This window comes from Salminus brasiliensis, chromosome 16 (genome assembly GCF_030463535.1).
Source record: "Salminus brasiliensis chromosome 16, fSalBra1.hap2, whole genome shotgun sequence".
Taxonomy (NCBI): Eukaryota; Metazoa; Chordata; class Actinopteri; order Characiformes; family Bryconidae; genus Salminus; species Salminus brasiliensis.
The window spans coordinates 19,775,692-19,919,870 of NC_132893.1; the positions used below are offsets into that span (position 1 = coordinate 19,775,692).

Genomic DNA, 144,179 nt, shown 5'->3' on the forward strand with positions numbered 1-144,179 from the left:
GTGTCCCAATACTTTTGTCAATGTAGTGCATCTATTGAAAAGTCCTTTAAGCAAGCAAATGTAGTTCTCCAATTGCATCGCTCCAAAGATCCTGTTGGACACTTTTTGTTTCAAAGGTGTAACCATACCAGCAAGGTGGACCTACGAGGTAGGGGGTTTCTAATAAAGTAGCCAGGGTAAATATGCAGTTGACCCAAAACGAGACTCATTAATGGATTCTTAAAGTGCAAGTCCTCACGTCGGACTGAACGTCATGAATCAAGGGTTATACAAGTTTCAAAAAGCATTTAGAGCTTACCAAGTCAGTTGGGGTCCTGAGGGTAATAATACGCGCCCACCTTTTGCTTGCCCACACTTTGCATCTTTAATTAGACCTACCACTGTAGCGCTCAGAGGCGTGTTTATACTGCAGCCAATACCAACAGTGTTCTTCCAAAGAATATGTCAGGGTACCAGAGACGACAGAGCTTCGGCTTGTCCGGGCTGAATCTCGGCCAGGCTGTAATGGTGCATAAGAAAGTAAATTATAGTATATATCCCTATGCTCACGTCTCTAGGACCAAAATCAGTCTGGAACAAAAAACCTTTGTCATGGCATCCACATGACTCTGCATCAGAAAGCTCTTAATGATACACCGGGGGACAAACTCTTTCTGGAACGGTAGAGGGTTTTGAATGGAGAAATGAACATCAGTGTTACCTTTCCATGTAAAATAGCAGGGGAGAGACCACATTAGACTGCACAAAGGCAGCCAGCAAAACACTTCAGTTTCCATAAATCAGCATGGTTTGGATTATCAAATGCAGTGTTGTACCTCAGCAGTCCAGTGAGACCAGAATTACTCCACTGTTCCAATATAATACAGCTAGGCTGAACAGATGTGCATTTTTAGACATACAGATTGTTGGTCTTAGACACATGCGGTAGGGCCCTTGTTTATCTCTCAAATAAGAACTCCACTGCCTTTTAAAAAGTAGTGCAGAATTCAGTCAGTCAGTCACAGGGATTTGATGTGAATAGGTTTACAGTAGAGAAGCTGTCTGAGTTTGTCAGTGGTGGTGATAGGAACCAGGATTCACGCTGCCTACAACACAAATCTAGTGAAGTATATGTTTGTATTAAGCAGTGGACAGCACTGTGGCTGTTCTCGGCTACAGTGAACTGACATAACACCATAAACATGTTGTGACAGATGTCATCTGCGGTCAGGAGTTGTCCTAACAGATGTCCATTAATTTAACAGTTCATTAGCCACCAACTACTGAACAGTGAACTCTACGGGACATATTTTAGCAATCATTAGGCGAGCCGCCAACCACATGGTGCACCGCCCAACGTGATTTCGTGTTGAGACAGTGTGTCTTTGCTATCGTAACGATGGGAAAGGTACATTTAGTGTGGCATGTACTAAGTCTCTTACTTATTCATCAGCGTGTCACTTGTCATTCCCTTTAGGAGCCAAGTGCGGCCTGACTTTGGTGGATTGCTGTTTCAGTGGCACATTGAGCACGGTCTGGGAAGGCTTGCTGAAGCAATGGATCGCCTCGCCTTTACAATAATGTTATTATATTTTGTATTCTGTTCATTGCCAACTGTGCCAACTAGCCACACTATGGGTTCGTTCACTGCTGCGTGTCCATGTGTGCGTAACAAGCAGGGGTGTCTGCCTAGGTTGTTTTCGGTCAGTGGCGCACCTTTTGTTTTCCATTGCCAAGATAGCAATATGTCAGAAATTGACCTGAACACACCTCATTTCAAGACCACCACGGCCATCAGCGTAGATATATTTGCAAGCACCGTTGCTGCTGAAAATGATGCAGGCGGAAGGCGTAAAAATAGATGTATTGGCAGGGTGTTAGCTAGGGCCCTATATGTCCCTAAACGTTCATGGACACCCCCTCTGATGAATGCTTTCGGCTACTTTTAGTTGCACCTATTGCTGACACAGATGTGCGATATCCTTCTGTGATGTAGCTTTTAGAGGCAGGTTTCACTCTGGGCTGCACTCTGGGCTTCACTCTGGGCTGCACTCGCTATATTTGCTAATGGGTCACATTCCACATTAATAGACAGATTAATTTTCTGGATTAGTGTATCTGGCTGAACACTCATGTGATCTCATGGTCTGATGCCTCACTGATCAGCCCCATTCTCATCAATGACTCATCACTCTGTTTATTAGGTTAATATTTTAAATGACTGAAGTCTGTAGATTCCATTATTTCTTAACGACAGTGAAAAAGGAAGTCTAGTTTATTTTGAGGTGGGAAAGCTAATCTGTTGGGGCAGTGGTGACTCAGCGGTTAGAGTGCCGGGTTATTGATAACAGAGTTGTGGGTTCGATTCCCGGGCTTGGCAAGCTGCAACTGTTGGGCCCTTGAGCAAGGCCCTTTACCCTCTCTGCTCCCCGGGCACTGGAGTTGGCTGCCCACCACTCTGGGTGTGTGTGTGTGTGTACTCACTGCCCCTAGCTCACTAGTGTGTGAGTGTGTGTTCATTACCACAGATGGGTTAAATGTGGAGGACCCATTTCGCTGTACAGTGTACACGTGCACCTTTACCTTTTAATCTGATTATCTTTCTTCTTTTCCTCAAAGTTGTGTGTGTGTGTGTGTGTGTGTGTGTGTGTGTGTGTGTGTGTGCTTCAAATGGTAAAAGGTATTCTGAAATATTCAAGTACACCTCAGCCCCCAGGTATTTTTGTTGATTGGATTACATTTGAATTTCACTTGTCCGCATAAAAAACCCAGGTGTAAACACTCACAAGACTGCGGTCGGATCACTCAAATCATGTTCAGAGATGGCCAGAGACGGATCTCCTCCACCTTGAATACCAGTGTTTATGAAATGTGTTTTTTATAATCGTATTCCGTCAAGCAGGCAGATAAATCGGGAAAAAATATGTATATATATTTTTAAAATCATCATCAGGAATAATTACTGTGGATCTTAGCTTCTAATGATTTCTATTTCTGAAAGAAAATACATGCAGAGCACTGTTAGCACTATTCATATTCAGTGTAAGATTCTATGGAAATGAGAGGGGGAAAATGATTGTCATAACCAGCATCGCTTCTTAATTATGAAACTTCTCTAAGCTCTTGGGTAATGTTCCTCATCAATCAACCGCAGGAGAACACAAGACTGAGAGAGAGATGAAAACATCTGCTTCATCTGCTTTGTGTTACATTGTCGACCCTCATCCACGCGGAGAACGTGCAGGAGTTCTTCTGATGAAATCGTGAAAATCCCTCGAACCAGGTCTGAGCAAAATCATTCAACAGTTCCATTAAAAGCTGATTGTGGGCATTCGTGAGAACTTTTGATAATCTCAGGAATAGTATACAGACTTGAAGATTCATTGACTGATTGTCATGCTATTCATGTCACCCACCATGGCTGTCCTTTCACTGGACTGCATTTCCCATGATCCTCATATGACACATCATCCAATAGCGAAATGTTCCCACGCTTTGAGTCACAACTTCTCACACCTGTTATACTGTTGTGTGTTTGTTTTGCACTCTTTGCGGCCATTTGGTCATTTCCTGTTTTGAGCTCTTTTTTGTTTGCCCTTCTTTATGGATTTCCCCTTTTGGATTTCTTACTGGTTTTGACCCACACCTGTTTCTCAGCTTTGCTTCTCTTCACTCTTTCATATTTTTGACCTGTTTTGAACTCTCATGGTTTTTGATTCTCTCTGTTTTGACCTGGATAGTTTTAGTGTCTACTCTTCTGGATTGTCCTTCCACATTTAAACATACAGCAGTTCCTTATTTCACTTCTGCATCTGCTCTGGTACTTCACCATTAAACTAAAGATGTTTTTTTAAGTGATGCCATACTGGTTTAAAAAAATGTTCATTTTTGTGAAAGAGATATGAGGGTGAATTACCTTTAAATTGGTTTGAAGAACTTGATGTAAAGGTTCTTTAGGAATGTAAAGGTTATTCATACACAGTTCTTTTACACTATCCAACAAACTTTCAATGCCAATCCTTAGATTCTGGTTCTTTATGGAAGTAAAAATGGTTCTTCTATGGTATCACCCGAAGAAGCATTTTTAGCAGCTATATTTTTAAGAGCATTATGAGCAGCGGGTGTGTTATTCACCGCAGATCAAGTTCAACACTTTCACACCTGCACTGAGTCTGTAACTATCCCAAATGACACAATTAAGACTTTTTGGACATGTGGACATGGACGGTGGCCACTGGTGACTCCCCAGTGAAGTGTTTGGGCTAGTTCATGGCTTAATCTGTGTCTGGGAAATGAGTCAAAAAGAAATGTGCCTGCAATTAAACACAACAAGTTCTTGATTAGGCTTCAGCCTGAATGTCCATCTGAAACTGCCTGGATGTGGAAATGTGGTGGTGGTGGTGGTGCTGGTGCTGCTGGCTGAATAGAAGGATCAAATTTCCATTTTCGGCACAAATGAAATTACTTAAAACAGAACTGGATGATTAAACACTTTCACCGGTTCATCTCATGTTTCATTCTGTGCACTGAGACGCAGAACACAAACTTTATATATTCCTGAACTCCAAAAACAGATTACAGCAGGCTGTTCAGATCACATGAATCACATAAGCAGGGAGGGATAGACATGAGTGAACCAAGAGCCGTCTGCGGTATTTAGAAAAGCTGATTGCTTTTCAGTGCATTTTAACTGCTAATTAAAAGGATGTTAGATAACCCCACAAGAACGTTTGCTTTTGGAGCAAAAGAACTTGTTGAAAGAGAATGAAACCCAAAGCCAAACTGTTGCACTTGGATGACTGTGATGGATTATGAGAACTCTTTCTTTGAGTCATCACAGAACGCTAAACAAACATCATTTGATGTCTTTTTATATTAAGTTAATGCATCTTTGAAGTAAACTACATTACATCTCTCGTTATCATAGAGTAAGGCATCGTCCTCTGGGCTCTGCAGTCACCGTGCAGAGGCATTCCCGCCATCAAATAGAAAGTTAGCAATTAATGATGTTCTATGCTTTGTTTAGTTGTTTGTTTGTGTGTTCTCCTGAGAACTGTTACATACCTATTACATACCACATCATTGTTCTAAATATCCTGAAGTCAAGGAGACTGTCAGAAAAAGGGTACCATACTGTCACTGTGGTGGCATCTTGCTTGGGATGCAGCCCTCAAAAGTACATCCTCAGCACCTTCAGATTGAGGATATTATTGTCATTTGTCTTGTATTAGCAGTTTTTTTTTATGTGGAGTTATGACATAACTGATTTTTGGGAGAAGGACCACACCCTGAACTCCTCCTCCTGGCCCTCAAGCCCCTTGTATAATCCTGCTTCTCAGTCCAAATCCGTGTCCAACAAACGTCACACCCACCTCCACCCCGTCTTCTCCCTTTCTTCCATCGCTCACCACACATATGGAGGGGAACCACAGGAAAGCCCACCCCCCATTCTTTCTCAGATTGTGGTCTGTACTAGCAAAATTTACATTTATCCAGAGCGGCCAATATAGTGTTAGAAGTCTTGTACCAATGACTCATATTGGTGTAGAGCAGCATAGTCACCCAGACCAGAAATCAAACCCCAGTCTCAAACAAGCTATGGTAGCTCACTGGCAGGTAGTCATGTTATCCGTTGCACTACACCAACTACCGCAAAGTCTTTGTGTTTATGCTGGTATTTGTCTGGTCCTGTGCTGGTTTAGCTGGTCAGCCTGACTGGTTAAATTGGCTGACAAGTATGCCAGTGGTAAATCATAACATATATAGTGGTTTTGCTGGTGACTGGCTAAGCTAGTGTATGCTGTTTCTTCTAGCAGGGATTGCCTAAGTGAGTGGCTGCTTTCAGTTGTTCACTGGGTTTAATCTCGAGTCTTTGGGGTCTATGTCTTAAGGAGTCGTATATTGAGTAGAGATTTAGTTGTGTAGTCTAAAAACCTGTCAGGTTCAACTCCACGCCAAAGAACGAGCTTTTCCCTAAAGAAAAGGTTTTGATCTGAATGATTGAAGATCAAAAGATGAAGTCTAAGCAGGGTCTGTTTGTCTGTAGTTTGTGTAGCAAATATGCTCACTAGCTAGCAAAGTAGCCAATCCATCTAAAGTTACACTATATGTCCAAATGTTTGTGGACACCCCTTCTAATGAATGTATTCAGCACTTTTTCACAGATGTGCAAAAGTCACACACACACTCACAGCCTAACATGCCTAACATTAGAGGGGTATAAAGACCCCCAGCACTGATCTGCAGAGCAGGGGAACTGTGTTCTCTGGAATGATGGTGCTCCATCAAGTATGTTTGGAATGAGTTGGGGAGTTTGGGGATGAACTGGGGTGGTGATCATTCAACATCCTGACTTCACTAATGCTCTTGTCGTTGAATGCAAGCAAATTGTCACAGCAATGCTCCAACATCTAGTAGAAAACCTACCCTGGACAGTAGAGACAGTTACTCCAACAAAAGCAGCATACAGGATATTTTTAAATACCCTGCATTCCAGAAGAAACAATGAATAAGTGAGTGTCCCAATACTTTTGTCCATGTAGTGTAACTTTAGCCACATTAACCATCAGTTACATTTTTGTTTGTAATCATTCTACCATAAAACGTAGTTATAGATCCAACATATTCCAACATATTCTGTAGTAGTTAACACTTAAATCACCAGCAAAGTTTTTTTCTATTATAAATCAAATGCCACTTTTTGCATTGTTTTGCATATTTATTTATTTATTTATTTATTTATTTATATGCATATATATATGGACAAAAGTATTGAGACATCATCATCACCATCATTCCAGAGAACACAGTTCCACTGCTCCACAGCTCAATGCTGGGGTGCTTTATACCCCTCTAGCTCACACCTGACATTAGGCATGGTGCCATCTGATGGCATCTGCTCCAGAGAGTCCTAATGTATTGGCAATACTTCTCTACAGGGACTAGACAAGCTGTGTCTGTGCATTTGCACAACAGCAATGAGTGCAACCTGACGTAGCTGAATGCATTTATTAGAAGGGGTGTCCATAAACATTTGGCATGAGGCAAAATCACCAATAATCAAAATATACCTATATATCAGTTCCATATATCCCATTTGCCCTGGCGGCCCGATGTCCCACCTGAGTCAACTGAGTCGCTGCTGGGTTATGTGCCAAAAGCAAGCCAGGCCTGAGCCAACAACAAGACATTTACCTTGCCTAAATCACTGCATAGCATTCTGGACCTTGAAAGGGTCTGGCTGCCTGTGTGATAGTGTAATGGAAGATAATGGTTACAATCTGGCTTTATGGATGAAGCAAAGTGTAAATTGGCAGACTCTAAGCAATGTGGTTCAGTGTCTAGACAAAATATACAGTATATCAATTCCAGACAGGTAAACACTATTCAGACTGTAGCATTTAAAAGCACTCTTGATTTAAAAAGAATATGTGACAGCAATACAATAAAGAATCCTAGGAATGAAAGAAAATTATCCTTAAAACATCTGTGGCTCTGAGGTTGGGTCTCCTTGCTTGAAATATCATTATTAAGGGAAGTGGTGCAAATACATACTGTGGCATTAATGTGCTCGTAGTGATAGCATGACGTTTCAACATCGCCACTGCAGAATTAGCAACGTCTTGGTCACTGGTCTTGTCCAGCATCGCTACCGTGGTATTTGCACGTCAGCCTCGCCCCACATCACTACCACGATGTGCCATTATCATCTCTATCATGGCATTAACATTGTTATTTTGCTGTTAGCTCTAGCATGGCATTAGCATTGCTCGCTCAGCATAGCTACCGTGATGTTAGCATTCTGATCGTGCCATTAGCATTGGTATCATTCCATTAAGATCATAACCGCCGGCCTCGCCCAGCATGGCTACTGTGGCATTAGCATCGCTATCACAGTGTTAGCGTTGCTACTGCAGTGATAGCATCATAATTGTGGCGTTACCATCTTTATCAGGCCTTTAGCATCGCCCAGCATTAATTAGGTCATTTAATGCCACAGCACCTTCTTCAGAATAAAGGGCAGATATTTAGGTCCCGTACTACCGATTGGCGACAATTCTGCGCAGCCAATGGCAATCTGGCAAAACTAGGCTGTTTTTTATGCTTATTTTTGACAAAGTATCCTTAATTGAGGAGGTTCAAATTCAATGTTTGTGCAATCCTAAGAACACAGATCTTTTTAAGGAAAATTTACTTCAACTACAGCAATTATATTACTCAAACTGGCTGCGTGATTGCAAGGCCTTAAAGGCTTAGACGCCTGCAGTGTGTTTCGGAACTCATGGCTCTCTTTCTGCAGCTTGCAGTGTCTTGGAGAAGGTATCTGCCTGAATTACATGGCATTTTAGATTGATTGCTGTGGCAGTAAGTCAAATCAGATCCCCTTCTGCTCTTGAGGATTAGGCTTTGGCACATTGCTTGAATAAATGTATCTGTAAGTGGAGCCTAAGTAAGCTAAGGTGTCCGGTACATACGGAAAAGAATAATAAATCATAAACAGTCCTGCTTAGAAAAGGTAGCCTAGGGAGAAAGGAGAATTATGAGTGACCGAGTAATTGTGTGATTTGCTGGAATTTTAGTTTTCTGAGACTGTGGCTGTGAAGTTGGGAAGGTGCACAGCTGTGTGTGTGTGTGTGTGTGTGTGTGTGTGTGTGTGTGTGTGTGTGTGTGTGTGTGTGTGTGTGTGTGTGTGTGTGTGTGTGTGTGTGTGTGTCTCTTGAATGAATGCATGAACTCCTGGGGGGTGTGTGCGTGTGAAGAGTCATACCTCAACAGAATAATTCGGAATAATTCCGTTTTCATTTCCTTTATCATGTTTGGTTTGTTCTTTTCCAGTGATTAAAAGCGGGCGTATAAGCCCTTTTATCACTTCCTCAGCATTTCGCTGCAGATTTATCAAAACAAAGTTACAGCGTGCAAATGTTTTTCCAAGAGGAAACAGGGCAAACACAACAAAGCTCATGTCTTTGTTTTAGCACGTTCTAATAATAAACTCCCCCTTTTTTTGTCGAAATGGAAAAATCACGCACATAATGACCACAGTAACACTGAAATGTAGACAAAAGAGAGGTTCAGCCAAGCCATGTGCTCGGCAGTAGGAGAGTTGCGCGCTTGGCTGGCCATGCTGTCCATTGCACACACTGCTGAGGCAGTAGGTCATCACACTCACAAGGATCAGGCCTGTGCATTTATCCAAGTGGTGACTGCATCTATGGAAATGGCTCTGTAGATGCCTTTAGGCTTTCATTTCAGGGTCCATGTCATTAAGTGCCACTGGGCAGGATTAGCCACGCTTTTCCTCAGCCTTCAGCAGATCAACTTGGCATTTTCATCCAATCAACTCTCATAATCTCAAAGATTAGATATTCATTTATGTTATATCCACCTTTTTTATCCATGCATGCTGGTAGTTTTTGCATAGTGTTCAGTAGCGCATCACTGTTGCACTGCTGATTTGTTAGGTTTTAACGTCTACATTGTTACACTTCTTTGCTGGGGCGTTAATATATCACTTAATTGCCATATTGTATTGTTTTAAGTGCTACATTGTTACATCAATCTATTGCCTTATTGTTACACCCCTGTACCGCTATATTGTTACATCACTTTACTGCTGTTACATTGTTATATTACTGCTACTTTAATACATCACTCTACTGATATAATGTTACATCACTTTTTTGCTACATTGTAATATTGTTTTACTGCTGTTACATTCATGTCACATTTTTATATCACTCTGCTGTTATAGTGTTACATTACTGGTACATTATTATGTTGTTTTACTGCTGTTACACTGTTACCTTACTCTACTGCTACATTGTTACCTCATTCTACTGCTATATAGTTACATCACTTTACTGCTGTTACATTACTGCTACATTGTTTCCTCACTCTATTGCTATATTGTTACTTCACTCTACTGCTGTATTGTTACCTCACTTTGTTTGCTACATAGTTTACTGCTGTTACATTGTTACATACCTGTTACATTGTTATATCATTCTACTGCTATATTGTTACATGACAACTACATTATTACATCACTCTACTGCTATATTGTTACTTTGCTTTTCTGCTTCATTGTTATATTGTTTTACTGCTACATTGTTACATCACTGTTACATTATTATATCACTCTACTGCTATATTGTTACTTTGCTTTTCTGCTTCATTGTTTTATTGTTTTTCTGCTGCATTGTTACATCACTATTACATTATTATGTCACTCTACTGCTCTATTGTTATATTGATTTTCTGCTTCATTGTTCTATTATTTTACTGAAATATTACTATCAAATTGTCACATCACTCTAACACTATCTTGTTACTTCACTTTACAGATTTTTTCTTGATTGTTATGTGGCACCACTGTTACTGTTACACTGTTACAATTGCATCTCCACACATGTTATGTTGAAACATTTGTCATTTTTGCAAATTATCAGTTTTATCAAGCTGTTATTAATGTCAGGCAACATAATATATCATAATTATACACAGTTAAAAAATAAGTGTAAAAAAATATTTTCTGGCAGCAGGAGTGACAGGTGTAACTGTCACTGTTGTGTTAATGTTTCTTACATATATTCTCTGTCTGTCAAAAAACAGAAAAGCACTGTTAGATTAAAAGATTACATAAAAAATCATTAGTCTAACACAAGTATTATTTATTCAAATACATTAATAATCTGTCAAAATAACATCACTTACTTTCTTTACATGTAGGTTAATTGTACATTTACAGTGTGTCACTGTACTTTTAAAAACTATAAACAGCAAAAAACAAATAATCCATTTTAAAGTACTGTAGGTTAAGATTTGTATGCATAATACTGTATTACTGCATTCTGCATTCCACCACAAAGAGTTATAACAGCAAAGGTATTAACAACACAGCTCTTTTAGAAAAAAGAACAGAATATCCACATGTCATCATAACAAAAGTACATTTGTGTAAAATTACAGAAAATCTGTATAATGATAATTTCATTCCATTTGTACAGAATTTTCTGATATGATTTTTCATATCAAGTATTTTGTTGTACATTTAAATGTTGTATAAATAATTCCTAAATTAATGTATAAAAGTTAATTGAGACATAAGTAGTACAAGGTCATTGAATAAACCTAAAACTAATACCAAGATGTTAAGATGTTGTTGACACAATTACCAACTCTCACCTCAATCTACCCTAAACAATTTTCTGAAATCAGAGAATCCCTGAAAGTTCTAAATAGACCATGAAGAAACTGAAAGAAATGGCAAACATAATGTGATAATATGTTCTTGTTTGCAATATTGACTCAACAGAGATAGAATAGAGAGCACTTAAAATATAATCCTTAACACAAATAAAAAAAGGTTTCTTTTTAACATTCAGAAAGCACATACATATAAGCTGCTGTAATGATGTTCCGAACCTATAGAGTAGGCAAGCCTATTATTGGGGCTGATCTTTTTAGTGAATAACTGGATGACAGAGCAACTGCAAACAGGCCATTGTTTGAGATGTTGCTCATGTAAAGATAATGCGCTGGCTTTTGTACTCTGTTCAGACAGCTTTATTGTACTTGCTGAATCATCCTCTCTCCTGGATAATTTTGCCATCATTGGGGAGTTGAAGAGCATAGAAAAACTGTGGAAAAAGGACCAATTACAGTAATTTCAGAAATTACAGAATGCTTGGTTCTTTGAAAAAAACGTTGGCTTTTAACCTACAAATGCTAAGCAGTGTTAGAGTCATATGATAAAAATATTCCAGTTCCTTCGTCCTTGCCCAGGATTCCACTGACCTCCACCAGCTGTTCTTCTTCTCATCCCCTCAGGAGTCCTGCATAAAATTATCTGCTATAACTCAAACTGTCGGAATTCTTAAAGCCTAGATGAAGTACAGTCTTGCAATGCATGTGGCCATAAATGTAACTGCTCAGGACAAGTAGCTATATGTGGGCCTCTCAAATACTTACTCATCTTATGGTCAGGTTGACATACTAACAATGATTGATTAGTCTGAGATGGTAATAGTAAGTAGGGAAGGGTAAAAAAATTAAAGTAAGAATGAAAACAACAATACCTGTAAATCTTTTAGTAAATCATTTATGAAAATGATTTAGTAAATCATTAGTCCAGTAGTCTGAGAAGTCAGCAAAAGAGTGCATGCTTGGCATTTTTAACAGTTTAAAAAAGCTCTCTCTTAGCCAGATTAATTTTAAATGATTATTTATCACATTTACATATTTTTTATGACAATAAAACTGTTCTAATGGAACTTTAATAATACAATAATGGTATAACGACAGTTGCTAATGTTATATGCTGTGTTTAGAATATGTTTATGTTGTGGTGTGTGATGCTGCTGCGTCTGTTACACTGTTATTGCTACATTTCATCACTTTATTGCTGGAATATTACATTACTGCTACACTGTTATATTACTGCTAGATTGTTACTTAACTTTTCTACGGTTACTGCTTCATAGTTACATCACTTTTCTGCTACACTGTTACATTACTGCTACTTCGTTACATCACTTTACCGCTACACTGTAACATTACTGCTACACTGTTACATTACTGCTACTTCATTGCATCACTTTTCTGCTACACTGTTACATTACTGCTACTTCGTTACATCACTTTACTGCTACACTGTTACATTACTGCTTCTTTGTTACATCACTTCCTTTCTACACTGTTACATTACAGCTACTTCGTTACATCACTTTACTGCTTCACTGTTACATTACTGCTACTTCGTTACATCACTTTACTGCTACACTGTTACATTACCGCTACTTCGTTAAATCACTTTCCTGCTACACTGTTACATTACTGCAACTTATTTAATGTAAACTACTTGGTTTTAAAAATATTTGCAGTTTACCTAAATAAAGTTTTGCTTAGCCCCCTAAAAAATAGCTAAGACCGGCACTGATCCAAATTTAAACAGTTCTGAACATCTTTCTGAATATTATGTAAATAATTGTTTCTCATGCTAGCTGGATGGATCATGGTATAAAATAATTGATCAGTTCTTGTCCTGAAGCAGTTTTTTCAACATTGTGAATTATTCTTAACGATAATCTGATATTTGCATGGAGTCAAAACAGCTGTAACTTATTTACTGAATTAAATCACACTAATTAATGAAGCAAATGGAGCAGACCTGGAGCCACAGATATGCAACTATGTTAACCGCATGGTTTCACTGATGGAAATGTCTGTCTTTTCAAACATTATGTCACCACAGTGGATTTCCTCTGACTTGTTCAGGCAGTTTCTAAGGATGAGAAGTGAGACGAGATCTTTCAAAAAGTCTTTCTTTCGTGGACTACGTGCCTGGACTTGGCTTGAGTTATGGTATATGCACTTAAAAGATCAAGCCATACTTCTGTCAGTGTTTCCACTGAAAACACACAGGTCAATGGAGATAACATTGTCAGGGAACCTGGTAGCCTTTTGGAAATGTTTGCTCAACTCATTCTGACATTTTGAAGGCTTGTTTATTTTAAGATTCCATATGGCATATTTGTGTCTCATTACAAAGGTTGCTTTCATACTTATTTAGTTTGGCATGAACTTATCATAAATGTTCATCAATGTTAACAGGTGAGAATACTCCACCTTTACTTGGCTGCTCACAATAAAAAAGGCTGAGGTCTGTCATTTTGCTTTGGAGCCCCTCTGGTGGCACGCCAATAAAAATAATGTGTGGCCATAACTTAATAAGACATGGGACTACTAGTGTGTGGCCACACATCATTAGACTGACATGGTACAGTAATAATATTTGATTGTACACTAAAAAACTCATGCGGTTTTTGTGAGCACTATCTTGCTTGCTTCTTCAAACGTACGTACTGCAGTTAGCATCATGTCGAGCCTGGAGTAGCAATGACAGCTATGGTATTTTCCCTATTACAGTCAGTGGAGCATCACAATATTTGTTATTAAGAGCTGTTATTTTATGATAAAAAAAATGCTACATAATGTTGCTTTAATTATCTCGTTCCCACATCTACTAAGTCGTGTTCATGCATTATTTTCATTCAAACAGGATGTCAGCAGGGCTCAGCAGGGCTCGGGAGTTTGCTGCTGGTGGAAACATGTATTTCCATATCCTGTCTGTTCAGGTTTTCATATTTTACAGACATTCACATGGCTCCTGCTGCTGCTAATGGTATGTGAGCACATGGATGTATTGTCAAATGTATTGTTGATAGGCTGGGTGACCTAACTAATTAAATTATTATTTTTTTATTTAATTCAGTAATTAAACCAACTGATCCTTACTCTGCTTGTGGAGTATACTCTGCATGTAGAAGATTCGTTTTCATTAAAAAACATAGGTAGATATTTTATCAATAATATACTGTATGTAAGGGATTAGTATTTAAATCAGTATTTTCTACTATGATGTATGATGTATGATTGTTGCAGTTCTCTTCGGGAATGATTAGTTACAGTAGAGAGGCGCTTCTGGAGCCTTTCTGATTTTTCCACGCTGTACTGCATTCTTTAGCTTTCTTTGCTTAGTGTTATTCTTTTACTTAGCTTTACATTAGTGTACTTAGTGTGTGTGTGTGTATGTATGTGTATGTGTGTGTATGTATGTATGTATATATATATATATATATATATATATATATATATATATATATATATATTTTCTTTTTTATGGATATTTATAAGATTATGTCAGTAAATGGAGGAACTGCAAAGTAAAAATAATAATAATTTTACAGTGTAACTGCTTGTATTAAACTCTTAAATCTAACCAAATGAATAAGCGAGTCACAAAATTTCAAACTGTGGTGTGGTATTACTAAATACTAAATAAACTAAAGCCATAGGCTATACGTCTTGCGGTCTACTTCTTGAGATGACGTTCTCCCAAATCAGGTTACCCAGCATATACAAACAGACCACTGTTCTCCTGTTTTGTGCATGTACAGGTGGAGTATTCACACCTGTCAAAACAAACGGAATTATAGCTGCTTGACTGGTCTGCACCAAACAAAGCAGGTGTGAATGTAACCCATGATTGACTGCTCTGTAAATATTGAGAGGCACCTTCTTGCAGTTGGGATTTTTTTGTTGGGCGGGGAGGATTTTATGTCTTTATATCGTTGCTGTTTTTAAAAAAATAGTTTCTCCAGTTTTACCAGTGTTTCACCTTTTGACATAATTTGAATGGATATTTAATCTTTACATTGTGTCAAAATTTAATGACCAATATATATCAATAGAAATGCTCCAAAATGAATCAATTAATTTAAATATTTGTGAAGTCCACTGATTTTTCCCTTTGAATGTAAAGTAAAGCACGGGTGGACAGCTCTAGCCCACAGTCTAACTTACTAAGATAAGTGGAGGAAGTGCAAGTTAATCTCCCAAAAGAGCTGGGCTCTGGCTTTTTTTAGGACAGTATCTGCAACCTCCTCTTCAAGAGACTAAACTTGCTGGAGGGCAATACATAGAAAAGCTGCATGGTCTGCTTCTTACAAGTTTTGAAGCTACACAACACTACTGATGAAAAGTGATCCGATCCAGTGCAACTGACTTCAAACACAGCACATATCCATTACACAGCCAGTTTTAAAGGAAACCACAATTTTATAATCATGATGCATGATCCTTTTGTACTCTTGTGTGTTTCCTGAGTGAAATATGGTATTAGGGAGGGTCTCTGAGGAATCATGGCATTTTCACTCAATGATAACTAGGAGTAGTGGGAGTTAAACAAGATTTTACTGGTAATCTTTCATCAGGGGAGGAAATCAGAAGACGTTTTAGAGGTTTTAGTGGTGAGCAAAGTTATTACACTTTGAAAGGACAGGATGGGAAAGCAACATTTGTGTGTTTTACATAGAGTTATAGCCTGAATCAGGCTTAATATGACCAGGGACATGAAGGAACAAGGGGGCAAAAAGGTATGTATTGGATTCAGGCTGACTTTAACTATAAATACAAAAGGAAGAGAGCAAATATCAATGCATTTTTGTGTTAATAATACTCTAATAATCTAATACTTAAAAAAATCAAACCTATTTACTTCTACCACAAATGACAACTCTCCTGTGCTTACAACCGAGGATGACGATTGCTCGATTCAGGGATATTTAATTACACAAATCCCACCCTTGACTGAAAGCAGAGATACGTGTTGTATCTCTACTAAAAGCAAAGGCCTAATTTTTACGGACCAAAAAGAATGCACATCAAGTTTTGAAAATGAACAGATGTATATTAATTATGTCTTTCACTTTCATAGAGCATTCATTTTTCAATGTTCTATCCTCTGTATGCTTTAAAATCAGGCTGACCAATCATGCCACATATGGATGCTCACCAGGATCCCACCAGGTCAGTGTTAGGGACCAGTGTTAAACTGCACATGGGACCTAGATGGGAGCCATATGAGATTAGGAAGGGTTGTAATGATGGGGCCCATTTAGGAAGCCCAACTGGGACCCTGTAACATATGTACAAAGCCTATGATCCGTCCATGTGAGCCCCACATGAGAATGTTGGCTGGGTAATAAGACATCATGCCAATATAAAAATAAGAATAATAAATCAAATCAGCTTGACCAATGGCTGCATGTATATGCAAGTACAGGATGAAGGTTGTGGTGGGTGAGAAGCCAGGCGCCGGGAGCCTCCCCCCCAAACTGATGACACAACACTGCATAAATTAAGTACAAAATAATTCCACATTATTGCAGATAGTAGTGAAGTTAAAAGTAGGATATTTAAGCTGAAGCTTTACAGCAAAAATAATAAAAAAACTTTTTAATAAAGTACACATTTTTGAAAATAGTGCTAAGATACAGTGCCAAAGTGCATGCATTACCTTGCTGTCCACCACTGGCAGAACATGTATGACTAACTTGAATTTCAGTAGAATTCATCTTTCTCACAAAAAACAATGAACAACATCTTCCCTTCCAAGCCCCCTAGGCCCTATTTGGAAACATCTGTGATGCTAACTCACTGTAACGTAGCCAAAGGGCCACTGGTGCTTCTCCCATTAGTAGTAGCCAAGAACGTCCGAAATCACCTGAACTGTGGAAATGTTGGCTCACCACAGAACGAAGGAGCAGAAGTTGTTATGAAACACTGTAACAGAAAGCTTTACAGCATTCAGAGGTTCTGTTCTCTTATGAGTGGAGAAAAGGCTAAGCTAATACCACAATTCCCCTCCACAAACAGTGCTGGATGACTGATCTAACTGTGGGCTGTGAAGACCGGTGTGTGCTTGCCAGAGTAAAGACTCCACAGCAGAAATCTTCTATCACCACCACTTCGTAAAAGCCAATGTGACCATTCACAGCACAGCGAGGGCCGAAATAAACAGCTTTCTCTGACTGTATACCAAGTGAAATAACTCTGATGAACATACAGTTTGACAAATGGTATTCACTAGTGGGAGTCTGATAAGACAAAGTCTCAGTTGAGACAGCCTGCTGTTCTTGGTAGGAGGGACTGAAAAGAGAGAGAAACCTATTCTCTTTCAGGCTACTCAGTGAGAATGTTGGTTGAACAGTATGTGTCTGAGGTCTATTAAACCACAATGCAGATAAGGTTTATTAAACCACATCTTCCACAGTTTCCATGTTTCATGCTGGTGTAATCCAAGCCTTGACAGGTTTAAAAATATATAGAAGCGGTGCTTTGGTTCCATCAGTCATTGTGTTAGAGCCTCGTTATCATAAATGGAAAGTGACGGACATGGAAACTCCGGTAATGCCCTTAAATGATGTCAAGGACAGGGCAGCATATTAGTTAATGTTGACATATAAATGTGCCTGTTTCTAAATGTTCTGGGTGAAATTCAGTGTGAGAAAACGACATCATTTTAATGGCTTTTTTTTCTCAGTACCAAAGAAATTTTCTTGAAGGCTGGGAATCTGAACAAAAACAGATGCTAACTTGACATGACAATGCAAGCGAACAACATTGCTAGACAAAGGGTGCTTTCCAAAATGGCCTAATAGTTTATTTCATAGTCAAATAAATGTGTCATTCAAGAAGCATGGAAAACCATGTGTGTGTATATATATATATATATATATATATATATATATATATATATATACACACACACACATGGTTTTCCATGCTTCTTGAATGACGCATTGTGTGCCTTGATATGCAACAGGTAGGAATTTTGTGATAGGTAGTACATTTTAATTCTTATTGGTTATTTGTTTTTTTCTAATAATTAATTGCCTAATGATAGTTTTATGATGTAATAATTAAAAAAATAATTACGTAAAATGGTTGTTCAGTGTTTCACTGGCAGTGCATTTTCAGCACATATGCGGCAGCGGAGTCAACAATGAGCTACTTCAAACACTTTTTGAAGCCGTTTTGCATTTTGAATGGTTTTAAATCTCACTTTAAATTTTTTAATTTAAATAATGGAACAAGGAGGGGAGCCAAATTAAACAAGGAAAGTAAATGAAGCCTAAGAGAATGAGGTGAACTACTATTTACTGAACAACGCAATGAAAACATACTATGGTAATCTAAATAGTGCTAATCTGGTAAACATTTAGACAAGAGCAGAGGCAACATAGCCCAGATTAACACAGGAGACAAAGTAAGTAGGAGGTTAAATGTTCAATCCAGGCAGCACATTACTCAGGAAGTGTCTAGCCAAGCTTTGGAAAGGTGGCGTGGGTTGAGCTGCAGTTCTAGCAGGGCTACAGTTCCACAGCTGGAGCTACACTGGCTGAACAGTGAGTGCTATCTGCCAGTCTTTTCAGTGATGACATCAGTTCCACCAGATGGCCCAACTGTTAGTGGCCAAGGCAGAACACAATGTGGAAACCGCTCCTGACTTTGACTCTTTAGAAAAGCATCAGAGCAGTGTGTGATTTATACCATATACTCGAACTTCACAAGCAATTAACAATGTGCCTCATTTATTTTTTACACTTGGTTGTGCATCTCTTGTATTATCACGATTAAATTTAATCATACCCATGACTTAATTATCTTGTTCCCACACCTTACTAAATCATTCCCATGGCTTATTTACCATGACTTAATTATCTTGTTCCCACACCTTACTAAATCACACACATGACTTAATTATATGACATCTTATTTCTACACCTTACTGTCATATCTTTGACTTAATTACATTGACTTAATTATCACATTTCACTTTAACAAGACATCATAATCACTTTGTCATATTCACCACTGCCCCAACTTATTTACCTTGATTTAATGATCTCGTTCCATCACCTTACTAAACGTATACCCATTACTTAATAATGACTCAGTTATCTTATTTCTACGTCTTATTAATCCATATCCTTGTCTTAATTAGCTTGACTTAATTATCTCATTCCCACACCTTACTGTGTCATACCCATGACTTAATTACCACATCTTCTTATTCCTACACTTTACTAAGTCTTACCCATGATTTAATTACCTTGACTTAATTATCTTATTCCCACATTTTACAAAGTCATAACCACAACGTAACTATCTTGTTTCCAGACCTTACTCAGTTGTGGTCATGAAGTATTATTATTAGCATTTAGCATCACTTTTATCTGTAGAGAAATACTGTATGTTTACACATAATTATTTTGTCTGACAAGCTTATGTTCTTAGAGCAATGCCAGCACTGACTTAAGGAAGAATTTACCACCGGGATAAGGTTCACAGGGAAGTTTAGAACTACATCTGCTCTTTGTTTTAAACCTGACTGGATGTCCAAACAGCCCCTGTGTTTTGAATTAGCATACTGTTTTGAATCTGCATAATGCTGCCAGAAATGCTGATTATTTTATAAGTTGACATGATGTTGCATGATCTTGAGATTAGGCACGTCACTCTGCCTATCCTCCTTTACACACCTCCTAGCTTTAGAAAAATAGTCCCAATAATCCCATAAACCCACTTACTCTCCTCCTCAAACCTTATTCACATTAGATTTCACAAGATTTGTTACCACTGAACACAGGGCCATAAGTGGGGTGATATATTAGGTTGTGTGGGGGAATTTGATGATCATGTACATTCATTCTTGCCTGGACGTATGATTCCAGTTTTTTGTCCAACTGAGAATGTGCTTCTATTCATAGATCAACATCTGGTGAGAAGAGAAAACCATTTATATTCAGTTTACCCTGGAACGTGGCTAAAGTGTTTCATTTTTTAAAGGATGTGATCATACATTTTGTTTAGTAAGTGGATAGTGATAGATAATGAGTTGCAAATGTAAAAAATCAAATCAAGCTAAGATAAACTCTTATAGTTTTGACATAACTCAACATTGTGTCTACATTTCATTATTACCAACCCCACTGACCATATAGGTGCACTTTGTAGTTCTATAAATCCAGACTGTAGTTCTGTATCTGTTTCTCTGCATAGTTTGTTGGTCTCCTTGCACCCTGTTCTTCAATGCTCAGGACCCCACAGGACCACCGTGACATGTTGGTGTGTACGGGTCACTGAAGTGCTGAGAATGACCCACCACCCGAATATAATAGCTGCTCTGAGGTGGTCCTGAGGGGTCCTGACCACTGAAGAACAGGATGTAAGGAGGCTAACAAAGTATACAAGAAGTCTGTAATTATAGAACTACAAAGTGCTCTTATATGGTCAGTGGAGCAATGAGTGTAGACAATTCTACAACATTACACACACACACATATACATATATACACATACTATATATGTGTAGATAATACTTCACTCATGTTCATACACAATTATTGTTTATTTTTTGAATTTGTTGAAAATTCTGATCATAGTCTGACCATCATTCACCCCACTTTACAGTTCAGGAGTTCTTATCCGCAATACCTAACCAGCAATAAAGACAACACAGTGAAAATATGGCCTAAGGCCTTGCTCCGGGACTGCTTTGAATGAGTGCTTTGAATCTGTGCTTTTCTACATCAACAGTTGTGTGGAAAATGTCAGAGTGGACAAGAAAATGAAGATGATTTAGAACCAGAAACCATGGGTCAATAAAATGTTTAAAGGTTATTTAAAAGCTTGTGATATTGCCCTTAAATCTGGTCAAACTTGAATAAAACATAAAAAGGGCCACAAACACCCACAGACATGTCTAAAGGATCACTTCAGACAGCACTGACACCAAGAGTATATGGTTACAAGAGGAAGCCGGCCTGCCCCCACAGCTATGCCACACTGCCCAACAAACTCAACACCTTCTTCGCTTGCTTGGAAATTGTGATGGACGCAAGAATCCCGACCATAGTGGATGGACAGGTTCTCACTCTGAGCAGTCATGGTGTGAAGGGTCAATCCACAATAAGCATCAGGCTCTAACAAAGTTTCAGGACGCTGAACAGCTTGCAGAGGTGTTTTCAGGAGTCGAACCAGTGAATCTCTATCTCATGCTTGGGATTTTGTGACTGAGGTCTTTTAATCTAAACAAGCCTAAAATGCTGAACATATATGGTCTGTCTATAGCAATGCCATAAAATACACACTTTTTTAATAGAGATGTGTGAGTGTGAAGAACCTTGAAATCAGGTGAAGGTTCCTTTACAAAAATGGTTCTTCTAAGCTATCGCTCAAAGAACCTTGTAGAAGCTTTATTTTTAACAGTGCAGTCCCTTAGATATTCATGCCTGCCCATTTCTCCAGCATCCAGCATGCTGAGAGGAAAAACCATCTTCTTCCTTCTAATTTAGTTGCTGTTACAAGATAATCAGTATGATTCACTTCATCTTCATAAGCGAGTGGTCATAATGTTTTGGCTCATTGGTGTAGTGGTAAAGATGTGTGGAGGCTGTTCTTTATCCTGGCCAACTCATTACTGTGAGTGGCTTCAGAACAGCATTGCGACCACCATGAGGGAGATAACACAGTTGTGAATTCCGTGACTTACACACACAACTCAGTGGTGAGAAAGGTTACTTTTAGGGTCTGTTGTGCGTAGAAATAAATAGAGAGACTCTGAAATCCTGGGCCGCCGCCCACAGACCCATATAAGGACTTCCTGGTTGTTTGTGTTGATTCTTGTTCATTTGTGTTCATTCTTTGTTTATGAGTTGCACCTGGGACTGGGAGCATTTAAAGGAGCTCCAAGACGACCACTCCTGGTCATTAATTGAATCTCATTGTATCCCTGGATCTCCAAGGATCTTCTTTTTTTTACTCCCCGCGCGTTGGTGGCGTGTTCAGGTTGGCAAGTGATCCGTTCTTAATCAAGCGATACCACAGTCTGGTTTGAGTGTTTTGTTATTAGTCAAGAGATATAGTCTGGTTCAAGAGGCAAGCGTGTTACGTTCGCTTCCTGCTCATGCTCCTAGGCGACCCCGGCTTGAGGCAGTCACTACATTCTCAGGTCAGGTTTTCTGGTCATGCAGCTGGCTCCCCAGCAACCCGTATGTTTACAGAGTGCGGCTCTGAATATAGGGTATCATTATTCCTGTTGCCCAAGCTGCAGGCTGCTGGCTCTCCAGCTACCCATGTATGTTCACAGAGCGCGGCCCTGGATCTTAGAGCCTTAGTTCGTTATTGCTCACGTTGCCCATGCAAGGCTTGCTGCTTTCAGTTTAGTCCCCTCTGTAGTTCACCCCCCTCGTTATTCTCTCATTCATTTGTTAATAAATCTCTGCAAGTGTTCATCCCTCCTTGTCTGGCCGTACACGCCATGACACCCTTTTGGATGTTTTGCCCTTTTATTGTCTTTATAAATTAAATCATGTTCAATATAATTTGGCTTTTTTGACAATATACAAGAAAAATGCTTTAATGTCAGAATAAAAACATTTCTACAAAGTAACATCAGTTAAATAAAAAATATACTGTGAATGAAGTGACTGCATACACACGGAACCCCTTTAAAGTGACTGACCTAATTCAGCAGAGGTCCAGACAGGTGGTGCTGGTAGTTTAATTAGAGAAATAGAGATGGAGTGAATGTATAAATACACCCGTCTGGAAGGTCCAGTAACTGGTTAATCAGTATTCCTGGCTACAAATACAGCATGAAGATAAAATAACAGTCCACGCAATTCCGAGAAAAGCTAATTGAAGAGGTTAAGTCGGAGGGTGGATGCAAAAACAATGTCCAATTCATCTGGCCATCCGTTAAATCCATCAGTTCAGCTCAAAGGGAAGGAGTATGGCACATGTGTAACTCTAGAGCAGGCCGCCCTCACAAACTGCGTGACAATGCAAGAAGAAGACTAGTGAGGGAGTCCACCAAGACACCTATGACTAGATGCTTACTTTGATTTCACTTTGACATTAAAGAGTTTCTTTGAGCACATTATTATTATTATTGACCACAATTCCATTTATGAAAGCAGAAGTGTGGATATTTTTATTGGCACTGTAACTGTGGGGATGTTAACCCCTCAACTCTTATTAAGGCTTATAACACACTAAGGTGTATTGTTTTGTAACTACTTCTGTACAAACTTGTGGCGCTATTCTTTGGTAATAGAAGATTGTAATAACACTTTCGGGCCGCCAGCGGACTATAGGCTTTTTAAGGGGTTAAAGGCTAAACAGGGCTCTCACTTTCAGGGCAGCGAAGGGTGTTATTAATCCTCACACACTATGAATGCCAATTACAATGATAAAATGATTAAACGATAGGTTCCAGATGTTTTTAAAGAGGTTTTCTCGTGTATTCCTATTTTTATCTGAAGAAAAAGCAGTGAAAAAAAAAAGTGAAGGGACTAAATTGACTGATTTTAGAGTATGTCCATATGTGCTATAATCCCTATATCTTCAGAAGTTACACTCTACTGTCAATATTGGCAGTGAATAACAGGCTGAAATACACTGCAAGACTTCACACTATGTCTTTGATCTATGATTATTTAATGCCAGAAGCCAAAACCTCAAGTGCTTGTAGGTGTGTGTGTGTGTGTGTGGTGGGGGGAGGGTTGTAGTAGATTAGACAAATCTTTTAACAACCCACAACCCTAACATTAGATTAGAACCTACAAGTAGGAAGACTGAGAATGGCTTTAGTCAGTGGGAAAGGCAAATGGTTATTGCTAGACGTACTGCTATATTTGATTAGGTGTGAACTTGTAGCAGGGGCAAAAATATAACATCATGATACTTAGAGGCCTCTTTAGAGTACATGGTGTTGATGGAAGCATTCCAGGCGTGATGGAAGTTACATCACAATAATATTACAATAATGTAAACCCCCTGGCCTTTTTAAACCCATTGTTCTAAAACCACAAAAGAAAGAAATCTGGAAAGAGGAAATGGCTCCATGTGAGTAGGGAAAGTCTCTTTTAAAAACAAATTAAAAACAAACCTACACATGTGAAAAGTATATATATTTAAAAAGACTGCATGCATAGTTTTAATGAAATCATGCTAATAATCACCCTATTGTTAGAATCAATCAGGTCAACTACGCTCTCTCTTGGTTCTTTACATACTGAAGGAATTCCTGAAGTGTATGCTCTAAAACTGGATTCAGTGGTAACTAAAAGAACTGGTTTAACCTCAGGAAACCCTAAAAAGAGCTGAAAAAACACTGTTTAACCGATGTCTCTTCAAAATTGAGTAAAGTGTGACTCAAAGCCCCCAATTCCAGCTTTGTAACTTCTGATGACACTTTTCCAAGCAGGATGATTGGCTAATGCATCATTTCCTCAAAAACAGTTTATTTCATGGGAAAATTGTGGTGTGCGACAGTAATGCCACACACACCACATAATGATACAAGCCCACTTCTGTTTGACTGAAGCGGTGAGCTTGTAACAATAAAGCTGAGATAAACAGTTCAGGGCGATTTCCTGGCCAGCTTCACACAAGAGCTGACAGTTATAAAGCAGAGTCCCTCTAGATCACACATAGAGAATTTTCGGTCTCTGTTTTATTGCATAAAGAGACGGAGACATGCAAATGTGTTGATTTTCTTTCCAACAGAGTTCATTTCAGAAAATTTTCTTCTGCAAACTATGAAATGTCAAAAGCCTTTGCTTGTTTGACCAGCTGTAAAACCCATAATCTTTTATTCAGAGGATTCAGAGGATTGTTCCTGGGCTTTAAATGAAATTATGCGCATTATAAAACAATGTATTAAGGGTATCTCCTTGCTATGTGATAGAAGTTGAAGTATCAACTTAAGCTTTTTACTGTGTAAAAAGTGTAAAAGTACTGGTTTCAGAACTACCTAAAGTAGAAAAGTAAAAGTAATGTAAGGAAAACAAATGCCAAAAGCTTAGGCCGCTCCACAGGGGCCTATAGTGCACTACCCCACCTCCCCAAATAAACATTTTTCTAAAAGTCATAAAGAGGATAATGATATTAAAATATTAATGTTGAAAAATGTTGAGATGCACTAGGCTACATGTTTCAGCTACATATCTGCCAATTAAAATAAATACATTTTAGTAATATCATATATATTTAAGAAGCATCTATGTGCACTACTGAGCATTAACATGTGTTTCATGGAGCAGAAAATATGAGTTTTGCATATACGTATTGTAATGGTGCAAAAAGTCAAACTTCAGAGGCATGTGATCAATAAGCTTTATTTGAGTGTAAATGTGGGGCTTAGTTGGGACATTTCACTCAAGTTCTTTGTTTGACGCCAATAGGGAGTCAGAATGGTATATGTTTATACTTCTCATCCAACCACATTTAAATTCACACTTTCCGGAAGGCACGATTTATCTAGATAGGGTTTTTTTTTTTAGCAATGACAAGCCGGAATGAAAACAAACTGAATTAAATAGGAGTAACAAAGCTATTTTTTAAAATGTAAGGAGCAGAATGTTCAGATAATTGTGTGAAAATGTGAGGAGTAGAAGTAATTAGTCGGCTATAATTACTTCAGTAAAGTAGAGAGAACCAAAATTTCTACTTAAATAAGATAACAAAGTATTTGTACTTCGTTACTTGACACCTTATTTGACCAACAGTGTATAAAAGTAGTAGTACATTACTAGCACATTCATTGCAGTCATACAGTCATTACAGTACATAAACGTTATAAATGAGGTCACTGGTTGAAATATGAATGCTCAATCTGCCGTCAAAACGCTCAATATGGCATCTGTTTTCGAATCCAAAGTCCCACCCTTCAGCAATAAGAGCCAGTCAGCTTTCTGTTTATGCCACGAGCGAAGCAGCGTAGATGATTCGCTGGTGCTACTGGGGAAAGCCCCCCTCCATGTGGAGAATGTTACAAACTATTCATTCTTCTTTTTTGTCAGATCTTAGCAGCGATTTAAAATATGATTTTTGACCCTCAGGTTCCAGTATTTTGGTCATTCCCCATTCATAGATATCGGAGCCTGGTCTTGTGTTACTGCAAATAACTGCTCGCCAGCATTGCTAATGGCTGCTGAGTGACCAGACTTGCCTATGAGGACTTTGTGTATATTCATATGTGGTTTAGGATACTTCCTGTCACAAAGCATGCTTAAAGCACTTCGAAAAAATGTGAAAGTGCTTTAGAGATTGATATGCTTAGTGTGAAAATAATGCAGATATTTGATAAAGCTGTGAGCCCTAGAAATTGCCCTGAGACCTGATTAACCCTTTTGAAGTATTTAATAATTGCCAGAAATTGTAATATTGGAGTGTTTATTTAACTTTTTGACCAATTATTTACAGAAAAGAAAAGACACATTGCATATATGATAAATTAAAACACTGAACACCAAATGTTGCCATATAGTTGCCTATGGTTCTGAAAGATGGGACTCTAATGAGAATTGGGAATTTAAAAAGTGTGTGGTGTTTAACTCTAGGCAAATCTTGCAGTATAGGGGCTGTAATGACTGAAGGACACGGCTAAGGACTAAATCAGACTGTGTCCTTATGTGTGGGGTGTCTCACGGTTTCAGCTTCCGTCCTGTGGTGTGGGCCAGGCATTAGGCTGTTGTCGAGGTATGAGTGGAGGAAAAGGGTTTGGAGGGGTAAGATGACGGAAGGGGGAGTTAATGTGGTGCAAAATAAAACAATTCTTGTGCTGGCTATCCTTTCAAAGAGTGTGGTTCAAAGTTGCCAAGAGTCAGACCAAACAGGAAGGCCCAAATGGAATTGTGTGACATTGTAGGGCTCAGTTTTCCTGCACTATTGGGCATGTTTGATTTGCAGTAGATAGTCTAGCAGTACCGGTTTATAGAGCAGTTCAGGAGTTCTGGGTTGCAGCTAGGGGGGCCTTTGACTGGTTGTCATCTTCTGGGCTGGTTATCTGAAACAGACTTGGCAAAGAGGCAAGCAGAATGGTCAGCAGGTGCCAGTGAGTTTCCACGTCTTTTCAACCGTTTTGCTGGCTTTGGTCAACCATATACACTCAACATAAGTTTTGGGTTCTTGACTTCTTTTCTTCTACCTTAGCATTTAGTAAGCATCAATGTTGACAGTGGTATACTTTTACCTCATTTTTAATTGGCCCACCAAATTAGTTGTTACGGAAGTTAATAAAGACAGCTATTACATCGGCCATGATGTTGCATTATATTTGTGAAGCTCTGGTGAGAATGACTGATGCGACTTACATACTATGTTAATATAACTATAGAATTATAATCATTTGTAAAGTGAGGGGAGGGTGGGGATTGGCTCCAGTCCCTCTCCCTTACCTTGTTCCTGATTTCTCTCTCTCTCACTCTTTATATCTCACTTTTTCTTATTTGTTTATTTTTTTATAACAGGTAGTGTCATTTATGATGTATTTTTCATGCATAGAAGTTGCCTCTTATCTGGGTCATACCCTTAATTATTATCCTAATGTATCATGTAACTCAAGTTCTTGTTTACCATTAATAAAGCCACCTGTGTGAACTTAAACCAACATGAAGTTTAGCCTGTTTGGCCCACTGTTCGTTATTCTAACCTGTAGTTAAGAGCATAATGCTAGACTAACTTGGATATCCATTTTTAAACATAGCTCAGTCATTATTCATTTAATTTAATCTTTATGGAGTCAGATTAAATTAGTAATTTTATTCAAGCGTTCACCACACACCGGCACCGGCAAACAATGTTGGGTTGGGACTCTGGAGCAGGAAAATACAGGTATAAAAATCCTACAAAAGTTATTAAAAAGTATTTTAGTAATTTACTAATTACATTTTGATTAATGGATAACTGCATTATTACTATGTAGCATAAACATTATATACACAGACACCTTTGGCACATTTATGCAAAAATCTGGACACTGTATTTCTTAATTTAAAACACGTAGGTCTGGAGTGTAAAGCATTAGTAAGGGTCACTTCCAATTAGGCTTCTAATAAACATAGAGAAACAATAAACTACATTTATGTTTATATGTTTTATATTTCTTCAGGAGTGTGCTGAATATGAGGCTTGGATATAACCTTCACTAGGTGATACTGACAATGCTGGTAATGCTGTACCCTATTCATTCATTTTTCACTTTTCTTTTACAGCAAGCTCTGCAACACACGTATCTGATGAATGCTACTGTCGTCAACACAATCACTGCTGCTATACTGAGCAGAAACAGCATCACATCCAGAGAATGGTAGGAGTACCACGGCATCCTGTAGGCCTTTGTCCGCAGGTGAGAGGCTCCTTTATGCCTCATAACATACTCAATCCAGAAGACAGCAGTGTCTAGAGGTTTCATAGGCTGGTCCCTGTGTAGCCTGGAGAGTCTCTGCATGTTCGTCCTGTAGGAGGCATCATTGAGGACCTCCAGTAGCATCTGTTTAAAAGTCTGGCTGTTCAGCTGAGCCAGCTCCAGAATTTTAGCTGCTCCTCTTGCTTGGATCCTCATGAGGTTATCAAACTGATCAAAGAACAGAGGGATGCCGAGGACGGGCACTCCATGGTAGATTGCTTCCTGGACTCCATTGGTTCCTCCATGGGCCACAAAAGCTTTGATCTTCGAGTGTCCCAGCAGGTCGTTCTGTGGCATCCAGTCCACCAGCAGGGTGTTGTTTCCCAAGGTGGAAGGTTTAGGTCCTAGATGCCTCCAGATCACTTTCTGTGGAAGTTTCGCAAACACGGCTGCAATTTCCTCTGCTATAGCACCTGGAAGACTGTCTACCGCTGTTCCCAAAGACATGATGATGAAGCCATGTTCTCCTGAACTCTGCACAGAAGCCTCCAAGTCCTCAGGGAGGGGCTTTGAGGGCTTGCACTGGAACCCACCCATGTAAACAACATTGGGCATGGTGGGTCTGGGGAAATCAAATACAAAGTCCAGTCTCATGAGCCAAATATCGGCCTCTTGGAGAAGGCTGACAATGTCACAGTCATTGTCAAAGTACTTGTTGCATAGAGCTTTGTAATGAGGTCCCACCACAAATTTGTCCTGGAAAAGAATAATTGCATAGAAAAGGAAGTTCCTAACTCTTTGACTGAAAGTCATTTTGTCTGTGAGGCCTGTACCTGGTACTGGTATGTAGGACAGTGGTGAAGGTGCAATGGCGAAATGGCCCTCACCACTGGTGATCCAGCGAGCATTCAGAACAAGTGGTAAGTTCAAGTAAGGGGCCAATAAAACTCCAGCAGTGATAGCTGGATCAGTTAAAAGTAGATCGTATTGTTCATCTTGTAGTCTCTTCACCAGCTTCTTATCCTCAATAATCTTGCTCACTGTATCACATGCAAGAAAATGTAAGTGGGAGATAAGGTAGAAAAAATCCACCTGAAGTTTCATGAAAGCCATGACTGAAGCCTCACCTCTCCGGATTTGTATCAACTTACTTAAATACCCCTCATAAAACTCCCTCATATCATCAACACCATCATCGACTGTTATAGTTAAGAATAGAGAAGAGTTTTCTTTGAGGTAAAAGCTGGAACTGGGTCGGATCACAGTGATTTCATGACCCCTGGAGTGTAGCGCCTCAATCAGCACCTTCATGTTCACCCAATGACTGCCGTCCAAAGTATAAACCAGAACCTTGCTGCTTTCACAGGTCAAAATGAGGACAGAAATACACAGAAAAACTCCAGTGAAGGAATAGAGCCTATTATGCTTCATCGGTTCCATCGTACCTTAAAAATATGAGGAAAAGACACTACAGGTTAAAACTCATGAACTACGAACGTGTCTATTCATATGAGACATAAGGATGTTCTTTTACTGTAGTTTTGTGATTAACACATAATCGGACACCCGGGGATTTATGGATGTAACTAATACTTCTGTTCTAGCTCACATGAATTTACATTTTGACGTATAGAGATATATCAAATTACAATATATTAAAAATATGTAAAAATTACCTTAGTTTACCTACGAGTGGCATGGAGAGAGCACAAAACTGAGCTGAGTTCAATTTCCAGTATGCGTCATTGTTTTATGAAGGCTATCAGAGCTGGAATTAATAATTAACTAAAGCAAATGTCAAGTATGGAAAATAATTATCATGCTTAGAAATGGTTTATTTAGTCTATTCATATCGGTCCATTAAATTTTTTACATTTTTATTAACTTTTTTACACAATTTTTCATTTTTTTCTCAAGTACTTTTAGTCAATTACCTGTTCAAATAACAGTACTTAGTTAGATTTACATTTTCTAACGTCTTCACCCCTTAGAATTAGGGCTGTACCTCGCCTAAATTAACACCCCGCCCACCTCAGCTTCAGCTTGCCTGAACTGTGAACCACCAGCGCATGTTGTCACATGTATTTTTTTTCATTTATGACCAGATAGCTCTGATAGAAGAGGATTTCTATTATTTCATAATCCTTGTGCATTTTTGTCTGCTTTACAAAAAAAAGCCTTGATGGCTCCAATCTTAGAATCTCAGTGGACTTGTGGGGTTTCTGACTGATGACTCGATTGCAGCCGTACCTTGATCAAACTTTCTGGTGGATCAAGGGCCAAAAAGACAGCCCTCCAATTATATACAAGTAAAAAGTACCTACTTTCTTAATTTATTGATTCAATCAAGAACAGTATAGCTATTACCTGTCTTTGGACCTTGTGGTCCACAATGGGGTGGGGAGTACCATGCCAACTTTTGTATGAACCAATCATGAGTTGATCACAAGTGATTTATCTCAATTCCATCCCTTATATCATCATCTACTTAACCCAGCTCAGGGTTGCGGCCCAGGTATCCACTGTCCCCAGAAAGATCCCCAAGCATTCCCAGGCCAGCATATAATGCCTCCAGTGGGTCCTGGGTCTTCCTTGTGGTCTCCTTCCAGGTGGTTTTGCCTGGTACACGTCCAACAGGATGGCCTCCTCGTCAGATGCCTGAACCACCTCAGCTGGCTCCTTCCAATGCAAAGGAGCAGTGACTCTTCTTTGAGCCAGTTCTAGATAACTGAGCTTCTCATTCTATCTCAAAGAGTGAGCCCAGCAAACCCACAGAGAAAATCATGTGGGCTACTGATCATGTCTGTAATTGCATTCTTTCAGTCAGTACCCCAACTTCCTGACCATAGATGAGAATGGGGACGAAGATCGACTGGTAAACTAAAGCTTTGCTTAATGGCTCAGCTCTGCATTACTGCTCTTTCCATAATTTGTGAACAAGGCCCCCTACCCGGAAGGAGCATACCATCCTGTCCTGGGATATGACTATGACCTTAGACTTGGAGATGCTGATTGCCCTCCTGCCCTTGGATACGTCTTGCTATCCTGTTCATTAATCTCACAAACAAGAGCGGAGACAAGGCATAGCCTATGACGGAGTCCAATGCAAACACTGAACAAGCCTGACATGCAAAAACACACGATGACTGGAGTGCTGACACCATCAACCAGTCCACAGCCAGGACGGAATCCGCATTGCTCCTCCTGCATCTGAGGTTCAACCATTGGACGGATTGTCCTTTCCAGTACCCTGTCATAAACTTTACTGGGAAGGCAATTTGCATACACTCACCAGTCCCCTTTCTTGAAAATGGGGAACACCCACCCTGGTGTGCTAGTCCAGAGGCACTGCTCTTTGCAGAGGCAGCCCCCCAATGTTCAGAGCTTAAAGCAACAAATGGAAAGCTGTGGAGTTTTCTAACTACCTTAGTGATTTTGGCCAGGCAGACCAATTCTGACTCCTTGGTAACCACCAGGCCTACATTCTGTACAGTGTTCCTCAAAGACTTCTGAACAGACAGCTGAAACAGAGTGAAACAGAGAGATGAACTTGCATATCTAGAAGTTCCACATATTCACGCCAATAAAACAGCATTCTTTCGTATCAGAAGTCAGATACTCAGCATATGCAGCAATCTCTAAATTGGCTGATTGTGATAAACATAGATTGTGCTCTGAATTCATGCCTGAATTACTGCAATGGGCTTTTTCTGGCCTACCAAAAAGCTCTATTTGCAGCCTACAGATGGTGCCAAAAGCTGTGCTGAGAATTCTGACACACACAGAGACATTGTTTTCTTTATATTTTATAAGTTTATTTATATTTATTCATGTTTGCATATTTAAACAGCTGATGACTAGGTGTGTTCCTCTAGAAGCCCTTAGATAAAGCAACTGGAATAAAATAGCTGTACCTGATGCCCGGAAAACCTGGTTTACCCCCACACAAGGCCTTAAGCCATTTTTCCCCCCCAAATGTCAAAGTAAAAATGGATTTCTACAAAGTAAACACATAATATAATATATAAGGCAGAATTAGCCAGTGTGTAAATATTCACCCTCTTTAAAGTGACTGACCTAATTCAACAGAGGTGATTGTAATTGGAGGTCAAAGTAGGTAAGGTGGAGCTACAGAAATGTACAGGAATGTATATTTGTTTTAAAAAAAAATATCTAAATTAAATTTTGAATATTTATTTAAAACTCAGCATTTTTGGATAATTATGATTTTATTTACTGTAAATTTAAATTATTGAATGAATGAATTCATTTAACCAGTGACACTTTAAGTCTACAAGCTGAGGCAGGTATGGGTGTTTGAGGGAGGGGGTCTGCTGCCATCAACATCTGGCAGTATGAAAGGGCAGTCAGCCTATATTATTGCGCAGATTGAAAAGCAATATTTCCACTTGACAACACAAAACAAATCACACAATTTCACCAGTCATCTCTTTTAATTAACCTTGGATGCTAAACAAACACTTGTGCTCGTCGGTCGGTCATGGCTACTAAATCAAGACTACTAAATGATTTCCCCACTCCTCCCCAGCCAACCAATGGAAATGTTTTTTTTAAGCTACGTAATAACATAAACAGACTGCTCGGGCCCTAAGCCTTCAGCCTCCCTTAGCCCATATGTTAATCTAGTCCTGCTGCCCAGTTTAAAAGTGGAAAGGCAGCCTTTTGACATGTTTGATGTGTTTAGGTCTGCTACCCTCCTCTGAGAAGGCTAGTATTTCAGTAAATCAGGGAGCTGTCGGTGGAACTGGTCAAATCCATTGCTGGAGGTCACAGAGAAGTCAGCCAGCAAACCTGTGCTTATCCGACTGTATTCTTCTAACCTTCATATCGAGAACACGCTTCTCCCTTTTAACTGAATTCTAATGTTATAGCTGCCCAAGAGTAAGTCCAAATGTTTGTGGACACCCCTAATAAATGTATTCAACTATTTTAAGTTGCACCCATTGCTGACACAGATGTCCAAATCACACACACACACAGCGTGTCTAGTCTCTGTCGAGAAGTAGGACTCTCTAGAGCAGATACCCAGAAACCTATTGGCCTCAGTCCTAACGCCAGGTGTGGGCTAGAGGGGTATAAAGCCCCTCAGCATTGAGCTGCAGAGCAGTGGAACTGTGTTCTCTGGAATGATGGTTGGTGCTCCATCCAATACTTTTGGCATAAATTGGGGAGTTAAGGATGAGGTGGGGGGTGGGGGATCATCCAACATCCTGACCTCACTAACACTGAATGTAATCATCTTCTCCCAACAATGCTCCAAAGTCTAGTAGAAAGTCTTCCTTGGACAGTAGAGACAGTTACTCCAACAAAAGCAGCATACAACAAATAAGCAGATGTCCCAATACTTTTGTCCACATAGCACATGTCTATCATCAGTGATTCTACATGTATGAGCAGTGTGTCTCAGCTAGTTGACAGCCAAACACTGCAGAGGTTCACCAGGCTGCACCAGGCTACACCACATTATACAGCCCAAGTATCTGAGGTGGAGGAACTCCACTGACCACATGCAGATTCTAACATGGAGACCAATTTTTTCGGTAATAGCTTATATATTATAATAATTACTACCTCCTGCTCAGTTGCACAATATTAGGTTATGGCACTTTTTAATCGTGTTGCACGTTTGTTTTTGTATTTGGTGTAAATTAAATGTATATATTGCTTTTTTTTTCAATTTGTTGTTATTTTTGCATATTTTAGCATTAATGTAGGTTCTTTTATTTGACAAATCTTATTTTATATATAAAATAATTATAATATACAGCATAATAAAAGAATACAATCCTCCGGACAGGTATCTAGGCATTTGGCAGTGAGCAGGTTGTGGCTAACTCTCTACTGCACAGCTCTACACACTCCCTCTGTCAGAGCTGTAATATAATAACAATGCTAACCCAGTAAACGTGTTCAGTCTTAGTTTTAGCCCTGTAGGTTCACAAGCTCTGGCTGTGCTAGCTAACCATTCTGGAGAACATACGCTCCTCTTTTAGTGAGGCAGGACTTCATAAAAGTACGTTTACCGCAGTAACGAGCTGGAGAAGTTCTCTCGCTGGATCAGAACTGACACAGTTAGTTTCACTCTTCGGGAAACGTCCCCGCCCTTCCTGCAACAAGGACTCTGATTGGTTCTGCTGTGGAGTTTGACTTTGTTGTCCCACCCTCCGCTGAAATAGAGATTCTGATTGGTTCTGCTGTGGAGTTTGACTTTGTTGTCCCACCCTCAGCTGAAATAGAGATTCTGATTGGTTCTGCTGTGGAGTTTGACTTTGTTGTCACCCCGGGTTGAAATAGAGATTCTGATTGGTTCTGCTATGGAGTTTGACTTTGTTGTCCCACCCCGGGTTGAAATAGAGATTCTGATTGGTTCTGCTGTGGAGTTTGACTTTGTTGTCCCACCCTCAGCTGAAATAGAGATTCTGATTGGTTCTGCTGTGGAGTTTGACTTTGTTGTCCCACCCCGGGGCTGAAATAGAGATTCTGATTCGTTCTGCTGTGGAGTTTGACTTTGTTGTCCCACCGGGCTGAAATAGAGATTCTGATTGGTTCTGCTGTGGAGTTTGACTTTGATGTCCCACCCTGGGCTGAAATAGAGATTCTGATTGGTTCTGCTATGGAGTTTGACTTTGTTGTCCCATCCTCAGCTGAAATAGAGATTCTGGTTGGTTCTGCTGTGGAGTTTGACTTTGTTGTCCCACCCTCAGCTGAAATAGAGATTCTGATTGGTTCTGCTGTGGAGTTTGACTTTGTTGTCCCACCCTCCGCTGAAATAGAGATTCTGATTGGTTCTGCTGTGGAGTTTGACTTTGTTGTCCCACCCTCAGCTGAAATAGAGATTCTGATTGGTTCTGCTGTGGAGTTTGACTTTGTTGTCCCACCCTCCGCTGAAATAGAGATTCTGATTGGTTCTGCTGTGGAGTTTGACTTTGTTGTCCCACCCTCAGCTGAAATAGAGATTCTGGTTGGTTCTGCTGTGGAGTTTGACTTTGTTGTCCCACCCTCAGCTGAAATAGAGATTCTGATTGGTTCTGCTGTGGAGTTTGACTTTGTTGTCACCCCGGGTTGAAATAGAGATTCTGATTGGTTCTGCTATGGAGTTTGACTTTGTTGTCCCACCCCGGGTTGAAATAGAGATTCTGATTGGTTCTGCTGTGGAGTTTGACTTTGTTGTCCCACCCTCAGCTGAAATAGAGATTCTTTTTGGTTCTGCTGTGGAGTTTGACTTTGTTGTCCCACCCCGGGGCTGAAATAGAGATTCTGATTCGTTCTGCTGTGGAGTTTGACTTTGTTGTCCCACCGGGCTGAAATAGAGATTCTGATTGGTTCTGCTGTGGAGTTTGACTTTGATGTCCCACCCTGGGCTGAAATAGAGATTCTGATTGGTTCTGCTATGGAGTTTGACTTTGTTGTCCCATCCTCAGCTGAAATAGAGATTCTGGTTGGTTCTGCTGTGGAGTTTGACTTTGTTGTCCCACCCTCAGCTGAAATAGAGATTCTGATTGGTTCTGCTGTGGAGTTTGACTTTGTTGTCCCACCCTCCGCTGAAATAGAGATTCTGATTGGTTCTGCTGTGGAGTTTGACTTTGTTGTCCCACCCTCAGCTGAAATAGAGATTCTGATTGGTTCTGCTGTGGAGTTTGACTTTGTTGTCCCACCCTCAGCTGACATAGACATTCTGATTGGTTCTGCTGTGGAGTTTGACTTTGTTGTCCCCCCCTCAGCTGAAATAGAGATTCTGATTGGTTCTGCTGTGGAGTTTGACTTTGTTGTCCCACCCTCAGCTGAAATAGAGATTCTGATTGGTTCTGCTATGGAGTTTGACTTTGTTGTCCCACCCTCAGCTGAAATAGAGATTCTGATTGGTTCTGCTGTGGAGTTTGACTTTGTTGTCACCCCGGGTTGAAATAGAGATTCTGATTGGTTCTGCTATGGAGTTTGACTTTGTTGTCCCACCCCGGGTTGAAATAGAGATTCTGATTGGTTCTGCTGTGGAGTTTGACTTTGTTGTCCCACCCTCAGCTGAAATAGAGATTCTTTTTGGTTCTGCTGTGGAGTTTGACTTTGTTGTCCCACCCCGGGGCTGAAATAGAGATTCTGATTCGTTCTGCTGTGGAGTTTGACTTTGTTGTCCCACCGGGCTGAAATAGAGATTCTGATTGGTTCTGCTGTGGAGTTTGACTTTGATGTCCCATCCTGGGCTGAAATAGAGATTCTGATTGGTTCTGCTATGGAGTTTGACTTTGTTGTCCCATCCTCAGCTGAAATAGAGATTCTGGTTGGTTCTGCTGTGGAGTTTGACTTTGTTGTCCCACCCTCAGCTGAAATAGAGATTCTGATTGGTTCTGCTGTGGAGTTTGACTTTGTTGTCCCACCCTCCGCTGAAATAGAGATTCTGATTGGTTCTGCTGTGGAGTTTGACTTTGTTGTCCCACCCTCAGCTGAAATAGAGATTCTGATTGGTTCTGCTGTGGAGTTTGACTTTGTTGTCCCACCCTCAGCTGACATAGACATTCTGATTGGTTCTGCTGTGGAGTTTGACTTTGTTGTCCCCCCCTCAGCTGAAATAGAGATTCTGATTGGTTCTGCTGTGGAGTTTGACTTTGTTGTCCCACCCTCAGCTGAAATAGAGATTCTGATTGGTTCTGCTGTGGAGTTTGACTTTGTTGTCCCACCCTCAGCTGAAATAGAGATTCTGATTGGTTCTGCTGTGGAGTTTGACTTTGTTGTCCCACCCTCAGCTGAAATAGAGATTCTGATTGGTTCTGCTGTGGAGTTTGACTTTGTTGTCCCACCGGGCTGAAATAGAGATTCTGATTCGTTCTGCTGTGGAGTTTGACTTTGTTGTCCCACCGGGCTGAAATAGAGATTCTGATTGGTTCTGCTGTGGAGTTTGACTTTGATGTCCCACCCTCAGCTGAAATAGAGATTCTGATTGGTTCTGCTGTGGAGTTTGACTTTGTTGTCCCACCCTCAGCTGAAATAGAGATTCTGATTGGTTCTGCTGTGGAGTTTGACTTTGTTGTCCCACCCTCAGCTGAAATAGAGATTCTGGTTGGTTCTGCTGTGGAGTTTGACTTTGTTGTCCCACCCTCAGCTGAAATAGAGATTCTGATTGGTTCTGCTGTGGAGTTTGACTTTGTTGTCCCACCCTCAGCTGAAATAGAGATTCTGATTGGTTCTGCTGTGGAGTTTGACTTTGTTGTCCCACCCTCAGCTGAAATAGAGATTCTGATTGGTTCTGCTGTGGAGTTTGACTTTGTTGTCACCCCGGGTTGAAATAGAGATTCTGATTGGTTCTGCTATGGAGTTTGACTTTGTTGTCCCACCCCGGGTTGAAATAGAGATTCTGATTGGTTCTGCTGTGGAGTTTGACTTTGTTGTCCCACCCTCAGCTGAAATAGAGATTCTGATTGGTTCTGCTTTGGAGTTTGACTTTGTTGTCCCACCCCGGGGCTGAAATAGAGATTCTGATTCGTTCTGCTGTGGAGTTTGACTTTGTTGTCCCACCGGGCTGAAATAGAGATTCTGATTGGTTCTGCTGTGGAGTTTGACTTTGATGTCCCACCCTCAGCTGAAATAGAGATTCTGGTTGGTTCTGCTGTGGAGTTTGACTTTGTTGTCCCACCCTCAGCTGAAATAGAGATTCTGATTGGTTCTGCTGTGGAGTTTGACTTTGTTGTCCCACCCTCAGCTGAAATAGAGATTCTGATTGGTTCTGCTGTGGAGTTTGACTTTGTTGTCCCACCCTCAGCTGAAATAGAGATTCTGATTGGTTCTGCTGTGGAGTTTGACTTTGTTGTCCCACCCTCAGCTGAAATAGACATTCTGATTGGTTCTGCTGTGGAGTTTGACTTTGTTGTCCCCCCCTCAGCTGAAATAGAGATTCTGATTGGTTCTGCTGTGGAGTTTGACTTTGTTGTCCCACCCTCAGCTGAAATAGAGATTCTGATTGGTTCTGCTGTGGAGTTTGACTTTGTTGTCCCACCCTCAGCTGAAATAGAGATTCTGATTGGTTCTGCTGTGGAGTTTGACTTTGTTGTCCCACCCTCAGCTGAAATAGAGATTCTGATTGGTTCTGCTGTGGAGTTTGACTTTGTTGTCCCACCCCGGGGCTGAAATAGAGATTCTGATTCGTTCTGCTGTGGAGTTTGACTTTGTTGTCCCACCGGGCTGAAATAGAGATTCTGATTGGTTCTGCTGTGGAGTTTGACTTTGATGTCCCACCCTCAGCTGAAATAGAGATTCTGATTGGTTCTGCTGTGGAGTTTGACTTTGTTGTCCCACCCTCCGCTGAAATAGAGATTCTGATTGGTTCTGCTGTGGAGTTTGACTTTGTTGTCCCACCCTCAGCTGAAATAGAGATTCTGGTTGGTTCTGCTGTGGAGTTTGACTTTGTTGTCCCACCCTCAGCTGAAATAGAGATTCTGATTGGTTCTGCTGTGGAGTTTGACTTTGTTGTCCCACCCTCAGCTGAAATAGAGATTCTGATTGGTTTTGCTGTGGAGTTTGACTTTGTTGTCCCACCCTCAGCTGAAATAGAGATTCTGGTTGGTTCTGCTGTGGAGTTTGACTTTGTTGTCCCACCCCGGGGCTGAAATAGAGATTCTGATTCGTTCTGCTGTGGAGTTTGACTTTGTTGTCCCACCGGGCTGAAATAGAGATTCTGGTTGGTTCTGCTGTGGAGTTTGACTTTGTTGTCCCACCCTCAGCTGAAATAGAGATTCTGATTGGTTCTGCTATGGAGTTTGACTTTGTTGTCCCACCCTCAGCTGAAATAGAGATTTTGATTGGTTCTGCTGTGGAGTTTGACTTTGTTGTCCCACCCTCTGCTGAAATAGAGATTCTGATTGGTTCTGCTGTGGAGTTTGACTTTGTTGTCCCACCCCGGGGCTAAAATAGAGATTCTGATTGGTTCTGCTGTGGAGTTTGACTTTGTTGTCCCACCCTCCGCTGAAATAGAGATTCTGATTGGTTCTGCTGTGGAGTTTGACTTTGTTGTCCCACCCTCCGCTGAAACAGACATTCTGATTGGTTCTGCTGTGGAGTTTGACTTTGTTGTCCCACCCTCCGCTGAAATAGAGATTCTGGTTGGTTCTGCTGTGGAGTTTGACTTTGTTGTCCCACCCTCAGCTGAAATAGAGATTCTGATTGGTTCTGCTATGGAGTTTGACTCCATGTTGTCCCACTCCGGGCTGAAACAGACATTCTGATTGGTTCTGCTGTGGAGTTTGACTTTGTTGTCCCACCCTGGGCTGAAATAGAGATTCTGATTGGTTCTGCTATGGAGTTTGACTTTGTTGTCCCACCCTCAGCTGAAATAGAGATTCTTTTTGGTTCTGCTGTGGAGTTTGACTTTGTTGTCCCACCCTCAGCTGAAATAGAGATTCTGATTGGTTCTGCTGTGGAGTTTGACTTTGTTGTCCCACCCTCCGCTGAAATAGAGATTCTGATTGGTTCTGCTGTGGAGTTTGACTTTGTTGTCCCACCCTCAGCTGAAATAGAGATTCTGATTGGTTCTGCTGTGGAGTTTGACTTTGTTGTCCCACCCTCAGCTGAAATAGAGATTCTGGTTGGTTCTGCTGTGGAGTTTGACTTTGTTGTCCCACCCTCAGCTGAAATAGAGATTCTGGTTGGTTCTGCTGTGGAGTTTGACTTTGTTGTCCCACCCTCAGCTGAAATAGAGATTCTGATTGGTTCTGCTATGGAGTTTGACTCCATGTTGTCCCACTCCGGGCTGAAACAGACATTCTGATTGGTTCTGCTGTGGAGTTTGACTTTGTTGTCCCACCCTCAGCTGAAATAGAGATTCTGGTTGGTTCTGCTGTGGAGTTTGACTTTGTTGTCCCACCCTCAGCTGAAATAGAGATTCTGGTTGGTTCTGCTGTGGAGTTTGACTTTGTTGTCCCACCCTCAGCTGAAATAGAGATTCTGATTGGTTCTGCTATGGAGTTTGACTCCATGTTGTCCCACTCTGGGCTGAAACAGACATTCTGATTGGTTCTGCTGTGGAGTTTGACTTTGTTGTCCCACCCTGGGCTGAAATAGAGATTCTGATTGGTTCTGCTATGGAGTTTGACTTTGTTGTCCCACCCTCAGCTGAAATAGAGATTCTTATTGGTTCTGCTGTGGAGTTTGACTTTGTTGTCCCACCCTCCGCTGAAATAGACATACTGATTGGTTCTGCTGTGGAGTTTGACTTTGTTGTCCCACCCTCAGCTGAAATAGAGATTCTGATTGGTTCTGCTGTGGAGTTTGACTTTGTTGTCCCACCCTCAGCTGAAATAGAGATTCTGATTGGTTCTGCTGTGGAGTTTGACTTTGTTGTCCCACCCTCAGCTGAAATAGAGATTCTGATTGGTTCTGCTATGGAGTTTGACTTTGTTGTCCCACCCTCCGCTGAAATAGAGATTCTGATTGGTTCTGCTGTGGAGTTTGACTTTGTTGTCCCACCCTCAGCTGAAATAGAGATTCTGATTGGTTCTGCTGTGGAGTTTGACTTTGTTGTCCCACCCTCAGCTGAAATAGAGATTCTGATTGGTTCTGCTATGGAGTTTGACTTTGTTGTCCCACCCCGGGCTCAAATGGAGATTCTGATTGGTTTTGACTATGAGTTTGACTCCATGTTGTCCCACTCCAGGCTGAAACAGACATTCTGATTGGTTCTGCTGTGGAGTTTGACTGTCTCCCTGTTCGTGACTAATCTTGCGTCCCAATTGTGACCTACACAATAATACCATAAGGTAAATACTAAATACTAATCTTAACAGTGGGGGTAATCCTTACATACTAGCCCGTTTTTGAACTAACAGGAAGTGGAGAAGCATTGCTATTAGATGGACCTCTACCTGTCCCAGACCTCTGCAGTTGTCATGGAGTAGGAAACTGTATTAATGACACTCTGGCTTAATTTGTAATTGCTTTACAAGCCCTACACATAGTTATAATGGTCTATCCGTACTTCTTTTTTAAATGTCTTAAAAGTCAATATATTCTGCTTTAAATGGATGTCAGTTATGAAAAGTACATGTGTTTAAGTACATAAATAAATAATGCTGAAATACTGAAAGTTATAAATGCATTCTGGTGATGCCCTGCCTTTAAAAACAAGGCTCTAATGTTTTAGGGTGAGATTTCAGCAAAAAAAAATCCAGTATAATTTTACCATAATTAAAATGTAAAAATTGATTTTTATTGCAAGGAATTAGTTTCATTGTTTTACAGCCCTAGTCCTAGGTAACACAGGATGGAGGGGCTGCAAATTAAACTTAATTTAGGTAACTATGAGTCCATAATACCAGGGCATAAAGAATTTATTCATTTTTCAGTTTTCTTTTACAGCAAGCTCTACAGCACACATATCTGATGAATGCTACTGTCGTCAACACAATCACTGCTGCTATACTGAGCAGACACAGCATCACATCCAGAGAATGGTAGGAGTACCACGGCATCCTGTAGGCCTTTGTCCGCAGGTGAGAGGCTCCTTTATGCCTCATAACATACTCAATCCAGAAGACAGCAGTGTCTAGAGGTTTCATAGGCTGGTCCCTGTGTAGCCTGGAGAGTCTCTGCATGTTCGTCCTGTAGGAGGCGTCATTGAGGACCTCCAGTAGCATCTGTTCAAAATTGTGGCCGTTCAGCTGAGCCAGCTCCAGAATTTTAGCTGCTCCTTTTGCTTGGATCCTCATGAGGTTATCAAACTGATCAAAGAACAGAGGGATGCCGAGGACGGGCACTCCATGGTAGATGGCTTCCTGGACTCCATTGGTTCCTCCATGGGCCACAAAAGCTGTGATCTTCGAGTGTCCCAGGAGGTCGTTCTGTGGCATCCAGTCCACCAGCAGGGTGTTGTTTCCCAAGGTGGAAGGTTTAGGTCCTAGATGCCTCCAGATCACTTTCTGTGGAAGTTTCGCAAACACGGCAGCAATTTCCTCTGCTGTGTCAGCTGGAAGACCATCTACCAGTGTTCCCAAAGACATGATGATGAAGCCATGTTCTCCTGAACTCTGCACAAAAGCCTCCAAGTCCTCAGGGAGGGGCTTTGAGGGCTTGCACTGGAACCCACCCATGTAAACAACATTGGGCATGGTGGGTCTGGGGAAATCAAATACAAAGTCCAGTCTCATGAGCCAAATATCGGCCTCTTGGAGAAGGCTGACAATGTCACAGTCATTGTCAAAGTACTTGTTGCATAGAGCTTTGTAATGAGGTCCCACCACAAATTTGTCCTGAAAAAGGATAATTGCATAGAAAAGGAAGTTCTTTACTCTTTGACTGAAAGTCATTTTGTCTGAGAGACCAGAACCTGGTACCGGTATGTAGGACAGTGGTGAAGGTGCAATGGCGAAATGGCCCTCACCACTGGTGATCCAGCGAGCATTCAGAACAAGTGGTAAGTTCAAGTAACGAGCCAAAACAGCACCAACACTGAGGGCTGGATCAGTAAGAAGAAGGTCATATTGTTCATCTTGTAGTCTCTTTATCAGCTCCTTATCCTCAATAATCTTGCTCATTGTATTGCACGCCAAAAAATGTGCATGGGAGATCATGGAGAAAAAATCCACCTGCATTTTCAAGAAAGTCAGGACAGAAGCCTCACCTCTCTGGATTTTCATCATGGTGTTTAAATACTCCTCAAAAAACTCCCCTACATTGTCAATGCCATCATCGACCTGTATAGACGTGAATAATGAGGGGTTTTCTTTGAGGTAAAAGCTGGAACTGGGTCGGATCACAGTGATTTTATGACCCCTGGAGTGTAGCGCCTTAATCAGCACCTGCATGTTCACCCAATGACTGCCGTCCACTGGATAAACCAGAATTTTGCTGCTCTCACAGCTCAGAATGAGGACAGAAATAAATAGAAAAATTCCAGTAAAGGAGTACTGCCTATTATGCATCACCGGTTCCATCGTACCTTCAAAAATACACAGGTTAAAACAGGTTAGAACTGTAGGAATTAATGAATGTGCCTACAGTAATCACATAAAACCCAAGGATGATTATTTCCTATACCGTGTTGTAATTAACACAGAGGGCTCTAGAGAAAAAGCACACACTCTAAAATACCACAGACATTTCTCCTCATTCTACTCCAAACCCTATTACATACTGTTGAAGCTCACAGGCAGTTTACAAGGCTATTGTTAAGACCAACAAAATGACAACACAAAAAAGAAATATGTTCAAATTACCTTAGGAGAAACCAGCGGCATGAAGAGAGCGCAAACTGGAACTCGAGTTCAAATTCCAGCATGCGTCATACTTTCATGAAGGCGATCAGAGCTGAAATTAATAATTAACTAAAGCAAATGCCAGGCATGAAAAATGAATTTCATGCCTAGAAGTGATGTATTTGTATGGGGGGGAAATGAGATTAATATTTATTCATTTATCTATCCACTTCTTTAAAACTATCAGCATCAGTAATTGACCAAGATTGTCTTGGGTCAACTTTACAAATCGAGATTGCTTTTCATTTGTTGTAATTTAATTAAAATAAGAGTGATACATTTTGTATTCTAGTAAAGGTCACTTGAGGGAAGGGTGCAGGCAAGGCAGAGTCAAGGCCAAGACTTTGTAGTAGCTAAATTATACAATGGAGGGGTCAGCTTCTTTTGCGCCAGTGACTGTATAGTATTCCAACTGCTTAATATAAGAGTAATATAAGAGTAATCCCAAGAATACAGTAAATATAAGAATATAAGAGTAATATAGTGCATTTTACATTTTGTGCTATCTGCATAATAACATGAGTTAATACGTGCTGCTTTACACATCATATTTTTGTGCAAAAGAGTAGATTACATCTGCTTAAGATTTGTCTGAACATAAACTTTAATGGAAAAGCCAGAAAAAAAAACCCAGCCTGACCAGCTGGTTGACCAAGCATGACCAAGCTAGACCACCAGCATGACCATCATGACCATGTTGGTTGACCAGCTGGTAGACTAGCATGACCACATTGCTCGACCAACATGACCACACTAGCCAACCAGTTTGGTCGAGTTGGTCATGCTAATAGACCATCTAGTCCATCAAACTCCAGCTAGTCAGTGAAACATACACGTTAACCAGCTGGCTTACCAGTATAGGGTATGTTTACCAGCTTAGACCATCTCTTTGGACAAATGTCTTAATGTGCTTAATGTCACAAATTTGTCTTTTGACTTTAAATATTTGCCTTGAAAAAATAGCCTTGGATATTTGTATAAATGCATTTTACATTCCTCAAAAGATTTCCAGTATGCTCTCAAACATTTGGACCCCATTGTATATGATAATCTAATTATATTACATTATATTACATAACTACATTTTCATGCTTATTTAGAATAATTAGTCCAGAACATACAGTACTGTGCAAAGGCTTTAGGCCATCTGTGAAAGTCCGATGTAAAGCTACCATATTTATCTTTATTTGTATGATCGCATATGTGTGAACATGTTAAACATTTCCACACCTTTATTCACAGTAAATGTCCAACATCTACTCTCTAAAAAAGGGGTTCTTCAAGAGTTCTTTAACAAAGGCAATAGTTTGGATGTTTCATAGATGTTCTATATACCACCAGAAGGGTCCACTATTGTAAGCCAAACAAACCCCTTCTCAGTGTTCTATAGAACCCTGAACTGAATCCATACAGTAGCTGGAGAGCACAGAGCTATATTAGTGTTGAGTTGTTTTAATTCTGTGCTATATAGAAACAACAGGATGTGGTAAAAGTTTTAAAGAAGTATGCAGTGGCAGTTATATTCATTTAAATATGAATAATGATATATGAAATAAATATAATAAATATGAAATGAAAACGCAGAGTAATAGACTGAGTGGTATTAAATGGTATGTAAATTAAGTAGCTAGCTCGCTAACATTATCTTACAGTTCCCCTACTAGAGTCCCTCTTCGTGCTTTTCCCTCAGGCTTAGGCTAGATATATAAATAAAAATGCATTCTCACAATTAAGAAATAAGGAGAACAGGGCCTTCCATCCAATTTCTGTCTGATTTCAATCAAACAAATTTTTTATTTATTTATTTAATTTTTTTACCCCTACTTCCTTCAATGTTGTTCCCAACACTAGGAGAGTAAAGACTTAACACGTCTCCTGCTATACATGCAAACTGTGGCAAAAGCAGTATCACTGGGCAGCCAACACGCTCAGAGGAAAGCACCAGGTCACCAGCTAACAGGCACCTGTTGCTGGCCAACATCGCACCTACAGTGATGAGGGGCGAGAGCACCATCTACCCACCTGGAGACAGCACAGCCAGTTGTGCTCTCTTAGACTCTCTTAGGCCGCTGATGGCAAGGCGACATGGCTCTGGATTTGAACTTGTGACTCCCTGGCCATAGTGGCAGTGGAATAGACCACTGAGACACTCAAAGCCCCCTTGAACTTTTTAATTGTAAATCAATGCCTATTAGTCAAATAAGTTTAATGTGGGTTATCATGGTTATCACATGGAGTTTCAGGGAGTACATTTACATTTATGGCATTTAACAGACAGTCTTATCTACAGTGTGTGCAGAATTATTAGGCAAGTTGTATTTGAGAGGATTCTTTTTATTATTGAACAACAACTATACAACTACTCATAATTATCAAAGCTTAATATTTTTGGAAGTTGGAGTGGGTTTTTTTTAGATTTGGCTATCTTAGGAGGATATCTGATACCTGTGCAGGTAACTATTACTGTGCAGAATTATTAGGCAACTTAATAAAAAACAAATATATACCCATCTCACTTGTTTATTTTCACCAGGTAAACCAATATAACACCACAACATTTAGAAATAAACATTTCTGACATTCAAAAACAAAACCAAAAACAAATCAGTGACCAATAGAGCCACCTTTCTTTACCATGACACTCAAAAGCCTTCGATCCATAGATTCTGTCAGTTGCTTGATCTGTTTATGATCAACATTGCGTGCAGCAGACACCACAGCCTCCCAGACACTGTTCAGAGAGGTGTACTGTTTTCCCTCCCTGTAGATCTCACATTTTATGAGGAACCACAGGTTCTCTATGGGGTTCAGATCAGGTGAACAAGGGGGCCATGTCATAATTTTTTCTTCTTTTAGACCCTTACTGGCCAGCCACGCTGTGAAGTATTTGGATGCATGTGATGGAGCATTGTCCTGCATGAAAATCATGTTTTTCTTGAATGATACCGACTTCTTTCTGTACCACTGCTTGAAGAAGGTGTCTTCCAGAAACTGGCAGTAGGTCTGGGAGTTGAGCTTCACTCTATCCTCAACCCGAAAAGGTCCCACAAGTTCATCTTTGATGATACCAGCCCATACCAGTACCCTACCTCCACCTTGCTGGCGTCTGAGTTGGAGTGGAGCTCTCTGCTCTTTACTGATCCAGCATTGGGCCCATCCATCTGGCCCATCAGGAGTCACTCGCATTTCATCAGTCCATAAAACTTTCTTGACCCAGTCTTGACGTTTTATCTTATGTTTCTTGTTCAAAGGTGGTCATTTTTCAGCCTTCCTTACCTTGGCCATGTCCCCGAGTATCGCACACCTTGTGCTTTTTGATACTCCAGTAACATTGCAGCTCTGAAATATGGCAAAACTGGTGGCAAATGGCATCTTGGCAGCTTCACGCTTGATTTTCCTCAATTCATGGGCAGTTATTTTGCGCCTTTCTTTTTTCAACACGTTTCTTGCGACCCTGTTGGCTATTTGCCATGAAACGTTTGATTGTTCGGTGATCACGCTTCAAAAGTTTGGCAATTTCAAGACTGCTGCATCCCTCTGCAAGACATCTCACAATTTTTGTCTTTTCAGAGTCTGTCAAATCTCTCTTCTGACCCATTCCGCCAAAGGAAAGGAAGTTGCCTAATAATTAAGCACACCTTATATAGGGTGTTGATGTCATTAGACCACACCCCTTCTCATTACAGAGACGCACATCACCTGACTTACTTGATTGGTAGTTGGCTTTCAAGCCTATAGAGCTTGGAGTAGGACAACATGTATAAAAAGGATGATGTGATCAAAATACTCATTTGCCTAATAATTCTGCACACAGTGTAGAGTGACTCTTAACAATTTACAGATTTTAAATGATGAGGTCAAACTTTCAATTAGCACACTAAATGAATGGCTTAAATGGCTTGATGGATTGTGTATTTGGTTAGGGGGGAATGCAGATTTTGGCACAGTGGACCTGAGCCTAAGGCTGGAAATCATTGTTTTACTGTAAACAGTACACTTCATTACATTCACAGTGCTATGCTAACACAATGCTTCATTAAAATCCACTCCTTGAAATCCACTTCACATACGAAAAGCCTGGCATCACTAATTCAGATGTTTCTTTCCTCCGTAGGAACATGCAGCAGCATTTGACTCAACCTTAGGTTTGTGACAGCAGTGTCAAACTTAAGGTTCAAGCAGAAAGTTAGCAAACCTCAACCTGATTGTAACCTGGATGAGAAGATTATGTGGAATAAACACTATGAAATCTTCCTTTACCTGAACTTACCTGCACTGTGGAATTTCTTGAAATTCCAGCACAATTAAATGACTTTCTTTCAGAATAAGGCAGTTTGTTTATCTGCCATAATTTACTGCAATTGGTAATATTTGGTAAAACTGCTTTCAAATTTCCAATTCAATTAACTTAACTTATTTCACTTATGTTGGTCCAACTTTTTTTTTGTGTGTGTGTCTACGCTAGAGTTAATCTACTCCTGACAGTCTTGGCAAATACTTACAGTGAAAGTGACCAGATGGCAGGCGATTCTGGCCCAAATACAGCCCTGTTAAGACACTCACGGGTTGGTTGTGGCAATAGTAAATGTATTCTGGGCCAAAAGCAACCCAGCTGTGGCAGCCACATTTAAGAATCGTCATGGCATTTGAACTTGGGGCCACATGTGGCCCACATGCAGCCGACCATGTAAAATGTTTGTGCTATTTTGGCCCAATTCTGGCCCAACTGGAGCCAGCTGTGACTGTGTTCCTGCGCCCTTATTCATCCAAAATTACCATCGCCACTCCATGACGGTCTGTGAGCCGAATGAAAGTGTAAGTGTGGGCCAGAACTGGGCCCTGACCTGTTTGATATCTGGGTGGTCACTGTAATGACCAGCCAGCAAAGAACCACATTCAGCTACCTTGAACATGGTAACTTTCTCTAACCCCCAATGACAACAAGGCTGGGCAATTAACTTAGCCATAGAAGATGACTGTACATCCAAGGGGAAAGACAAGACACTGGTGATGAGTAAAACAAGGGTGAATGACATGACCTATATATTAATTAATAGAAAATATGAGCTTCATACTCAGTGTGGAACCCATGTAAATATTTTTAAAAAAATATTTAACATACTTAATTTTCTTTATTTTATAATTCTTTAAGAACATTTAGAAGAATGTCAAGTCAATTGATCTCAACTTGGCTTGTTTTCTTATAATTAACCAGTTCTAACCACAACCCGTCCTATGCTTTTTTAAGTTAACTTGCATAACTGTACTTCTGAGTTCTTGTGTATTTGAATTCATTGCTGATGCATTTTTACAAATATTCAACCAAATGAATGTAAAATCCCTGCAGGTATTCTAAATCTTTGTGTAAGGCCTATTACTGTCAAATAGTTGCTGCACCACATACCACTGCATCATCCATCACCAAACCATATAAATGTTAAAAAAATTGTTAAATACGGACACTTTGTGTTTTCACTCCAGTATGTCTTGGGTAACTAACTAAACTGCGGACACCGTACTCAAACATTCACTTAAAGGACCCATATGCTAAATTTTTTTATATTGTTTCAGTCTGTGCTTTCATATGTTCTCTTTTTGTGGATTTTGCTGATCATACACTTGCTTCTGCTACGTTCTTTTGCTTTTGAATTTTGACACATTTTACAAGTGGGTGGGTCTATCACAAAAAGCAAGTCCAGCTACCTAGACGTGAAAACTCTTTCAGTGAGTGCTCATCGGTGAGAGTGGAAACTTAGATTGTCTGCAGCTACTGCACCTAACCACTGATCAAGTGTGAACTGTTATTAATCAGAATGCAGAAACTACTATAAATGATTTGGTATCAGTTAAGTATATATTTTGGAGTCCCACAGGGTTCTATTTTAAGGTCTATGAAACTGACAGTAATTCGGAAAGAACTGCAGTTTTGGGGGTGAAGAACTGAAGTGTGGGCCTATGTCCAGGGTTCAAGGAGTTAGGTAAAGATGTTTACTACTGTCTACTCCCCCTCTGGTTCAACAACGCCAAGAACAAGCCAAGAAACCACATGGGGCAGTGTTTATAGAGTCCAGAGTTCACATACTCTCCTTCAGATCCATCAGCGTCTTTTCATTATTCATTCCCACAATCCTGGACCGCAGTCACTGTTTTGAATAGGGTATCACCTCATGGCACCAATAATATTGCATAATCCTAGAAGATTTTTTTACATTGGAAATTTGGTCTCAAACAATGACTTCATGCAATGACTTCGCCTTACACTGCTATTGTTTTCTCTTCTACTTGAACAATTAAAATACTTACTGGAGTCCCATATGGTGTAGGATAGGATGATTCTAAGGGCCTGTGACAGACAGGGCCCTAAAAATTTATTAATTGAGTATTTTGGTAGAATTGTTAGAGTTGTGTGTAATTTCTTTTCACGGTGCGCCTTACTTATCACCTGTAGCTGTCTTTTCTGTTTTCCACCCTTGCACCTTCCTCCTTTTTGTGAAACGCTGGTGCCCTCTGTAGGCCAGAGCATGAAGCGTAGGACTTCTAGACTGATCATATCATGTAAGTGTTTATAGTAGGCCAAATAAAGTACACATAAGTAGTGACCCTGCATGCCTTACTTTCTTTTTCCATTGACTGATATACATTTATCTTCTTATCTGCTTGTCCTGGTCAAGGCTGTGGTAGAGCCAGAGCCTACCTGGAATCATTGAAAGCAAAAAAAGAATACCTTCATTTAACTACCCAGTCTGTTGTAGGGTACCACACACACACACACACACTTTTTTACTCAAACCTATAGGGGTCATTACCCAGGGGCAATTTAATTTGTATGTCTGTGGTAATATTAATAAACAATTCATTAAATACAACTGAAGAAATGTCTTTGGTCTTTTTGACAGCAAGGGTTTATGCTGTTCATTGACATCAACTGTATCAAGATTGACCTGGAGGTGCCATGATGGCATTTTAGGATTGTTGGAGAATTGTTATGTATTTTTTGGTCTGCTTTTGGCTGAACTTGCCAGGACAGTCTAAGCTGGCCATGTTCGCAGTTGTTATATTCATTCCTGAGTCATATTCATATACAAGGCCTTACCAAGCTCTTTGAATATGGTCGTGATGATAACTCTCACTTGAGCAAGTCCTTCAAAATCAAAAGGATCAAACCATTTTACCTATTAAAGGAGCCTACCCAAAAGGTAAATGCTCTGAGTTAACTACACAACAGTCCTGACCATGGAACACCTCCTGTGCGGAAGGGATTAGTGTTACATATGGAGTCCATGGGGTAATGTATTTATTACCTGGGTTTCTCAGTTAGTTCACGCTCGCAATTCCTGTTGTTTCTGTTAATAAATAACCATGAATCTGCACGTATTTGTCACTGTACGGCAAAATGTGTCCACCGCATTTAACCCATCTGTGGTAGTGAACACACACACAAACTAGGGTCAGTGAGTACACACACCCAGAGTGGTGGGCAGCCAACTCCAGCACCCAGGGAGCAGAGAGGGTAAAGGGCCTTACTCAAGGGCCCAACAGTGGCAGCTTGCCGAGCCCAGGAATCGAACCCACAACCCTGTTATCAATAGGCCGACGCGCTAACTGCTGAGCCACCACTGCCCAAATTTTTGCAAGTTACCTTTAATATTAGTTCTGTTTCGTTTAACAAACTGAAGACTGTTAGTGCAGCACCCAGGTTTTTTAGCCGTTGGTCAGTCAAGATAAATATTTTTTTTAGAGCTTTTTACAGACGTAAAACATTTTTACATTGTTGGGACTCTGGAGTACAAAGCTTAATGCGCATTACATTTATTTATTGAAGTGTAGATGTATCCAAAAATGCATTTTATTGTAGCTTCTTTAGGGGGAATTTTGTGGGGGAAGTACCAGTTTGTATTTTGTGCTGGGTGTGTGTGCTGGCTTTAGTATGTGCGAGTTGGTGTGCTGGGTGCTTTAAGGTGCTCCATATGGTGTGCTGAATGGTATGCTGGCTGCTTTACAATGTACAGGACAGAGGGTTTGCAGTTTTAACATGTACTGTATGGTGTGCCAGCTGCTTTAAGATGTGCTGGAGGTGTGTCGACTGATTTAGGCCGTGCCAGTTGGTGTGCAGATTTCTTTAATATGAGCTGGATGTGTGCTGGCTGCTTTAGGATGTGCCATATGGTGTGTCAAATTCTTTAAGATGTGCTACTGGGCATGTCGTGGGTGGTTTTTAAGGTGTGCTGGTTGCTTTATGATGTGCTGGTTGCTAAGCTGACATTGCAGTCTTACCTGCCCAGTCAACCACTTTGTCCTATTTTCTTTGTCCCCTCATCTCTGTGTCCCTGAGTCATTCCATGTTCCTAAACCTGTTAAAGTACCAGCTTTCTAGGCTCCTCTAGTGCCTTTTGTTTTTTACGTCTGTGATCTGGCTCTGTCCTTGGTCCTGCTCTCCCTCCAAGCCGAGCTCTCAGCCAGCAACCAGTTTCCTGCCATCTGTGTCTAGTCTGTGACTGTCCATGTCTGTTCCTTTTGCAGTTTGTGTTCACTCCTCAATTCTGGCCCAATTCCACATTGTTTCTGAACTTTCCCCCAGTATGTTTCATCCCAACTAACTCTTCTGTTTATTATAGCTTTTGGGTAAAAATATCAGAAATTAACTTACAACTTTGTAGTATGCATGTGTTAAGTTTTCCAGGACATGATGACAAAAATTCTGCACATAGGACCAGACCCATTCCCATCAGCTCCCGTAGGCTCAAAAGTAAGCTCTGGTGCCTCAGACCCAACAACCATCTTCATAACCATACAACACCAATATCGTCCCTGGTGATTTGTTCTCACACTATTTCAACAACCAGCTCATTCAACCACAAACTGCCCTTGAGCAAGGCCCTTTACCCTCTCTGCTCCCCGGGCGCTGGAGTTGGCTGCCCACCGCTCTGGGTGTGTGTGTGTACTCACTGCCCCTAACACATGTGTGTGTGTGAGTGTGTGTTCACTACCAGATGGGTTAAATGCGGAGGACACATTTCGCTGTACAGTGCACACTGTACAGTGACAAATACATGCACCTTTACCTTTACCTTTTTACCCTTCCCCAGCCAACCTGAGTCCCTGCTATCCACATCCATTGACCTTTCAGCTACTAGGTTATTAATATCTACATTTTAGGTTGTTCCTTTATTTTTTTCATTTTTTGAGAGTGTTTGCCCTTTGATGTATATTTATCAATCCCTCCCATTTTTTATGACCTCTGTCATTTTTATTAAAGTAATTAAAAGCAAAATGATTAAGCTGCTATTATTTAAGTGAGAAGAATGCGCATTATCTTTGAGAAGATAATGAAACAAACATTTAAAAAAAAATTTAAACAGTGACCGCACCGACCCAGAGAACCCCTTTAACATGTACCGGATGATGTGCCAGGATGCAACTTTCAGATGTGCTTTTTGTTGTACCGGCTTGTGCCAGATGGTTTGCAAGCTGCTTTAACATATGCCGGATGGTGTGCCGGCAGAATATTGAATGTGCCAGGTAGTGTGCAAGCTGCATTAACATGTGCCGACTGTTGTGCCGGACGGTGTGCCGGCTGCTTTTGAATGTGCCTGATGGTGTGCCGGCAGAATATTGAATGTGCCAGGTAGTGTGCAAGCTGCATTAACATGTGCCGACTGTTGTGCCGGACGGTGTGCCGGCTGCTTTTGAATGTGCCTGATGGTGTGCCGGTGGAATATTGGATGTGCCAGGTGGTGTGCAAGCTGCATTAACATGTGCCGACAGTTGTGCTGGACAGTGTGCCGGCTGCTGTTGAATGTGCCTGATGGTGTGCTGGCTTGTGACAGATGGTTTGCAAGCTGCTTTAACATATGCCGGATGGTGTGCCGGCAGAATATTGAATGTGCCAGGTAGTGTGCAAGCTGCATTAACATGTGCCGACTGTTGTGCCGGACAGTGTGCCGACTGTTCTGCAGGATGGTGTGCCGGACGGTGTGCCAGCTGCTTTTGAATGTGCCGGATGGTGTGCTAGCGGGATATTGGATGTGCCAGGTGGTGTGCAAGCTGCATTAACATGTGCCGACTGTTGTGCCGGACAGTGTGCCGGCTGCTTTTGAATGTGCCTGATGGTGTGCCGGTGGAATATTGGATGTGCCAGGTGGTGTACAAGCTGCATTAACATGTGCCGACTGTTGTGCCGGACAGTGTGCCAGCTGCTTTTGAATGTGCCTGATGGTGTGCCGGTGGAATATTGGATGTGCCAGGTGGTGTGCAAGCTGCATTAAAATGTACCGACTGTTGTGCCGGACGGTGTGCCGGCTACTTTTGAATGTGCCAGGTGGTGTGCAAGCTGCATTAACATGTGCTGACTGTTGTGCCGACTGGTGTGCTGGACGTAATGTTTTTTATTATTAACATAATTTTCCTGTTATTGTTATTGTTAAATTACATTTTATTAATAAATGAGATTATTAAGATCAGTGATGCGTGGTTATAAGTGGAGCGGTGCGTTTTCTGACTACTTTCTCAATGTCAAACGCACAAGACGCGTAAAAGCGCACCCAATGCGTAACTACGCACGAGACGCGTAAAAGCGCACCAAATGCGTAAAAACGCACTTGATGTGAAAAGTTCAGCTCTACTGATGAGCACTCTTAATCACTCTTACTCTTAACTTAATGCAGCAGGCACATAATGCGGCACTTTCTGAGGCAGCTGGCACACCATCACATTCAATATTCTGTCTGCACATCATCCAGTACATTGAAAAACAGCAGCTACGTCATGCAGCACATGAAAATGCAGCTGGCACACAATCCGGTAAACCACAATCCGGTTCATGTTAAAGCAGATGACACAACAGCTGGCACATCTAAAAGCAGCTGCCACATCACCTGGCATATTCCAAAGCAGCTGGAACATTAATGGCACATACCAAAGCAGAACTCCATCTGGCATATCGTAAAGCTGTAAACACAACGTCCTTAGTAAGTGGCGTATGGTGTTCCAGCTGTTTTGGTATGTGCCGGATGATGTGCCAGCTCCTTTTAGATTTGCCAGTTGTTGTGCCAGCTGCTTTAACATGCCGGATGGTGTACCGGCTGGTGTGCCAGCTGCTTTTACATATGCTGAATGGTGTACCATCCACTTTTGAATATGCTGGGTGATGTCTCTGTATATAAATACTGAATGTTCCAGATGGTGTGCCAGCTGCCTTAGAAAGTACGCATGGTTTTCCATCTGCTTAGGATGTGCAGGATGCTGTGTTTAAAGCTTTGATGCCAGATGAAGCCCTGCTTTAGTATGTGCTTCGTGGTGTGCCAGCAGCTTTCAGATGTGCCCGTTGTTGTGCCAGCTGCTTTAATAAACAGCGGATGGTGTGTCGGATGGTGTACCAGCTGCTTTTACATATGCTGCAACGGCGTACTGAATGTTTTTGAATGTGCAGGATGGTGTGGCAGCAAAATACTGAATGTGCCAAATGGTGTGCCAGCTGCCTCAGGAAGTGCTGGATAGTGTGCCTGCTGCTTTAAGATGTACTGGTGTGCCGCTTGCTTTATATGTACAGGATGCTCCCCAGCCAGCAAGGTCCACTTCTTTAACTAACTCTGTCTTTCTCTCACCCCACAGTGCCAATGGTAGCATATAGAGTTTATGTAAACAAGAAATTTTGGAAATACTGTCCATCCCCATTACTCATGAATTAAGATAAAAAAAATTATCTGTTTATTATTATTATTACTATTAGTAGTAGTAGTATTAATATTAATAATAATAATAATAATAATAATAATAACAGGTAAACCCTGTTTATAAACTCTGATTCTGTTCTTTTCTCCTAATATCAGAAAACTCTCAATAACAGTCAGGGAATGCAGTCTGGACTCACCTGTAGAAGCTGATGGAGGTGAAATCGTAGAGAAAGTAGAAGTTGGTGCAGGTTTGTGAGCAGTTTTTGAGAGCGTGTGAGTTGTCCTGGATTGATCAGCTGATCGATTGATAGCTGATGATGTTCTAGAGCTCGAGCTCACTCCACTGTTCTTAATGGAGACATATGATCTTAACAGCAACAGAAAAACCAGCAATCAGAAGAAAACAGAGTTTCATAATAAAAAAAAGTTAATAATAATAAGAATATAGATTTTAGTTTTAAACATATTCTTAAATAGTCTTAAATACATAAAATCTATTTTAAAATAAAATAAATATGATTCTTAACATTTCTATTGGATTATTTTACTAGTAGTTTAATAATACTATTATTTATAGTATAATAATAATAATAATAATAATAATAATTGATGTGTATATAATTGTTGATGTATATATATTGTATTTAATAAATAAGAATTTTATCTGATTTAAAATACTAAATAAGTATTAATATTTGTATTATTTTATTATTGCTGTTCTTCTTCTTCTGCTGTTTCTTAATTTCTCCTTTTTCTTCATATAAATAATAATAATAATAACATTATTATTATTATTATTATTGTGGTTGTTGTTATAATTATCATTCTTGATATTATAATTACTATTTTTTTATTATTATTGTTGCTGTCATTGTTATTGTTAAATAAATATTATTAATAAACAAGATTTTAAGCAGAGATCAGTAAATTATCCAGCTGTTTTATGCTGGTTGGCCAAAAAAACACACAACTTAAAACACAACATCTACTGGGTCTTTTGTTTTTGCTCTTCACTGAAGACGTTTAGGTTTGAAGTCAAATGATAAATATGAGATGATAGATCAGAATTTCAGCTTTTATTCACTGATAGTAAGTGTCAGTGAATAAAAGCTGAAATTCTGATCTATCATCTCATATTTATCATCTAGATACGGTAAAGAACTTGGCACCCCTTGTTTGTTTGATGAGAGGAGACTGTAAGAGTTCTGAAGAGTTTTTCAGTTTTTGAAGAGCCGGCACACCATCGGTACATTGTTAAGACAAAAAGCGTGCTATAAATAGGTGATTAGATGTTTTTAGCATGAGGGAGGGAGGTTGGTTATAGCTGCCTGTTTTACATTTGTAAAAATTAATCAAGAATGTGTAAAAATGAGAGCGAGAGCTCAGACTAAATTGCAACATCTGTAGATGAAAACAAACACGTGACTAAATCAAACATGAGTTCCTAAATCTGAAAAATACACTCCTGCAGATCACACAAGATCCCCTACCTTACTGACACACGCTCCTTTAGTCCTTTATAGATGGTGTCATTAGCGTGCCTTTGAGAAGATAATGAAACAAACATTTAAAAAAAAATTTAAACAGTGACCGCACCGACCCAGAGAACCCCTTTAACATGTACCGGATGATGTGCCAGGATGCAACTTTCAGATGTGCTTTTTGTTGTACCGGCTTGTGCCAGATGGTTTGCAAGCTGCTTTAACATATGCCGGATGGTGTGCCGGCAGAATATTGAATGTGCCAGGTAGTGTGCAAGCTGCATTAACATGTGCCGACTGTTGTGCCGGGCGGTGTGCCGGCTGCTTTTGAATGTGCCTGATGGTGTGCCGGTGGAATATTGGATGTGCCAGGTGGTGTGCAAGCTGCATTAACATGTGCCGACTGTTGTGCTGGACAGTGTGCCGGCTGCTGTTGAATGTGTCTGATGGTGTGCTGGCTTGTGACAGATGGTTTGCAAGCTGCTTTAACATATGCCGGATGGTGTGCCGGCAGAATATTGAATGTGCCAGGTAGTGTGCAAGCTGCATTAACATGTGCCGACTGTTGTGCCGGACAGTGTGCCGACTGTTCTGCAGGATGGTGTGCCAGCTGCTTTTGAATGTGCCGGATGGTGTGCTAGCGGGATATTGGATGTGCCAGGTGGTGTGCAAGCTGCATTAACATGTGCCGACTGTTGTGCCGGACAGTGTGCCAGCTGCTTTTGAATGTGCCTGATGGTGTGCCGGTGGAATATTGGATGTGCCAGGTGGTGTGCAAGCTGCATTAAAATGTACCTACTGTTGTGCCGGACGGTGTGCCGGCTACTTTTGAATGTGCCAGGTGGTGTGCAAGCTGCATTAACATGTGCTGACTGTTGTGCCGACTGGTGTGCTGGACGTAATGTTTTTTATTATTAACATAATTTTCCTGTTATTGTTATTGTTAAATTACATTTTATTAATAAATGAGATTATTAAGATCAGTGATGCGTGGTTATAAGTGGAGCGGTGCGTTTTCTGACTACTTTCTCAATGTCAAACGCACGAGACGCGTAAAAGCGCACCCAATGCGTAACTACGCACGAGACGCGTAAAAGCGCACCAAATGCGTAATTACGCACGAGACGCGTAAAAGCGCACCAAATGCGTAATCACGCACGAGACGCGTAAAAGCGCACCCAATGCGTAAAAACGCACTTGATGTGAAAAGTTCAGCTCTACTGATGAGCACTCTTAATCACTCTTACTCTTAACTTAATGCAGCAGGCACATAATGCGGCACTTTCTGAGGCAGCTGGCACACCATCACATTCAATATTCTGTCTGCACATCATCCAGTACATTGAAAAACAGCAGCTACGTCATGCAGCACATGAAAATGCAGCTGGCACACAATCCGGTAAACCACAATCCGGTTCATGTTAAAGCAGATGACACAACAGCTGGCACATCTAAAAGCAGCTGCCACATCACCTGGCATATTCCAAAGCAGCTGGAACATTAATGGCACATACCAAAGCAGAACTCCATCTGGCATATCGTAAAGCTGTAAACACAACGTCCTTAGTAAGTGGCGTATGGTGTTCCAGCTGTTTTGGTATGTGCCGGATGATGTGCCAGCTCCTTTTAGATTTGCCAGTTGTTGTGCCAGCTGCTTCAACATGCCGGATGGTGTACCGGCTGGTGTGCCAGCTGCTTTTACATATGCTGAATGGTGTACCAGCCACTTTTGAATATGCTGGGTGATGTCTCTGTATATAAATACTGAATGTTCCAGATGGTGTGCCAGCTGCCTTAGAAAGTACGCATGGTTTTCCATCTGCTTAGGATGTGCAGGATGCTGTGTTTAAAGCTTTGATGCCAGATGAAGCCCTGCTTTAGTATGTGCTTCGTGGTGTGCCAGCAGCTTTCAGATGTGCCCGTTGTTGTGCCAGCTGCTTTAATAAACAGCGGATGGTGTGTCGGATGGTGTGCCAGCTGCTTTTACATATGCTGCAACGGCGTACTGAATGTTTTTGAATGTGCAGGATGGTGTGGCAGCAAAATACTGAATGTGCCAAATGGTGTGCCAGCTGCCTCAGGAAGTGCTGGATAGTGTGCCTGCTGCTTTAAGATGTACTGGTGTGCCGCTTGCTTTATATGTACAGGATGCTCCCCAGCCAGCAAGGTCCACTTCTTTAACTAACTCTGTCTTTCTCTCACCCCACAGTGCCAATGGTAGCATATAGAGTTTATGTAAACAAGAAATTTTGGAAATACTGTCCATCCCCATTACTCATGAATTAAGATAAAAAAAATTATCTGTTTATTATTATTATTACTATTAGTAGTAGTAGTATTAATATTAATAATAATAATAATAATAATAATAATAACAGGTAAACCCTGTTTATAAACTCTGATTCTGTTCTTTTCTCCTAATATCAGAAAACTCTCAATAACAGTCAGGGAATGCAGTCTGGACTCACCTGTAGAAGCTGATGGAGGTGAAATCGTAGAGAAAGTAGAAGTTGGTGCAGGTTTGTGAGCAGTTTTTGAGAGCGTGTGAGTTGTCCTGGATTGATCAGCTGATCGATTGATAGCTGATGATGTTCTAGAGTTTGAGCTCACTCCACTGTTCTTTATGGAGACATATGATCTTAACAGCGACAGAAAAACCAGCAATCAGAAGAAAACAGAGTTTCATAATAAAAAAAAGTTAATAATAATAAGAATATAGATTTTAGTTTTAAACATATTCTTAAATAGTCTTAAATACATAAAATCTATTTTAAAATAAAATAAATATGATTCTTAACATTTCTATTGGATTATTTTACTAGTAGTTTAATAATACTATTATTTATAGTATAATAATAATAATAATAATAATAATAATAATTGATGTGTATATAATTGTTGATGTATATATATTGTATTTAATAAATAAGAATTTTATCTGATTTAAAATACTAAATAAGTATTAATATTTGTATTATTTTATTATTGCTGTTCTTCTTCTTCTGCTGTTTCTTAATTTCTCCTTTTTCTTCATATAAATAATAATAATAATAACATTATTATTATTATTATTATTGTGGTTGTTGTTATAATTATCATTCTTGATATTATAATTACTATTTTTTTATTATTATTGTTGCTGTCATTGTTATTGTTAAATAAATATTATTAATAAACAAGATTTTAAGCAGAGATCAGTAAATTAGAGGTGCTTTCGATTGAATTTATATTTACCTAAAATTGTATTTACATTTATTTATTTAAAAACATTCCAAGTTCCAGCATGGTATAGTTTGAAAATGCATTTGAGGGTAAAAAGGCATTAAGTGGACGCATGCATAAATGTAGGATCAAAATGATTGATTTTTTGATTGTAAAAGAGAATTGCTTTCATATGACTTATATGCACAGAAGATTTTAGATTTCTTTCAGAGGACACACATTTCTGGTTTCTACACCCCGTTACACCCAAAGATGATTTCTTCAACTGAATTCCAGTTTAAGTTTTGAGACATTCATCTTTAAAAGTTCCTGTTTGTTGTGACACAGTCTCTTCATCTACCATCATCTACGGTACGTCATCACTCCTGCTTCTATAATAAAAGCTCGTTTGTTGTGATGAATGTGTTTCTAGTCTGGAGGAAATGATGTCATTGTTTAATTCGAGTTATGTGATTGACTGTTTAAACAGTTCATGACTTTGAATGTTTACTCTTGGTTTCAGTCCTGGGTTTCACCTGTGATCACGGCATTAATTGTTCAAAAGGAACATAGAGCTGTTCATGGATAAACAGTGTGCCATTTAGAAGCTGATTAAAGCATTGAGCAGAGCCAATACAGTACCCAAGATCTGCGTAAAAACGCATGAGGCGCCTAAAGACGCATTGCTAATCTAGAGATCTGTGATCCAGCACTGTGTTGTTGAGTGTGATGGAATTCGATTTGATTCTTTGAAATTGGAAAATATCAAAACCATCCAGCAGTAGGACAGCCGACATTGACTTCGTCAAGTGACTCCCATCAGTCATTAATGCCGAGATTTTCTATCCAGTGTGAATTGGTAATCCTTTATATCAACGAATATTGCATCATATCAAATTTTACAGACACCCTATAGTAAAATTACATTACTCCACCTCCCCATGTAAAAGTAATCCTGTTCAAAAAGTCCTAGCACATTCAAAAGCAGCCGGCACACCATCCGGCACACCAGTCAGCACATAGTAATGCAGCTTGCACACCACCTGGCATATTCAAATGCAGCAGTCACACCGTCCGGCACACCATCCGGCACACCAGTCAGCACATGGTAATGCAGCTTGCACACCACCTTGCACATCCAATATCCTGCAAAGACCCCAAAATCATTCTCTGTCTTTCTTTGGCGCAACGGTTGCTGGCGTACCCTCTAGCCTACATACATGTAATAAACATTTAGCTTCTAATTTCATTATTACTGTAAGTGGGTTATATTTTTATCAGCATTTGTTTGTTTTTAAGTAAAGACTCCCATCAGTCATTAATGCTGAGCTTTTCTATCCAATGTGAATCAATCATCTTTTATATCAACGAATATTGCATAATATAAAATTTTACAGACACCCTATAGTAAAATTACATTATTCCACCTCCCCATGTAAAAGTAATCCTGTCCAAAAAGGGCTAAAAACTGACCAATGTGTGTGAGCCTGCTTGCTTCTTCTTCGCTGCTGGTGGAACTGAACTGGGGTTCACAGAGACTCCTATTGACGCCAATTGTTGCTTTAAGGGGACTTTAAGGGCACTGGGAGGTATTGCATGTGTGCCACTGTTGACACTGGAAATTCAATATAGTAATTAAACAATAAATAAATTAATTAAATTATGAATTACTTACATTTAAACTATAAATGAATGCACAGCAAATGTGAGTCATTGCAGTTCATTTTTTTAATTGTTTGACAGATTTAATTCTAGATAACAGACTGCAAAGGTCGCTTTCCAAAGCACAACTGTCATGATTTAGTGGAGTTTATTAAATCTGGGTGCCAAAAAACACTGAGAAGTGAGGTAATTCATTCATTTTTCACTTTTCTTTTACAGCAAGCGCTACAACACACGTATCTGATGAATGCTACTGTCATCAACACAATCACTGCTGCTATACTGAGCAGACACAGCATCACATCCAGAGAATGGTAGGAGTACCACGGCATCCTGTAGGCCTTTGTCCGCAGGTGAGAGGCTCCTTTATGCCTCATAACATACTCAATCCAGAAGACAGCAGTGTCTAGAGGTTTCATAGGCTGGTCCCTGTGTAGCCTGGAGAGTCTCTGCATGTTCATCCTGTAGGAGGCGTCATTGAGGACCTCCAGTAGCATCTGTTCAAAATTGTGGCCGTTCAGCTGAGCCAGCTCCAGAATTTTAGCTGCTCCTTTTGCTTGGATCCTCATGAGGTTATCAAACTGATCAAAGAACAGAGGGATACCGAGGACGGGCACTCCGTGGTAGATGGCTTCCTGGACTCCATTGGTTCCTCCATGGGCCACAAAAGCTTTGATCTTCGAGTGTCCCAGGAGGTCGTTCTGTGGCATCCAGTCCACCAGCAGGGTGTTGTTTCCCAAGGTGGAAGGTTTAGGTCCTAGATGCCTCCAGATCACTTTCTGTGGAAGTTTCGCAAACACGGCAGCAATTTCCTCTGCTGTGTCAGCTGGAAGACCATCTACCAGTGTTCCCAAAGACATGATGATGAAGCCATGTTCTCCTGAACTCTGCACAGAAGCCTCCAAGTCCTCAGGGAGGGGCTTTGAGGGCTTGCACTGGAACCCACCCATGTAAACAACATTGGGCATGGTGGGTCTGGGGAAATCAAATACAAAGTCCAGTCTCATGAGCCAAATATCGGCCTCTTGGAGAAGGCTGACAATGTCACAGTCATTGTCAAAGTACTTGTTGCATAGAGCTTTGTAATGAGGTCCCACCACAAATTTGTCCTGGAAAAGGATAATTGCATAGAAAAGGAAGTTCTTTACTCTTTGACTGAAAGTCATTTTGTCTGAGAGACCAGAACCTGGTACCGGTATGTAGGACAGTGGTGAAGGTGCAATGGCGAAATGACCCTCACCACTCATGATCCAGCGCACATTCAGTACCAGAGGCAACTTTAAGTAACTGGCCAAGACAACACCAACTGTGATGGCTGGATCTGTGAGAACGAGATCATACTGTTCGTCTTGCAGTCTCTTAATTAGCTCCTTATCCTCAATGATTGCACTCACTGTATCACATGCAATAGAATGTGCACTGGAAAGCATGGAGAAGAAATTCATCTGAACCTTCAGAAATGCCAGAGTGGAGCTCTTCCTTATCTGCATTTTCACCATCTTATTTAGGTTGTCCTTAATGAAGTCGCCAAGGCTGTCAATTCCATCAGGAACGGTGATCGTTTTGTACAGAGGGGAATGTTCGTTGATGTACCAGCTGGAACTGGGTCGAATCACTGTGATTTCATGACCCCTGGAGTTTAGCGCCTCAATCAGCACCTTCATGTTCACCCAATGACTGCCATCCATCGGGTAAACCAGAACTTTGCTGCTCTCACAGCTCATAGTAAAGACAGCAGCCACTGAGAAAAATCCAACAATGGATAAATGCCTCTTACACAGGGTTGAGTTCATTGTACCTGTAAAGAAATGAGAAGTAGGAATAGAAAAATATAAACAGGCTTGTCATTTTCATAAATGTACCCTCTTGATGTTTCTTTATAGTATTTCAACATGCTTAATCCAGTGCTCTGATTTAGAGTATGGAGATATGTAAAATGAGTTCACATGAGATATGTCCAAATATCCAAATCAAGTAACATTCAAATTATTTCACACATACTGTATTATATACACTCATACTCCATGCATATACAGTTATGTTTTAAGAATATTTTTCTATTAAATGGATTCAATTATTCAGAGTTGCAATATGATAAAATATTTATAATGATAGGAAAGAAACAGGGTAGTATCTTACCTTGGGTAACAAAGAGAGAATAAAACATATTCCCACGGACAGAAAATCCCAGAGCGATAATCAGCTAAGCTTAGAGGTTCAAATTCCACATGCTACAGTTTTCTGAATTGCACCCAAATTAAACCAGTGCAAAACTGCAGAACTGACATTTCCTTTTCTGATATTGTTTATGATCATTTATGATCATTCGATTAGTCATGGAGTGTAATTGTCTAAGGCAGAAAACAAGAAACAGGATTGAAGTTCAAATGTTAAAGAATTAGGTACATTGTCTTCTAAATTTTCTTCAAAGTTTACCCAAAAGCAAACTACTTTCCACTGGATGCCTTTGGAAAGTCTAATATACAACAAATTAAGCGCTGCACAGTTAATCTGTAGATGTGTTTCTATTTTAGGGTAAGACCTGACAAAGAACAAGCACTGCTTGCGCATACCTGGTACCACTGCAAACAGACTGCATAGTAGACTGACCCCTAACATGTAGACATGTAAGTATTTCTCAAATAATATTAATATGATATTCAGACACCACGGATTTCATGTTGACAGCTTTTTAAAATATGTATTCTCAGCATACAAGCATCCATTACATTATACTGTTCTTTATCATATAATAAATCCTGAAGCTTTAGTTTGATATTTGATATTTAGTTTGTGATGTATTCATTAATTGCAACTAATGACTAATCGGTTATCACTCAACAGTGAGTGAGCTTGCTACCAAAAAAGCACTGGATGTCAGAGATGGCTGTCAACCATGTAAATCCTTGTGAGACTTAATTTAAATGATTTTTGGTCCAGACACCAGTTAGCCATAACATTAAAAACACCTGACTAATATTGCATAGGCTATAATGCTGTCAAAACAATACATTGTAAGTCGTGAGGTGTGGCCTCCATAGATCAGTCTGGTTTGTCCAGCACATCCCTTGGAGATTCTCAATCAAATGAAGATTTGGTCAAATATTTTGTATGTGCTGACCATTGCATACCAAGAACACCCTACAAGACCTGCCTGAGGTTTTGGAGATGCTGTGGCTCGTCGCCTAGCCATCACAATTTGTCCCATTATGTTTCATATGCTTGTCCTCAAGGAGCAATTTTACTGACTGCAGCCAGTTTGAATAGCTGCCAGGTCTTTTATGACTGAACACAGTGACAAGTAGAGTCCTGTGTCCTGTACAGTCCTCTTCAATACTGCACCATTCGGTAACTACAAAATCTCACCATGAAGTTAAACCCTCAGTGTTGCCTTTCCCACCTCGTGAAAACAAAGCCAAATTATCAATCTAGACATAAGGTTTCAACACATCAACCCAATGCCCAGATGGACTTCAGCCGCTCCTTCAATTGTAGGATTAGCATCTTATATTTGATGTCCATCTAGTCTCTTAGTACATGAACAATAGTTTGAGTCATGGTTCTAATGCCATAGAAGAACCACTATGTAATAGAGATGTGTGAGTGTGAAGCAACTTCATACCCCCTAGTAGTAACCTCAGAGAGCTACGCTATACATTTAAATGTCTGTAAACATCCTATCTAATGAATGCAAGCTTAAGCTAGCCATCACAATTCGTCCCTTGTCTGAGTGGCTCAGATTTTTATGCTTGCCCATTTGTCCTGCTTTTAACACAATCACCTTCAAGAACTGACTGTTGGCTTAGTGGAGTTCTGACATAATTAAATGTTGAAAGCGTAAGATATTGAATAAATAGTGAAATTGTGAGAATAATTATTCCTTGTGATGTGGAAAAATCAGGTCCCATGGTAGTTCTGACACTTTTTTGGATGAAACCACTGGACAAAAACTATTTTATGATAGAAAATGAAGAAAAATATAAATCAAGACAGAAATCATGCTAAATATAAGAAAGAGCCCATCATCCCAGTGAGCACTGAATGTCTTCCCAGATTCACTATCACTCACAACTACTTCCAAAGAATCAAAATAAAACTTATCTCCCAAGTCTGCACACCCTGACCTTCCTCCAGCCCGAACTCCCCTATGTTTTTCAACTTAGAACTTTATAACACCCTCGAATCTGAAATTGCTCCCCTCGCCCAATCAGCATTCAGCACTACGCATTCAGTTCTTTAACCCGCTAATATGGAAACATAGAACATACATTGTAAAAAAATTACTTTGAGGTGAAAGGTGTGAAATAGTGTATGTTTAAAGATGTGTGCTATGACGTAGATAATGTGTGTTTGTGATGTACAGACACTGTGGAGCCTAACTTGTTTTGGCGTAGATTATTCTGGCAGAAGACACCACAAAGATAATTCCAAGGCAAAGGAAACATCTCATTTATCATGCTCTACTAACTGGCACATTTTGATCCAGGCATGTATATGAACTTTAATAACACTCTTTTAAATTATTATATTTCTAATTCTGTAATACCACTGAATATCATAAAGTTGAATGGCCAAGATCTCCAGATCTCTTACAGAAGAATGGCCATGCCCCAAACTCCTCGTCTTGTACTTTAAGCCCCTTATGTACCTATATACACACTTCCACCCCCTCTCCTCCCTTTTTTCCGTCACTCACCAGCAGAGGGGGCCGACCCAGACTCCAGACGAACAAAATAGTCGGCTCAGTTCAGTTCTAACTAGAATGCCCAAATATGTTTAAATGCATGAGTTAAATGCAAGTCCAGCCACAGACTTAATCCGAGCCATCATACATGACGCTCCCAGGGTCTCTGGGCTCTTCATGAATAGGAGTAAATAAGCCCATGGCGACTATCACTGGAAAGAGTTGAATCATTTGTAACTGCCAAGTCTCCTAAAAACCCACGAGGAGTTTCTTCAGAACAGGCATGACACACAAGGGGTTTATTCGGTTATGATGCAATGTTTTCCTTCTCTGGGTTATGTTTCATATGCAGTTGTCCATTCTCAAACAGTCCTTAAGGAGCAATTTTACTAGCTGCAGCCAGTTTGAATAACTGCCAGGTCTTTTATGACTAAACACAGTGACAAGTAGAGTCCTGTGTCCTGTACAGTCCTCTTCAATACTGCACCATTCGGTAACTACAACATCTCACCGTGAAGTTGAACCCTCTGTGTTGCCTTTCCCACCTCATGAAGACAAAGCCAAATTATCAATCTAGAAAACATAAGGTTTCAACACATCAACACATTATTGGCGCCAGAGATGGACTTCAGCCGTTTCTTCAATTGTAGGATTATCTCTTGGCATCTCAAATTTGATGTCCATCAAGTTCCTTAGTACATGAACAATGGTTCTCTCTGGAGCAGATAATAAACATGAACCTATTGGCACCACACCCAGGGCCTGTGACTGACAGGGGCCCAGTGTTGGGGCCCAGTGTAATATATTTCATGGGGCCCAAAAATCCCTGGCAGCACTCCTGCTCATGCCTAATGCCAATCTAGTAGAAAGCCAGTAGAGATAGATACTTCAACAAAAGCTCTTGATTTCAGAAGAAACAATGAAATAATGAGCAGATGTCCCAGTACTAAAAAAGTGTGTACTTTTTTTTCCATGGATGAAGATCAAGATCACTCCCTCAATTAGGGAAACAATAATACGGGATGGAGGACAGCATCCTCTGTAGAAGTGGTTGGTGTAGTGTAGTGGGTCACAACACGTCACTTTAAGTCCGAACAGTTTTGAGCACGGAGGGTAACTGTTCTGGTGGCTTTTCCAAGTGGACACAGTATGGCACAGAACACTTACAAACCGGGCTGGACCCGGATTTTGTTAACCATGCTTGGGGCCGCAGAACCATTCGATAGAAGAGCTTAATGGCTTTGGGATCTGCTGATTGGTTCCAAATTCTAATCACCTTTGTGCCACTAGATCCTCTGTTTTTATATTTCCAGTACAAAAAAATGGCAGATACTACATCTAATAAGTACAAGAATAGTTCCAAATGTTGGTGCTCCTCATTAGAGTGGCGACAAGTACACTGTAGCATAATAAAGTTTACCATATTACATTCAACAATGCTTAGTTGAAGCTAATATTACCTTCGAAATGCAAACACTAAAAAGCAAAGTACAAGGTTTTTGTATTAAAAGTGGATGTTTAACAGTTGTGCTGGACTATGTTCATGATTTTGTGACTGCATATCGTCTTTTACGCCAGGACCACGGCTAGCCATTAGCATAGACCTAGCTGCAGGCCGAAGTCGCCACCACTTGCATCAAACCCCATTCAGTTTCAGATCAGATTTGTTTTAAGTGGATTCCAACATTATTTGGCATACTACATCTATATAGATGAGTGTGATTCATGGCTGCAGATTACACAAATTTAACAGGTGAATTACAGCCTCTGAGAGTTAGCTAGCTTTAGCCTAGAAGTTGTAGTGTAATTATTATGAAACGCAGTGCACCTTCTGGCACTGATTTAGCAACACTGCAAATGGAAAAATAAGCTGCAACCGATCTAATGGGTACCAGTGCAGAATGATACAGCGCAGCCTCGGGAGCCATTTGGCCGTGCAGTGGAAAAAAAGGCCTCTGTGGCAGACTAGGGTGTAATTCCCAGGCTGGGCAAGTCCACCGATCTACACCAACAGTGGATTTCTAAAACATCTCAATCTAACTTTCTAAACATTGATCCATCTCACGTGTTTCCAATAGGTTTTCACAACCCACCACCACCCCGTCACCTCTCTTTAACTCTTAGCCATATCTTTCATTCCTAGCTCCACCAATCAGAAGGGAGTCTGATTGGTGTCTTCTGCTGATGGCATTGGTCCAAACTCACAAAAGAGTCTTTAAGGGAAGACTACTTACACTATATTCACTCACCTGATTCAAATGAGAGTCACTCTGGATAAGAGCATCAGCCAAATATCATAAATGGAACTGTAGGTGGCATAGGTGTATGGAAAGCATTGTGGCTTGCAGGGCAAGAATACCACAGTCATACACTGTATGAAAAATATGATGAGCTACTGTGGAAATGAGCAACTGAAAGCAGTTGAACGGTTCTTTCAGAATATTTATTTGTTGAATAACACTTGAATAAAAGCCCTTGTTGTGCTGTTCAGATGTCTGAACAGAGCCTGACATTCTCGAGGAATATTCACCCAGGAACGTGCTTAGGAAAACTAAAATCTTAGAATCCAGGTTAGTGTTTGAAAGAGGTACTAGAGGTTTTTTCCTTAAGCAAATGCTATGCTTGTCAAGAGTATTATTATTCATTTAAATGTTTTTCACTATTTTGCCAGGAACAAAGCTAACCATCTGGTTCGTATCAGAGATTTCCTCCAAGTTTTAACCAAACACAGTTGTTCCTGAAAAAAGAAAAAATTACCAACAATGATTTGAGGTCTTTTTTGCAAGTTATAGAGGACTAGATGGGGGTATTGACCAGGCAATATCTTATGATTTGGGATAATAAACCAAAACTCAACTTGATCCAGCTTCCTCTGGATCTGGGAAGACACCAGATCACATTAGAAGAGATATAACTAAACAAAAAGGAGCTTATTTCTTCAGTTCCATCAGCAGCTCACCTCATTCAAACTCATTAAGCACTGAGTTTAGGGAGCAGTAGTGGCTCAGTGGAGAGTACTGGGCTATTGATGACAGGGTTGTGAGTTTGATACCTGTGCTCAGCAAGCTGCCACTGTTGGGCCTTAACCCACATTGCTCCCTGGGTGCCACAGCAATGGCTGCCCTGTGCTCCAGGCATGTGTGCTCACTGTCACTGTGTGTGTTTGCGTGTGTATGTTCACTGTACAGGTGGGTGATAAGCAGAGGCCAAAGTCCATCTGTGTCCAACACATATGGGTGTCTTGTATTTTCCAAACCAGGTGTTGGATTATAACTATACATAACACTAGACTAGACTCCCATGAGGAGAGGGTTGGAGACTTTTGTATGAATGTAATTTGTAATAATTCTAATATTAGTGTTTTACTGAGCAACTAAACCAAACAAAAACAAATGTACACATTTGCTATTTTGCAAAAAATGGCTAATTCCATTTTTTTATTTATAAAAAGGTTGAATACAGTTTCTGTAACAGTATAATACCACCAGCCCAAACACTCATTTATGCTCGTATCTGGTCTGGTGTTAAATACTCTTGCACTGAGTTGTTAACAGAGATATTTCATATTTACACAACAACAACATTATTTCTGTGATATAAAGTGCATTTTAAATTAAAACTCCTTTCTCACTGGCTCCTGACATCATCTTTGTTTGCATACTGGGTGTGTCCCCACCCCCTTAACTCACTATCAGTGTGTAGTCATTCTTCCTAGGCAATCTTTTTTTGGGTGTACAATTATATTTTATATAATGGTTGACTGCCTGGCCTTAGTGCTGAGCAAGTCTATAAGAGCAAGTCACTATAGACAGATAGTTATACGCATAGTTTAACATAACAGTTCTTGAATATAAAATTTACGCTTGCCAAAAAAGCATACGCCAATGTCTTATAATATATATTGTGATCCTATATTTCACAGTGAAATTCTGGCAACCACAGCTATTTGATATTTTGTTTGACAGTGTGGCTGTTTAATAGTAGGCTTAATAGTGTTAATTTAACTAGTTAAATGAAGTCCACTTGTGCACACTTACTTACTTGGTTCTCTGAGTTATCGTAGTTCTATATTGAACCACAGCATCTACTGAAGAACCCATGAAAAAAAATGTTCTAAGGATGTGTGCAACTGAAGAGTCAGGTTATCTTGATATGACTTTACCTGTTCCTGTAAGACCCTAGGGTTTGTATAGAATATGTCTAAACAGGCAGTATCATGGAGACCAAAGAGTTATCCAAACAAAATAATCCATAGAAAATCTAAAGGAATATTATTACATGTTTGATTCTAAAACAATATCCTAAACATTTAACAGCTTCCAGGGGCACCATTATATCCTTTATTTAAAAATCTTGTAAAGATTTAGGCCCAACCTTGGCTCTGCCTAGAGGAGGTAGCCCACAAATAATCAGTGTCTGCATAAGAAACCCCTTAATCAGAGAGGCCAGATCCACGGCTCAGACAAGAACTGCCATAACAGGACAACCATCGCGCTTACTCACCAAAGAGCTGTAATGCTGCCAAAGCTACACTGGAGTGGTTCAAAACCAAGAATATGAAAGTTTTCGAGTGCTCCAGTCAAATCCCAGATGTAAATCTAATGAACTGCTTTTCACCAACTGTCTCCATCCATTCATTGTGACTGAAATTGAGCAATTTTGCCAATTTGGCCAAAAATATGAGGATCCAGAATCGCATTATTGATTTCATAGACATATCCCAGACGACTTGCAGCTGGAATTGCTGGCAAATATGGTTCAAACAAGTTTTGGCTCAGAGGGTGAATGCTTTTTAACCACTGTACTGCATCACAAAAATTAATATTGTACACTGTCAGCAAGTTCCACTTCTTTTGTTAATCAAATGGTGAAAATCCCAGTTTTCTCCAAGTGCAAGGAGATCGCTACATTACTGCAGGGTCTCAAAAGATTACGGTTACTGTAATCTAGACTGAGTACTGTACAATGTGTGTTGTTGGTGTCTTACAAAAACCTTGTTTCTCCCAAATTTAAAACTTTTAATGGAAGTGAATGCTAAAATATTTCTGTTGGTCCATTCGTCATGAAATTATGAAAAAATGTATGTAAAAAAACAAAAAAAAGGGAAAAACATCAAAAATTTATATACAAGATACATGACAGCAATGATCTGCTGCACCATCTTAGAAATTATATTTTAAAAGATTCAAAGTCTAAAAATGTTAACATTTATAATGATGAGGAAGGATGAGCAACTGACCAGTAGACATGTTCGTTTATCCACAGATGTGTAGTTCTTACTCTTTGCTTTCCCAACCAAGACCTTGTGAGACCCCTTCTGAGTGCTTAGTGAAATAGGCAATAGATTTGTATAACAGGCCCCTACTGCCTCCTCAGATGGAAATCTTCTATTCTATTGGAACAACCTTCTAAAAGGTATGTGGAACATTCAGTATGTAACTGACAAGACAGCAACAAATATGGCCAGATTCATAAGATATGGTGTAAGATGTATCTAGACCCACCATGACCCTGACCAGGAAGAGATGGACTAGAATATTTTTGGCTGGACAGACAGATTAATTATTAACCATTACCTTACTTACACAAGTAATTGAAGTACTGTAAATGTTTTTCATGCCTTCATTATATTTGGGTGTAATGTTACTTATACAATTATTTAATACATTTTACAGTGGTGAAAAAAGTATTTAGTCAGTCACCAATTGTGCAAGTTCTCCCACTTAAAAAGATGAGAGAGGCCTGTAATTTACATCATAGGTAGACCTCAACTATGAGAGACAAAATGAGAAAAAAAAAAATCTGAAAATCACATTGTCTGATTTTTAAAGAATGTATTTGCAAATAATGGTGGAAAATTAGTATTTGGTCAATAACAAAAGTTCATCTCAATACTTTGTTATATATCCTTTGTTGGCAATGACAGAGGTCAAACATTTTCTGTAAGTCTTCACAAGGTTGGCACACACCGTTGCTGGCATGTTGGCCCATTCCTCCATGCAGATCTCCTCTAGAGCAGTGATGTTTTGGGGCTGTCGCCGGGCAACACAGACTTTCAACTCCCTTCAAAGGTTTTCTATGGGGTTGAGATCTGGAGACTGTCTAGGCCACTCCAGGACTTGTCATGCTGAAAGACCCAGCCACGTTTCATCTTCAATGCCCTTGCTGATGGAAGGAGGTTTGCACTCAAAATCTCACAATACATGGCCCCATTCATTCTTTCATGTACACGGACCAGTTGTCCTAGTCCCTTTGCAGAGAAACAGCCCCAAAGCATGATGTTGCCCCCCCATGCTTCACAGTTGGTATGGTGCTCTTTGGATGCAACTCAGCATTCACTCTCCTCCACACACAACGAGTTGTGTTTGTACCAAACAGTTCTACTTTGGTTTCATCTGACCATAAGACATTCTCCCAATACTCTTCCAGAACATCCAAATGCTCTCTAGCAAACTTCAGACGTGCAGTCCCTGGCGGCATAGTGTGTTACTGACGGTAGCCTTTGTAACGTTGGTCCCAGCTTTCTGCAGGTCAATCACTAGGAGCTCCCGTGTGGTTCTAGGATTTTTGTTCACCGTTCTTGTGATCATTTTGACCCCACAGGCTGAGATCTTGCGTGGAGCCCCTGATCGAGGGAGATTAGCAGTGGTCTCCTATTTTCTGATTATTGCTCCCACAGTAGATTTCTTTACACCAAGCTGCTTGCCTATTGCAGATTCAGTTATCCCAGCCTTCAGAGTTTGACTGTTTGAGGTTGTGTGCAGGTGTCTTTTATACTGTTAACGAGTTCAAACAGGTGCCATTAATACAGGTAATGAGTGGAGGACAGCCAGAAATCTTGCTTGTTTGTAGGTGACCAAATACTTATTTTCCACCATTATTTGCAAATAAATTCTTTAAAAATCAGTTGAGGTCTACCTATGATGTCAATTACAGGCCTCTCTCATCTTTTTAAGTGGGAGAACTTGCACAATTGGTGACTGACTAAATACTTTTTTCCCCACTGTATGTAATTATCAGCTTCAGAGCAGGGAAATTTATAGGGCTGTCCCATTCTAGACATATTTGAATGGATTTGATCTCAGAGTCTTTGTTTTAACCACAGTGTTCAGAGCACCATCTGGTGTCCTCAAGGTGCCATTACTGGACATTATTGTCCAGCCAACAACAGAGCGGATGTTCTCAGATGGTAAATAAGAGTTGAGAGTCTGCAGTGTGGAGCTATTTTACAGTGGAACATGAAAACACACTGACATGTTCTGTTTTACCAGCGGGAGAACCGCACACATTTCTTAGTTTTTAAACCAGCACTGAAGAGCACATTCAGAACCAATCAATCAGTCCAGAACGTCTCATTACAGTATTATTTATACAAGCACAAAGATCGGCTCAGATCGGCTCAGATCGGCATCAGCATGAAGAGACCTGATCAGGACATCCCTAGAAATGTATTATCATGCTCATTTTGTGGGTACAAAACTGTCAGATAGATTTCAGATAGACATTCCTCACCAGAATGGGCTTGACTTTTGGTTTTGAACAGTGTATTTGTGTTTTCTCCATTTAACCAGGAAACTGACCCATAGTTCCCATTTTGACTAAATGTCCTGGTTCTAGATAAAAAACAAAACCTTTGAAGAGTCTCGCAGTCCTGGAGCTCCCCCTACTGTGCAGTTTTCTCCATATTCTCAATGTCTTAACAGTCAGGTGTGCATGATACACAAAACTATGCAGTGCATTAGGGAACTCTGGGACTTCAGTTGGGAAACACTGGACTCTGGACTGAATGCAAATTCACTATTATTATTTGAGTCTGTCTCTTTGAAAAAATAAACTTCAGGGTGACAAAAAGCTATTTTATATCCGTATGTGGAACTGTATAACACATTGCCTGCCTTGACATCAAGGTATATTGTTTGAAACCACAGATCACAAATATAATTTGAATAATGCCAGCAAAGACGGCACAGCTGAGCATTAAAAGATGTAAACTGGTAGAAAACATGGTTATCATTTGGGTAAAGGTCTGTTACTTATCAACACCATAGCAACCACCTGGGATATCACTGCTGTATCAAAGGAACCATCTAGAATACCATAGTAACCACCTGGGATACCATAGTGACCACCTAGCAACACCATAGCAACCACCTAACAACACCAAGGCAACCACCTAAAACATTTCCGCTGTATCAGTAGATACAGTGTTTGCTTATAAAATGATTGGGATTAGATAGATGCTTAGATTTAAGCTGATCTTTTCCTGAAGTTCCTGTCACAAAAGTAACCCCAGCCCAAAATAATCAGTAAATAAACCTTTATTACAAGCTTAAAATACCACAAAAAAACACAACCCAATAAACAAGCCCTACATCTGGTAGTCATAGTATAGAAAACATGTGTATTAAAGGATGGGATTATGGGACCAGGCTGGGGGCACTGTGGGTAAGAACATTTAATAGGCAAATTTCTAATGTCTCATTTATTTACAAATCTGACAAACTGTTAAATGTATTTGATTGAAAAACTAGTATGTAGTATGTACTTTTTAAATACAGTGCCCGCTGGATTTATTTATAAATTAATAAATAAAACAAGTTTCTAATGAAGAAATTTGATGTAAACTCATACATTTATTAAATACTTATAAACCAATAAATGAAATAATTAATTGTTCTTGATTAGTGAAACACCACACAGTATATGTAGCTAAACGAATACATAAACTACTTATGAATTAACACATTAAAAAAGTAATTGTACTTCGTTACTCCATTTATGAAATGATGAAGATAATTAATTGTACATAATTTAGTAACATTCACATTTTTTATTACATACACAAGATTTTTTAAATGTATATATTAAATAATTAACTACGTAAACAGCAATAAACGAACGGGCTGTGTGTGTGTGTGTGTGTGTGTGTGTGTGTGTGTGTGTGTGTGTGTGTGTGTGTGTGTGTGTGTGTGTGTGTGTGTGTGTGTAGTAATGATTGGCCGCAGCGCCTCCTGATGGACCCGTTGGGAAGCGCAGAGTGCCTGCTCCCGGCATGCACTGCGCACCGCCACACCGCGGTGTTCGGAGGGCTAAGCGGCGGCGGACATGTTGGCGCGGCCTGTGGAGGAGAAATATCACATTTAAGAGTTTTTTAGGAATTTAACAGAAAAGCAAGGACAGCACAGGCGGGGCACGATGGACGCCGTTAACGCTTTTAACCACGAGGTCAGTCTGCTCTGGGTTTATTAACACCTACACACACAGAGCGCTCTCACTGGTTAGCAGTTAGCTAGCTAGCACGCTAGCTAGCTAGCTGTCGTTAGCTCTCAGGCTAGGAGGTGAAACAGTCCGTGTTGTTTTTTTAGGCCACAGAGCACAGAGGCCTCGCTGAGGAGAACTGCGGGCACTTTGGACCAGACTGCATGGTGTGTGGTCCTGTGCGTTAGATATTTAGCCTGTGGACGCGCGGTGTGCTCTCCGGAGCCGCGGACTGTGTGTGTGTTAATGCGGAGTGCTGGCTGTTGTTTTCCTCCTTGGAGACTCGTTAGCTTTGCTAGCTTGCAGGCAGCGTTTCAGCCTCAGCTCACTCACAGTCGGATTCTGCTACATAGCAGCTGATCAGGTTGCAAACGTTGTAGCCTGAAGTCGCTTTAAAGGGTCTGTTGACATGCAGCGTGACCCGTGGAAAGATGGCTTTCTGTTAGCCTGCTAGTAACAGTCCTGGGCTAACGCTGTGTGGTGGGTGTAGGCTCACCTAGCGCCCACCTCCTGTTGTAGCTATAGACGCGGGGTGATGCCATTACTGTTAACTTTCAGCATCTCTGATGTGCCCAGGTTATTGCTGATATGTGCTAAATTACACAGTGCCTAAAGTGTTTTAATAAATCGGTGCTGTAGTTAAACCGAGGGATCAATTTATTACATTGTGGGAACGTTTGAAGTCTCTAACTGTTGTTTTTCTGCTCCATACTGAGTAGTCTGGTCTGTGGTCAGTTGTTTCTTTTGAGTTGCTGGTCGCAGTGGTGGGGTAGTGTCAGACTCTGCATGTGCATGGATGTACACAGACACAGAAATGTGTGGATTTGGGTGTTCAAGAGCATCAGATTACTGTCAAGTATCATCAGTAGCAGAGTCAAAAATCACATCAATATCTAGTCCAGTTCACTGGTGAAATAGTAATGGGCCAAAAACCACTGTACTCCTGAAGCAGTTGTTGGAGGTGTAAACACACTGGCGGATCATATGATCAGTGTATCAGTATAAATGATAATAAAGCACAAAAAAAAATCCACATGCAGTCATATGCATTAAAACAATGTTGTAGCAACTTTACCATGAAATAGCAGCTTTAAAATCATGATGCTCCCCTGACTTGTGAAAGGGAGAATAGCAGTCGGTGCCCTCCCCGCACTGGAACACTGCTGCTGCACTATGTAACTTCAGTGGAGCTGCACACAACCTCTCTCACGAACTTCTGACATCTCCAATGTCAGTCTACATGTGTTTATTTTACAGATGCAGGTGCTGTATCTCTCAGCTTGTGCAGAAATGCATGTGTACAGCTGTTAATGGGTGGGAGCACAAAGCAGGACCTAAAATACTAGTTTATGTATGATGCTGCTTGGATTAGTCAAGAATGTTTATCTGTCTAATGTAAAGTTACTGTTTGTTTAAAGCTGTATAGAGGTTGGAGATGTGTGTAATTAATAGGAATGGACAAGTGTTTTAGCGTCATATCAGTGTCAACAAATAATTGCTTAAATAATGTCAGTATCCGACGTTTACATTTGTACGTTTCAAACATAAGTTTGATGTATTTGTTGTATTTCAAAAAAGCAAACAGGTTATGTAATGTCAGTGTATTATATGTAACTTAACATTTCTCTGTAATGCAGAATAGAGTTTTCAGTTTTCACATTTTATAATTATTATATTATTTTTATTTTACCGCAAGGATGAATTCCTAGCAACTGTCTGGTGTTTGTCTGGAGGACTAGAAGATACAGTTGCTGTAAATACAGTGTTCTCCAGTCCTGCTCCTGGTGGTGCCTTGCTATGTAATGGTTGGCGTTTCCTTGCTCTAATCCAACCAGTTTGGCTCAGAATGGGCTTTGTAAAGACCTGTGGACTTCATTGGGTTTAGGGCTTTTGTATTCCATTTGTGTGTGCAGTATTAACCTGAAAATGTAAGTAAATAAGTGGATGCGTCCGTATGCCTCCATAGTAGCTGAAGTGAGAAGAGAAGAGGGAGCCAGTTCTCACATAATGCTTCATTAAACCTAGAATTGATGTTCAGTTATAAAGCCTAATAATTATTATACGGTAATTACTATAAATTGTTCAGTAGTTACTGTAGTTACAAAAATGAGACCTGGGCCCTTTGTTGCAGACTCACACAGTAAATCATTCTCTTTCGCGTCAACACTCCTACCATGATGTAAATTTGAAGAGCAAACGCTCAGATGTCCAATTGGAAGCATGTTTGCATACTGCAGGCATTTCAGTACATGGTCACATGCGCAGAGTGACTGAGCACAGTGATCTTCACAAGTAATAAAGAAAGACATAATATAAGCACTCTTTTAATGGTCCTTCAAATGAGACCTTTGCTAACGTATCCATTAGAGTAGTGAACAAGTGTCGTTGTTGCTTAAGTTTCGCTGCTCGTTAGGTTAGCAAACTGAAGTTTGCTGAGTCTCAATAACTAAGTTTACGTGGAGTCAGGGAGGGTATCTGAGCTGGTTGATCATTTTCATAGGTGGAGGTGGAGATGTATCATTGTGTTATTGGGTAATATTTTTCTCTGCCTGTTGTGGCCTGCTGGCATTTTTGTCATTATATTTTTGTACTGTAGAAACTTTAGACTAACAGACAAGCGTTTTCCTTTGCTTGTCCTCTCATTAACATTGTAAGTCATATTTGAAATAAAATTGTGTAGACACTCAAGTCAAGTCAAGTGGGTTTTATTGTCATTTCAACTACATACAGAGTACACAGTGAAACGAAACAACTTTCCTCCAGGACCATGGTGCAACATAGACAGTGCATACAAAACACAAGTGCAGACAGAGAATAATAAATAATTGCCGGTAGTGTGCAAATTCTGCAGTGTGTAATAAATATTGAGTCCAGTGAGGTATTAAAGTTATTAGTGCAAATGCTTTGTGCAAAAAAATGCTTCCATTTTTATCTGGGGTAAATGGTTGGAGAGAGAGAGAGAGAGAGAGAGAGAGAGTGTGTGCATGTAGCAGAAAAGACATCAGGTCAGAAGTACCATATTAAGTACCATGTTTACATTGCAGTTGTTTTCCCTGATGGACTCGAAGCCACCTATTTCCAGAGCAAAGATGATCTCCATTACAAAGTCAGCCATAAAAGCTATTAAAGTAAGTGTTATGTCTTCTCAGTGTCACATTTTAGTTTTATTGTTAAGTCAGCTCTATTAATAACATGCTTGCACACATTAGCTAACTTGATGTTACTTGATGTGTGCAAGCAGGTTATGAATGGCATGATATGTTACTAAGAGAGGTTATATTGATCCTAAATATGAATGTTTGTGTTTCAGCTCTACAAGCATGTTGTCCAAATTGTTGAAAAATTCATCAAGAAGGTAAGCATGTCTTGTGCTAAAATCATGCTAATTTTGGATTGGCAGCTGTGACTGGGGGGAGAATATGTATAGGTTGTGTAATTGGTGATCCAAATTGGAGAGAAAATGGGTAAAAAAAAAATAAGAAATACAATTTTTAGATGATGCTCCAGCGTGTACTTGAGTGTTTTTTATTGAAGGATCTGTTACTAGTAGTACTTACTAGTAACAAGGTATCTCTTGTTTCCTGCAGTGTAAACCTGAGTACAAAGTCCCAGGGCTCTATGTGGTGGACTCCATTGTGCGACAGTCCCGTCATCAGTTTGGTGCGGACAAAGATGTGTTTGGTCCCAGGTTCACTAAGAACATCACTGGGACGTTTGAGAACCTCTGCTTGTGTCCCACAGAGGACAGGGTAAGGATATTTTTTCCCTCTCTTACTCTTAAGTTCTCTCGCAGTCTTCTACTCTTTGAAACAATAGACCAGTCCTCTGACTTCTCCCGTGATTTGTGGAGACCCCTTACCATGTAGCACCATGCAGCTAGTTTATGTAGTCGGGGGATGCACTTTTTGCACTTCTTAAATGTAAACAACTGGCTAATTATATCTACTTTTAAAGATGAAAGGGCACAAAAACAGTGGTTCTGTGAGTTGACATCAAATTCCCCCACCCTTTCACATTAATTTTTAACTTGGTTATTTTTAATTAATTTATGCAGAAACTAGAGATTCACACTCGCACAACAAGATGGCTGAGATTATTTCCAGCTGTATCTTTTATGCTAAATCATTTCACTGTGTCCAGTTGTTGATCAAAAACAGAAACTATGTTGTCTCAGGAGTTAAATTAAGAGTAAGAGTCACATTATAATCCAGTTTCAGTTGAGTAGTCATTTATATAGAATTGAATAGAAATGTCATATTTGCATAAGTTTTGGTTTTAGTTTTTCCCCCCTTCCATTAAGAGCTAGATCTAAATTTCTTTGTTCAGCTTTTGGGCAGGGATCAGTCTCAAACCTTCATTTGGTCTGTCATTTTGTACTTTCAGAGTAAAATTGTGCGTGTCCTAAACCTGTGGCAGAAGAACGGGGTGTTTAAGATTGAGGTGATCCAGCCACTCTTGGACATGGCTGCTGGGTCCAGCAGCTCATCTGGAGGTGCAGCTCTGGACAATGGCCCAGATATGGGTGAGTTAGTGAGTGTGACTACTAAAGACCAAGCTGAAACTCACAAGCTTTCACTTTTCTTCTGCTCTACTGTCTCAGTCTGGTGAACAGTTTTGCATATGAGAGTCTCAAACACTTTCGCTGTGTATTTGTGGAAAGAAGGCAAAAATATTTGCTCAATTAAGAGACCCTTATTTTACCCTGTTATACTATGTCCAGTAATATAGCTGCTCCCAGCATCTGCCAATATTCTGTGGTGTTCCTGTTAGATGGCTTTGCCAGCAGAACTGCCATTACCTGGTCTGCAAAAGTACTTTATAGAGATCTACAAAGTAATGCTGAGTTTTGTGAGCTTCAGAATGTTTGTGCCAAGCTGTGCATAAATGTGTTGGTCCTTGTGTACTTTAAAGCCACCACATGGTCTGTTTTTTTAAGAAAGTTTAGCTATGATGTCTGTGTGTATTTGCCAATACTTTATTTTGATGTGATTCTGTCCCCAGTAACATTTTACAGCCATAGAGAGGAATCTCAGTACATTAAAGTAAATGTCAGGATGATATTCTGCTGACTTTAGGAAATGTATCATTTAATATGTTACTTCCATTAAGTAGATTCACCCTCATTTTCACTAATCCTAAACTTAACCCAGAACCTAACCTCGGCCTTAGTCCTAACCCTAACTTTAAAAATCCTGACTTTAATGTTACCCAAAACTTATTCCAGTTAAAATCAATTTACAAAAAGTTAACAACAGCCCATCGTGGTCATTAAAGAATCAATTGGTTTTGTATCAGCGTCTGCCAATGTTCAGCTCGAATATGCGTTCGGCTCTGTCACAGGACCGTGAAGTTCATTGTTTAACCACTAGATGGCGGTACGGACCTGTCGCATGGTAGAGACAGAGTTTTAATGAATGAGACTCAAACACAAATAGTTGTAGAATGTGTACAGTAACGTGGCTCATGGGAAAGCAGACGCTACTACCCTGATAGTACCCTGATCATTCAGTCCGTTACAGTAAGTAAAAGAACTAGCAACCACAGCTACGCCACTGTGCAATTCTGAATAGACTCTAGCAGCTGGTGCTGAGATCAACAGTGTTTTAAATTTGTTTAGTTCCCAAAAGCAAAGTACTTTTCATCTGAAGAGACTGTCCACTAATGAATATAAAAGCCCTGTTTGTTGAGGATGTTGAGATGAGTGTTGAGTGGTTATTATCTGCGAACACTACAATGAATAAACAGTGTTTCCAATAAAATAATAAAAATAATATAGGCATAAACAGCAAATCTTTTGGGACTTCATCCATTTTGGAGAAATGAAAATGAAATGTTAATTGATGAGATTTTAGCAAAGGTCTTAATGTTTTGTTGGGGGGAAAATAAGGGGAGATGCAGGACAGGGGTGCAGTTTGTGACAGCTTGTAAGTTGGTCAAGTGATTTTGTTTATCTGTATTGTGAGTTATAAGATCATAATGGTTCTTCAAGCAATGCATTGCAAATCACACGTTTCAAAGTAAAAGTCACGTTGAATTTTTGGAAGTTAAATAAAATGCCTAAAATCCTTGCTTTCTAGCTACATCCCCTCCCTCCCCAGCCAAGGAACCAGAGAGCCAGCCAGTGGTGTCTGCTAACTCGGTCCAAGCAACCATGCCACAGTTGCAGAACTCTGATGCTTTTGCTGCAGTAGCTCAACTCTTCCAGTCCTCCCAAGGCCAGCAGGTATTCTAGACCATCGTTATCAGCATGATGAACCATACCTGGAGCTCATAATAAAGTGTATATTGTAGAACTGAAAAATAGTGTTGTCTGTGCGAGTAAATATGTATTTTAAAATATACTTTCAAAATGCTTCCCCAATCTTACTGGTCGATATCTTGCACACTCTCACTAACATACATTCTCACTTTAGCTCCAGCAGATGCTACAGACATTCCAGCAACCAGGAAAGCCACAGTCTCCAGCGCTGGAGAACAATATGACAGCCAACTTCCATTTGCAGACACCAGCTGGGCAGCCGTCTGCTGGTCTTGCTCAATGCCTCCCACATGCCCCATTGCCTGTAGAAAAGAAAGCTACTTTTGACAAGGTAAACCTGCATTATTTATGTATATATATATATATATATATATATATATATATATATATATATATATATATATATACACACACACACATATATAACACACTTTTATTTAGTCAGTATCTCGAACCCACGATCTAACGCTTTGGACAACGTGCCTGAAAAGTAGAGGTAACATAGATTGCTTTTGTTTTTCAGAAACTTCTTGACCGCTTTGATTATGACGATGAGCCAGAAGGTGGAGATGAGACCAAGAAGGATGAGACGCCCTCTGTTCAGCCTGCTTTGTAAGTCAACTCCTTACCCAAATTATCATCAGAGGAAATAACTTGGAGCAAAAGATGCTGAACCTGAGCGCTGATGTGGTGGTATGGTCGATCTTGTGTGTTTACAGTGGCTTTCCTGAAGGTCTTCCGCAAGCTCAGCAGGTTTCAGCATCCTTCCCTCAACAAGCCAGTCAGATGCAGCACTTTCAGCAGCATCCAATGGGTGTGACTCCAGACCAACAGGTATGCTTTAGGCTGTTTGGTAAAATGGAAAACTGTATTTACCTTGACATAGTTGGTTAACGAAAAATGGAAGAGACAAAACCTGAAACACTGTTGTCTCTTTGGGATAACCTAACCAAGAGTTACCTTATAGCTAACTCTAAAACCTTCTGCAGTGCCTTTAGCTAGCTAACAGCACACCACACCAAGAAAACACTGAGGACAGCAAACTGTACAGTACAACTTGGAAATAATGAAACAAATCAAAAACGTAATGTATTTGTTATAGTGCTAAACACAAAGCTATGCTGTGTAACTTTGCTCTTGTGAGCTGTCACAGTGCTGTAAACCAGCCAATAAAAGCAGAGCTTTTTTGTTTGTTTGGTTTTTTTTCTTTTCTTTACAGCTCACCCTAAAAGTAAAATCAATCTTTTGTTCTGAAACAAAATGACTTCTTTGCTCAAACCAAAGTTACATACATATTAGGGCTGTGTGTCACCACTGATTTCCCAGATGGATTCGATTCAGATTCACAAGGTCCCAATTCAATTCGATTTCTGATCTGATTCAATTCAATTGAATATTGATTAATTTAGGGATATTTCAGTTACAATATGTTTTGTTTGAATATGAAGAGATTTTCAGAAAGAGTGTAAAAGTACAAGGAACACTCAACCTAACATTATTAAGATTAAGATTGTGTTATTAAAAAGATTGTTAAAGTGTTATATGAACACTTTGAGTTTATATAAATGAACAATGAAAAAAATGATGCAATGTGCCTCACTTGGCCGAGCAAATGCACGACAGGTGGACTTGAGAGCTGCCTGTGAGGCTAAATTGAGTGTACGGGGGCGAAACATCCAATCTGCAACAAGCTGGTTATTTCCACACGTGCACATATCCGTACACATATCTTGGTCGGATCAATCAAATGAGAATCACTTTCAATTGAAAAATCGATTTCCTAAACGCACCCCTAATACATCCTATTTATTTGCTACAAAACAACTTGCAGGTAATCAGTGAATTCATTACTGTTAATAGTTAAGTTTATAAGTAATGCAAGCCAAATGTCTTTGGTGTCTTTTTGATCTCTCTGTCTGAAGTCGAGTATGAGGTGCAGGCTGGATAGTCAGTACTGGAACAATTAATGTTATTGTAAACAATTTATATTGAACTATATTGAAAAAAAAATAATGATTCTTACCTGCTTCGTTGTAATTCTTTCAGAGAACTTTGCAGTGTGTCACTAGTGGGTTTTTTTTTTTTTGTTTGTTTGCCTGTTTCAGGTTCTACCTCCAAATGGTCAACTCCAGAATTTCAGCCGTATGCGCCCTCAACCATACCCAGGGATGATGCCTCCGATGGGGCAGCCGCCTACTGCTGTTCCCCATGGCTTCCCTGGAGCCTTTCCTCCTCAGAATGATGCCTTCTCTCAGCTCGCGGCTGTGCAGCACCATCAGGTATAGCCTGAATTTCCGTGAATGTACCAGCTATTTATAGCTAAGAGAAATAGCCTAGATCCATGGTAACCCAAAAAAAGTGCATAAAAAGGACAGTTACTTTTGTGGAAGAGTTTGCTGTGCAAATCATCAGCTTTCTATATACAAATGTAAATGTTTTATGTGCTTTAGGTTCAAATCTTTTTTTGTATGCAACTTAACCTTAATCAATGAGTTATTATTTTTTTTGTACAGGAGGCCCCTATGGATTTAGACCCATCTTCAAGACATCAAGCAGATGGCAGAAGATCTAGGTCCCGTTCCGGCTCAAGGTGAGATGTGATGAAATTTTGTTTTGAAATTATCAGGTCAGAAAGACCCCATGTTGCCGGGTCCAAAGTGTTATATAGTCAGCTTTGCCATGAGAACGTGTCGTTTTTTGCAGATCTCCAAAGAGGAGGCGGTCGCGGTCAAACTCTCGCTCCAGGCGTTCGCGACATCGACGCTCACGCTCTCGGTCCAGGGAACGGCGACGCCACTCTCCTCGCTCCCGTTCTCAGGAGAGGAGGGAGAGGGAAAGAGAACGAGAACGCAGACAGAAAGGCCTACCGCTCATCAAACCTGACACACTAAGCGGTAAGCAACAACATACTGACTGCTAGCAGTTCAAAGGTAGAGCTGTCAGTAAATGCCAGACTGTGAGTTTGTGTAGTTAGTTATATTTTTATAATGTCAAATTGAGAATTCTTTTAATTAGGAAATTCTTTTAATTAGGAAATTATTTATGGTGACATTATGGACTCAGCTCAGCTTCTGCTGCTTTTGCTAACACTGATTCTCTGTTTGTCTCTTGTCTCACACTCACACACACTCCTTCCCCCCCCCCCCCCCCCCCCCCCCCCTCTTACGCACACACACACACACACACACACACACACACACACACACACACACACACAGTGTGCAGCACTACTCTGTGGGTGGGGCAGCTGGACAAGAGGACCCAGCAGCAGGATGTGGCTTGCCTTTTAGAGGAGTTTGGCCAGATAGAGTCCATAAATGTAAGTTTAAACACATACATATGCCCAAAGGCAACCTGATTGTTGTAATACTCAACATTTCGTACTTAATAAAAGACTACAAATAAATACATAAATGATTGTTGTTGTTTTTTTGTTTTTTTTAAATTTTGTGTTACTGTGTTCCGTTGTTTTGTAGATGATTCCTCCTCGTGGTTGTGCCTACATTGTCATGGTTCATCGACAGGATGCCTTTCGAGCGCTACAGAAGCTTAGCAGAGGCACTTACAAAGTCAACCAAAAAGCCATTAAGGTACCACTATTAACTATGTTAAGGGCTGCAGCTAATGATCCTTTATTTTAACAATTAATCTCTCTAATCCCATTTGATTAATCAGTTAATCCAAGCAAAAGCCCTAAGTTTGAGTAAGTGTTTATATTTTATTAGAATATTAATAGTTACTAAACAAATCAACACTCATGTAATTTAATTTAACAATTAGACACATTCCCGAGTATTATTTTCTCAATCAGACACAGTTGCATACCTAAAAGATTTTCTTTCACTTGTTTTCACAGATTGCCTGGGCTTTGAACAAAGGCATAAAGTCAGAGTTCAAGCAGTACTGGGATGTGGAACTAGGTGTCACCTATATCCCGTGGTCCAAAGCCAAAATGGAGGACCTGGAAGACTTCAAAGAGGGGGGTGTACTGGACACAGATACACTTTCCCCAGGTAACTGCATGCTTATTTTTGCCTGCTGCACAATTTATATGACGCACAATTGACGACTAAATAAAAATAGTAATCCGTGCATTTTGATGTAGAAGTAATATTATCAGTAATCGACAAGTGGTGCAAAGACTACAGAGGTTACTCTCACCAAACTGGCCGAGCTGCAGGGGGTCTGGCTCTATTGTAAGACTTGCTTGCCTTTGTTTCTTCAGAATGGAAGGGTGCCCACGGTGAACTGGAGAACACTGACGAGACGTCCCAGAACGGCAGAGCTGAGGTGGGGCTAACTGATGAGAGTCCAGCTCCGGCCTCTGTACAGGTAACACATGTCATGTTTGCAGTTGCAAACAGAATTATTCAACCCCCATTGCAAATTAGGTTTATTGGCAAAATGTACAAACTTTTAGCTGTTTGCAATAAACCAAACAAACGAACAATTTAAAAAAGGTCAACACAACAAATAGAAGTGTTTTCTCCAAATTCAACATGAAATGCCACTTTTAATGACTGCCATCTCAGTATTATTCAACCTCTTCATGACCAGCGTTTTTAGTAGAGTACTTATATTAAAATGTTTTTTTTTTATTATTATTTCTTTATTCTCCCCCCTCCAACATTATTCTTACAAATTACTTAGAACCGTTATTAGCTGTAGTAGCAGTTCTGCAAGTTCAGCAAGCATGGATAATACGTTCTGTTTACCTCTTTGTTTTGTAATAAATATTGTAGGGGAGACTTGGGCACTTCTTAACACTGGGTAAAACGTAACTGATGTTTTATGTTGTTGAACTTAGTAAACGACTTGTTTTCTCAGACAATAATAGTCAGGATGCAGCATTTTTGTAGCATAACAGGAACCTTTTCTTTGTCACTGTTTTTAGTATGAATTCACAACTATTATTTTTTGGATCTCACTCTGAACATGTATTAGCAATCTCATGTAAATACAATATTGTAGATATTTGCTTTTCTGTTTTGTAGTTCAGAATAAATGTGGCATGTTTGATGAAGCCTTTTTCCCCACCAATAATATTAATAATATTACATAATATAAGTATGTATATACTGGTTCAAATTTTGTAATTTGTAACATTTGCACCCCTGACATTATTGGTTGATTTGCTACTAAATAAAGTTTATATTTCATAATATTCAGATAAATATGCATTTTTCTCAAGGTTTTACGAGCAAGGTGGCTCAAATCTATAAAAAAAAAACCTTGCCTCACTTAATAGCTGCCCAAATTTGATAACAATATACTGCGATCACAGCAACATAGATGCCACATAGATTTACTATTCACCGTATTTACAATTCACTGAATCACACCTACAAGCAACGTAGATTTCCTTTCACCATATTTGCAGTTCACCGTATCACACCCACAAGTATGTCAATTCACATTTAACGACTGCTTGGCAAACAAGGAAACTGAGTGTTTGGTTTGTCTTCCCCCATATAGTCATGTTCGGTGGTCACCCTTTTATGGTTCAGTAATCTGAAGAATGTTTTATAGTGGTTTATTTGTCTTTAGGTTTACTTATTACTATAAAGTCGAATTAGATGATTAGTTAGTATCTAAGGTTGGGTAAGTGCATTTTGTGAATGCGTGTGTGTGTGTTTTGAAAAACATTGCCATGAAAAGCAAAAACTCAATGTTCTGTCTGTCTTGGTCTGAATATTATTTCATTTTCATTTCTTTATTATTTCGTTTATTATTCAACTATTTTCATTTCACATCTTGTTTCCTGGGATGATTGACTAAATGACAAAATGTGATGTAGAGGAAAAATTGGTAAACATGGAGATCATGGGATTTCTTGTGACCACAATAGAGCATTTTAAGTGAATCTTCGCTTGGTTGTGTTTATCTTAGTCTTTTAAATGAATTCCTAGTGGTTGTAAATGGATTTCTGTATGAAAACACTTATGTCCTACCTCACCAATATAGTTGAAGCTTATCTGCCTCATTTTCCATGGGGGATGGAATGGTGCCAGACTCTGTTTGGTCTTGGGAAGATTCCAAGAATGTTATTTACCCTGAACATTTAAGGACACCCCAATCTAATACTGGACTGCATTTTAGCTATTTACTCATTTAATGTGCTTTAATGTCAGTCAGTGGTATTGGTATTCTTTCCACACAGGCTTCTCCTGTCCAACCAGTAGGGGCTGCTGGCACAGTTGGAGTTCCACCCCCAGGTTTCCCTGGACCCATGAATATGCCTCCACCCTCTTTTCCACCTGGGGTACCACCTCCTCCTGGCCCCTTTATGAGGCCCGGATTTAACCCCATGCAGATGCCTCCAGGTATAATAACTGTGTTGTTGAATGAATACTCTATGCTGAACAGAATTCAGTTTTCTAAGAATTGTGGCACAACTTGACCAGTGAGATGTAAACAGTGATTCAGAGTGGTTAGATGTGAAATACATAGTTCGAGAGAAAATTGCCATGTCAGAATTGTTTATAGTGGTGACGGGAACCATATCTCTAAAGTGTTTAAGACCCCTTAAACATTGCAGAAAGCTACTGTTTGTATTGAATTGATATATCCTCACCAGTGATTGCTTTAAAAGTATTAAAATATCATTATTATATAAATATTAATTATCTGTCTTTGTCATGGACTGTATTTCAGGATTCCTCCCTCCTGGTGCTATGCCTGCTATGGCTTCTGCTGGTCCTCCTCCACCCACATCAGGCATTGGCATGCCACCAGGTCAGTCCAGCACATAGTGTTAAGCTTTAACTTTATGCTTAATTACACAGAACATTTTGGTAGCTGCTGCTAGCATTAGGCTACTTATAGTAAACAGAGAGTGAGCACACTCGCCATTGGTTTTCAGAAGCTGTGATTTCTCAGGCTATGTCTTTCCACTGCAGCTGGTAGCTCAGGAGAGGACCTGCCTGGTGATCCAGCAGGCGTAGGCTCCCGGACAAACAGGGAAGGAGCAGAAGGTTTCATTCAAGGTGGGTGGGGACCAAGTTCTGTATCTTGTACTAGTATGTTGGATCATTGCCATTATGCTGTTAGGACTGTTATAGCTATATAATGTACCTGCACATTTTAAACAACATAAATTATTAAAGTTTTTTTACTTTGTTAACTTGGCAGGAATGAACATGCAGAATCCACCAGGGCTGTTGGGTTCAAGACCAGGTATGATGCCTCTCCAGCGTCCCCCAGGGATGCTCCCTCCACACCTGCAGCGTTTCCCCATGCCACCCCCACGGCCAGGCATGCCTCCCATGCCTCCACAGATGATGCCTCCCAGAGGCCCTCCTCAAATAATGCATCGTGAACCTCCCCCAGGTGGCTTCGGAATGCATCCCCCTCCACACGTCATGAGAGGCCCCTTTCCTCCTCCAGGGCCTCCGTTCATTAGGCCCAGTGGCCCAAGAGGACCGGACGGACAAGAAGAGCATGAAGGACGGCCCTTCAGGGCGGATCGCCCCGGGCCTGCCCGGGAAAGGGACAGGGAACAAGACTGGTATGGAGGGCGCAGGTCGTTCGGCGAGGGCCGCAGTGGGGACAGGTCCGAAGGGCGGGAGCGCTTTGGGAGCTGGCATGAGGAAGCAGAGCAGCGAGGCGGGTGGGACAGAGCACGGGAGCGCAGGGACTGGAGGAGGAGTCCGGATGGGGAGAGGGAGCGAGAGAGAGACAGAGAGCGAGAGCAAGGTAGAGAGGGTGAGGAGCGGGCCAAACGCAGAGACAGGGAACCTGGCACGCGAGAGAGGAGCACTCGCTGGGACAGGGACGACAGACTCGACAAACTGGCCAACATGGCCAGTCAGCCCAACGGACACGAGGCACTCAGAGACTCTAGCAGCTCCGAGCACTCTGCAGACTCTGCTAAAGAACTTGCCCAAGCTGACACAGAAGCTCTGCCCCCTTCCACCAACGTGATTGCAGACTCGCAGGCCTCCGGCCCTGCAGCGGAAAATCTGAACCAACCTGCAGAACAAACTAAGGCAGACGAATCATAGACCACGCTTAGATCTGGACTGCAATACTCATATGATTTGTTCTTTTTGTTTTTTACTTGACAAGATGCACATGTTTGTGTGAACATTTGCTGAAATGCTTACGAACACCATCTAGAATGGTATTGGAAAGATTGCCTCACATGGGTCTAGACCTGAAAGGAAGGGCCAGTTATTTAAGATCAAGAAACCAATGGGCAAAAGCCATCTGTCTGTGCATCTTTGAACAGCTTGCTTCATGTCTTTGTCCAGGCTGATCTTGGACACTACAGGATATTGAGCAGAAATGATGCAGAAACAACTTGAGGCATAAGGATTACAGTCCCATAGAAACAGATTGAATTGTATGCCTTGTCCCCCTTCTAAAATTTCATTCAATTATCCTGTAATTGACTTTATCAAGAGTCTGGCTAACATGGAGCACTGTCCTGTAATCAGTGTTCCATTGTAGAGCTTGAATGTTGCTTTAAACCAGTGTTTCCCAGTCCTGGTCTTGGACGATCCTTGCACTGCACCCCCCACCCCCCCCACCCCACTCACATACATTTTCAGATTAATAAATTGCTTGTTAATTGGTTGAAAAGTTGAATCAGATGGTTTGGACCCAAGGAAAATACTAAATATTCAGTGCAGATATTCTCTAAGGCTAAGGTTGGGATGGATTGTCCTTAAGGGATATAAAAAAAAAATCTGGGTGGGGGGGATGGGTGGTTGAGAAGGAAATGCGTCTGCTGTAAATATGCTTCCACTACTCAAATGACCTTTGTAGATTTGGAGGTAAAGGTGTTTTTTGAAGTATTCCCCATGAACGTGGAAGACGATAGGAAACCTAAAATAAGAGACAAAGACCCTTTTGCTGTAATGTTTTTAACTTACCATGTTTACATCGTATGAAAATGAGATGTTTGTATAATTTTTAAGTTTGTGGAGATGTGAACCTGTTTAATATTTCAGCAATAGGGATTTGGTTTTAATAAACTATTTTCATACCAAAATGAACAAACGGACTCAACACCTCTTATTGTTCTGTAGTTGTTTTTTTCAACTGTCATTTATCTAAATTTATGTCTGGGTCTTGTGTTCTTTGATCCAATTACTCTCCGGTAGTGGAGATCAAATATTACTATTGATAATAATAGTAACTACTACTAATAATAATGACTTTTTCCTTTGAATTCTGTCTTTGTTGAAATAATGTTTCAAAATTTGACTGTTTCTGAATGTCTTATTTTCTTGGCACACTGTTATTAATGACGTTTGTTTTAAAGAATATTAGTAATTATAGAGACCACGTATGTTTTTCATGGCTTTTTTCCAACTAAAACTTCATTTGCTTTTGCTACAGTAAAAGCATTAAATGGATGCCTGCTGGTTTCTATAGTAAAGAAACATAGTTAACTTTTAAAGGAAGGCCATGTGAAATGACATTCATTTAATTACAATTCATATTGGTTCAAATTAAGGTTTTGCATGACCCCAACAATATTGAATGTAAATCGACAACTTTTGAAAGACGAATAAAGGAAATTGACAACTTGAAAGGCGAATAAAGGGAGTTAATACATTTTGAAAAGTGAATAATGGGCATTGATACATTTTGAAAGGCAAATCCAGGGAACTGATAAATTTTGAAAAGTGAATAAAAGAAATTGACAACTCGGAAGGTGAAGGAAGGGCATTGATCATTTAGAAGGGGAATAAAGGGAATTGACCCTTTGAAAGGTGAATAAAGGAAATTGACAACTTTTGAAAGGCAAATAAGGGGAATTGATCACTTGAAAGGTGAATGAAGGGAATTGACAACTTTTGAAAGGTTTTATAAAGGGAATTGATCCCTTTAAAAGGTTTCATAATGGGAATTGATCCCTTGAAAGGTTTCATAAAGGGAATTGATCACTTGAAAGGTTTCATAAAGGGAATTGATCCCTTGAAAAGTGAATGAAGGGAATTGACAACTTTTGAAAGGTTTCATAAAGGGAATTGGTCACTTGAAAGTTGAATAAAGGGAATTAATATATTCTGAAAGGTTTCATAAAGGGAATTGATCACTTTAGGAGCGGAGGAAAGCAGTCAAACGGTCCACACGCTTTATCGCTTCGTCAGGAATTCTAGCCAATCATCGTCGCCGGTCTGTCTTATGCCTGCCTTCAACGCCAATCAGCTGCCCCGTTGCGCTCCGCTGTCCTGATTGGCTGGTGAGGAGTACGCCGCCTCCTGCCTTCTCACACCGCGCTAGGCTGTCTGTCGGGTTTCTCCTCAGCTCACTTCAGCGGCTTCATTTCCACAGCTGTCAAAGAAAAATGGTGCACAAGGCTGTTTGTGTTCTCAAGGGGACCGGAGAGGTGACTGGCACAGTTCACTTTGAGCAGGTAAATGTGCGAATTATTCACTTTTCTTTGCAGTCCGCTACTTGGCTAAGCTGGCTAGCGTTGCTAGCTAGCGCTAGCTAAGTTCCTTTGCGAACTCGGCGCGAGTCTGCAGACCCTCAGCGCTTCAGCAGGTTAGCTAGCCAGACCTCGGTTCTCCAGTGTATTATAGCGTGTGTAGCAGTCTTTCACGACCACAGTGGTGTTATAGAAGATGTTGACTCATATAAGGCCGGTGTCCGGTGAAGCTCTCCTCGCTTAGCGGGCTGAGGTTGTCCGTGGTCGGCTGCCTCTCTGACTGTTTTGTAACCGTAAGCCGCGCAGTGCCATTTCATACAGGCTTAATCCGAGTTCAGTGCTCTAGCTAAATGTCCTGCTCGGCAAATCAGGCGTTAATCAAATGCACACATTAGCCGAGCTGCATTTGGAGGTTTAATCGATCCGATGCGGTGTCAGTTTATGGGCGATGCCATAAAACACAACCCTGCTACACATCTGCAGCTGATATTATCCAGCACTAGCTATGCTAGCTAAGATAACTGGTAGGTAGAGCCATGTTGCAGAGTAATGTGTAGCTAATGGATAATCGCCAGAGCAGGAAAGTGGGTAAAAGGGAGCTAGCTAACCTCTGTAGGGCCTCAGCTCCAAGTTCATCATTTTTGCTGAGTCATGTGCCTCATTAAGTTTATTCGCCCTTGCAAACTACAGATGTTTTAACTCCCTGGAGCACAGCTGGAGCACTTTACCACTGGTTCTCTTCAATGCCTAAAATATTTCAGATGAATCAGAGTCACTGCTGTACCGATTCCTTAAAGAATCAAGGTAGAAAATATTTAGTTCCCTCCATTTAATAAAATATCCCCTCATTTTAGTAAACCTAGGTTTAATAAAATGTTCCCTCAGTTTAACTAAAGCGTCCTCTCCCAACTAATTGTATGATTTAGTAAATCAAGGGAATGAGACTATGTCTCTAAATTGTATTTTTCTGCCTTGGTACTTCAGGGGCTCTGTACAGTTCTGTATAGAGGTCATGTTAATGTCGTGATTGCCAGTAGCAGAAGGCTTGGCAATGTGCTTGAATGTCTGTTTGTATTTCTGTACCATCCACATTTCAACATACGCTTGTATTAAGTACAGTTTAATATGGATAGAGGAATTTAGCAGTGTGAATCTCATAGACAGCCATGGTTAATTGGATATTTGTCCCTCAGGATGATGGCGCTCCAGTGAAGGTTTCAGGTGAGATCACAGGCCTCACTCCCGGCCTGCACGGATTTCATGTCCATGCTTACGGAGACAACACAAATGGTAAGTCGTCGCCACCCCCTGTATGATTAGATTGATCTTAATTACTGAGATGAGTCAAATAAAACCAGATCAAATCACGTTCGTTGTCTCATCACATTAGAGATATAAAGGGGAGTGGGGGGGGGGAAACCAAGGTGCATCGTAGTAAAAAAGAACACAGATATTTACAAAAAGTAATAATGAATATATACCCTAACTTATAGTACACACATTGTACACACTTCACTCTGTGTACAATATTGCACTGGTTTTAACCAATTGGAATGAATCGGTGTTGTATAATTATATCAGACCAGATCAGCTTGTTGTGATATGCACAAATAATACCCATGCTGTTCTACTGTTAGGTTGCATCAGTGCTGGACCACACTATAACCCCCACAACAAGACCCATGGTGGACCTAATGATGAAGTCAGGTATGTTTGTTCTCAAGCAGATTTTGTTACAAAAAAAGGAAGTTGCATAACCAGGCAAGCCTTTCTGTTTGCGTGGTTTAATTTATGTAGTGCCGTCTGTTGCACAAGTCCTGATTTCCTTACCCACAAACGATAAAATACACACTTGGTTTCAGTTTAACAAACTGATTTGAGATGGCAATCATTTGGAGACACTGGGAAGACTAAACCCCCCTTTTTTTCCTTTTTTTGAGTTAATGTGCATGAAGTCTGTCAGACCTGAATCCAGCTTATTCATGTGTTCTTCTGCACTTATCCTTAGTCATATGACCACTTTAAAGAATCTTATGAAACAGTGACTGTTCATTACTACGCTGGGATTGTAACACAAATGGTAGACTAAAAATGTATTGACCAAGTGCTTTCGAACACTGTAGAAAAGCAAAAAGATCAAATGTGTATCTGGTTTCTTTTGTTTTCTGTGCTCTCCAGTCATTGGAACTGAACTGTTCAAAAGGGTTTACCTCTAAGTATCTGGATTCATGTTGAAAGGTGCCCAAGAAAGACTATATTTTCATTTGCGTAGTTGAATGTCAGTTTGGTATGCAAACAAGGCCTTGTGACTGTGGCTTTACCTGAGGCCTGATCTGGATAAGAGGGTGTCAAAAGTGGGGTGTGAGGAAGTGAAAGCCAGAGAAGAGAACATGTATCTGTGCTAAACTAAAGAATATCCCTAGCTGACTGGCTTTATCACTTCAGCTAGCTAGTTGCACATTGGTCTGATAGGAAACACTATATGAACAAAAGTATTGGGACATTGAGTCATTAATTATTTTTTCAAGGGTATTAAAAAAAATCCTTATCCTGCTTTTGTTGGAGTCGTTATGTGTCTATATACTATCCAGGAAAGACTTTCTACTATATTTTGGAGCACTACTGTGAGGATTTGATTGTATTCAGCAACAAAGGACATAGTGAGGTCAAGATGTTGGATCATTACCACCTCTCACCTCAACTTCAACTCCTTAACTAATCCCACAAGTATTGGATGGAGCACCAAAGAACACAGTTTCACTGCTCCACAGCTCAATGCTGGAGGTCTCTGTAGAGCTGTACTACCAATAGAATAGGACTAGAATAGAGGGGTATACTCTAGCCCACACCTGGCACCAGATATGATGCAAGAAGGTTTGTTTATCTGCCCCTGAGAGTCCTATTCTGTTGGCAGTACTTCTCTACAGAGACTAGACAAGCTGTGTATGTGTTTGCACCTCTGTTAGCAAAGGGTGCCACTGAAAGTAGTTGAATGTGTTTATTGGAAGAGTGTCCACAAACATTTGGACATATAGTGTATCAGCACTGTCAACACTAAGACTCAGGACAAACTGTTTGTTACTATGCTGTATTGTGTGGTTTCTGTGTGAGCCATTGCTGTGCCTTGCTCTAACCTAGACAGTCAGAGCCTCATCAACTTGGCTGTGTCACAAAAATGTGTGTTAAACTGTATCTGGGCGTTTTTTTGGTTGTTCGTCTCCGTAGACTTCAAAGAACAATTGAAAAGTTTGGAAAAAATGTGTTCAATGGTGCCTGTAAGAATGACTCCATTAAATAAGGTGTAATAAAGCAAAGCTGTCTTTGAGTCGGTTCTCTAATCTAGATGTAATTTCCCACAGACATGTTGGAGATCTGGGTAATCTGACTGCTGGGGCAGATGGTGTTGCCAAAATAAACATTGAGGATAAACAGCTGTCACTGACGGGGCCACACTCAATCGTTGGGAGAACCATGGTGGTGAGCATACAAAACAAATTCAATTTTTTTTGTTGTTTATCTCAAGGTGTACATCCACTGATCCTGCATCCAGCACTGTGTTTGCAGTTAGACTTGATGTTAAGGGTATAAAAATGTATATTTCAGAAAATATATTTGGAGCGTAGATGCAGTTGTTTTAAGGCAGCTGTTATAATGAGTAATTTGGATTGACTGATCTGAAATCCAGTCTGTCTGTTAAACAGAGATGTGTTGCAATGTATTTGACTCTGATTTCAACATCGCATATAAAAAAGTAACCTTTAAAACAGCGCATTCATTCAACACAGACTTTGTTTGAAGATGCTGCTCTCTAGTGCACATGGTGCAAACGGTATTAGAATAGTAACACAAAAGCACTTATTTAAGCATTATTGAATATTATATATAGAAACCACCAATTAAATCCAGATTAGTGTCATAATGATTAACCCTTTTCTGTCTGGCGTCTGCAGAGCGTAGGGTCTCCAGAATTGTCGTAGGCGATGAATTAATAGATGTCCTGATGACTGACTCGCATGTCGGAGACGGCCACTCTGTTAATTGAATGAGTTTCTCGTGTTCCAGGTTCACGAGAAGGAGGACGACCTGGGTAAAGGGGGCGACGAAGAAAGTCTTAAAACCGGTAACGCCGGCGGTCGCTTGGCCTGTGGAGTTATCGGTATCGCTCAGTGAAGCAGACTCCACCACCTGCCTGCTCCATTCTAGCACTGGAACAACTCTGAGCTCTTGGTGACCAAGATCAGCTGCCCCACCTAGCACTAAAATTGTTTGTCTAAAAGTTTATTTTTACAGAGTCAAGAAACAAAATAGAGTACTCATGCCCTAGCTGTATGTATCCGTTCTGGAGTTCACTTCTGCTTGTCTGCCAGTTTGATTTGTATTCTTGGCAGCAGTGAAGTGCTGTGTCCTGTTCACTATATTCCCATTTCTCCAATCAGTCAATAAACGTTCGCTGGGTACCATTGGCTCAGAGGTTGTTTTATTTTATTTTATTTTTTGTATAAGCAATCTGACAGGTGATGTATTTTGCTCATGTTTAGTTTGATGGCAAGCTTTGAAGGTAGCAGTATCTACTAATTACGAATATATCGTCACTCTCACACCAAAGTCAACTTTACAGGAAGTAAAAAAAAAATTTCCATTTCAGAGCAAGGTTGGTGTAAAAAGATCTAATTCAAAATTATTTTAGTGTTTCTTTTGGTTTATTCGTCTTGAAATATACAAACCGGATTCCAAAAAAAGTTGGGACACTAAAATTGTGAATAAAAGCTGAATGCAATGATGTGGAGATGGCAAATGTCAATATTTTATTCGTAATAGAACATAGATGACAGATCAAAAGTTTAATCTGAGTAAATGTAATATTTTAAAGGAGAAATATGTTGATTCAGAATTTCATGGCGTCAACAAATCCCAAAAAAGTTGGGACAAGGCCATTTTTACCACTGTGTGGCATCCCCCCTTCTTACAACACTCAACAGATGTCTGGGTACAGAGGAGACCAGTTTCTCAAGTTTAGAAATAGGAATGCTCTCCCATTCATGTCTAATACAGGCCTCTAACTGTTCCATCGTCTTGGGCCTTCTTTGTCGCAACTCCCTCTTTATGATGTGCCAAATGTTCTCTATAGGTGAAAGATCTGGACTGCAGGCTGGCCATTTCAGTACCTGGATCCTTCTCCTATGTAGCCATGATGTTGTGATTGCTGCAGAATGTTGTCTGGCATTATCTTGTTGAAAAATGCAGGGTCTTCCCTGAAAGAGATGACGTCTAGCTGGGAGCATATGTTGTTCTAGAACCTGAACATAGTTCTCTGCATTAATGGTGCCTTTCCAGACATGCAAGCTGCCCATGCCACAAGCACTCATGCAACCCCATACCATCAGTGATGCAGGCTTCTGAACGGAGCGTTGATAACTTGGGTTATCCTTGTCCTCTCTGGTCCGGATGACATGGCATCCCAGTGTTCCATAAAGAACTTCAAATCGTGACTCATCTGACCACAGAACAGTCTTCCATTTTGCCACACTCCATTTTAAAAGACCCCTGGCCCAGTGCAAACGTCTGAGCTTGTGGAGCTTGCTTAGAAATGGCTTCCTCTTTGCACTGTAGAGTTTCAGCTGGCAACGAGTTTTAGGGCCTTGACCCTTACGCACAGCGATTGTTCCAGATTCTCTGAATCTTTTGATGATGTTAAGCACGGTTGATGATGATAACTTAAAAGTCTTCGCTATTTTACGCTGGGTAACACCATTCTGGTATTGCTGCACTATCTTTCTGCGCAACAATGGTGGAATTGGTGATCCTCTTACCATCTTGGCTTCAGAGAGACACTGACACTCTGAGAAGCTCTTTTTATACCCATTCATGTTGTCAATTGACCTAATTAGTGTTAATTGGTCTTCCAGCTGTTCGTTATATGCTCAATTTCCTTTTTCCAGCCACTTATTGCTACTTGTCCCAACTTTTTTGGGATTTGTTGATGCCATGAAATTTTGAATCAACATATTTCTCCTTTAAAATGTTACATTTACTCAGATTAAACTTTTGATCTGTCATCTATGTTCTATTACGAATAAAATATTGACATTTGCCATCTCCACATCATTGCATTCAGTTTTTATTCACAATTTGTTTAGTGTGCCAACTTTTTTGGAATCCGGTTTGTAACAACTGCCAGATTCACAAAGTGAAACAATTAAATTAGGACAGTGACCTCATGGTTCCTTCTAATTACCTGATTAGGCAAATCATGCCTGTTGTCTCCAGACCAGTGTGGAAAAGGGTTTCGTTGAAGTCGAAATGTATTTGTGCAAACAAATCTTTATTTTTAGGTTTGCTCATATTTTTGAAGCCAAATCTTCAAACAAAGACAAAGAAAATATTAAGATTGATTAAGAGAATGTTAGGCCATTAAATGCTTGAAAATGTAACAAAAAAATATTCAGCTACCCTGTGGTCAGACCCTGGTCACTGATGAAGGGATGATGGATGATGGTAGAACTTATTAATACACTGAAAAGATGAAGACGAAGCTGTCCAATCAAAAATCTGTAGCCCAATTTTTGTCTGTTTTTTTTTTTAGTTTTCATCCTGGGTTGAACCCTGTTGCTGCTTTGTACACTGTGGCAATAATTCTGGATGACTAATAGAAATGCTCTAAATTATTTGGAACTTTTTTGTTTGTTTTAACTATTTTATATTAACTTCTGCATCTGGAGATGCATGTCTTTCACTGGACAGTGACGATATCCTTTCAATGTCCATGTTTGATTTCCAAACAATCAGTTAAAAAAAAAAAAAGGCATTAACTTTTTGAACTGTCCTGCAAGAACCTCTATATTTTTTTAAAGTTTTGAAACTAACAGTTGCCCTTTGGGTTGATTTATGATGAGTGGAACATGAATGAAGTGCTCCAGCATGACTTGGAATTTCAATTGACCTCCATTGATGGTCAAGAAGTTGCCATTTTGGGATACAGTGTTTTGTATTACAGCAACTATGCAACTCTGCGGCTTGTTGAGGTCTTAAGCTGTTACTAAAAGGCAATGGCTTTGTCTGCTGTGACCCTGAATAACTGTGTAAAGGTGTGTAAAATTCTTTGGGCTTGTGTAAGAGATCGCAGTGAAGCTGAAGGGCTGTAAATGTTTAAAGCTGCTGTAGCTTTGGTAAATCTAACAGTTTCAGCCACTGTGATCTTCACGTCACGGCTACTGATTGCTGACTGTTGGGTCAACTGACTCAGATTGAGGTAAGCAGCTCCCCAGCCCTGGCGCCACTAGGGGGTGATGTTGCTTAATTTTGCATTCACATTATGTCCTTTAACACCACAGCAAGAAGAGGGGTGACGAGGCGCCGGCCTGACTGTAGCGAAAGACCAGGGACGCTAATGTCCTGCCAGGTTATTGCCTTGTATTAATACACTATACATAAACAGCATCAGTGGGGGTCTGAAACCCCACCAAAAACTTACCAGAAACTTTGATGAGCTTCAGTAAAGCTCAGATGCACATGAGAAGAGCTAATTTCAAGGCTCAGTATGTGTACGTGGTGAAGTTGGTAACAAGAAATGCCGCTAGCTTTGGGGGGACTGGGAGACTGGGGCACGGATTTTTACATCTATCTACATGTTTGGTGATGTTTAGGTTGGGGGACTGTGAGGGCTATGGCAATACCTTCATCTTGCACCTCTGGAGGTAATCCATTATGGATTTTGCTAGAAAAGCCATCATCTTTTTTTACAGATGCTGTGGTGTTTTTATTCAGAATTTGCTGGGATTTACCAGTGAAATGTTCCCTGTGCCACTGGCTGCAACACAAGCCCAAAGCATGGTGGATCGATTTAGCTTTAAGTGCAGCTGTTTCGATCTTACCCCCTTTTTTAAATTAAGCTCATAACACACAGCTCTTGTGCTGATTGTGCTTTGGTTCTTACAACCTACCCTTTTCAGGGCTTGGATGCCTTACTCCATTATTACAGTTGACCGGGGCAGCTCTGGGCAGAGAGTATGACATGAGTATGACCCCCCCCAAGCTTCACAGGCTTAAGTATATACTAACAATTGTACATATAGGGATTATTAGGATTATTAAGGATTATATTTAGATGCTAAAAAAGATAAATATATAATAGATGTTAAATGATAAATGATAAATAGATGTTTTTAGTCAGTCTAATCTGACCCCCCTGTCCCAGAGTGTTACCAGTGCATTGCATCTTAAAGTATTTAAATTTATGAAGGCGTCTCTTAATTATAGACTTTCACAATGATACGCCTACCTCCTCAAGAGTGCTCTTTACTAGATGTTGGGAACTGGTTTTCTTTCAAAGGGTGCATTCTGCAATTATTTCATTTAGTTATCATCCATAGTCTTCCAGTTTTTTTGGTCTATACAGAGGCAAAATGACAAATTGTGTCACTGTCCAATTACTTATGGACCTGACTGTAGATTCCTTTGGCCTACAGTATAGCTGATTCAGAATATTGTTTGTGATTACCTGCGCTGGCCACTAGGTGGTGAACCTATTTTATAAATGGACTACTCTGTTCTTATACAGTCACTGTTGTATAGGATATTATGTGTACATTATTTTTATTTTTTGAGACATTTAACACTCTTTAAAAAATACTTTAAGTATATCTGATATACTTCCCATATTGAAAAATCACTCACTGGATTAGTGACAAAGCTCACCAGATGGCAATGGTTTGCCGTCCCTTTTCCCCTCTGCTGAAAACGTCTAGCCTTTGCTAACAAATTGAAGTCATCAGCTTTCCTATGAATATGATTTGAAGTGGGTGGCTGTGGTCTTGACATCTGACTTTATATTTGATACTGCTATTAAACAGCTGCGCCCACCGCTAGCCAGCTCGCACAGATGGCTAGTGTACTCCTGCTGAAATTACATGCTCCAAAACCCTTTTCTTTTCACGCCCCCGTAAAGAAACTTTCCTCTCCACAGGAAATAAGGTTCCTATGTTGATGTTCTTTTTAGAGGCCGAGTCCCCAGTGACAGTAACCTGCAGCGCATTTGGGATGCAGTGTTGTCATTCAAACCCAGCAACACATAGCCACGCAAGTCCCAGGTGGTAAAATGATAGATACGCTAAAAGTGGAGGTAGAGCATCCACACACAAAAAAGAGAGTGATCAATACGGAAAAACGCTGCAAATAACAGCGATCCAAGAGGAGATATTGTCTTGACTATAATTATATTATATAGGTTGCTGAGATGGCAGCCAGGAGGCGCAGAAGCCGTGAAAGAGTCTTGAATATTGTCTTGACAATATGTATGTATTGTTCTGCGATCCATTTTCCATCGCTTTCCCAGAAGCTGCGGTTTAGAGGCTAGAAACTTACTGAAGAATCGCAATCATGGTCTTCAAATGGACAAATTTCCTGAGGCTCACGCAGCCGGTGGAGCGTGATGATTCAAAAAGCCGATATAAATAGTCTCAGCAAGGCAGGCTATGAATAATAAAGAAAGCAGCCGATAGATGCAGGAAAGCAGGAGCTCACAGAGCAAAAGCTAAATAAATAAATAAATCGAGGCCTTGAACAAAAGGATATTTGGAAACCACTCCGCTGGGCTGCGGATTAACTGGTGAAGTGTGTAGAAGTAGCAACCTTGGCCATGGCATGCCTAGGGTAGCTGTCCAGCTCCTGAATCCAACCTATATTTGTCCCCTAGATTTACCCAAACTATTTTGCTACAGCCTTTAAGAAGGTACACCTGTATTGTGCCTAGTATTGTGTAGGTCCCCCTTGTGCCACCAAAGCAGCTCTGACTCCTCAAGGCATGAGATCAACTACACAAGGCTTCTGAAGGTGCCCTGAGGCATCTAGCACCAAAACGTTAGCAGCTAGTAGATCCTTTACAAGTCCTGCAAGTTGCGAGATTGGGCCTCCTTGTTTGTCCACAGATGCTGGATCGGATTAAGATCCTGAGAATTTGGAGGCCAAGGCTACACCTTGAACTCTTTGTCTTTGTACCATTGAAATTAAGGGGTGTACTTGGCCTGCAACAGTGTTTAGGCAGGTGGTACATGTCGAAATAACATCAGCATGGATGCCAGGACCTTGGGTTGCCCAGCTGAACATTACCTAGAGCATCACACTGCTTCCGCCGGCTTGCCTTCTTCCCATAGTGCATCCTGGTGCAATCTCTGCTCCAGGTAGGTAGGCGATGGAAATGCGCTCAGCCCTCCATGTGATGTCAAAGGAAACTCGATTCGTCAAACTAGGCCATCCTCTTCCATGGCTCCATGGTCCAGTTCTGATGCTCACATGCCCATTGTAGATGCTTACGATGGTGGACAGGAGTCAGCATGGGCTTAGCATGAGCCTCAAGCTTGGCAGGCTGGGATGCACTGTGTTGCGATGCCTTTTCATCAAGAATAACATGAACTTTTTCAGTCATTTGTGCCACAATAGCTACATCATGTCATGTATATGACAATGTACAGTGAGTCCAAGAAGTATTTGATCCCTTGCTGATTTTCTTTGTTTGCCCACTAATAAAGACACTATCCTTCTGCACTTTTAATGGTAGATATATTCTAACATGGAGAGACAGAATATCAAGACAAAAATCCAGAATATAATTTTAAAGAATATATTTTAATTAATTTGTATTTCAATGAGGAAAATAAGTATTTGATCCCTCTTGCCAAACACACTCAATACTTAGTGGCAAAGCCTTTGTTTGCAAGCACAGCGGTGAGACGTTTGTTGTAGTTAACCACAAGTTTAGCACACACACCAGGGGGAATTTTGGCCCACTCTTCTTTGCAGATCCTCTCTAAATCATGAAGGTTGGTGGGCTGTCGCTTGGCAACTCTGACCTTCAGCTCCCTCCATAGATTTTCGATCGGATTGAGGTCTGGCGACTGGCTGGGCCACTCCATGACCTTAATGTGATTTTTCTTGAGCCAATCCTTTGTTGCCTTTGCTGTATGTTTAGGGTCGTTATCATGTTGGAAGACCCAACCACGGCCCATTTTCAGATCCCTGGCAGAGGGGAGGAGGTTGTCCCTCAGGATTGTGCGGTACATGGCTCCATCCATCTTCCCAGTGATGCGGTGAAGTAGCCCTGTACCCTTGGCAGAGAAACACCCCCAAAACATTATGCTTCCACCTCCATGCTTGACGGTGGGCACAGTGTTCTTGGGGTCATAGGCAGCATTTTTCTTCCTCCACACATGGCGGGTGGAGTTGAGGCCAAAAAGTTCAATTTTGGTCTCGTCTGACCACAAAACCTTCTCCCAATAACTTGGTTCATCTTTCAAATGATCATTGGCATACTTGAGGCGCGCCTCCACATGTGCTCTCTTCAGCAGGGGTACCTTTCGGGCACTGCAGGATGTGAATCCATTGTTGCGCAAAGTGTTGCCAATTGTTTCCTTGCAAACTGTGGTCCCAGCTGCCTTCAGGTCATTTGCTAACTCCTGCCGAGTGGTTGCAGGACGATTTCTGACTGTTCTCAGCATCATTGCCACCCCACGAGGCGAAATCTTCTTTGGAGCACCGGGCCGAGGTCTGTTGATTGTCATGTTATACTCTTTAAACTTTCTGATAATTGCACCAATAGTTGTTACTTTCACATCCAACACCTTACTAATCTTTTTGTAGCCCATTCCAGCTTTGTGAAGGTCAACAATTCTGACTCTGAGGTCCTGTGACAGCTCTTTGGTTTTACCCATGTTGGAGACTTGAAATCTGTGTGATCTGTCTGATTCTGTGGACAGGTGTTTTTCACACAAGTGATTAGTGAGAACAGGTGGCTTCAGGTCAGGTAACAAGTTGATTGGGAGTGTCTAACTGGTCTGTAAAAGCCAGAACTGCTAATGAATACTAAGGGATCAAATACTTATTTCACTCCATGAAATACAAATCAATTAATATATATTCCTTAGATTTATTTTCTGGATTTTCTTTTTAATATTCTGTCTCTCCATGTAAGAATACATCTACCATTAAAAGTATAGAATGATCATGTCTTTATTAGTGGGCCAACGAAGAAAATCAGCAAGGGATCAAATACTTCTTGGACTCACTGTATATGGTGTGACATCACCAAAACAACAGTTTTTTAATAGCGGCTTAATTTACACACACATACACTATATGGACAAAATATGGACACCTGCTTGTTCATTATTTCTTCTGAAATCAAGGGTATTAAAAAAAGACAGAGTTCTCTGTCTGCTGAATCTTGGAGCATTACTGTGAGATAAGACAATAGCGTATATGAGTTCAGGATGTTGGATGATCACCACCCCACCTCACCCCCAACTCCCCAAAGGTCTGGATGGAGTACCACCATTCCAGAGAACACAGTTCCACTGCTCCACAGCTCATGGGACCAACAGGTTCATGTTAACGTTCTGCTACTCATAGTGGCAATATTTTCCTAAAGAGACTAGACAAGCTGTGTGTGTGTGTGTGTGTGTGTGTGTGTGTGTGTGTGTGTGTGTGAGTGTGCATTTGCACATCTATGTCAGCAATAGGTGCAAATCGCTGCATGGCAAGCAAAATGGGTTCTTTGATTTATAATCATAGTAGAGCCCTTTTTAAAAGGTTCTATATAAAGCCATCTATGACTGGTTTTCCATTAATGTGAAGGACCTTTTAACCAGGCAAAGAACAATTTGTGAATTGTCATGGTTCTTTAGAGAACCACCGACTTTACTACCGCCTTTTAAAATTCCCCTTAGAACCTAGCCGTCTTCTATCTGGAAATAACAAACCTCCTGCATTTGACCAGAAATCCTTTTCCGGTCATTACTCTTTGCTGATAGTTAGGCTAGGTTTCTGCTGGTCTGTTTGGTTCATACACATTCTTTCGTCCTCATTTGTTAAACAGTGATTACCTGCTCCTGACAGGGGGTGGACCAAGCTTTTGTTTCAACAGCAGCCCAGCTCAGATCCCCTGGAGCACTGCGGGGGACTGGAGTAGCGTGGAAAGATCAACACTCAGCTTACATAATGCCTCCCCCACCATGATTCAGAACTTGGATGACATCATGTCAAAAAACACACTGGTAAAGAGTTCATGTTTAACCCACTTCATTCCACAGTCCAGAGGGGTCATCTGTAATGGAACGAAGGCCGAATAGTCTGCTCTGTTGGCTGTTGATATTGGACTGCTGGAAAAGTAATAGATTGTGAGATTGTGGTAATATTGTTCAAAGTAAAAACAAATGATGCAAATGATGCAAAATTCCCAGCGGTGTTCTAGTGGATTCAGATCTGTTGACTTGGAAGAACGCTGATGGACACTGAACTCGCTGATGACTTTAGCTTTGTGGCATGGGTCATGATCATTCAGAAATGAAAGTAAGTAAAATCCAGAAATTAAATAATTAAGTTGTGGTCGTGAGGGGATGCAAATGGTTAGCAACAACACCCAAATAAACTGTGGCATTCAGGCGAAGATTGATGTGCAAAGAAATCATCCCCACACCATTACAGCACCTCCATCAGCCTGGACAGTTAACACCAGACTGGCTGGATCCATGAAGACAAGCTGTTGATGCCTAATTCTGACCCAACCATCTGTGTGCCTGAGCAGAAATTTGAGATTCATCAGACCAGGCTACACCTTTTCAGTCTTTACCTATCCTGTTTTAGCGAGCCCATGCCCACTGCAGCCTCAGCTTTCTGTTCTTGGCGAATAGAAGTGGAACCCAACATGTTAGCCATGTTTTTGTGCATTTTGGGATGCTTTGCTGCTATGGTACAGTGTGATTATCGTACTAAATGTTTTATCATACTGTTCTGAGTAAACTCTAGAGGCCGATGTCTGTACAAATCTCAGGAGATTTGTACAGACAATAACTGTAGAGAACCTGGGCACCATGGGTCCCTTCCCTTCCATTCTATAGAAGTGAAGCCAAAACTGTCCGCCATGTTGTCCCACTTGTAACCAGAGTCTACGCAATAGAGACCAGAGGTGGAGCCAGACTTACCTACTCACTTGGTAGACCTTTTCCTTTCACACAGACCAAGCGTGTCTCAGACCGCCTTCATTGAGCTTACAACACAGAAGCAGAGTGGATTTTTCCCCTGGATTCCCAGTTTGTCCAGTAGGTATAATGTTTAAACAGTAAAAGTGTAGATCATGTAAGTTCCACTAAAACTCAGCTACTCCATGTAATGATGATAAAGGGTGCGATAAAGGTTTGGCACATGGTCTCTTCCAGCTCTGGCAAGGCTGTCAATCATTTCATTCCTAAGTGTAGAAGTGCGGAAAGACAGTTTAGAGAAGAACATCAGCCAGCAGAGGTGATAGACCTGTGGTTGCTTTGCTTTTGAGAGATGTTCAGCACTGTCCATGTTTTCTACGGTCACCAGTGAAGACTGAGAGCAAATGATTAAGCCAGTTGATTTAGACGTGCTCCTGTGTAATTGCACAGGCCCTTTACTCAACCAGGTTATGGCCAGTTCCAGATTCAAACTAGTACACAGCCCAATAGAAAAGCACCATTTGGAGAACGCAGATCAACAATACCAAAACAAGGCCTGTTTGAGGTGCATTGTATGAATACCTGATAAACGCACAGCTACACTTCAATTCCTGCATATAAAGCAATGTTATTCAAAAACAGGTCCACGCCCTTCCAGAGCATTTCCACTCTCGCTTTCACAAAGGCCTCCTTTTGCAGTCTAAGAATGTTTTTGAGCCAATGTTAGATGTCTAGGTCACAGAGGTGAGATGCCATGCATGGCCACCACGACGTGAGCCAGAGGTCGCTCAGCGCTGTCCTACAGGCGACCGGACCCTCATGTCCTGACCTTTCACCCTTGGCATGTGCACCATTTTGCCCAGAAGCTTTGAATAGATGGCATGAGCGTGTGTGTGGGCAGCCAGCTGAAAAATCCAGTCTGGAACTTTTACTGTCTGAAAGGGTTTTTTTTTTTCTTTCTTTCTTCTCCTCTCGGTGAGCTGTTTATAGCATGCAGAGCGAATGGAACTGAGGCTGCACTGAGCTGTAAGAAGTCTCGCGTGCTGATTAAGGATCAGCTCCCCCGCTCTCCACGCTTGCTTGGAGTCAAATGGCAGAGAATGATCTCATGAGATCTTTTTTTTGTGTGTGTTATTTTAAAATAGCAGCTGCCTCAACGTTGTGGGAAAAATCCATGAAGACTGGACTAACACAAGTGGTCAGTTTTTACTGTTAAAGGTTAAGATTTTTGGTCTCCTAAGAAGTTACAGTTTGGAGATACAGTGGCTGTATGAATACTCTGTAATGTGGTCTGATCCTGAACAGCTATACTATTTACCAAATGACCTATATCTATGTGTCTGTCTGTGTGCGTGTGTGTGTGTTTATTTGACTTATGTGAAAGGCAGGTCAAGTGGAATTGGCAACATCTGGTCTTGATGTTGGCTTTATTAGATTAGGATGCGATTTGAAGTAAAGGAAGTAAAGAAATGGCAACACAAGGGAGCTGAAGCCGAGTGCATTCCTTGTGCATCATTGGCAGAGAAGGAGCTTGAAGATGGTTGAACAAGTTTGGTTGGGTGATAATTAACTGAGAAGGTCAGGTTTGAATGAGTCCAGTCTTTTGGGACTAACCTTTGAGTCATAATGATGGGGATCCTCTACAAGAGGTTTTCCACCAGTCCCTGGAAGCCTTAACCCAGGCGCAGAACCATTCACATAAAGCATGCGATTGTCCGAACCCTTTTTTTAAGAATGTATGACTCTTTCTTTGGGTCATGTTGGTAACTACAGGGTCTGGCCTTTGACCCCAGAAGGATTTAGCAAACCATCAGACAGGAACTGAACCTTGGTGCAATCTGACCCCAGCCAATCAATCAGTCACTGAACTAGCCACACTAATCAATAGCGCTCAGTTACGTCTGTAGAAAGTAATCCTGAGCTGTTCTCAGCTGTTGGCTGTTCTTAGCAGTAAAAACAATGATGCTAATAAAACCTACTATCCACTGTTGAGGCATTAGAGAACAGACAGATGACAAAGATAGGCAGTAACCAATTACTTGAGTACTTTAAAAAATGTTAAAGTTTCCCCAAATGAAATGGTTATGGTCTAAATTAAGTCGAATACATGAACTGTTCTAGGGAAGACTTTTAAACCCTTTAAGGCCTCTAAATGTTCTAAAAGCTCCTTCACAGAAAATGATTACTGCCTACCTAGTCATGGCTGTGGCTTACAGGCAGGGTGTCATAAAGCAAAATAGCCCCCAATGTTTTTTTTTTCCAGATTTACCACTATTTATTTAGCACCCTCATTAATATGACCCTGTCCAGGGGGTATTCCTGCCTGTCTGCGTCCAATGATTCTGGCTACGCTCTGGACCCAACTAGGCCCTCACCAGGAAAAAGTTTGGTGTGTTCTCCCAATGTCCATGTGGATTTCCTCTAGGTGTTCTGGTTTCCTCCTGCCTCCCACAAATGCACATGGTAGGTGACCTGGCTATGGTAAATTGCCCCCTTAGTTGGAGAGTGTGAGTAAATAGGTGTGTGTAGTTTCCTGGTATTCCTACGTAGTGTCTAACCTGCCTTGAACCCCCTGTGATCCTGACCAAGATGAAGTGGATAAGATCAATGAATGACATGCATTGGTTGTTTTTAATAGCAAAATAAATAGCTATACACTATTTGGACAAAAGTATTGGGACAAAAGTATAATGAAATCATGGGTATTAAAGAGTATGTCTTGCTTTTGTTGGAGTAACTGTCTCTGTTGTCCAGGGAAGGCTTTCTACAACATTCTGGAGCACTGCTGTGAGGATTTGGTTGCATCCAGCAACAAGAGTGTTAGTGAGGTCAGGATGTTGGAAGATCACCAACCCACCCCATCCCCAACTCATCCTAAAGGTATTGGATGGAGCAACACCATCATTCCAGAGAACACAGTTCCACTGCTTCACAGCTCCAATGCTAGGGGGCTTTATACCCCTCTAGCCCACACCCAGCATTAGGCATTGTGCCAATAGGTTCATTTTTATCTGCTCCAGAGAAACTTAATATGTTGTCAGTACTTATCTAGAGGGACCAGAAATGCTGTGTGTGTGCATTTGCACATCTGTATCAGCAATGGGTGCAACCTAAAGTAGCTGAATGCATTCATTAGACGGGGTGTCCACAAACAGTGGGTGTACTACTAACAGTGGTAATTTATAAGAGTACAGGTTTAGACTACTCTTCCCATGTGGCCACAGAGTAGTTTTTCAGCAGCGTTATGGGCGGGCCTCCTAGCAAACAAACGTCCTGAGATGAGCTCTCGCCACTGTGCACCCAGCTTGCTTGTAAACCTTAACAGAGATTCCAAGTGCACTTGCCAAATGTACATGACTCTCAGACTTTGACTTCATGGAACATTCCTTCCACAGTTCAAAAAGGAAGTGGAGGGTTTTTAAAGGCCTTTCAGTCGCATTAAAAAAGATAATGGGTTCAGCGAGCACTTGGATCACCTGTCACTGAGGCTGGCTCTTTATGAATGTGTCTCTCAGCAAAGCCATCCCATTCATGTCCTGCAAGACTGGCAGACCAGTTGTTCTACTAACAGCACATTTCAAAAGCAGTTCATTAAATCCAGCTCGGACACTGGCGTCAATGCAAATGACCGGCTCGCTGTAGGAGGAACTGGCCAAGGAAGGAAAATAGCACAAATCATGCCCTGCTGAGCCAGAGGAGGAACTGTCAGGATGGAAACTTTGTTAAGGTGACTCCCACTGTTTCAAGGTGCGCTCTTCTCAAAAACCCATAACAGCATAAAGCTCTGTTTTAACCCTTAGTCTACAGGCCTAATGTGTGCTCTACTTGGTCTTTTCTTGCTTTTTAAATTATTATTATTATTATTATTATTATTATTATATTGCATTTACATAACTTTTGTACATGATCTCATAAAAAAAAAAAAAAACGTGTTGTTGCTGTCCAAACACAACCTGTTCACTTGGTCCACTGGTGGAGCTGTTGAGCAAAATACACTCGAGCACACAGCCCATCTGCCATGCACTCGAAGAAGAACTGAAAAAGCAGTACTGGAAGATTCTGTTGAAGACAATCCTGCTTTTTATGAAGGTTTTGGAGCTTATAAAAGAGAAATTAAAAGACTGACATCAAAGGAGAAATGGTAAGGACTCCTCCTTTCACTATGATTACGCTGAGGTTCAGAAAAAGGGTTAAGGTTAAAGGTGTTTAGGTGTAAATTAAGGTGATCAAATGGGTTTGACGGGTTCAAATTTATGCCTGGCTCAACCTGAACGATGTCAAAAAACATGAGAAACCTCACACATAATGAGCTTTTTTATCCTTCATTGTTGTTAGTCATCAAAATCCCCACACTACACGATCTGCCCTGAATGAAACACCACACAGTCTATAGGTATAGTCCTGATTGGCAGCTCTAAACCTCAAACCCTTGCAGAGTTTCTCGTGAACTGTTACATTGCATGGAAACAGCAAGAGGAGGAAAATAATGTAGATGCTGTGTATCTGGGCTCAGAAAATACATTTGAATAAATGCAAGTAATTACAAATAAAGTAATGTTGAAGTTTTTCCAATCGCCCAGTAGTATTTGTAGTTTATCATCCTGTCTGCTTTTGTTAAAATGGATAAAATAGGTGTTCCGGTGGTGAGTTTTGAAAAAACTATGCTATGGCTGGGAGCACTGAAGTGAATACAGGTATCAAGCCTCTATACTCTCATTGCAGCCCCACTGCAGTCTGTATGCGCCCTGCTCACCGTATCTGAAAAGTTTGGTTCGGCTCACCTCTTCTTGGTCAGCTCGTTGGTAGAGTTTTAAATATTAAACAACTGCTCTGGGAGAAGATTAGAGGAGGACAGATTGGATCGTAGACACCACACACTACAGGATAATCTGGGAAGATCAACGTTTACGATCACCCTGAAATCTGGGGACTATTTGTCAGGAGGAGCAAATCGACCTCCACATCGGCCTGATTTGGAGTCGGCCGTAATCCTTTTCTTTACCGTTTCTACTGACTGTAGCAATGGGTCGTTTTACAAGACGATAAATGGTGACATGGACGTTTTCATGGCTGACTCTTCATTTATTTATGAAAATTCAGAATCAGCAAAAAAGCAAAAAAATCTCGGAATTTCTATAGACATCTTCAAAAAGATCTTTCCACACCTCCAAAGTTGAGTCTTAGAGGTTTTCTCAACATCCAAGTCATCCCAAATACATTCAGTGATGTTGTGGTCTGGACTCTAGTGGTCTTGGGTGCTCAGGCCATTGGTTTGAGAATACCAGCAGCTTTATTGGTTACATTTGATCAAATTTTCTTTTTTTTTCTGTCTGTTAGCTTTTCACAGCACAAGCTTCTTGATCAGCTCCACATCATTTCAGACCCACAAATCGAGTCATCTTCTTACAGTAGACGAATGGATAGAACCACCTGTGGATTTGTTCTGATCTGAACAGAAAGTGTTACTTGATTTTTTTCTTCTCCGTCACAAAGATGAAAGCTTAGAGTGCTGTTGGTTTGATGAGGGTGATTTCAGAGATCTGACGGGTCTTGCAGGGTTGTTAGGAGTCCCATTTTATCATTTTCTGAACTCCACTTTTGTGAACTAGCTTGCCTCCCGTTGCCTCGTGTGGTGTTGCTTGGTTGGTACATTTTTTCACATGACTGTATGGCTAAAAACCCTCTCTTGACAGAGAAGTCTACAGAAGTCATTTGAAATTACAGAATTGATCTATGGTTCATATGCAATTCTTCTTCTGTGTGAAAGCGAACCAGCTGTAATGTGCCCCTCCCATCTGAGAATCTATGCTGGGTATGGCCTTGTGTATTTGGGACAAGTGTGAAAACGCCCTTATCTGACTCGTAAGTTCAGTAAATGCAGGGGTCTCACAGTACTGTGTATTCAGTTGATATTCAGTACCAGCAGCTTTACGTTTGCACTTTCAGCTTTTTCTGTTTGCCTTAATATAAAACCAGTGACCAAAACACTTACCCCACAAGTTACTTATCATTTTTTTTTTTTTTTTTTTCGAATTAAAGGTTTATGTTTGGAACTTTCTGGAGGAAATTGTCCCTGCTTGTTCCAACAAACAACAAAAGAACATGTAAATAGGTAAGATTAGCTCTTTGTGGGCTTCCTTTATGGTAAAACATTGAGTAGGACATGCGTAATGTGCAAGTGGCTTTTCCGAGTGATCTCACGTGTCTCTGCTGACAGAGGACCTGCTGACCTAATGTGTGTGTGAGAGATCTTCCATTTGAGTGTGAAGTGATCTGCTGCTTTTTTGTCCTGCTGTGGGGGTTGGGCCCCAATATGGCCGTTTTCCCCAGGAGACTGCTTCCTAATCTCCTACTCTACTCTGCCTGCCCAAAGTTTGGGAAAGTATAACTGAGTCTGGCGTAATTGAAACAGAGCTGTAAAACAGGCCAATTCCAACTTCCCTTGTTATGTTTACCTGCTTCAAGAAATTATGGAAGTGAGGCTAACTCCTCACTCGAACATCAAATACTGAGGGTATGCGGTTATGCTGAAGAACCCTGAGGTAGTCCTTATTCTTCGTTGTTCCATACATGGTCTCTAAACCTTTGCCAGGCAGCCTTCAACTCTCTTAATCTCCTGCTCCCACCAGTTCCCTCGGTTTGTTAATAAGAGCGTTTTCAGACAGACGCTCCTGTCTTTGTTATGTACTTTGGTAGTCTTTGCGTGCCTCTGTGGGCACAGAGTGACAACCTTGACAAATTAAGATTGTTCCTAATTTCACTAGGGCAGCAATGTGTGTGTGTGTTGTTCATTATCAGTACGGTGCTGGGTGGCATGCTGGCGGGACCCCGTGGCATTGGGGCCGTCCTCCCCTGAACTGCTGCTGCTATTTTTGTAATTGCTTTTCATTATCGGCCTCTGGTGGAAGCGGTGTGCGTCTCGGAGCTCGTCAGACCTGGCCAGTAATTAGAGCTGGTAATTGGAATGGGGATGTGTTAGGAGAGAAATGAACACCTGGAGGCATTATTGCTCTGTGATTTAGAAAGCACTGAGGTGATTTGAAGTGTTTGTTTCTGTACGTTTTTCAAGATTTTAGCCACAATGTTAGAACCAACAAAATTGATATTTGTCATTATTTTTAGCACAAAACCTGCTTAGAATTGAAATGACGAGTCAGTCGAGAAATCAGTCTCGAATAACTGACAACGTTGTGGTTGCAAACTCTCATACGTAACCTAGCACCCCCCTACCACCACATTAATTGCAATATTTCAGGGTGAATCACGATTAATTACATTTGTGTTATTTGCTCAAACCTGACCCTAACTGTACGTTTCTGTTGTAGCTATGAGTGAAACAAAAAGCTTTGTTTTGAATGTAATATTTTCCATATTTCAATCATGTTATTTATAATTTGCTGCACAACTTCTCCAGCATCCAGTGAGGGCAACACTGGCTGCATCTTCCAAACAATGTCTACATATTCATTCACCGAGCACCTTATTAGGAATACTATACTCACCCTCTGTAGTGTAGTCAAAACAGCCCTAATTCAAGTGATGACTGTTTGGTGTTAACAGGCCCAGAGTGTGCCAATGAAGCATGAAGTGGAAAAAAGTGGCGGTACTCCCCTTATTTACATGTTAACCCACCCCTCCCATCCTACACTGCCTCCCACCCTACACTGCCTCCCACCACCTGATTTACTGACTGCCTAAGACTAAGGGTCCTATCTTACACCCTGCGCAAAGTGCCTTGCGATGCTCACTGCTATCTTACACCCCGCCAACAGTCTATTTTCTCGCCTTCCGCCTGTGTCGTTTAAATAGCAACAGTGCTTGTGAATATATCTGCGCCGCATTTCTTTTATTTTTGTCCCATTTAAATTCTTTTAATATAAGCCAAAAACAACACTAGAAGGCCGGCCACTTCTGGAAAGGTTCACCCCTGTTTGTTCCATTTGTGTTTTGCGATGGTGTACCCTTCTCCGACTCGGATTTTAAAGCAGGCCACATAGAGAGATGAGTTTGTGTGTGAGTTTCTTGGACTGTGTACATCTTCAGCTTAAAGTGTAAATAATGTACGAGAACATCGTTCTCTTTCTCTGCATTACACCACGGGGAGTGAAGAAAAAGAGGAACAGGAAGTCTGGGATTTACAGGATGGGTTTTAAGCTTGGCTGTGTTTTTCAATATGTGCTTGTCCTTATTTTTGGCAGTTTCCTGCAGGGACAAAGGCAGCTTTTTCAGTGCTGCATGGCCTATTTTTAGGCCTGTCTGCCTTCCCTGCATTTTAATGATGTTTAATAAAAGATTATGAAGGGGCCTCATGGTGGATTTGTAGCAAACTAGCCACTGTATAGCCATTTGGACATGTCTTCGTGTGCTGACCTGTGGTGTAATTCCGACATTATGACTCAAAAATAAATACAGTTAAAGGGCCTTGTATATTAAAAAGGCCTTCACTAGAAAGAAAATGACGCCATCATTGGCTTATTGGCTGTCCCTGTGTTTCAGTCAAGTCGCTCCTTGAATGTAGGCTTACAGTTTGAAGTATATTAAGGCATGTTATGGTAGCTAGTCATTGTGTGAAATTGTTTAGGTAGTGATATAAGGGCTCCATTAAAAGCATCAGGGGTCTGCTAAGGCTACAGACCTCAGGGCAATTGTCCCGCCTGCACGTCTGGTGCTTACACTCTTGATCATGACCCCTCTTGACCTGCGTCGGTTACCTACCGCCTGGCGTGGAGGACAGTCAAGGGCAGTACCATTAGTAAGGAAAGGGGGTGTTTTTGTAGAGTGACTTTGACTGTTGTTTGGAGACAACAACCAAAGATTAGATGGTTCTTGCAAAAAAAAAGGGGCTGGTCCTAGATCAGCTTTTTTAAGCATCCTCAGCTAGAAGCCCAATCAGGCTGTAAGGGAAGATGCGTGTGTGTGTGCGCGAGTGTGAGACCCTGCCTGCTGCTCTGTGGGTGGTAAAAGTACAGCTTCTCTATCTGTAGAGGGATTATTCTCTCCTCTGTCCTTTGGGACGAGGTTTCAGTCTGGCTGAGTGGAATTTCTACCTTCTGATGTCTTAATCCCCCCCACCAAACAGGCACCCCCCCCCCTCTATCGCCCCCTCCCCAATCCTCCAGCCCACCCCCCTCATTTCTGCTATCCTCATCAAAATGATGCTTAAGTGCTTCTTGAAGACTAAGTACTAAGTAGATTTGTGTGTGTGTGTGTGTGTGACTGAGATAGTATTAGATGAAAAACTTCATAATACAGTAGTTTTAATACAGTAGTGTATCGTTGCTGTTATGCAAAAACCTTAAATCTCCATTCTTGTCTATTGAATGGACCAATAGAGAGTATGCACTGATGTCACATTACTGCTGGAACATGCCCACTTTAGTCAGACTGAGAGGCAAAACATTCGTTAATTTGGCTGTGCTTATTAGGGAAAACGGCCAAACCGGGAATGAAGCGATCAATTATCTGCTCAAGTTCAAGGCATTTGGACTCAGTGGCGATCCATTCAAATGATATTCAAAATAACCCATAGGTAACACAGGAATGTTTAGCTAACTGGCTCAAATCTCACGTGTTTAGAGGATAGGATCTCACATCTGATTCATCCAGGATTGCTTGTTTTCCTTTTAATGGAGCTTAGCATGTCGCTGAACTTGCAACTACATTGGGCTTGGTTTTTCCCACCTGTTTTCAGAGCTCCCACATATTTCGGTGCCTGGATTCCAGAATTACAGCAGTCTACTGTTTCTCTTTCTTGAGCTTTCAGCAATTTGTAAAGGGATATAGCTCAGAATTCCTGTTGAATCTGTTTGTACAGTCATTCGCACAACAGCTCTTTCCCCTTTGGCCAGTCAGTGGTTGTGGCCGCAGTGACTCCTGACACCTGTGACGTTGTGTGCATATCCTCTATAGAAATGCTCCAAAATGACTCTGAATATATATATATTTTTTCATGGACTTTCTATAAACGTTTAGAAGGTTTTCTTTTCCTGTCTCATGTAAAGTTGCCCTTTTGGAGATAAGGTTTTTGTGTGACAGTGGTGTCATTAACTGTGCTTGTTTGTGTATGCCTGTGTGCTTGACTGCAACTGTATTGAGTATTAGATGAACAGATTTGAGTTTATCTGGAATCTTTTTTCTAAATTTCAAAAATGAAAAGATATGATGTAAACTAAGACATTCAGAATGGTCTTCTAGAGAATTGTTCAGAGTGGTGGGGGAACCAGGGACCAGACCTCTTATATGAATTGGTTATAAATACACTGGCTGTAGTACTGTTATCGAGACACCACTGTATTACGAGACACTGCTGTTTGACTGCATCGTATTGATGCAACACTGTATTATGAGAGAATGCAGTACAACAGTATCATATTGAGACACTCCTGTATTACGAGATACCGCTTTGTTACTGTATCGTATCGAGACCCCACTGTTTTACAAGACACCGCTATATGAATGCATCATATCGAGTCACCACTGTATTACGAGACACTGCTGTACTACTGTATCACATTGAGTCACCACTTTATTATGAGACACCGCTGTACAATTGTATCGGTTTGAGACACCACTTTATTACGAGACACCGCTTTGCTACTGTATCATATCTAGACACCACTGTATTACAGGACGCTGTTGAACTAGTGTATCGTATCAAGACACCACTGTATTACAGGACACTGTTGTACTAGTGTATTGTATCAAGATACAAGACACCACTGTATTACAGGACACTGTTGTACTAGTGTATTGTATCAAGATACAAGACACCACTGTACCTCTATCATATTAAGACACCACTGTATTACGAGACACCGCTTTGCTACTGTATCGCATCAAGACACCACTGTATTACGAGACAACACAGTATGACTATTGTATCAAGACACCACTGTATTACAGGACGCTGTTGTACTAGTGTATCGTATAAAGACACCACTGTATTACAGGACGCTGTTGTACTAGTGTATCGTATAAAGAAACCACTGTATTACAGGACGCTGTTGTACTAGTGTATCGTATAAAGACACCACTGTATTACAGGACGCTGTTGTACTAGTGTATCGTATCAAGACACGTAGAAACCACTGTACGACTATCGTATTGAGACACCACTGTTTTACGAGACAACACTGTATGACTGTCGTATCAAGACACCACTGTATTACGAGACAACACTGTATGACTGTCGTATCAAGACACCACTGTATTACAGGACACTGTTGTACGAGTGTATTGTATCAAGATGCGAGACACCACTGTACGACTGTATCGTATCGAGACACCACTGTATTACGAGACAACGCTGTACAACTGTATCGTATCGAGACACCACTGTATTACGAGACAACGCTGTACAACTGTATCGTATCGAGACACCACTGTATTACGAGACAGCACTGTACTACTGATTTTGTTGAATCCTGTCATCCCTCACTGGGCTGATGTGTGTGTAAATTGGATGTGTAGAGTAGTAGAGTTGGAGCACTGCAAGCTGCTGCTTTGACCTGGAAATAACTGATTCCCACTCTGGGCTGAGAGAGTGGGGGAAAGAGCTGGGGGGATGAAGGGAAAGATGGGCAGAGAGAGAGAGAGAGAGAGAGAGAGAGAGAGAGAGAATGAAGCGGAGGTGAAAAGAAAGCAAGCCAAAGAGAGCATGGAAGGCAGGAGAGTGAGAGAGCAAGAGAGAGAGAAAGAGAGATGCCAGCGGCAGCCATCGGCAGTGTTGGCACGTCAGCCCCCATTTACACGCTCTATATCTCTGGGCACTGTTGTCTGCATCTCGCATCGTGCACCGTCCTTTATGGGCCACAGACAATGGACCAGAGTTGGAGTACAGTATTCCAGTAACAGTGCTGAATACCAGCTCATAGAACGTGACCTGTGTATTCTGCTGTGTCTCAATAAACTAGTAATAGAAGCTTATGGCCACCAGTTTGCTTCGTAAAGACTGTGTCCCTAAATCATCATAACCTTGCCTTGAAGTGTCAAGCTGTAATAGATTCCTAATAATTCTATTCAGTTCAGTTTTATTTATATAGCTTGTTGTCACCAAGCAGCTTTACAGAGATCCAGGTCCGAGCCTCTTTCAAGCAAGCTAGTGGCAACAGTGGCAAGGAAAAACTCCCTCTGGTTGAGAGGAAGGAAACTTGAGAGGAACCAAGACTCAAAAGAAGAGTCCATCCTCCTCAGGTCGACACGGATAACAATAATAATTATAATCATAATTATAATAATAAAACAGGAATTAAAACAACAATAAAAATAAACAGATTTAGGGGGAAATGGTAAATGTGAGTGAGATGATAAAGTCCCTGCAGATAATCAGTCAGAAAGTGAGGTGAGGATGAATCAATGTAAGGCCCCAGTGCAGGGCAGCGGGCAGGAAGGTAGTGGAGAGCCAGGTCAGACATAACCAGAACCTAATAATTTGTTCTGTAAGATATGATGTACTGTTGTTTAATGAAGAGCAAAAGTCGCATAGCTAAGTACTGTATCTTGAATTGAAGCCTGAATTGTGTCCAATTGAACAGATGTCCTGTGTGGCAAATAGGCCATAATAGGCCTGTCTGGGAGGCTGTCATTAACTTGCGTTTTTTGGTGACTGGGTCACGCTCGGAATTTAGTTCACCACAGGAAAAGTCAGGTGAAAACATGTCCGGGATGCATTGTGTTCGGACTCTGATCAGATCACAAAAAACACATTTTAAGGTGTCGGAGACCCATCTCTGTATTTTGTCATATTTAACACAAGTATAAATGGAATGGTTTTTCCATACCCAGATCCAGTTAGAGAACTGGGAATGCATATATTTAAAAAAAAAACAACACAAGTAATTATTACTTATGGTTACTGGTTCTCTCTCTCTCTCTCTCTCTCTGTCTCTCTGTCTCTCTATTCATATAGCTCTCGCTCTGTGTGTCTGTGTGTGCCTATTTATATAAATGCTTATTTACCAGTATATGATTGACCACAGCTGACTGTATTACATAGTGAGTTTTCTTCTGGTAGTCCCTCACATTTTCAGATAGAGCCGCTACGGGACAGTGAGAACCATCTATTGCTCCACTGTGTTGTGTAATGCTCTCAGAGCCATACCATCTAGATGAGAAACCATCAGTTACTGGAAGTAAAATGGAAATGATGGAGATGTGCTTTTTTCATATACCATTTGGATCTGAAACTGAGAATTGTTAAGAATGCTAAGAAATGTTAAGGCTAAGTGTAAACAGGATATGGGTGTCGTCTGAACATACATTTAAATGACAAGTGTACTCATTTTTGTGACTGGAATGCGCTGGAATCTCGCTGCCCTCTTCCATGGGAATGGATTTTTGGTATTTTTCCTGTGGATTTCTGCTGATGTTGACGCATAAACTTTAGATAAACCATAAACACATATTTGTAGAGGGTTACAAAAGGTGGTGAAATGAAAATAGTGCAGATATTTAGTACAATAAGCACATCGACATGAAATTTCAGTCACATCTAAACATCTGCCCCCCATACACCAAGCATGCCCTGGCTGATTGGCTGCATTTGGGATAACTTGGACAAGTTGAACCTTCACTGTTATTGCTCACATGGAAGTGATGAAGTAATACAAGAGATTAAAGGAATAGTTTGTTGAGGAATCCAGTGAACATGATTCATCCCCTACCCCCGATTCAGTTGATCAGCCAAGACGTGTTAGATGTCTGATGTGTGCTTCTTTGGTTTAGAATGGGGGATGCTAGCAAACACTGGATTTTAGATTGTCACCAATCTAAGTTTTTTTATAAATGCTTGCCCAAAAAAAGGATTTAGTAAAAGCCTTAACAGTTCTCAATTAACCGTCTAAGCTTAAACCGGACCTGTATACCGTTCAGCTCTCTGGAGGAGTTGATTTTTAAATGGAGGAGTTTAAAGACATAAGTAAGTCAAACTATGTTCTAAACCGCATCAATTTGTCTATGTCAACCAAATGATGAGCTTGCGGTGTTGTTTGAGCAGGCTGAGAGACCTTTTTTTGGGATTTAGGTACCTGTATTTAGGTTTGGTGACAGTCTAAGTTCATTATTTGTTAGCAACATTAGCCTCACAGCTTAAGTTCTTAATTAGAGAAGCATATGTCAGATATTAAACATGTCTTGAATAATTGATTAAATCTTGGGTATGGGAGAACTCATGATCTACGTGATCTACATCTTTCATGATCCTTCTTGTTATCAGATCTAAAGGGTGATCTGGAAACAAGGTTATTAGCTTTGTTCATCACAAGTAACAAGCGAAGAAACAGAGGCTATGAGTGTGTATAGGCCCTGTGTTTGAGACACGGTAGTTATATAGCTAAGCAAGCGAGACGTAGCAGATCAGATGAAGATTTGAGAAATGGGTTGTGTTGGATTGCTCTAGCGCATTGATTTATGATTCATAATTGATTCCTTGGCCTGACTATTAGCGAGAGATGATGTGCGGATTGTCTCGAAGCGTGTTGGGCCAGTTTGATGCTGATGTGCGGTAAAGACTCCGGGGGCGGTGGGAGACGGCTTCCAGCGACGAGTTTCTGCAGTGAGTAAAGCTGGAGCTTATCAAATGCGACACTCTACATGCTCTGGGCATATTTACCCCTCTCTGTGGCTGCCATTTCTCCTCAGGCCTGCAAAGAGCGTGTGCGCGTGTTTGCTATTGTACATTTACAGGACAGAAATGTAAGGACCAACCAAATGAAGCTGAGCTTCAAGTATTTATTTATTTTTTTTATAAAAGCTGAGCGTTTCTTGGTTATTAAACAATGGGTGAAAGCGTTGCTGATTGGATCATAAATGGCCACAGCAACATAGGAAGGAGGCACCTACCTGACGGAGCTTGCGATGTGGTAGGTGAGTGGAGTATAGGGGAAGGGGCCCTATATTATATTAACCTTCATAAAACATACACTATATGGACATAAGTATTGGGACATCTGCTTGTTCATTGTTTCTTCTGAAATGTAGGGTATTAAAAATATCCTGATTTTGTTGGGATAACTGTCTCTACTGTCCAGGAAAGGCTTTCTACTAGACTTTGGAGCACTGCTGTGAGGACTTGATTGCATTCAGCGACAAGAACGTTAGTGAGGTCAGGATGTTGGCTGGCCACCATCGTACCTCGTCCCCAACTTGCCCCAAAAATAATGGATGAAGGACCATCATTTTTGAGAACACAGTTCCACTGCTCCACAGCTCAATACTGGGGGTCTTTATACCCCTCTAGCCCATGTTTTGGATTAGGAATAGTGCATGTAACATTCAATGTAAAAAAATATAATTATAAAAATCTGCATGTAATGTATGTACTGTATAGGTCCTGACATTGAAAACATGTATGTATGTGTGTGTGTGTGTGTGTGTGTGTGTGTGTGTGTGTGTGTGTGTGTGTGTGTGTGAACGCCACTAGCCCTAGGAGCTCACCGCCTGCATGTAGTATTACGATCATCCAGACTTTGGATAAACACACAACCTAAGGCGGTTCATCTGAAACCAAGGAAGAGCTTTCCTCACAGCGTGTAGTTTGAGCTAAAATATGCACCACACAGCAGAGTCCCTATCATATTCCCTCTTCTGTCCCGACAATAATAAAACACAGGCGCTAGGAGAAGCCACACATGCAGTCATAGCACCCTTGCATCTCCTAAAATTTCCTCTGACACAAGCAGTGAGTCATTACCAAAGCTGAGAGGTCACTCAGTAAAGATCTCCAAGCTGCACATGTCCTGCAGTGAAATGCCACAGCAGCGTGATGGGACATTAGAAATTGCTATTGACCTTTTTCAGTTGTTCCTGTTTGACTAAAGCTCAGTTTACTTACAGGGGTCAATTCTACCAGAAGACTCAGGAGACACGAGGGCAGGAAATCATAAATTTAACCTTGACAAATAATGAGATGGGAACCAGGTTAAAACTGTTGATTGTCTTTGGCGTAGGCCCCGTGGTCAGCCCAGGTCTTGCACCATCAGGACTCAGGCTTAAGTACCATTTATCTGCAAATCTATTTTATGATCATAGTCTTTACAATCTGAATCTGCAAAGTTTCAAGGTGAAATACCTTTTGAAGTTCATTGGAATCATTGCTACTCCCACAGCAAGCTATATTAGTTTGACGTATGAGCAGATGATGCCACACAGCACTGACACTTCTTGAATATTTATTAATAGGTTATTTCTTAAAATTAAATTGCGTTTCATTAAATCATCATTAACAAATACATGAAACTAATATAGACCAATTGTGGTGGTGAGATAGCGGGACTTAAACAGTTTGACCAATGGCTGCATGTGGATGCAGGTACATGTAGACCAGTATTTGTGATGAGAAGGCAGGACTTAAACAGTTTGACCAATGGCTGCATGTGGATGCAGGTACATGTAGACCAATAGTAGCAGTGAGAAGGCGGGACGTAAACAGTTTGACCAATGGCTGCATGTAGATTCAGGGGACATGACAGAATGTGTGTTGCGACTGTTAAAAGAAACACTATTGTAAAATTAATGCAAAATTGCACAATTTAGAAATCCCAGCCAAAAAAGAGGACACACACGTGCAGCAAAAAAGAACATATGGTTACCCTAGGTAACAATTTTTATAACTATATTTATATGCCCTTCCTGGTCTGTGTCTCTGTTTTGCCCTGCCAAGTGCACATCAGCACATGGCTCTGTTTATGTTAGTTTCTTGTCTCCACCCTAGCCCTGCCTTGTCGTTAGTGTTCCCACCTGTGCCTCCTCTGTGGCCCTGTCCTCTTGTTAGTCAAGGGTGTTTGTTGTTGTCTGTGTTTGCTTGGCCTGTTTAGTATCCATCTTTTCCTTTTGTTAGATGGTTTGGTTCCTGTCTGTTTGTGCCTTTAGTTTGATTCGCTGTAAATGTCTCCAAGCTCCAAATCGTATGACAAATACATAAATGACTGATACTGCGTCTCGCACAAATGGCCGTTGATCTAATGTTTAGCAAAATGGCCAAATCAAAGTCATATCTCACAATAATGCCCAAATTGAAAGTCTGCATAAACCGCCATCTGCCGGGGTACCTTCATCTGGCCAGTTTGTGACCCTGCTTGGAATGCCTATAGAGAAATAACAATGGCAAAAGAAAGAAGCAGTGGTGTGGAGGACACCGCCATGTTTCTGGACAACTGTAATCTAAAACTGTGATTATTTCATTGTAGTATTTCAATTCTGATGAGAAATAGCTTGTGTTAGTATAGGCTAACTTAGTTAGCTACAAATGCAGTGGTTATTTAATATGTAATGGGAAACAATTACAAATGGATAACTATGTTATGTTTTGATGCTTTGATCATTTTGTGTCTGAGAGTTTGAGAAATATCCAGTTTAGTCTTCAACAATCAAGCCTGATGGATGTTTTGGAGATTTGCCTTAGCTAGGTAATAGTTTAAGCATCTAATGTCTAATAGTTATCAGTTATTAAAAACAGAAATGGGTGCACTAACCAGCAGATTAGATGGACCAGGTGTGGTAATGACTAGAGACAGTACTAAAATGTACAGGGCAGGGGGCACTCCAGGATCGGAGTCATTTTCAGAATTGATTGAAATTGATACTAATACAGCAATGCACAAAGTAAAGGATAGCCTACTTGTCTACCAAGATAGCAGTTAGTCCCCTAACAACGACCGTCCCCAATATCAGTCACTTCCGCGTAGTGCCATATCATACTCCTAAAAACGCAAATGTGATTATTCTTATTGAATACGGCACCTGTCAACTAACACTGATGTGTATCCATGCTTTGACATTACAGTTTACGCTATCTGTGGTAAATTGGGGAAACTGAACTGGCCATATAAATAAGCTAGTGAAATCCCTTCCAAATGACATTACAGAACCTTCCCTGTCCAATAATGCTGTAGGTGTTTTTTTCCGTACTCTGTGTCAGTGGCAGTGGTGGCTCAGCGGTTGGAGCTCTGGGCTATTGATGACAGGGTTGTAGGTTCCATACCTGGGCTCTGCAAGCTGCCACTGTTGGGCCCTTTCTGCTCCTCTGGTGCTGTGTTTGATACACTAGCGTGTATGTGTGTGTGCGTTCACTGCATGGATGGGTTGAGACGAAAGGCCAAATTCCACCATTGTCCAACACAAATGGGGAATACGGTTGTCTAGCCTTGTCTCAGAGCAGAGGTTTGCAAACTTTCTTATACAAAACACTGCTGTAATGAGCACTTCTTGACTGAAGACCCTCATGTAGAAATGGCCTAATGTTTGCCTTCTTGCTGAACTGCTGGAGCATTTCTCCCACATGAATTATAAAAAGCAAAATGCCCTCTGGGTGAATTCATCTGATACTTAACATTACACTGCTGCTCTTAATTAGATAAAAATGTAAAAAATATTGATCTTACACATAAAACCTTTCAATGCTGGATAAATACATAATAAATTAACAAATCCATTCATTAATCAATGCATGCATCAAAATGAATCAAATGATAAGATATTTTATTAATTTTATGTATGTATTTATTTATTGGTGAAACTCAGGCTTGGCTGTACAGAACTCTGTGTTGATTGTATTTATAGATAGTTCTAGTTTTAGTTTTTGTTTTGAAAGAATAATGTCCACAAATGTTAGGGTGAATTTGAGACGTGAAGCTTGCTTTTTTCATATTTTCACTGAAGCTATTAGTCTGTTGTATTTGAGATGTAATAGAAGCTTAACGAACTGTGTAAACTACAGCCTAAGCACTGAAGCTGATAAAAACATTTTGGCCAATACATATTTTCAGGGGCTACAAATTATCTGTGCTTCGAAGTTACTACTACTACTACTACAGCTACTTCTACTATTACCACTATTACTACTACTACTGTTACTATTTCTACTTCTACTATTACTAGTATTACTACTACTACTACTACTACGATTTCTACTTCTACTGTTACTACAACTACTACTGCTATTACTACTACTTCTGTTTTTACTAATACTATTTCTACTTCTATTACTACTATTACTACCACTACTATTTCTACTACCACTGTAGCTACTACTGCTACTGCTTCTACTATTACCACTATTACTACCACTATTACTACTACTACTGTTTCTATTAACACTATCACTACTGCTACTATTTCTACTTCTATTACTACTATTACTACTACTACTGTTTCTATTAACACTATCACTACTGCTACTATTTCTACTTCTATTACTACTATTACTACTACTACTGTTTCTATTAACACTATCACTACTGCTACTATTTCTACTTCTATTACTACTATTACTACTACTACTACTACTGTTTCTATTACTATTTTACTACCCTACTTCTACTTTTACTATTTATACTACCACATTTACTACTGCTATTACTACTTCTACTATTTCTACTTCTACTATTACTGCTATTACTACTTCTACTGTTTCTATTACCATTATTACTACTATTACTACCATTATTACTGCTGCTATGGTTTCTATTACTACTATTACTACTACTACTATTTCTGCTTCCATTTTTACTACTATTACTACCACCATTACTACTTTTTCTATAAAACCATTACTGCTTTTACCATTACTACTACAATTAGTACTACTACCACCACCACGACAGTAGCTACTACTACTATTTCTATTACTACTACTACAGCTACTACTACTACTATTAGTACTACTACTATTTATACTATTGCTACTGTTACAGCTACTATTACTACTACTCTTTCAACTGCCACTAGTACTAGTTTTACTATGTATTACTACTATTAGTACGTCCACTGCTGTTGCTAATACAACTACTACTACTGCTACTATTACTAGTGCTGTTACTACTAGTAAGACTGTGTCTGCTAGTGTTACTGCTACTACTACTACTATTACTACAGCTGCTAATATGACTACAACACCTAGTACTACTATTATGAATAATTTTACGAGTGCTATTGCCTCTACTAGTAGTATTACTACCACTATTACTACTAGTAATAGTGCTACGTCTGCTACCATTACTACTGCTATTATTATTGTTGTTGTTGCTGTTGTTATTTCTACTACTACTGTACAATTCTACTACTATTACTGTTTCCACTACTAAGAAACATCTGATAATTTTGAGTCCCTGACACTAAGGCAGCTGTAAAAGCAGACAATGACAGTGTGTGAGTTGGAGCTTAATCTTTGTAAAATGTTCTGACTGTCTCATGTCTTAAACTATCTATTATTGGCTGATGATAGCTCAGCAGCCACTTATCAAGAACAGTCCTGTCTGTTAGGTATGTAGTAACTATTTTTGAAATAGATTTTATCACTGCTATACTTTTCATATCGTCACTGCCCCATATCCATCTTTGCACACTTCCTGTATATTCCAATAGGAAAGCTTGTAGTACCGGAACTGCATTCATGAAACATCATAGTCTTATAATAAGCCTTCTAATTGTAAGACATGTGTTTGCATGTGTGCCAGTAAACAAGAAGGTTGTCAACTGTGACCATAATGGGTGTGTTAAATGTTCAGTGTTTATAGTTCATGGCATGACTGCCCTTCTAAGAAAAATGAGTGCATTGCAAAAAAGGGAACGCCTTTCTGTTAGAGAAAAGAGGAACCATGAGGAAATAAAACACACATACACACACACACACATAGACCTGCCCATATGTGTACCTACTATATGTACTGTAATCTTGTGGATGCTCATTGCGTTGATGACGGTAAGATTATTTTTTTACCTACTGTTTACTGGTATATTGGAATTCTCACTCAATCATTCCAGGCCAGTCAGGAGTCAGCAGCAGACAGATGGCACTTCATCTCAACCTGTACAAATTACTCAACATGTGAATTACTCAGAATTTTAGAGAAGCTCCAGCATGAGTAAGAAGGTGGGAAGAGAACACTGAAGGCTGGGCAGTGTCAGGGGACAAATATTGTAACCACAGTCTAATTCAGTTCAACACTAGACTTAAAACTAAGCCTTTAACCTGGAAGGTCCTACATTTCCAGACCAGATAACTTACATATATGTTGTTATGTAATAACTGATAGACGTTACTGAGCAAAAAGTCATAAGATTAATAATAATAGAGCTTAATCTACATTTGCATGCAAGGACCCGGTTGAGTAACTAACTAGTATGGGTGTGTGCCACCAGTTTATTTGTGTAAGCCACTTGCTGTCCATTATCAGAGTGTGTCCGTTTCATACTGATGGCACCAGCTGCAGCTCAGTGTGGAAAAATGCCCAACTCCACATTCACTTATTACACTGATGAACCACAGCCGACAACATTGAGCATTCTTAATGCACCTACATAGGTGATTCTTTTGTCACCAAGTTAAAAATTCATGTTAGAAATACTTTATTACAAAAAATAGCTTCAGTATGAAATATACTATTTATTGCACCACTATTTTTTCTTTTTTTTTAAACTACAGTATTTTCCTACTTTGGCCCCCTCTGCTCCAAAAACATAATAAAGTGATCCATTTATTAATTAGTCACAATTTGTGTTTTTCTAATAACTTGGACACAGTGTATTATTTACATCCATATCAATCCAACCTTTGCATATTTTTAGACAAAATATTACAGTCCCCCTCATTACCGTCATCATCGCAACAGCCTTTGATTTCTTTGATTTTTTTTTTAAAGGTAGCACTTGTTTGTGCTATAACCATGGAAACAAATTGAGACAGTGAGGAAATGAGAAAAAGTGAGTTTTGATGTCTGTGAGTAATTTAATCATGTATTCATCTTGATCATGGCGTAGATTTATTTAGCATTTATCATTTATTAACATTTTACCAAAAAACAAAAAAACAAAATGTATTTAAAGTGCATCCTATACTCTAGCTGTTGATTGGTGTTAGGAAATCCATGACTTAGGATCATTATGACTGAAAAAAAGGGATAAATTCTATTACTGAAACATGTCATTAAAAACACAGATCTGGTTGTGATGGTAATGACACCTGGTGATGAATGACAGGTTTTCAGGTTCTGCATCAGTATCTTTTTAACTGTTTAGAAATGAAAGGTAACTGTGGTCTAAACTAATTGTTTTATTGTCTTATTGAAAATAATAGTAAAATGAGCCACCGATTGAAAAACCAAGCTTGTGTTTTTATGTTCATATTACAGGCTGTTTTATTGGCTCACTGTAAACCAGTGAGCCAATAAAAATGGTCCATAATTACTCGGTATAACAGCTATGACCATTTTTTTTCTTCAGAGATTCTAGTTCTTCAGTTTAAACTCTTAACCAGATTCACCTCATCAGCCTGTGCCTTTCTGAAGATTAGGAAATGCTGTTGGTCTCTGTGTGGATTCTGGATGTAACTGACCACCTCTGCTTCCTCTGTGCAGGTGTGAGATAGCGCTTAGGAGTCCTAGAAATAATGAAATGCTGTCACTGTCATCATCAACATCCTAATCACCAGCACAGCGGCTATGATGATGGCCTAATCCCTGCGGAGGTAGGAGTTCGTAATGCATTTCCAGCAACTGTCATACCATTACTATCCATTAACCAGCTTACCAGCCTACTGCACAAAGTGTGTGTATGGGTGTGTTTTCTGCTCAGCTGTAAACTACAATTAATACAGGGGTTAAATTGACATTTCGAAGGTGGGGAAGCCCTGTTTATTTCCCGTGGGTGTTAACAATGTTGGGACTATATCGTTCAGCATATGTGGATTTATATGGCGCTCTCTGCATTGATATTATAAAAATGTGACTAAACCTAATGGCTAAAGGTTTCACATTAGCAGATATTTTGATCATTTTTATTATTTTTTGACATAGAAGATAAACGTCACATTAAAGCAAAATTAACCACCTCAGACTAATGCTCTTATCCAGAGCTACATACGTATATTTAAATCCAGTTGTACATTTATGCAAATTTAGCTTTAGAGTTTATTGCTCTGGCAAAATGTGCTTGCCCTGCCAGAGAACTGAACCCTCAGTTGACAAATCAAATCAAATCAAATCAAATCAAATTTTATTTGTCACATACATAGTCATACACAGTATAACTTGCAGTGAAATGCTTTTATGACAGTCTGCCCACATCAAGCTATACAATTAAGATCTACATTTAAACTTAACTAAACCATAACTTAATGAAGTAAAGTGCAAAAGTGCAAAAATAAAATAAAAAATAAAAAATAGAATAAGTTACATTTAAGTTAAAAAATAAAATATAAAAATATGAAAATATAGAAATATAAGCAAAAAAAATACAAATATATATACACAGATGAAATAGTGCGTGTCTGTGTGTGTGTGTGTGTGTATATATATATATATATATATATATATACACACACACATACATGTATACATATACATATGTACATATTTATCTGTATGTGAGTGTATGTGTGAGTTAAAAAGAAATAATCGTTATTGTCCGTATGACATAGAAAGAGCAGTGTTTGTTACCCACTAAGCTACACCAATAACAAATAACCACTCCTATACTGTATCCCAGAGGTATCCCTTAACCCAGGGACCTTCGGTCTGGGTCCAGACCTAAATGTAAGAGTGGTAGCGTGAGGCACCACTATGAGCACATTACCCACAGAACACAGAGGTCAGAACCACACAAATCAACCAGCTTAAATCCCTACATCAAACTGCATCAAACCTCAGCACACTCCCAAACGAACACGACTGCTCATGTTACCTTTTGTTTCCAGGTTTAAACACTTGGTAACAGAAACATGGTGTCATTTCCCCCACTAAATGGCCCGTTTTTGTATTAGAAGGGGTGTCTATAAACATTTGGACATGTAGTGTATATACAAAAATACACTATATGTCCAAATGTTTGTGGACACCCCTTCTAATGAATGCATTCGGCTACTTTAAGTTGCACCCATTGCTGACCCAGATGTGCAATAAGCACAGCAGATGAGCATGAACCTATTGGCACCATGCCTAATGCCAGGCATGGGCTAGATGGCTATAAAGCCCCCCAGCATTGAGCTGTGGAGCAGTGGAACAGTGTTCTCTGGCATGATGGTGCTTCATCCAGTACGTTTAGGATGAGGTGTGGTGGTGAACATCCAATATTGTGACCTCACTAATGCTAAATTCTCATAGAAGTGCTCCATAATCTAGTAAAAAGGACAGTTACTCTAACAAAAACAGGATAAACTATTTTTTATACCCTTGATTTCAGAAAAAAAACAATGCATGAGCAAGTGTCCCAATACTGTTGTCCAGGTAGTGTAGCTCTGAATTTTTATACGACTATACTTACATAGGTCATCAGCTTCATTTTGTATTTTTTGTGGAATGTAGGGGATTTATATCGCTCGTTGGTCCTCTATGGATCTTCGACCCAGTGGAAATTTGGTATGTGGATCTGTAAGATTTTTGAATTTCCTGTAGACTGGGATTCTTGCCACTGCTGGTAGACCCGTATGAGCGTACGGTTCAATACACCTGCAAATTCAGCTACTTCCATCACACTGTGGCTTCTGGCACACCCAGATGCAATCACTCATTTTTCCCAATCATTAACATCATCCTCGCGCAACGCCATCTGCAAGAGCCTGAAGTTATGACCACCTTAAACACACTTAAAAGGTCATATTTTTAGGTCTGGGAGCTTACATAATTTCAGGCCAAAGATTTGGACACCCCTGTTTAAGTTAAAGGCGTGGTTGATTTCCTAAGTGAAATTCCTCTACGGTAATCAGACTTGGCCCTTAACGCAGAAAGTCTTATTACACACTAAGGAGTATTATTCAGTAACTACGGGGACTTCTGTACAAACTGGTGGGGCTATTCATTGGTAGTAGAAGTGTGTAATAACACTTTAGTTCAATCAGGCTTTTTTCTGCGCATTTGCTACACAATTACTAAGTATTTGCTGGATTTTACACACTAGAAAAAAGACAAATGTAAATATTTGTATTTTTTCCAGTGTGTAAAATCCAGCAAATACTTAGTAATTGTGTAGCAAATGTGCCTGATGAGAATTCTAATAAATTCTAATTTTGTTTATCAAGCCTTTGGAAACACCTTAATGTGAAATTTTGGGATTCTGGTGGAAATGTCCAGCTTAAAGGTACACAAACAAGGTCGCTTTTATTCTGTTTATGGTTTGCATTGTGCTCTTCCTTTGCGATTCTGAAGTACTGAGCTCTGTTCATTGTGTCAATGAGTGGAAATGAAGACTGCTCAGACCTCATGACCTTGTGTATGTGTGTGTGTGTGTGAGTGCTTTTTATGTGTGTGTGTGTGTGAGTGCTTTTTATGTGTGTGTGTGTGTGGATCTGCTTTCATCGTTTTTTGCCTGAGAGCAATGATCGTTCTGTTCAAGGTTCCTCTACATCCTTCTACACAGCACCGTCTGTTACTGGGTCACTCTTCAAGGGGCCTTGCCTTGAGCAGAAATCGCTGGCATCAAAGCCTTCGTGGAAAGGCCTGTTCCGTCCCTGCCCTGCTTGCTTTTCAGCACACGTACACAAATAGCAACGCTGCTTGTAACGAACGTAAGATCAGATCTGATCCTGAAGATGACTCACAGTGACACACACCGACACGTAGTATTGAAAATAAAGACCTGTTCTCACATGCATTGTAGGGCATCACTCACGCTGTGTGCCTCAGCTGCCCCTCTTCCTGACGTTGGCCTACATCAACGACACTCTCCCATACTCTCGACGAAGGAACGGCAGTGTGCGCGTCCATAAGCTTCCAAAGTGTCAGTTTAATTATAACAGACCTCTCTTCATGCCTGAGGGAGGCTAAATGATATTTAAATGGCTGTGGTGAGCCGTCATTAAACCAGGCTCGTGTGCATTACAGAGTATTAACTAAACTCCATCTACTACATCTGCACTGCAGTAATTCTCATTTCACATACTCTCTGACTCGAGACGTGATCCATCCTACTTTCCATAATCTTCTGTGTTATTAGCAAGTTGTCAGTGTGTACAGCGAGAAACATCCGTAGCTGCTTCATACTTCAGTATTAACAAGTATCACACTGTAGACTGGCTTGGGCCTGTGGTTGCTATTGTCAAATGATTTAACCTTATGGAGTCTACAAGCTCCAAACTCTACTGGCGCGTCAAATTCAGTGATTCTCGATATTTCTATTAATATCTTTGCATTCTATAGCTCAGAAATGCAGTTTGTACGTGCCTCACTTCCAGAGTTTAGTGAGCCAAACACTTACTGTGCGTGGCTACTTATTGCAGTGTCTTACTGGTGGATTTGTGGGTTTGTGGGCTTGTGTGAAACTGACCAATTGACTCTCAGAAGCGCGTGTTCTGCCTCTTGCCGTTTATAAACCGTTTTATTCATACATTTAACTACTTCTCTGAAGCTAAAACTCTGGTAAACCCATTTCGAGCCGCAAAGGTATGTGTTTTTAAAGAAAATATTAACAATTTCTAGAATCAGACTTCAGGTTTTCAGGGTTGGGGTCTGATTATCTCTTCACACCGTGCTGTAGGTCACATGGGGTCTCATTGTAGTGAGAGCAGAGATTGTTCTAAAAATTTTGACATAAAACATGTGGGTATTATCTTATATGCAAGTGCCTTTAAGCATGAATTTAATAAGATATGCAAAAAAAAATAAATAAATAAAATGACCTTAGACTACAGAGGGATGACTAGAATAGTTTATTGTCTGAACAATACAGGAGCTTAAGTGGTATTCACTTCCAGATACTTGCTAGGCTGTTGCTATGGTGTAGCTGGGTGGTTGCTATAGTGTTCACTATGCTATCACTGCATCCCTAGCTATCACTGCATCCCAGTTTAATTCCACCATTGCACGCATTCACTTTCTTAAATGTTTATTTATCTAGTGAAAGGGTTCCTCTGATTGGTGGAAAACCAATTTAGTCATTTCCAATTCCCACCCACTATATAGGAACCCCCTATTACACCATACCAACAGTACTGGGAGTAACAGCATATCAGCAAGTTCTGTCAGGCGTGGTCGTTAAGTGGCTTTCTCAGCGGTAGAGAATATTTTAGGCAGCTGAAGTTCTGCAGTGTTAAAGCTTAGTAGTCCGTGTTGCCCAATGCTTTGTCATCACAACGTGCAGTAGTGTTAGCCTGCTTTTAGCATGGCTGTAGCTACACTTATACTACATGTCCAAATGTTTGTGGACACCCCTCGTAATAAATGCATTCAGCAACTTTAAGTTGCACGTATTGCTGACACAGATGTGCAAAAGCACACACACAGCTTGTCTAGTCCCTGTGGAGAAGTACTGCCAATAGAATAGGACTCTCTCAATCAGATAAATATGAATCTGTTGGTACCATGCCTAATGCCAGGCGTGGGCTAAAGGGGTATAAAGCCCCCCAGCATTGAGCTGTGGAGTGATCCTCACAGCAATGCTCCAAAATCTAGTAGAAAGCCTTTCCTGGAGTAGAGACAGTTATTCTGAGGTATCCAATTTTTTAAATACCATTGATTTCCTAAGAAACAAGAATAAATGAGCAAGTGTCCCAGTACTTTTGTCCATATAGTGTATTTTAAATCCTCAGTGAGAATAATATACGCAGGATAAAAAAGTACTGAGCTTGGAATCGTTTTGTGTACCACAGGGTCTGATTAAAAACCCTGTTCATTTCTGTAGGTGAATGGGGAGGACACAGACTACAGAACGATGACTTTCTGAATGACTTCAGAGGCTTATATGGTGTTCTATAAGGCCTGTCTGATCTAGCAGCATTTACTACGAAAGTCCAAATAGGGCAGAGCATGCTTTAGTTGTGTGTGTTTGTGTATCTTTCTCTCAGTCAGACCAGGGCCAGACCTTCTATTTTTCCTCTTGACTTGACTTCTGCATCATTTCAGCGTTTGGCTTAATTTGCTCCCTGGACTTGAGTTCTGAGGGCTTTGATGTAAATTGTAGAGTAAGAGCACTAAAAACACACAAGCTGGGTTCACTGTCTAATGATGCGCCAACGGCCTGAATGCTTTAAAGGCATACACCCCTCTCTCTCTCTCCCTCTCCCTCTTTCTCTTTATCTTTGTCTCTGCCTATCTATCTATCGGTCTCTTTTCATCCTCTCATCTTCTCTCTTTCTTTCCTATCTCTACTCTCACAAGGGATGGATGGTATGATCATTTCCAAGCATGATGTCCATGATTTAAATGTTCACGATGTTTCGCTATTATAATATTGTTGTTAAAATATACGGACAATTATTAATAGCATATTCACTGTATCAGTGGATTAGTAAGTTAGTATCTCTATCTGATGTGATTTTAGCTGTGTGTTTCATCGGTATTCCTCCAAGTCACTCATAGTCAGCCAATGGCTTCCTTTCAAACTGCAGCTCAACATGCTTGGAGGAGAGCACTAACTGCCAGTTCTGTTACATCAGCTAACAGAGGCCTGCACCCTCTAGCATCACACTGAGTGATCGGGAGGAGAGGGAATGACCGTCCTACCCACCCTGAGGGAGCAAGGCCAAAAGGAGTAAAGTGAGAGAGCATGATTATCACTGGGTTTCATGTTGTGTTATATAAAAATCTCACCTCAAAGCCAGACCAGACCCTTGGTTCCTTCGTTTCTCTCCACCTTTGCTCACTCGTTACGGGGCTCCCTGGGGGAGGGGGTCTGAAGAAATGAGGGGGCTTTCTGCTCTGAATCTTCTTGCCCCACATTCGCTGCTCACTGTCAGAAATGATAATGCAATAATGCACCCTCATTACTATGGATATGGCTGGTTAGAGCACGTCTGTCTGGTTTACAGGATTTAAGTGGGGGGTTGTGTAATGCGTCTCGCTCGTTTATTCCATGAGAAACGTAATGGATTCATCAGCCTTCTGAGAGCTGCGTACAGTGCAGTGACTTTCTCCATCACACGTTGCTTGTTAAGGACATCATAAGGTTCTTGGGAAACATTAACAATCCTCTTTTGGTTATCTGTTCTGTGCTGGAAGCATGCCAGGGTCCTCCTCCTGTGGTTAGAATCTTGTGAATGAAACTGGAAAATATTATATTAGCTAAAATATTACCTTGCTGCAATACAATTTTAAGTACTACACACATCTAACCATTGTGGCCTGATGTTTACATGCACTTATTATGTCAGAGCAGTACTGGGTTTCAGTGCTTGAACTGTGAAATGTGGTGCAGTTTTCATTTTTGGGAAATTTTGAAATTAAAACAGGGTCAAAAATATACATCTATCTATATATTCTATACACCTAAGGTTTGATGTCTCTTAACAAGTTGTACCTTGACCAGACTCTTTTCATTATCAGGCTTTTTCAATATCAAGCTTCTTATTATCTCTAGTCATTATCAAGCTTCAACCAGAATTGTGATTGGACATTTGGCCGCTCTTCTTGGCAGAACACTGCATTGGTTGATGTTAAAAAATAGTGATGTTGACAGTATGACAGTATATTTTTTTTATTTAAATTTTTCTCAATGGTTTAAACTCTGTAGCTGCTCTGTACACTGTGTAAATCATTCTGGATGAATAGACCAATAGAAATGCTCAAAATGACTCAGATTAAACTCTAATTTTACATTGACTTCCATTCAGAGTTAAGTATATTTTTTGCATTCTCTTGTAAAGTCACCATTTTGGAGATACGTGCTTTTCATTGGACGGCAACAATGTATTTCTGTGGCATTACTGAAGTATGTGGAGTAATTTCTGTAGTTGAACAGTTTTTGTTTCAATTTGGGTTTCGTTGTACATCACCAGGGTGTGCCTGGGAAATCGCAACTCATCACCTTTCAGTGAAAGGTGAGCATACTGAACATTCCACTGTTCGATCATATGACAGCGGTTCAGTAGATAAAACCATAAAACCATGCAGATACAAACCAGCAGCTTCATGTTTTGTTTAAATTAACCATAAAAAGGGGGGGATGAATGTGATCTCAGTCATTTTGAATGTGGCACGATTATGATCCCAGATAGGCTGGTTTGAGTAATCCTATAACTATAACTAGTCGTACTCAGAATGGTGTAATAAAGAAATGATGAACAGCAGTTCTGCAGAAGGAAGTGTCTTGTTGATGAGAGGTCAACAGAGAATGGTCTGACTGGTTTGAGCTGACTACAGTAACTCAGATAACCACTATGTACAATTGTGGTGAGCAGAAAGACATTTTTAGAATGCATAGCATGTCAAACCTTTAGGAGGATGGGCTACAACAGTTCTGTCAGCCAAGAACAGAATGCTGAGGCTGCAGTGGGCACAGGCTCACCAAACCTGGACATTTGAAGACTGGAAAAACATAGCATGGTCTAATGAACCCTAACTTCTACTGAGGCATACAGACCATTACCACAGACATCTAACAATTGTGGACAGATGTTTACATGCCATGTCACGGCAGTATTGGGTGATTGGGTGATCAGTGATTTTCTTGAACTGTTCTTTTTCAAGAAAATTGTGCAGTTTTAATTTTGGGGGAAGGTTTCTGAAATCAACACAGGGTCAGAAATACAGAGCTCTCACGCCTAATGTTTGGTTAAATGTCTCTTAGCAAGTTGTACCTTGACCAGATGCATTTGGTAGCCAGAGAACAGAATTGTGATTGGACATTTACCCAGTCTTCTTGGCAGAATTCATTAGAGTTCACAGAACTGGGTTTTATGAACTGTCCATAGTTAAAGTCAGGACTTTAAAAAAAAGCACTTCCAAAAGTTTAATATTAGCCTACTTTATCCATTCCACAATCACCTGACGTGTTTTGGGTCATTGTTCTTTTAAGTTTCAGTCGTCTAGCTGATGTTTCGAGGTTATACTGAAGAACTCTGAGGTAGCCCTCCTCCTTTTTCATTATTCCATCCACTTTGTACGATGTATGAGTTCTCAAAACCCCAACAACATGTTGCTACCACCACCATGCTTAACAGTTGGCCATGGAAAGGTAAAACACATGTTGGATGGGTGAACACATATTTTTGACCCTGTGTTGATTTCAGAAAAAACAAAAAAAGTCCAATATCGGCATGACAAATACACAAGTTAGCCATAACATTAGTACCATCTGCCTAATAATGAGTAGGTGACCCTTGTGGCATTCACAACAGATTTTTTGGGGGCATGGAATCTACAAGACCTCTGAAGGTGTCCTGTGGTATCCGACACCAAGAGGTTAGCAGCATCTCTTTCAAGTCTGATAAGTGTTGAAGTGGGGTTTCCATGGACTGCATCAATGAGCCTTAGATGACTATAACCCTGACGCTTTTTGGTCGGTACTGACCACTGCGTACCAGAAAAACTCCACAAGACCTTCTGACCCAGTCGTCTGGGAGATGTTCTGATCCAGTCGTCTAGCCAGCACAATTTGGCTCTTGGCAAAGTGGCTCAGCTCTTTATGCTTGCTTATTTTTCCTTCTTCCAACACATCACCTTCAAGACCTGACTGTTCACTAGCTGCCTAATATATCCCACCCCTTGCCACTGTAGATGAAGATCATCAATGTATTTCACCTCACTGGTCAGTGCTGTTAATGTTGTGGCTAATGACTCATGGTGTATGTCCACGCTGTTGTAATCGTAAGTTAACAGACATGGATTGTTGTTGTGCTCGCGTTTACCCTCCAGCACCGGTAGCATCATGTGATAGAGGAGTCCTAGCAAGAGGATGTGAATTGACAATCTTGGCTCTGTTCATAAACACACCCCTCATTGTCCTTATTTTCTTATTAGAACTGTCACAGCTGTTTTTGAATGGCCAGTGATGAGGCTTTTTGCTCTGCATATAAATGACCCACAAATGTCATGTGTTGCTGCCAAAGACTTGAGGAAAATGGCTTGTGCCTGTTCTTCCTGTTGCTCTCCGTAATTAACACTTCATTTAATTGTTTGTCTTTGTTCTCTGAGTTCTCCCCGTGAGAGCTCATGAATAATAGTCCCTCGTTCACCTCCAGTGCGGTCACGTCTCCTTGCCTTTGGTCTAGCAGGTGATGCGTCCCCAAAATAAATATGCATGCCGCGGTCCAGGTGGCCTCTGGCTGTGGGCTGACTGAGGTGACCTTGCTGGAGGCAGTAAAAGTGAGGGAGTAAAGCCGCGAAAGAGGACTCGCTCCTACCTGCCTCTCTCTTTCTCTCTCTCTACCCTCTCCGCCTCTCCGCCCGTTTCTCTGTTTGCTTTGGTCTGCATGTCTGCATTGAATTGACCTGATTCAGATGTGTTCATCACTTCCACGTCTACCTGTCCACCTGTCGGTGTGTGTTTTGAAGGCTTGGTGTGCTGTAATGCACTCTAGCTCGTGGTAATTGGGACACTGATGGGTGCGGACACCTGGATTCCGGCCTAATTGAGAGGCCACGTCACGTCTGCCTTTGATCACGAGTCTGTGGGCGGGGGGGGGGGGGGGGTCTTATCTGTGGGTATATGTGTGTGGGCACGGGTTTCTGTCCGCCTGTCCTGGACTTTCTGTAATGTGTTGAATGCTGATCTATCTGTGTTTGGGAGTGTACGTCCTAAAAAATTACGGTTCTGCCAAAGGTTGTCTGAGCGATGCTATAGAAAAATACTGTTGGTTCCATTAAGAACCATGTTGAGTGTGAAGAACCTTTTAAAGGCTTAAAAATGCTTCTCTGGATGTAAAGGTTCTTTACTAATTTAAATTCATATTTCTATTACAAAACTGGTTCTTCATGACACTAAAAGTGGTTCCCTTCAAAATGTCAGAAGGTGCTTTGTGGAACCAAGACGTTAGCAGCAGAGGTATGGTAAGTAGCTGGCAGAGCCACAGCAGGTTGGACTGATGTGTAATTCAGCAGTTGATTGAGATCTAGGCAATTCTGAGACCAGGGCAACACCTTGAAATCCTCCTGTTCCTCAAATCGTTCTGTGTCCAACGTGGCGAGGTGCATTATCATGCTGAAAGAGGCCACTGCCATGGGAAATACCAACGCAATGAAAGGGTGTACCTCATCCAGAACAATATTTCAGGAAGGTGACATGTCAAATTGATGCCCAGACCCAAGATTTCCTAGAAAACCATTGCCCAGAGCATCACACTCCCTTTGCTGACTTGTATTCTTTCTACAGTACAGTCTGCTGCCATCACTTCCCCAGATAAACGATGCACACATGCCTGGCTATTCACAAGATGAAAAAGAAAGGAGGACTCATCATACCAGGTGACCTTATTCCATTGCTCCGAGGTCCAGTTCTGACACCCGAGCGTGCATTCTAGTATCTAGTATGTGTCATATTAGCCCTTCTCCCAGTTCAGATCAGAAGAGATGACCCTCATTGCCTTCTTGCATCAGCTAGCCTTGGACTCCCAACATCCTGTCGCAGATTAATGGTGTGTCTCACCTCGGACCTCTGTCAGTGGGTCACCACAGCTGACCAGGAGCTCCCTGATGCTTAGTGTTTCAGAGACCGTCCGGTCAACTGGACATGGTGATTCGGCCCTTGTCGCTGAGGTCTTCACGTCTGCCCACATTTAACTCATCAACTACAAAAACTGGCTGTTCAGTTACACATACATGTATGTGGGCTTGTGTGCGTGTGTGGTGTGGTGGAAGGGGGCATTTGGAATATCAATTGAAGTTCCTGTTATGCATGCTAACATTACCTGCATGGCTAATTGGCTAAGTCAGGGATGCATCAGATGACACTATTAACACTAGTTACTTAGTTCGAAGCTGTTGTTTTATGAAATTCAGTTGCATCGCTTAATCCACCGCAAGCCCTGTCTTAGCCAGTAGCAAATAACAGAGCAAAACGTTGCTGTCATGCAAAAACGTTTTTTTCTACTGTTTTGACATCATTAGAATCAGGTAGTTGTTCTTTACATTTACATGTCAAATATATAATGGTGAATGGAGGAATAGAAATGCTCCAAAATGAGTTGATTTTACACTGAGAAGGAGTTTAGAGGACATACATAGTTATGCACACTACTCCAGCAGTGAAATGCTTAGATAAATGTCTGCTACCATGAAACAACAGACTGTAAGGTAGAATATATAAAATAAGATAATATATAAGAATATATAAGATATAGTATATGCATAAGCAAACAAGATACATCTGTCAAATAAAAGTAACCTAAATTGAGTAAAGTATAAAATATAAACATAAATAATAACAAATATATAAGAATTAAAATAGCATTATATACACTAAATTTACACAAAATATAAGTATGAAGTGCAACTAGTGCAAAGTGGATGTGCAACATAATGTTGTGCAACTAAGCAGGAGGTAGCAATTATTATACCGATAAGTGATATGTGCAGTGAAAAGTCCTGGGGGCGGGTTAGTCAACAGTCTTAACAGCCACAGTCGTGGTTCAGAGTTCTCATATTCTATACTCTCTATTCATACTCTAAATCCATAGGCATTCATATGGAGTTGGCCCCCCTTTGCAGCTCTAACAGCAGGTTCGGAACTCTGCAGTTATTGAGTCAGCAGAGCGCTGGAGACTGTTATGCACTTGGCGACCCAGCTCTGTAAGTTTACCTTATTTTCAACAATACCATAGGCTCATAGACAAGAAAGCCCCATCCCCCCTGAGGTAGTCGTTACGGCCTGTAGTGTGTAAACAGTAGCATGTTGGATGTGTATCCGCACACAACCACAACAACGCAGACACGCCTGAAATCACCAATTTACCATAATTTCTTCATTTGGAATAAAATATGAAGAGGCCAGAACTGAAATACTTCAGTTTGATTCCAGTCGATTCACTTACAAGCAGAACAGCGAGTGAAAGCACTGAAAGTATGTGTTTCTCTTTACACGCAGCAGAAGAGTGTACAGGGGAGAGACAAAAGAACTAGCGCTACCATATCTATGCAAATTTAGCCATTACATCCTGACAGCCTACAGCTTAAGGTCAGTCTTTATCCACTGTGCGGAGGCTTCGTCTATAATTCACTGTGTACTGTGTATTCTCTGTATGACTGTGTACACCAATCATATACGTATTGTTAAACTAGGGCTGGGCGATATGGTAAAAATACTATAAGATATTTTTCACAATACACAATATTTATGAACAAATCATTCATCTTATTACACTATTTGAATTAAATGTACCGTTAATCAGTGTTTATTAAGCACTAAAAATATCCTCAATATGCTTAGAAAAGCATGTTGTGTATCACAATAACAATTGAAATGCCCCGAAATGGCTTAGAATAAAAAAAAAAAAAGATTCTCCTGTCGTGGAGATATTATTTGATAGCAACAGTATAAATTTTGTGATCTATACTAAAACTAATAATTGTACTGTGATATAAATTTTTGCAGATACCACTCACTACTAGTGTGAGGTGTGCAGTGTGCTGGGTGGTAGTGTGTGGCCATGTGACGGTGGATCTGTTGTTGGTGCTGTTGTGTATTTATAATTCATCATGAATACTCGCTCCACCAGTTCTGATGACATTATCACATCTGTCAAGGTGGGGGGAGAGAGTCTGTGTGTGTGTGTGTGTGTGTGTGTGTGTGTGTGTGTGAGAGAGAGAGAGAGAGAGAAAGAGAGAGAGGTGTGTGTGTGTGTGTGTGTGTGTGTGTGTGTTAAACGGGTGTGGCCTCGTTAACCCAACTTCCTCAGTGGAGTGTGTTCATGATAAGATGGCAGATAAAATGAGTTGCATCCCAGACCAGAACAGGTGTGAGAACAGAGCTACAGGCTTCCTTTAATGCACACACACACAATGTTTGTTTTGCTATACTTGTTGAGGACTGCCATTCATTTTGTACTGATGTAGCCAAGTAATACCCAATATTACAACCCAAGCATAGCTTTAATTTCCAAATTAGGCCCAAACAAATGTGGTCTAAGACATTTTTCTTACTGTGAACTGAAGATGAGCTGATCGCTACAATGCATAGCGTTAAAGATTAAATTCTCCAAGATGTGTTTTTTTTTTTTTTTTGTTAATTTTCGACAATTTATAAGTAAAAAAAAAAAAGAGATTTGAATCGATGCTGGAGATTTTGCAAACTCTGCTAGCAGTGGTGGTGCACTGTTCTACTGTGCACCTGCACAAAAATGGCCCTCATGAAAGGATTAATCAGAAGAAAGCCTTTCCAGGGCTCTTCGCTGGTTGAGGGACGTATAGATTGAATTAAATGCCAGAAATTCTGGAACGAGCATTACACCATCTATAAAACAAAATGACATGCATGTTGTCCCAACCTTTGCTGGAAACCAGGTCACCTTTCACTCCTTTAGCTATTTACAGTAACACATTTTGCCTTGGGGGTGCTCAAACCTTTGCATGCCACTGTTCATACCTGTAATAAGACACACACTACCAAGCTTCAGGCCAATATGGTATCACTTTCCATAAGCGCAAATATACAAAAGGAGTGCTGTACATGCATATGAGCGAGAGTGTATTTGTTTGTGTGTGTGTGTGTGTGTGTGTGTGTGTGTGTGTGTGTGTGTGTGTGTGTGTGTGTGTCTGAGTGTTGGGGGGTTGACTCTCCAGCTGTTGATTCTCCAGCTGTTCTCGGCTGGCACTGCCTGGCTTGGCTGTAGTGTTGTGGGAAAGTAATTCCCCAGACAGCAGAATAGAGCTGCAGCCCAGATGAATAAACCATGTCAATCAGCTACATAGCAAAGAACACTGCAGCTACCTCAGCACTCTGAGAAAGAGATACAGAGAGAGAGAGAGAGAGAGGGAGAGGAGAAGATGCAAGAAGGAGGGAAAGAAGGGACGAAGAGTGAGAGAGTGAAGAGAAAGCGGGAAAGAGATGGAAGAGTAGAGGAAGAACTAGAGAGAGAGAGAGAGAGAGAGAGAGAGAGAGAGAGAGAGAGAGATGAGAGAGAGAGAGAGAGAGAGAGAGAGTGAGAGAGAGAGAGAGAGAGAGAGAGAGAGAGAGAGAGAGAGAGAGAGAGAGAGAGAGAGAGAGAGAGAGAGAGTCTTTTCTGTCTCTCTCTCTCTCCCCTTATTTTAGAGTACTCTCTCTCTATCTCGTCTCCTCATCTTAATCTGATCCCTATTATAGCTTCTCTTTTTATTGTGCCCTCTCTTCCTCTTTCCGCTCTCCCCTCTTCCTGGCTCGCTAATCAGACTAGGATGGCTGTGAAAATAAGAGATAAGAGAGCAGACTCACCTGCTCTATTGTGTCTGACACACACACACACACACACAAGCTCACACTCATTTAGAGTGTAACTTCTAATTTTGATTGCTCAGGGTGGCCGCTCTAAAACCTGGGCCTTCAAAGAGGCCCTACTTTACCAGCAAAGCTTCATGCATAATAAGATTTCTTAGCAGTGTGTGATCTATGCAGCACTAGCCTAATGAGGACCTCCACCGAGTTTTCAACCTGTATGCATAATTCAGTTGTTTGGTTAGGTCTGGGAAAATTAATCAGATATTCAAAACATCTAATCCACGTTATCTTGTCCATGTTGATTATTTATTTGTTTTTAAAATATATATTCTTTTAGTACTTTCCTACTAGGTTCATGTACTTCCCCCTTTAAAACCCAGAAGCGATGTGGAGGACAATGCAAACGCAAAGCCAACTCTAGCAGCTTATATAATCGTCCATTAATCGCAATCGAGGGTAAAATGTTCAATTAATGTGAGACTGATCTGAGGTCATATTGCCCAGCACTAGGTTTGGTGTGAATTGGTTTATTGTAGGAAAAATTACTTGAATTGCCTTACAGGGGTGGCGCTAACAAAGTTGGTACTAACAATTAACCCACCTGTCCGTAGCTCCTCCTAGCACTATCCATGCTCTCAACACTAGGAGGGTAAGGACTTAACACATGTTTATTCCAACACATGCAAAGCGAGTCACCACCTCCATACGATCTCGCCAGCCAGACAACATGCTCGGAAGAAAGCGACAGGTTTCAACAGCAACAGACGTTTGTGTTGGCCAACCTCTACCCATCA

At 40.6% G+C, this 144,179-nt stretch overlaps 3 protein-coding genes and 2 pseudogenes across 3 annotated transcripts; 2 read left to right on the forward strand and 3 right to left on the reverse strand.

Annotated features, from left to right (window-relative positions):
- Window positions 1–26,548: 26,548 nt before the first annotated feature.
- LOC140536611 (UDP-glucuronosyltransferase 2C1 pseudogene) lies at window positions 26,549–34,600 on the reverse strand (annotated as a pseudogene).
- A 7,250-nt stretch (window positions 34,601–41,850) lies between these two features.
- LOC140536451 (UDP-glucuronosyltransferase 2C1 pseudogene) lies at window positions 41,851–43,359 on the reverse strand (annotated as a pseudogene).
- Window positions 43,360–61,980: 18,621 nt separating this feature from the next.
- ugt5d1 (UDP glucuronosyltransferase 5 family, polypeptide D1) lies at window positions 61,981–63,947 on the reverse strand. Its single transcript, XM_072658296.1, has 2 exons — window positions 63,929–63,947; window positions 61,981–63,587 (listed from the first exon to the last, which is right to left on the reverse strand). Exon 2 carries the CDS (start codon window positions 63,580–63,582, stop codon window positions 61,981–61,983), a length of 1,602 nt encoding a protein of 533 aa, XP_072514397.1. The 5' UTR covers window positions 63,583–63,587; window positions 63,929–63,947.
- An 11,563-nt stretch (window positions 63,948–75,510) lies between these two features.
- Window positions 75,511–90,993, forward strand: scaf4a (SR-related CTD-associated factor 4a). Its single transcript, XM_072658924.1, has 20 exons — window positions 75,511–75,698; window positions 78,776–78,859; window positions 79,042–79,086; window positions 79,319–79,480; window positions 80,115–80,253; window positions 81,809–81,954; window positions 82,145–82,321; window positions 82,514–82,602; window positions 82,710–82,824; window positions 84,096–84,269; window positions 84,504–84,580; window positions 84,694–84,884; window positions 85,209–85,309; window positions 85,467–85,580; window positions 85,847–86,003; window positions 86,216–86,322; window positions 88,151–88,313; window positions 88,645–88,725; window positions 88,890–88,976; window positions 89,122–90,993. Exons 1-20 carry the CDS (start codon window positions 75,669–75,671, stop codon window positions 89,991–89,993), a joined length of 3,111 nt encoding a protein of 1,036 aa, XP_072515025.1. The 5' UTR covers window positions 75,511–75,668; the 3' UTR covers window positions 89,994–90,993.
- A 1,205-nt stretch (window positions 90,994–92,198) lies between these two features.
- sod1 (superoxide dismutase 1, soluble) lies at window positions 92,199–96,831 on the forward strand. The gene is made up of 5 exons (XM_072658559.1): window positions 92,199–92,359; window positions 93,568–93,664; window positions 94,012–94,081; window positions 95,734–95,851; window positions 96,437–96,831. Exons 1-5 carry the CDS (start codon window positions 92,291–92,293, stop codon window positions 96,542–96,544), a joined length of 462 nt encoding a protein of 153 aa, XP_072514660.1. The 5' UTR covers window positions 92,199–92,290; the 3' UTR covers window positions 96,545–96,831.
- Window positions 96,832–144,179: the final 47,348 nt, after the last annotated feature.

Bases quoted from the DNA above. Each gene is read 5' to 3' on its own strand.
- ugt5d1 (XM_072658296.1), bottom strand. From the start codon at position 63,582: ATGAACTCAACCCTGTGTAAGAGGCATTTATCCATTGTTGGATTTTTC.
- scaf4a (XM_072658924.1), top strand. From the start codon at position 75,669: ATGGACGCCGTTAACGCTTTTAACCACGAG. The intron at 84,581-84,693 runs GTGAGATGTGAT...CGTTTTTTGCAG, and splicing joins AGGTCCCGTTCCGGCTCAAG to ATCTCCAAAGAGGAGGCGGT. The intron at 85,310-85,466 runs GTAAGTTTAAAC...GTTGTTTTGTAG, and splicing joins GCCAGATAGAGTCCATAAAT to ATGATTCCTCCTCGTGGTTG.
- sod1 (XM_072658559.1), top strand. From the start codon at position 92,291: ATGGTGCACAAGGCTGTTTGTGTTCTCAAGGGGACCGGAGAGGTGACT. The intron at 92,360-93,567 runs GTAAATGTGCGA...TTTGTCCCTCAG, and splicing joins GCACAGTTCACTTTGAGCAG to GATGATGGCGCTCCAGTGAA. The intron at 93,665-94,011 runs GTAAGTCGTCGC...TTCTACTGTTAG, and splicing joins TTACGGAGACAACACAAATG to GTTGCATCAGTGCTGGACCA.